The sequence below is a fragment of the Peromyscus maniculatus genome, chromosome 21, assembly GCF_049852395.1.
Source record: "Peromyscus maniculatus bairdii isolate BWxNUB_F1_BW_parent chromosome 21, HU_Pman_BW_mat_3.1, whole genome shotgun sequence".
Taxonomy (NCBI): domain Eukaryota; kingdom Metazoa; phylum Chordata; class Mammalia; order Rodentia; family Cricetidae; genus Peromyscus; species Peromyscus maniculatus.
This window is the reverse complement of record NC_134872.1, coordinates 10,198,155-10,331,498: the sequence shown is the minus strand read 5'-3', so window position 1 is coordinate 10,331,498 and position 133,344 is coordinate 10,198,155. Positions and strand designations below refer to the sequence as shown.

At 45.2% G+C, this 133,344-nt stretch overlaps 2 protein-coding genes across 11 annotated transcripts; one reads left to right on the top strand and one right to left on the bottom strand.

Annotated features, from left to right (window-relative positions):
- Nucleotides 1-12,626: 12,626 nt before the first annotated feature.
- Rrp1b (ribosomal RNA processing 1B) lies at nt 12,627-45,083 on the bottom strand. Of its 2 annotated transcripts, none has more exons than XM_006990957.4 (16): nt 44,886-45,083; nt 33,626-33,708; nt 32,090-32,147; nt 30,940-31,025; nt 30,110-30,171; nt 29,557-29,686; nt 28,456-28,520; nt 27,850-28,031; nt 26,848-26,936; nt 25,691-25,788; nt 24,246-24,265; nt 22,558-22,689; nt 19,741-20,432; nt 18,219-18,359; nt 16,676-16,739; nt 12,627-15,008 (listed from the first exon to the last, which is right to left on the bottom strand). In XM_006990957.4, the coding sequence occupies exons 1-16, from the start codon at nt 45,013-45,015 to the stop codon at nt 14,815-14,817; spliced, it is 2,226 nt and encodes a 741-aa protein (XP_006991019.4). In that variant the 5' UTR covers nt 45,016-45,083; the 3' UTR covers nt 12,627-14,814. The 2 variants fall into 2 exon arrangements, with proteins under 2 accessions (XP_006991019.4, XP_015864721.3); XM_016009235.3 differs by having other exon boundaries at nt 22,558-22,686.
- Nucleotides 45,084-45,092: 9 nt separating this feature from the next.
- On the top strand, nt 45,093-132,845 carry Hsf2bp (heat shock transcription factor 2 binding protein). Of its 9 annotated transcripts, none has more exons than XM_042265575.2 (10): nt 45,093-45,240; nt 47,087-47,212; nt 47,396-47,664; nt 48,872-49,022; nt 60,201-60,304; nt 68,468-68,617; nt 70,472-70,604; nt 74,751-74,868; nt 90,915-91,018; nt 132,074-132,845. In XM_042265575.2, exons 3-10 carry the CDS (start codon nt 47,617-47,619, stop codon nt 132,280-132,282), a joined length of 1,017 nt encoding a protein of 338 aa, XP_042121509.1. In that variant the 5' UTR covers nt 45,093-45,240; nt 47,087-47,212; nt 47,396-47,616; the 3' UTR covers nt 132,283-132,845. The 9 variants fall into 9 exon arrangements, with proteins under 9 accessions (XP_042121509.1, XP_076414613.1, XP_076414616.1 ...); XM_076558498.1 differs by having other exon boundaries at nt 45,098-45,196; XM_076558501.1 differs by lacking the exon at nt 68,468-68,617 and having other exon boundaries at nt 45,098-45,196.
- Nucleotides 132,846-133,344: the final 499 nt, after the last annotated feature.

Below are 133,344 nucleotides of genomic sequence, written 5' to 3'. Positions count from 1 at the left end.
CTAAATAAATAAATGTTATTTTAAAAATTACCTTGTTTTGCTGTATTTTTTACTCTTTTGCTTTTATAGCTCTTTGCTCTTTGGGGGGGCCTGTAGCTAGAGTTTTCCTGCCTGGCCCACAGTCAGGACAAATCTCTCTCACCTGCCAGTCCCACAGCCACTCAGACCCAACCAAGCAAACACAGAGACTTATATTGCTTACAAACTGTATGGCTGTGGCAGGCTTCTTGCTAACTGTTCTTATAGCTTAAATTTATCCATTTCTATAAATCTATAACTTGCCACGTGGCTCATGGCTTACCAGCATCTTCACATGCGGCTTGTCATGGTGGCAGCTGGCAGTGTCTCTGACTCAGTCTTCCACTTCCCAGAATTCTTCTCCTCCTTGTCCCACCTATACTTCCTCCTGCCTGACTACTGGCCAATCAGTGTTTTATTTATTGACCAATCAGCAACACATTTGCCATATAGAACATCCCACAGCAGGGGCCCACCACCAAGCTCCCAAATAAATACACAGGGAGGCTTATTATTACTTATAAATACCTGACCTTAGCTTGGCTGGTTTCATGCCAGCTGTTCTTAAATTATCCCATCTACCTATTGTCTCCAAGCTTTTACCTTTCTCTATTTCTGTATATCTTTTCTTTCCTTCTTACTCCCTGTCTGGTGTGCCTTGATCTTCTCCCCTATTTTTTTTTTTAATTTATTTTCTCTGACTGACAGCCCCACCTATCCTGCCTTGCTATTGGCCATTCAACTCTTTAGTAGACCAATCAGGTGTTTTAGACAGGCAAAGTAACACAGCTTCACAGAGTTAAACAAATGCAACATAAAAGAATGCAACACATCTTTGCATCCTTAAAACAAATGCTTCACAGCACCAACAAATGTAACACATCTTAAAACATTCCTCAACAGCCTTGTTCAGGAAGGTTGGCTAGCTTTCTGTCATGTATTTCCTGGTCCCAATGCTAGGCCTCTGAGCTCCAATTCCTGCTTATCAGAAGAAGGAAAGCCATGGCCAGCGGTCTGGAAGGGAGGAACAACCCCATTCCCCTCAGTCACAGGAAAAGCCCCTCACTGCCTCCCAGAGAGCAGGGAACAACCATTTTGTCAGCAATGAGGAAAACTTCCTTTTTCTTCTCAGAGTATTGAGGCTGGACGGGAGAGATGGCCATGTTGGTAAAGTGCTAGCCGTGGATACACGAGGACCTGAGTTCAGTCCCCAGCACCTATAACCTCAGAGCTAGGGAAGTGGAATCTGGAAGTAAAGGAAGACCCCAGATGTTGACCTCTGGCTTCACACACATGCACACAATAAATGGGTAAGAGCTGTCACAGGTTTGAGGAAAGCCTGTGTGTGTCTGGTGCCATGTGAAGAAGCCCCTGGCAGAGCAGTGCTGGCTGTGCTGGTTTATGTGTGCCGGGGTCTTCATGACCTCCCTCTCCACCACACCAGGAGAGCCTTAGCACTTGGCTGTAGCCCAGCGCTAATCGGTGTGGGGGATCCTTTCTTGCTTACACAGCTGGGTGAGTTCTCTTTCCTCATGAGAACTTCCCCTAAAGTCCTAAACTTGGGTGTGGTCTGGATTGTCTTCCTGTGTGCTTTGGAGCCCAGGGGACATGAACAGAGGCTGTGGCTCAGGCATGTGACAGAAGAAACAGTGCTTTGAGCGTGGGGCCTGGGCAGAAGCAATGCTTTCCAGAGAAATGTCTGCAGCCCTGCCTGCCAGCAAGCACAAGGTCTGCTCCCCTTGTGTCCAAGGCAGAATTGCCTTTCACTCTCAGTTTGCATAGTTCAGTTGTGACATGATGTATTTGGAAATGAAGCTGTGTTAATCTGGTGTTGCCTGCTTCCTGCTGAGGGCTCCCTCTGGTACTGTCTTAGTCCATCACCTTCAACCTCCCGGAAGAGGGAATTCTGACCAGGATGCTTTGGAAGTCCTTGCCTGGCCCTGTTGATAATCACGTGCCTCTAGCTTGCTTTCGCAATATGTTAATGGTTGTCAAAAAGACGCTGTCCTTTTCTTCAGTTGGGAGAGCCCAGTGTTTAAAAGCTGCTTGATGTTTCCGTGGGGGTGGCCAGGCCTGGCTGCACTGTGCTGAAGTGGGGCATTGAAAGGAGGGGCCTGTGTGCCCCACAGTCTCCCTGGCTTCCCAGTGTGATGTCACCACCACCAGCTGGGACAGGAGAACAGCACTGGGTGTTACAAGTTAGGCCATGCCCTGTCCTTGTTGAGGAAGGCGGGGCCCTCCTGAAGGAAGCAGGTTGGCCAGGGCAGCACTGAGTCCTCTGCTGTGCCCCTGGGCGGCTCCTGACCCCAGTGTCCAGCTCCCATTGCTTCAAACCTTACATTGTCTGTAGCTGAAAAGTATAGAAAAGAGAGGTGAATGTATTTGGGACCCTTTGCTTCCTTCCTGCCCTCTGAGCGATCTCTCACTCAGGGTATCTGGTCCATAGTTCTGCAATTCTCAGGTGCCCAGTGACCACTGGGCTGACCACAGCTTGCCCTGGTCCCCTCCATGCATCTTTCTTTTGGGGCAAGGTATCTATCTGGGCCCAGGGAGGTGCATGCAAGGACACAGGCTTTGGTGGTGGCGTCCAGATTCTGTGTGCCCTCCAGAGGGTGCTGCAGCCCAGCCCCCCTTTCTTTTACTGTTGTGCTGACATTTGGGGGCTTCTCTTCTATTCAACCATGCAGTTGCTTGTAGTGAGAAACCCTGGAAAGTCAAGTCTGTCCAAGTGACAGATGGATGCTGACCACAGGGACCACCAGTGGATGCCTGGAGAAGGTGCCCCCCCCCCCCACCAAGGACAGGTCTGGGAGGTCAGGTTCACACTAAGTTTCTTCATAGAACTGTGGGCTCTGCAAGGAAGGCTTGAACCTGGTCCCACCAGACTGGATGCTGCCCTCTCTGAGGAAGACGGAGGAGCGCCCTGGAGTGGAGGTGCTGCTAGATGTGCATGTGCCAGTCTGTTCCTTTCCTACACTTCCTGTGACAGCTTCAGGTGGTGGCTGGCAGGGCATTTTCAGGTTCCAGTCCTGTGGAACCAGGGTGAGATTTCTGCCTCCTGTTGCACACTTTCAGTCTCCACCAGCAGGGGGCGCAGTGGGACCAGAGTGGTGTCAGCTGCCCAGGCAGATGCTGGTACTAGCAGCCTAAACAGCAGTCACCAAGCTGGGAGATTTGGTTGGTTGGTTTTTTAGTGTGTAAATCTTTGTGTTAGCATCCAGACTTTGGTGCTGTATGACATCTCACAGTGAGTAGGAGCTCAGTGTGTCCCCAGGCCTTGCATGACATCTCAGGAAGCTATGGCTTGGTCAGCATAGCTAGACGTGACCTTTCTTAAATTGGGTGCATTTTGAAATGTGTGTGTTTCCTTGTTGACTCTGGTTTATTCTTGTTGCAGCCGTTTTCCATGCAAAGTCTAATTTAAAATAATGTGTTATATGCCATATTCTTTCTTCATGGCACCCTAGTGTGTTTATTTGCTTAAAACTAGAATTTAGTAAGTAACTCTTAATTTCATAGTATTTTTTTTTTTTTTTGGTTTTTCGAGACAGGGTTTCTCTATGTAGTTTTGCGCCTTTCCTGGAACTCACTTGGTAGCCCAGGCTGGCCTCGAACTCACGGATATCCGCCTGCCTCTGCCTCCCAAGTGCAGTCAATTTTTTTATATAAATGGAAATTTTTGCTTGGCAAGGTGATGTACACTTATAATCTACCCTAGGGGCTGAGGCAGGAAGATAGCTGTGTAGCTGTGTAGTAATATCTTTACACACACACACACACACACACACACACACACACACACACACACACTCACATACACACGTTATTCCTGGATTTTTTTAAAATTTCTGGTAGAATAAACACAATTTAAAGACTTCACTATTTAAAACAGGCAGGAGCATGTCCTCAATCAGGAGTCTTTATCTCCCATTTACCTCCTCCCCTCGAGACAGGGTTTTTCAGCATAGCCCTGAAACTTACTAGAACTTATTCTGTACTGTAGACCACCAGACTGGCATTAAACTCACAGAGATCTGCTTGCCTCTGCCTTCTGAGTGCTGGGATTAAAGGTGTGCGAGGAGCAGCCGCCGCCACCGGGCTTATCTCCCATCTCTTACCCTCACCACCTGGGGCTGAGCCCTGGGGGACACCCACTTCAGGGTGGTGAGGGTGATCTGAGCTCCCCCATGCCAGCAGCTCCTCTTTCCTCCTCCTAGCTCACTGTGGGCATTAGTTCCCGGTCTTTCTGGGACAGGATGCACATTCCAGGTGAAGGTCCCCCTAAGCCATGGGGACCCCACCCTGCCCCTGTCAGCTCTTAAATAGACAGCTGGGGCTGCCCCAGTCCTGAGGCTTTAGGTGGGTGTTAACAGAGGAGAGCCTGCCACTCAGACCTCCATGCTTGGAAGTTCCCAGAAGGCCTTGGGATATAACCATGGCCATGCCTCACTGCCCATCCTATAGAACAAGCAAGCAGACCCCATCAAGGCAGGCTGGGATGTGCAAAACCATGGCTGCACCTCACTGCCTGCCTTGCAGTCCCTATGAAGGCAAGTGGGGAGCCTTCACTCTTAGTGTGACCTGGGCCAGTGCCGTGGAAGTTTCTGAGCTACATTCTCACAGAGGTCCTGACTCCTGCCTGACATGAGGAGGCCATGCTCTGGGGTGACAGTTGAAGACCCCCCTGCTTAGTACATCTGTCCCATGTCCCACAGAGCAGGAAGGCAGAAGTTTTGATTCCTTCCGACTCAGACCTGATCGGTTCCCACAAAACACCTAAGGTCACTTTCTGGATGATGAGAGAGTGAGTCAGTATTTTTGGAAATGATGGTGGATTCTTCATGAACATAGCTCTTGAAGGATGAGACATGGGTGACTTCCTGAGTGCTCTTAGCTTCATAGCTGCCTAATTCCCGATATAGACCTTGTCAGAATTTCACCCACGTGTTACAAACCTGGACCAATCAGAAGATGGGCTGCATCTCTGGGGCCGCCCCAACCTACTATTCCTTCTCAGAGATCACAACTTTTTGGAAGCTCCTAGCCTTTAGAGCAAAGCACAAGGCCGGCCCACAGCCCCTGCTCTGCAGGAGGGGCTTGCTCTGGGCTCAGGTGGTCTCCAGCCCAAGTCCCCCAGCCCTGTGTACTGTCCCCTGTCAGTGCGTTTGTGGACATGAGCACCTGTCGGCACTCTGTGGGACAGCTATACAAATCCAACTCCACTAATCTCTCTTTTCTCTGATGCCCTCCTCAGAACCACCCCTAACGTACCTCAAATATTAAAAAAAGTAAAGACCTTTCAGAGTGCCTCCTATTGACCTCAACTCTCTTCTTAAAATGTTTCATTCATGTTAGGCATTTGTAGGGCAAGCCCTTAATCCCAGCACACAGGAGGCAGAGGCAGGTGGATCTCTGTGAGTTCAAGGCCAGACTTAATTGAACATGGGGCCATGTTCCAGCCTTAGAAAGCAGCAGAATTTGGTAGATTTAGCCATATAGCTCTGGCTTTACAATCAAGGATAGAAGGAAGGGGTTATGGAATCTCCCTCTGCAACTTAGGAACGCCTCCGAGGTGAGGCATGCATGTCTCAGGGGTGTCCTTGAATGGAGGACTAGAGAGGCCATTGTATGAGGCTGTTAAGGAGAAGCCTGGGTTGCCTTGGAGAACCCAAGATATTGGAGATGCCAGGAACAGGGGATACCTGTCAAGGGAAGCTGCTAACAGGGAGCAGAAGCAGCCCAAGAGAGAGAAGTGTGTTGGAGTCAACAGAGCTGAAAGGAGTTGGAGATCTGAAGAGCGTTTTGACATCAGACATGGGGATGCAGAGTTTGGAGTTTGCCCAGCTGGTTCTCAGTCTTGCGTTGGTCCAGTAATTTCTCACTATGCTCCCTTTCCTCCATTTTTGGAATGGTATGTATACCCTGTGCCATTATATGTTGGAAGTCTGTGATCGGCTTCTTGATTTAAAATTTACAGGGAATTACAGTTAAGAGATGGCATGAATCTTGGAAGAGACTTTGAAATTTAGTCTTTTAAATAAGTTTGAGACTGTTATAGATTATATGGACTTTTGAAGTTGGACTGAATGCATTTTTGCATTATGATATGGCTACAAGCCTTTGGGGACCAGGGAAGTTGATGGTGTTCTTAAGCATGACATCCAAGGCTGTTCTCTGGCCTTTATATGCATGTGCACATGTACATGAGTACCCCCTGCACATGAATTCAAAATGAGAGAGGCAGGTCATTCACGACTTTGATCCAAGCACTCAGGAGGCAGGTGGAACTCTGTGAGCTTGAGACTACCCTGGTCTACATAGTGAGTTCCAGGACAGTCAGAGCTGTATAGAGAGATCCTGTCTCAAACAAACAAACAAACAGACAGACAGACAAAGTGAATGAATAAATAAATAAAAGAGGCATGCAAGCCGGGCCATGGTGGCGCACACCTTTAATCCCAGTACTTGGGAGGCAGAGCCAGGCAGATCTCTGTGAGTTCGAGGCCATCCTGGTATACAGAGTGAGATCCAGAACAGGCACCAAAACTACACAGAGAAACCCTGTCTCAAAAAAAAAAAAAGTTATAAAAAAAAAAAAAAAAGAGGCATGCAATTGTTGATGACAGGGTCTCAGGCATATGGCCTGCCACCTTTTCCAAGTTAACACTTCCCCATTTCCTCTTTAGTTAGGATTCTATTGCTGTGCCAAAACACCATGAGCAAAAGCAACTCCGGGAGGAAAAGGTTTAATTTGGCTTACTGTTCCACATCATTGTCATCATTGAGGGAAGTCAGAGCAGGAACTCACACAGGACAGGAACCTGGAGGTGGAGCTGATGCAGAGGCCATGGAGGAGTGCTGCTTACTGCCTTGCTCTCATGGCTTGCTCGGCCTGCTTTCTTTTTCTTTTTCTCTTTTAACTATGTTTATTATTATTATTTTAATTTTTATAATAATAATAATAATAATTATTTTTAATGCCAAATGCTGTTTATTGAAGGAGGGAGGAGGTCTTAAATACAGGCTTACAGCAAAATGGGAGAACCCCAGGGGGCAGAAGTTCGATACTGATGTTTTACAATCTTGCATCTAAGCTGTTAACACCCATTATGCAGGATACACAGACAAGGAACTTCCCTTAAGCATTCAGGAGGGTGGAACCCGGCAGGGAATTAGCATAGGGAGGATATCAAGGTCAAGGTCAGCAAGTAAGGCAACAGTTACCCAAAACGGGGACCAGGACCCTACAGGTCACCCTTTTACTAATAAATGAGCTTCTGACTTAGGTTGTGAGGGACCTCAGCAGGTCACCTTACCTGTCATGGAGACGCCTGCCCAGGCTACACAGGTGCTCTGTCTTAGGTTGGTGAGTGCCCCCCCCCCAGTCAGCCTGCTTTCTTATAGAATCCAGGACCACCAGCCCAGGGGTGGTTCTATCCACAATGGGCTGGGCCCTCTCCCATCAATCACTATTTTAGAAAATGCATTACAGACTTACTTATAGAGTGATATTTTTGGTTTTTATTTTTTTAAATCAAACTATCATAAAATTGTCCCTGAGCTTCTAAAAGAAAAGAAAGGAAGGAAGGAAGGAAAGGAGGGAGGAAGGGAGGGAGAAAGGGAGGGAGGGAGGGAGGGAGGGAGGGAGGGAGGGAGGAAGGAAGGAAGGAAGGAAGGAAGGAAGGAAGGAAGGAAGGAAGGAAGGAAATAGTTCATTCTGAGCCAAATATGAATGCTCACGGTCCAGGATCATGTTTCAAGTTACTCTTAATGACATGTTTGCCCTCCATGGAGAAGGGTCCATGAACCTTGATAGTCATAGAAAAGGAAGTCATGAACCTGTTAGTGGTGGAATATGTCTGTGACCACATTTGAGAGACAGAGGCGAAAGGATCACTATGAGTTCCAACCCAGGCTACATAGCAAAATCCTATTTAAAAAAAAATTAAAAGCAGGACTGAGTGGCATATGTGAGCCCTAGATTCAATTCCTACCTTAAAAAAAAACAGACTTTTAGCCAGGCATTATGGGGCAAGCCTGTTCTCCTAGTACTTGTGAGACAGAGGCCTGATACCCCGTCTGTGCCACACTGAGTTGGCTCTTGGACTTGGAAACCCAGCAGGGGGCACAGGCACCTCCTTATCCTCAGGGATGCAGGGCCTGGGGAGGGGACTGAGATCCATCTCTGGTGCTGTGCCCTGTGCTGTGGTGTGTGCATGGCCCCTGAAGCTTCCTCCTTCTCTTCCACCTCCTCTGCTCATCACTTCCTTCCGTTCTTGGATGTTTGAATTGGACCCCCACCCCAACTTCTCTCTCAGGAGGTCTGGTTCTGCAGGCTGCTGGGCACTGGACCCCGGCAGGATGAAGGCAGGAATGTGTCCTGGGCAGGGCACCCTCACAGACAGGGGACAGCATGGGACAAGAGGAAAGCTCTGAATGGCACTTACATGACTGTTCCCTGGATGGATTCCAGGGGTGGAATGAGGGGGTTCTCAGTCAAGGAGGCCTTGTACTTCAGAGCTAAAACTGGGAATGCTGTGGAAGTCAGAGGACAATTTGTGGGCGTTGATTCTTTCCTTTCTATCAAGTGGGTTCTGGGGATTGAACTCAGGTCATCAGGCTTAGCTGCAAGCACCTTTACCCACTGAGCCACCCTCCTGGACTTGTTTTGTGAGTTAGGACCTCCCTATGTAGCCAGTGCTGATCGCCAATTAATGATTCTCAACCTGGCAGTGGTGGTGCATACCTTTAATCCTAGCATTCAGGAGGCAGAGGCAGGCAAACCTGTGAGTTGGAGGCTAGCCTGGTCTACAGAGCATTCTAGGACAACCAAGGCTACACAGAGAAACCCTGTCTAGCAAATTAACAAAACAACAACAGCAACAAAAAAGACTCTCCTGCCACAGAACCATGAATGCTGAGAATTATAGGTATGTGCTTGCATGACCAGCAAATACATATTATTACTATTAGTTATTATTATTTTGAGACAAGGTGTCCAAGTGTATCCCTGGCTGGCTTGGAACTTAGTAGGTAGACCAGGCTGGCCTCAAAGCCAGAGAGATCTGCTTGCCTTTGCCTCCTAAGTACTGGGATTAAAGATGTATGTGCCTGGCAAATATATAATTTTTTAATAATGGGCTTTGGATTACATACAAGGCATCAACTATCAACCAGAAAGCAGTTCCCCCTCAGATTCATCTTGTGTAACTGCTTTAGAGAGGAAATTGCATGCTGGGAAGACATGAGTGACACACCACTTTTCCCCAGAGTATCACGGCCACTTTGCTGTGGTGCAGTCAATACTGCCCACCCTCTGGAAGGGACAGCTGAAGTAGGACGGCCATCTGGTCACTTCCGGTTGAATACCTCTTCAACTTTTGTTCCTGAGACCCTAGGCTGAGACATAAGAAAGGGATTGAAAGATTGATGGACTGAAGCATTAGTCACCAGGCGATGAGTAACTCCAGGAAGAACTGAAGCAATTTTTAGCTTGGGTTCAGAAAGGCAGCGAGTTCTAAGAACAAAAGGCGTGTTCTGAGCCTGGGAGGAACGCCGGCGCTGTCCATCAAAGCCCCGGTGGTCCAACGCCTGCTCAATCCTCCATCCTGCAGAAGTCAGGGACCCAGCATGATTGGCTTCCTCAGGGGAAGCTTGTCACTGTGGAGAGGTGGGTACAGCTGACTTCTGGGGCAGTCCCTCCACCCCGGCCACCAGACATGGAGTGAGGCCAACTTTCTTACCTTAGTCTGTCTCCGGGACCTTGGTGTCCCTTCTGATTGATACAGGTCTATGCCACTGTACCCAGTTGTTTGTTTGTTTATTTAATTTTTTTAAAAAAATTTTGTTATGAGACCGTCTCAATCTATATGTTTTAATTATGTATATGAGTGTGTGTGTGTGTGTGTGTTTTAAGATTTATTTATTATGTATACAGTGTTCTGCATGTATCCCTGCAGGCCAGATGAGGGCACCAGATCTCATTACAGATGGTTGTGAGCTACCATGTGGCTTCTGGGAATTGAACTCAGGACCTCTGGAAGAGCAGCCAGTGCTTTTAACCTCTGAGCCATCTCTCCAGCCCTATCTTATTTTATTTTTTTTTAAAAGATTTATTTCTTTATTATGAACGCAGTGTTCTGCCTGCAGGCCAGAAGAGGGCACCAGATCTCATTACAGATGGTTGTGAGCCACCATGTGGTTGCTGGGAATTGAACTCAGGACCTCTGGAGGAGCAACCAGGGTTCTTAACCTCTGAGCCATCTCTCCAGCCTGCAGTTGTTTGTTTATAAAATATGCTGGGACCGCAGCTGCAGCTGCATTGTGCTTTTTAGACAAAACTCTGGCTTGGCTCAGGTTTCACTTATGGAGACACAGTATTTTGTTGGGGAGTTGGTCAAATAACAAAATCCCCTCCAAGGCTCTGACCCTTGGCTGTGCAAACCAGTCTCATGGCTGCAACCTCAGGCTATCCTGACCTCTGATGTCCTAGCGACAGCCACAGCTTCAGTCAGAAGTCAGCTGCCAGTTTGTGCTTGACAAGCTGCAGGAGCTCTGTGGGAATGGCACCTTGCTGGGATGTGCTGTGTCCCCAGAGTGCCTGGCTCTGTGCCCTGACTGGGTAAGGACAGGCTCCTTGAGCTGCCGTGAGCTGCCAGGGATGCCTCTCCAGCTCTCTGGAGTCACATTCTGATGCTGGCTCTGTGTGTGTGTGTGTGTGTGTGTGTGTGTGTGTGTGTGTGTGTGTGTGTGTTGGGGTTAGGGAACTTCCCTTCCCTAGAGCTGAAAATAAAGGCCTTTTCTAGGCTAGCTTCCTGAGAAAGCTGGGAGGCAGAGGCTAAGGCTGGAGTTACCATAGTAACTAGCCCTTCAGCAAGGCACCTGCCACAGAAAGGTCATGACCCCTGCTGGGCCCTCCCCAAGGCTGCCAGAGTCCACCCAAAGGGCTATAAAGTCAGTTAGACTCAGCATTAGGTTCTGTCTAGGTGTCCTGGACCATGACTATCATTGCCAAACTTTGGAGGCTGAGGCAGGGATCTAAGTTTGAAGCCTGCCTGGATTATATGGGGAGATTCTGCCACAAGCCAACCCAATCCACCAGGGAATGTCCAAAGGCAAAGCAGTGCGTGGGGCAGGTACTGCTTCCTGGCTAAAGAGAACCTGCTTTGGGGCTGAGAGGGATACACTATTCGGTCTGTGGTCTCTTGGAATCACACTGCAGTCTGGGCACACTCAAGTTCACGTCACTCCAGAGAAGGCTCAACACTACATGGCAAAATGTATGCCCTAGCTTAATCCACAGTGGGCCCTTCCTTAATGTTCCTTCCCTCTATACAGCTGAGTTTGACTAAGGGAGTGTCTCATGCTCCCACCTCAAAATGCACAATCACAAACCCCTTGGGAATGTGTGTGTGTTCTGGGAGTGGTGGCAGGGGGTGGTGTCTGGGACTTGAACCCATGGCTGCCCACAGACTATATCACTCCATCACTGAGTTACACCCTAGCCAATGATTAAAAAAAAAAATTTTTTTTTAAATTTCTTTTTGTTTTTTTAAGGCAGGGAGGGTTTTTCTGTGTCCAGGCTGTCCTGGAACTTGCTTTGTAGGCTGTCCTGGAACTCAGGTCTGCCTTTGCCTCTACCCCCTAAGCTCTGGGATCAAAGGTGTGTACTACCATGCCAAGTCTAAATGATGGTTTTTGTCATATGAATGGCTCCTGGTTTTCTGAGTACTTTGTCTCATGGAGGAGCCTTCCCATCTCCATCTCCCTCACAATCCTTCCTGAGATTGGCTGATAACAGATAATGTGGGGATTTAACAAGGCAACTCCACGTAGTTAAAAGGTTTGTTTTGGGGTAACTTATAGCCAGTAAAAAGGTTGGTTACAGGATCTGGGAGAGGTGAGGTGCAGTCCAATGGGGTTCTCTGGAGAATTCTGACTTGGTCTCCCATCCAGGATCATGAGGAACCAAGATGGTCGGCCTGAAAGGATCTCAGGTTTTCTTTTTCTTTCTTTCTTTTTTTTTTGGTTTTTCGAGACAGGGTTTCTCTGTGTAGCTTTGCACCTTTCCTGGAACTCACCCGAGACCAGGCTGGCCTCAAACTCAGAGATCCGCCTGGCTCTGCCTCCCGAGTGCTGGGATTAAAGGCATGCGCCACCACTCCCCGGCTGGATCTCAGGTTTTAAGGGCTCCTGTCCCTGCCATGTCCCAGGCGGCTGCCTCACTGGGGCAGTGTTTCAAGGTCACAGCTGGAACAGCTGCCCACTGCAGATAACCTTTCAGGGTCCCCCTTGTACACGTCACTTACATATGGCTGATTTTAAGTGAGTTTCCAGCTTACATCTGGGTGCACGTGTTTCCTTCCTTTGGTGGAGTTGGGAAATTGCACTCAGGCTTTAGACACAGTCAATGTCAGTGAGCTGTCACAGGACTGCATCAACCCCCTGCCTTGCCTGAGCAAGCCCACTGGCTCTGGGGGAAAAGGGACAGGTACCTGCTATGTCCTCTTTTCAAATGGGACAGATGCCTGCATTTTCCAGACCCTGGCATGGCAAGTGTCCAGAGAGGTCGATTTTTATAGACACCAAGTCAACAGTAAAGACAGAACTGAGGATAAAAACATATTTCTTTTAATTGGTCTTGGCTTTGATTTGTACCAACAAGCCCTGGTGACAATACAATTGGATCGTAAACAAGCATCGCTGCGGGCAGTCATGCGATCCGGAGAAACACACACCTACTTTCCAGGGAGGCAACTGCTTCCCCACCCCCCTCATGCTCCTGTGCTTCGGTTCAGAAAGGGGATTGTGTCCCAGCACGAGGGAGGCTGAGGCGGGATGACCACCAGTGTGGGGCCATCTGGGATACATAATGGGACCTTGGCGGGGTGGAGGAGAAAAAAGTTAAGTTTGAAACCAAACTGCAAAAATGACCACATCCACACTACTAGGAGAGTATCATCTTCCCAGGTGCTATTTAGGTCACCAGCGCTAAGTTTTGCTTCTCCACCAGCCATTTTACTTGAGAAAAGGGCACACATTAAGGACAAAGATGTCATTCTAAACGCACTCCTTCACGTGGTAGAGCCTTCCTGTGCTGTGCACAGAAGAAAGAAGAGCAAAAATCTCGGCCTGGCATGACCGCGTGTGCCCACCTGTGAACCCAGAGCGCCCAGAGGTTGCCCTCCACCCTGGCAGTGATTTTGGCAGGAGGTGTGCTCCCAGAATATTTACTGGTCCCTGAGGATGGGTAGCTAGCATGAAAATGCTGTGAGGAAGTTTCCACCACTGCTGCCGGATGACCGACCCGCTTGGCTATATAACCTACCTTTTAAAACAGAAAACTGTGGGACGTGTTGAACTTTTTAAATGAAAAGCTAACAGCATTTGCTGCCTTAACCCTTACCTTAAAACCTCTACACGGGTTTTAGTTCTGACTATGACCGTCAAACTGAGCACACTGTAACCATGCAACCACAAGTTACACTGCACGTGACCTATTGTAACCACAGCGTCATACCTCCCTTTTCTATGGCCTAATGACAGACTTGATTAGTGAGCAGGCAGAAGACAGTGACTTCACTCCTATCAGGAGTGTCACCCACCAGTCAGCTGGCCCGACGGCAGGAAGTGGACCCCTTGACTGTGTGAAGGAGTGGAGCCCGAGGCAGTGGTAGTGACCTGCAGTCCTCTACTGGGGAGCGGCAGCGTGGAAACGGCACAAGGGTGTAGAGTAGGTGGTACCTGGGGATACCCTGAGCACAGCAGGCAGATGGTTAGTGCTGAGTGCCGAGGCCCTGCCAGTCAAGCCTGCTACACCAGGAGGATGTGGGCTCCCTGCGGTGCTCCTGCTCCCTCCTGAGCGGCTCCACCCCTCAGACCCCAGGGTAGGTTCCTTAAACAGTCAGCTGCCAAGCAGGCTCTGCTCTGAAAAAGAAGCCCGATTTGCTCCCAGGGAAGGCTGAGCGTCTCCCTGGGCTCTGCACAAATGCAAGCTCGAAGAGCCGTACAGAACCTGTGGACGCAGGCACTTGTGTTCCGGGTCACAGGCAGCTGGCTGTCAGTGCATGCTCTCCCGGGCAGCCAACTTCCTGTTCTACCAAGAGCCTGGGGCCCAGACATCACTGGTGCAAGCCTCGATGACGACGATGAAGGGGAGAAAAAAAAAAAAAGGAGGCGCGGTCAGAGAGGCCCTGGGCTCACTCACTGAGCTGAAGAACTATGCCCGAGGCCTGGGAAACTGTGCTAATGTGGGCAGCAGCCTGGGGGGCACTGGCCCTCCTGAAAAGACACTTTGGGCTTGCTATAGAGGTAGGAAGACAGGGACAGGAACAGGCCAGGCAGAGGAGGAAAAGCCTCCCGGACAGAGTGGCTTTTCTCCACCCCACACCCGTCCACCCCCCTGCTGGTCACACATAGAAAAACTACACTATTGCTCATTGGGTTTCAAGAGTCATCCCCAGGAGAAACGGCCGAACGCCCACAGACCGGGCCCGAAGCTGACGACATGCTTTCACAAGACAGACCGAGACTACAAAAGCCCAGAAAGGCAACCGACTGTGGCAGACGCAGCAGGGGCACCGAGGAGAGGGCTCCTCAGACCAACAGCACTCAGTCCTTCTGGTGAGAGTGTGCATGGACTCAGCCAAGAACCATGGCCTGCAGCCCTGGCGAGGAGGTTCAGAACATTTGCCCCGTTCACGGGGATTTGTAAAATAATTAAAAAGCCCACATTTAAAAGTTATAATTTATAGAATATCCAGTATAAAAGCAGTCTTTAAAAAGGGACTCTGGCTCTCAGAAGAAGTCCGCAGCCCTTGGCCTTCTCTTTGGAGTGGTGGCTGGTAGCTTCAGGGTTGATAGAGGTGTGCTGGCCGGGGAGCTGGCCGGGGACTTCAGCACTCCATGGAGTGGCCTCTGCTCAGGGTTGAAGGCCACTCGGGAGAAGCCTGTGGGGCTGACCAGGATACTCTTGTCTGTCTTCTTAAATTCTGGTCCAAAGGAAAGTAGAGGCTATTAGTTGGACGTCACGTCTGCTCCTCCCAGGTGTGCAGAGCCCATGGCTCACACACCCCATGCCCCAGAAATGCAGAAGACACCTAGATGTATATAGAGGGGAACACGTTTCACCTGGGGTTTGCTGAGGTGTGTGTGTGGGGGGGGGGCCCAGGAGGGACAGCCAGCTGCCTGGGCAAGTGTCCCTCAGCAGGGCCCGTCTTCACCTTCAGCTCTACACATGGGGATGTTGAGCTTCAGGAATGGGCTCCTCACTCCTTCCTGCATCCCCTATTCTCAAACAAAGGTGTGCGTGTACACATTCCCTTACTGTCCACAAGAGTAAGGTCTTCAACTCATTAAACTTAAAACTAGTGGGACATGGTGGTATATGCCTTTAATCTCAACGACTCAGAGGAAGAGGTGGAGGATCTCTGTGAGTTCCAGGCCAGCCAGAGCCACACAATGAGAACCCCCCCCCCCTTTTTTGAAAAATATATTTTATTTATTTTTACGTGCTTTGGTGTTTTGCCCTCATATTTGTCTGTGTGAGGGTGTCAGGTCCCCTGGAACTGGAGTTACAGACAGTTGTGAGCCGTTATGTGGGTGCTGGGAACTGAACATGGGTTCTCTAGAAGAACAGCCAGTGCTCTTAACTGCTGAGCCATCTCTCCAGCCAGAGACCCTGTCTCTTAAAAAAGGGGGCGGGGGAGCCAGGTGGTGGTGGCACACGCCTTTAATCCCAGCACTCGGGAGGCAAAGCCAGGAGAATCTCTGTGAGTTCGAGGCCAGCCTGGGCTACCAAGTGAGCTCCAGGAAAGGCGCAAAGCTACGCAGAGAAACCCTGTCTCGAAAAACCAAAAAAAAAAAAAAAGGGGGGGGGGGGCAGGTGGTGGTGGTGGTGGTGGTGGTGGTGGTGGTGGTGGTGGTGGTAGTGGTGGTGGTGCACACCTTTAATCCCAGCACTCAGGAGGCAGAGCCTGGAGGATCTCTGTGAGTTTGAGGCCAGCCTGGTCTACAGAGCAAGATCCAGGACAGGCACCTAAGCAAACACCACGTTCTAACAAGAGTCCTTTGGTTTCTTTGAAGTAATAGTAGCAACAGTCCTACTACTTAGTGGGAACCACTGCTACCAAGCCAGCAAGGAGAGGGCTTCCTTCCTCTCCCTTCTGGTCCACCAGCGGCCCCGAACTAGAGCCTAGGCAGCTATAACTAAGGAACCAGGGTTTCTTAGCTTCAAGGACAGAACTAGAGAAAACCCAGAAAAATGGCTTCTCACCTCACCCTTTTCCTGGTCGCCTCAGGAGGCCCCAAGAAATTTCTCCCTGCCTTTAATCCCACCCACCATTTGGGAGGCAGAGGCAGGAGGATCTGTGAGTTTGAGGCCAACCTGGTCTACATAATGAGCTCCAACACAGCTAAAACTACATAGTGACACCCTGTCTCAAAAACAAACAAAACAAAACAAAACAAAACAAAAGCCCTGAAATCTCTCCCTCCCTCAGCAATCCATGTCAGATCTGTGAGGCAAGAGACTCTGGCACTGCCTAACTGCCTGACCCGGGAGCAGACAGGGAGAAGAGGACCTCTGGCTGCTGGAGAACCCTGAGCCAGCTCTAGCTGGTTGGTCCCAACGCAGTTTCCCAGAAGCCCACCCACTCACCTGCAGTCATGTTCCTGTTCAATCCAAAGGTGACTTTCTTGGAGCTGGAGGGTGTCTTATTCAGCTGCGGAACAACAAAGGAGTAACCATGGTAACACAGGTGCTCAGCCGCCTTGTCTGGATTTTTCTGAACTTACCCCGGGCAGGCCCTTGCAGTGTTTCCTACCTGCACACATACAAAGGCTAATGGTGCAGCATGCTGTGGCCTAAACAGACTCCACCACCAACTCCTGCCCATGACCTTCACAAACCACTTTCGCACATGCATAGATTTCCCAGACTAGACACTATATTCACAGAAAAATAAAAAAATAAAAAAATAAATAAATAAAAATGCAAAGAAGGATGAAGATGTTTGGAATTACAAATTTATCACCCCAAATTACAAGGATATATGTTAATAACCACCATTCATTTTGTCCCAGGATTTTAGAAAGGCTATTTATTATTAGTGTGTATGGCGTGTGTGAATGTGGGTGTGCATGTGACATGGTCTGTGTGTGGCTGTCAGAGGACAACAGTCCTCCCCTTCCATCGTAGGCTCTGGGGATTAAACTCAGGCTGTGAGACTTGGGTGGCAAGTCCTTTTACCCAGCCTAGCCATCTAGCAGGCCCAGAATTTCTAAGCTGCAACTTGTAGCTCACATACAATTGATTAGATTAGGCTTAAAATGGGGTCTAATTTCAATGGGCAATGGATATGCATGTAAAATCTTTGCTGGAGAGAGCACCCAAGGCCATGATACATGCTGAGCAAATGCTCCACCCCTGGGTGTGGTGGTATTCTAATTGTACTGAAATGTGATTTTAATTGTATGTTAATAAATAAAGTTGCCCGGGGGTCAGAGCTATTAGAGCCACACACAGAGCGTGGCGGTGGTGGCGCACGCCTTTAATCTCATAGATCTCTGTGTGTTCAGGGATACAGCCAGCATTGGAGACATACGCCTTTAAGACCTAGAGAGCTGTACATACAGACAGTGACGAGGCAGTCACGTGTTTGGGTTTACAACCAATGAGAAGGCAGAACAAAATACTATGAAAAGACATACACACAGGAAGTAGCTCTTTTTCGGGAAGCTAGGACCACCGCAGGAGGAAGGGTGAGATTTTAGCTCTGATCTCTGATCTCTTGGCTTTCTCTTTTACATTGGTTCTGTGTTTCTTATTTAATAAGATGGTTGGTTACATCTACACCTGGGACCCCACCACAGACCAACATTCCCAATGTTTTGTGCAAAGGGCCTCAAATTATCTAGATATCCCAACAACCTATCAGAATTAATGATGAGCCTTTCTACTTGAGATGTTCCCATTTTGCACTATAAGAGCTCTGGCTGAGCCCTTCCTAGAACCCTGTGCCTCTTTCTTGAGATTGCTGCTACTTTACCCCACCTATACATCCACGTGCAGGGGGTCAGGCGAGGAAGCTGGGCTCTGCCGTGCCCTGGAACATCTTGCTAGGTAGCATTCATCACCTGCACCCCAGAACTCAGTACACCTGTCTACATGGCCCCGTGGAGGTGTGCTGTGGAGGGCTCACCTGGACAGCAGGACCTTTGGGAAGGACGGCAGATTTGCTCTTTGCTTTCCTGAAGAACAGGGGCTTTGGTAAGAAGCGGGTGTCAAACTTCACAAAGTCATCCTCCGGTTTCAGTGGCTTCTTCGGAGTCCTGTTGCTTCCCTGTGAGGATGGGCAGCCGGGAGGGAGGAGGAGGATCTTATCACAGGCGTGGTGTGGCACCTTGCCAGGCTCACACCCACAGGGAAAGAAACCAGGACAGCACAGCAAAGGGGGTGCTGGAGGCTTATGCACCCTAAGGCCCTTGGCCCACAGCCCACTGTTTCTGCAGCTCTGCCTGGAACCCTCCTGCTCAGCGGAGCAGACTTCTCGGCACCATGCCGGCAGGGGTCACAGTGTCTTCTCGGCAGTCAAGGCCGTTAGCTTCTTGGTAACTGCGTTCTAACACAGGTCCTACAGACTGAATTCTTCCTTTCAAGGTCTACCTGTGAGGTGAGAACTCGTCTTTCTATTTGTGATCAGACACTACACGGGCGGCAAGTGTGGTGCGGAGGAGAAGGCTGCTACCAGGCTTTGGCTTGGGGGTCGCCACATCTGGGCAGCTGAGTGTGGCATCACCACGTGGGCTGTTTGGCTGGAGCTTGGTGCCTCCCTTGTTGCAGCATGATGCCGTTTGGCATGCCCCAAAGCAACCCTAGCCCAGGAGCAGACAGCAGCGACTTCCCTTGGCCCCAACTAGTTAGCAATCATTCCAATGCCAAGCTCGGCTGCCAAGGGCGTGAGAAACAGGCTATGAAGGAAGGAGGTGCCTCTGCCAGGGCAAGGGTGGAGGCTGAGATGACATCCCAAGGCCAGCCCAGTGCTCTGCTCTCCTTCAGTAATCCCTGATCAGCCATGAACTCACCTGGTCAGAGATGGGTTTCAATGTCACAGACACTGCAATGCAGTGTGTATGAGCACTGGTGCTGAACAGGGTCAGATGTCTCCCTGAAAAGCCAGGGAGTCACTGTTTTGGTGGCTTGGTGGCCACAGCAATGAGCACATGGTGTGGTGTGTTTACCATACGTGCTGACCCGGGCACAGAGGCAGTGTGCTTCCTAGACATGGCAAAATTCAAGAGCCCGGTCCTCCTTTACAGCTCTAGAAGCTCACTGAGAAGAACGTCCTTTCATTAATCTCAAGTGTAAGAGGCCCAGGCTCCCTCTTTGCCACAGGGGCTGGATGGGCAGCAGCAGGGGACAGAGCAGCTCTGGGTGGAGGCCTGACTGACAGGGTCTCAGCTCCGTGCTTACCCGTCTGACCCGATGAGACATCATCAGGTTTGTGAAGGAAGAGGTGGGGAGTATGGTGTGAATGGATCACTGCACTTGGCCACCTCGACAGAAACCCGTCATCTGCTCGGTGAGAGCTGTTTCAAAGCAGTGTATGCTGGTTGTCGCTTCCCTGAGGTCTGGCTGTCCCTATGCCCTGCCCCTAGCAGACGGAGTCCTCTGAGGACACCCGTTCAAGCCCAGCACCCAAGCGCCTGCACTTCCCACCTTACCGGAGCTTGGATCCGCCCGGCGCAGGACTCTAGCACTCCATTGTGCTCCACGAAGTCTGACGCCTGCCTCATTTTTTTCCTCTTCTTTAAGATTGCTGTTTTCTGACTGGACAGATCACAGAGGTCAAGACTGCTGGACACTGCCTTCTTCTGTGGCCTTTTGCACTGGGGCAGGGTGGTCTGGCCATCTCTCTCTTCCCCGGGACTTATGGGGGTGCCTGCCTTCTGCACTGTCAAGCCGCCGCTGCTGATAGGGAGCGCTCCGAGTTTCCGTTTCCTCTTCTGGGCTTGGACACCTGAGGAGGAAGCTTGGGTGGCAGAGCTCTGAGGTTGGCCACTGATAGGGTTGTTCTCTGACACATCCTCCTGAGGTTTCCAGGTCTCTCTGTGGGCCCTCAGGTTCTTCTTTCTTGGCCGTTTCCTTTTATTGTGTATGGGTACGATAGGTGTTGGCTCAGAGCTGTTCTCTCTGATGCTAGACGTGGCGTCTGCTGCAGGTCCAGTCACACAGGCCTGTGGGGTCTGCCTCCGGGCAGTGTCAGGCTCACTATCAGCACTCTGTGCTGGGGGCATAGCAATAGTATCCAGGTCCTCAGTCTCAGCCTGGAAGTGGCTCCTCTTCTTCTTTTTCCTTTTCCTTTTGTGAATGTTGCCTCCGCTGTCCTCTCCACCATCAAGAGAGACTGTGCTTCCTACAAAGATGCAGACCAAATGAGTGACTGGCCCTGCTGGTGACTCTTGGGCAGACTGGCAGCCAGGGTTATTTTTATTTATTTATTTATTTATTTATTTTGAGATAGGGTCTCATGTAGCTCAGACTCGCCTCAAACTTGCTGTACAGCCAAGGCTGCTGTAGGAAAGAAACCCCGGTCCTCATGGCTGCCTCTCATGGGTCAGCACACTCCTTTGGAGGCAGGGTCTCACCAGAGTTGTTACGGTCTGGAATTCAAATATCCCCGTTGGTGGGTCGGGCAGATGGCTCAGTAGGCAAAGTGCTTATCGTCAAAGGGAGGGGACTTGAGTTTGGATCCATAGCACCCACATAAAAAGCTAAGCGTGGTGCCATGCACCTGTCACCCAGGTGCTGGGGATGGTGGATTCCTGAAGCTCAATGGCCAGTCAGCCCAGCCAAGCTGCAGAGTGCCAGAGCACGTGAGAGCTTCTGTCACAAAGGAGAATGACACCTAATGTCGACCCCCGGCCTTGGTGTTTATGAACCTGCACACACCTGCTCACACATACTAGGCACATGTATCTGAGCACCGGGCCCGAGGCTGTAGAACCTTTGGGAGGTAGGCCAAGGTGGAGGAAGTCCTTGAGGTTTACAGCCTGACTCTGTAGTTTCCTGTGTCCCCTTTGCTTCCTGGCTTGCTCAGACAGAAGCAAGCTGCTGTATGCACCTGCTGCCAAGCCTTCCCGCCATGTACCCTGAACTGTGGAGCCCACACAAGCCTTCCTCCTTGACGCTACTTCCCGTCAGGCTGTGGTCCCAGCAGCCCACGCTGGCCTGTCAAGTGCGCAGCAGTCCTTCGGTTTCTGAGCGCGGAGGTTACAGAGCCCAGCTGAGATGGCTCTCTTGTGGTGCTGGGATGGCACCTCGGGCCTGACACATGCTGAGAAAGAAAGGCTTCCGCCACTGAAGCCACTTCTAGTCTCTGGATCCTGCAACCTTCACCACCAGAAAGGTTCTGACCTTGGCCAGCTTTGTCAACCCGTCCCCCTTCTCTCCTCCTAGGACCAGAAAGCTTCAAGTGCACCCCGGTAAAAGAGGAAATGGTAACGTTTTCAATCGGTATTTGTTTTTCTGTATTTTGAAAACTTATTTTTATTTTGCTTCATATCTATGTGTGCTGCACACAGAGGCCAGAAGAAGGTGTTGGATCCCCTGAAACTGGCGTTACTAAGAGTTCTAAGCTGGCCGGGCGTTGGTGGCGCACGCCTTTAATCCCAGCACTCGGGAGGCAGAGCCAGGCGGATCTCTGTGAGTTCGAGGCCAGCCTGGGCTACCAAGTGAGCTCCAGGAAAGGCGCAAAGCTACACAGAGAAACCCTGTCTCGAAAAACCAAAAAAAAAAAAAAAACCAAAAAAAAAAAAAAAAAAAAAAAAAGAGTTCTAAGCTGGTATGTGGGTGCGGGAGTAGACAGTACTCTTTAACCACTGAGTTATCCCCAGCCCTAGTCATTTATTCTGTGCAAATGTGGCGTTGAGAAGACAACCTGTGGGCATCGGTCATCTCCGTCTGCCACATGGGTCCTGAGGATTGAGCTCAGGGTTGGCAGTAAGTGCCTTTTTCTGTTGATCCCCCCTGCTAGCCCAGGTTTCCAATAATGTTGAAGTCAGAAGAAAGACACACACACACACACACACACACACACACACACACACACACACACACACACACACACACGATAGCGTTGGAATCCTATTCTTTCCCCGTGCCACCTAAAGCTGCCATCTAACAGCAGACGCCTCTGCACACACAAGATCAGAACAGCGGCTGCACAGAAAATAACAGAACCTAGGAAATCAATCTGTGGGTACGATGCTGCTTTGCATAGCACCCCAGCATGGGGTGGAGGCAGGAGATCACGAGTTTGCGGCAAACCTGGGCTACAGAAGAGGGCTCTGTTTCAAAGAACAAACCTCCCCTCTCCCAACCACACCAAACTAAACCAAATCCCAAAACACACACTGAAACTTTTTGTTATGCCAAAGATTCATGAGAACACTGGCTCAGGAGTCCCCAGAGCTACCCGGATGTGAGCAAGAGGTGAGCCTTTCTTTTTCAGCCCTGAGACCTAAGGCTTTGCAGCTTACCTTTCTCCCTATCCAGGGCAGCTCTCTCTAAAAGCTTCTTTCTTTTTTTCTTGTGCCTTCTTTGACTGAGGGCTTGACCATTTTCATCAGCAGTAACGTCCTCAGCAAAACTGAGTTGAGCACTATTGCCTGCTGGGTGCCAAAGGGACAGTGGTCAGCTTCTGAGGTCTTTTTGCATCTGCTGCAGCAGCCCAGGCCCTGGGCTCCTCCCTCACCCTCCCGAGCCTGACTTCTGCGGCATCACCTGCACTACCAAAAAGCGAACGCAGAGGCTCTTGACCAGAATACACACTGGATGATGACTGGCGGGCTTCTCAGGCTAGTCAGCTTTACATTCCCTCTGGCTCTGTGAGCCCACCCAGTGCACAAGGACAGAAGAACTAGCTCACTGGCCTGTTGTAGATTAGTATTATTTTCATTTTATTTTTGGTTTTTCGAGACAGGGTTTCTCTGTGTAGCTTTGCGCCTTTCCTGGAACTCGCTTTGGAGACCAGGCTGGCCTCAAACTCACAGAGATCTGCCTGCCTCTGCCTCCCGAGTGCTGGGATTAAAGGCGTGTGCCACCACCGCCCGGCATAGACTATTATTTTAAGATGTGTAACATTTGTTTATGTTGTGGAATATTTGTTTAATGATGCAAAGATGTGTTGCATTCTTTTATAATGCATTTGTTTAACTTTGTGAAGCTGTGTTACTGTGCCTATCTAAAATACCTGAAAGGTTTAATAAGAGAGCAGAAAGGCCAATAGCAAGGCAGGAGAAAGAACAGACAGAGCTGGCAGGCAGAGAGAATAAACAGAAGGAAAAATCTAGGAGGAGAAAGAGGAAAGAGTAAGAAAACAAGGAGAGGAGGATGCTAGGGGCCAGCCATGGAATAAGAGTGAAAGTAAGATCACAGAATTAAGAAAATGAAAAAGCCCAGAGGCTAAAGGTAGATGGGATAATTTAAGAAAAGCTGGCTAGAAACAAGCCAAGCTAAGGCTGGGCATTTATAAGTAATAGTAAGCCTCCGTGTAAGATTTATTTGGGAGCTGGGTGGTGGGGCCCCCAAAAGAGCAAAGAATAAAAATAACCAACAACACTGGCCTACTCAGATTTACCAAGTTTACAGCAGCTTACCCTGGGGACATGCGTCCTAAAAGAAAATGAAAGGTCCTGAGAGACCAGGAGTTTCTTCTTGACAAAGAACTGTAATCTTCCCAGCCCAGTTTAAAACAAAACAACAACAACAACAACAACAAAAATGAGTGTTTTGCCTGCCTGCATGTTGGTGTATCATATGTATTGCTGGTGTCCACAGAGGCCAGAAGAGGGCTCTATGTGGGTTCAGGAATTGAACATGGGTCCTCTAAAAGGGCAGCTAGTGCTCTTAATCACCTCTTCTGCCTTCCCTTCCCCATTAAAAACTTAACTGTAGAAAGCACACATAAAAATTCAAATAAATACCACAACAGCCACACAGAGGAAGCACCAGATGGATGGAAAGTGGGTGCCAAGGGTCTTGCACCTGTGGCACTCCCCAGGGTAGTCTCTTAGGTATGCCAGGTGAACCTCGTTGATGGTGGCCACCCCTTAAGTCACTTTCCCATGAAGGCCTGCAATCCCACTTCTCAGAACCTGTCAGGGACGCCACTGGTGGGGTGTGCACTGGGTGAAAACATTCTGACTTACAGTCCAACTCTTCTTACCTTCAGAGAGGTCCTGGAACCTGAAAAGAAAAGAACACGTGGAGTTCAGAGAGTTCAAGACACAGGTTCTGAACATAAAGCAGGAATCTGGGCACACATTCCTCATCCTCTCCTCCACAGGGGAGGTTAGGAACAGCTCTACCTAGGGATGTGATGTGTCAGTAAGAAAAAACCCAGGACAAAGGCACCCTAATTCCAGCAACACTGCAAAGGACACAGAGGCTACAGTCTCTCTTGGCACACAAAACGCCCAGAGCTCCAGCGCCTTCCTCACTTGTCTCAGAAGGCAGACAGCTCAGCACTGCTTATGTCCAGGAAAGACTGTTGGAGGGTTCTTTATGCAACTTAAAGCACTAGACCAAATAAACAAAGCTGAGGATATGAAGGATGTGCATAGGGCTGGGCTGGGTTGCTGGGGCAGGCAGGTCACTCTAGCATCCACATTGGAGACCCTGGCACACCTTTAGTGACCCAGCTATAAGACACGGGAAATTATAAATGCTATCTTCTAAAGTGTTCTTTCTTTAGTAGCCATTTTCTTGGTGCGTGTGCATGCTTACATGTGAGCACATGTGCATGCAGAGGTCAGAGGTTGACACTGGTATCTTCCTGAACCACTCTCCACTTTACACATAGAAGCTGGGTCTCTCACTTGCACCCAGAGCTTACCAACCTGGCTGGTCTAGCTAGTTTGCTCTGAGAGGCCCATCTCTGCCTCCGAGGCAAGTGGGCCTCCACAGCTGCCCAGAACTTCCCTGGGTACTGAGGATCCAAACTCTGGCCCTCATGTTCGCACACATGTGGCAAGCACTTTACCCACTGGACTGTGTCCCTAGCTCCTTTGAAAGGTATTCATAACATAAAGGACAAGCTCAGGCCAGTGCTTTTTAACCCAAGGAGGCGACCAGACAGCTGTTACCTGCAGTCAGTCAGAACACACCAACCGGCTTTCTGGCCAATCATCTTTTACGTCACTGTGGTCCTAAAGACACAGATGCTGACTAGCAGATTACCTGACCCTTTTGGCACAACCCTGCTAGGAGGTGAGAGTGAAGGTGGCTAGCTGAACCCCTTGGTATGTCAACAGGTGACACTCGAGGAGGACACTGGCACCACTCCCGCACAGCTGTAGGGGGTGAGCAGGGCTGCCTCTTTCCCTGACTGTGGTTCACATGTTTGTTATGTTGCTAATGAGTAAAATTACAAAGGATAAAGAGTTTGGTTCCTGGTACCCCCACTGGGTGCCTCACAACTGCCTGTAACTCCAGCTTCACACTCTCTTCTGGCCTCTGCAGGCACACACACACACACACACACACACACACACACACACACACACACACACACATAAAAACAAATACATTTTTAAAAGAAGAAGGAAAAAAGCAGCATGCAGGGGAATGCTGGTCCAGTGGTACAGCCATGGGCTCTCAATCACTACTTACTTTCGGATCAGTCTGCAGAGCCGCTTCCGGTTGAAGGGAGGGGTGCTCTTTGAGTTGGCTATTTCCGAGAGTCGATCAGCTACTGCCTTATAGTCGAACTACCAAGAAGAGACAAGGCACATGAGTGGTAGTCGAATGAACATGCAGCCTATCCGAGTCGCCTTCCAGGTGCTCCCGGGAGCAGTCCTCTCCTGACTGTGGTCTCATACCCAGAGCAAAATTTGCCTGAGGAGCTTCTTATGTTCCTACGGGTTCTCAATCTTAGAACCTATAATAATCTATTTCAAAGTACAACTAGGTACACTGAGAGTGTGGTGGCGCTCGCCTTTAATCCCAGCACTCGGGAGGCAGGGGTAGGTGGCTCTCTGTGAGTTTGAGGCCAGCCTGGTCTATAGCAATTCTAGGACAGCCAGAGCTACATAATAGAGGGACCCTGTAACAAACCACGAGCCAACCAATCAAAACCCAAACTGGGAGCTTGGCATGGTGCTGCATGCCTGTATTCCCAGCACGTGGGAGGCAGAAGGATTGCTATAAACTCCAGCCTAGCCTATATAGCAAGATCCTGCTTCAACAATCAAATAAAAAACGCCTCAACAGTACCAGTAGAGCTGGAGGTGCTGCACAAAGGCAATCAGACAGCCATGATTAGAAAACGAGGACTTGTGTCTTTTGAAATCCCACCTTGTGTACTTATTGTTCTATATTCTTGAGATGGGGTCTCTCTATGTAGCCTGGCCTGGCCTGGAACTTGTTCGGAGATCTGTCTACCTCTGCCTCCTGAGTGCTGGGATTAAAGGTGTGCGCCACCATGCTTGGCTTCCTTTTGTGGTTTTTTTTTTTTTTTTTTTGGTTTTTCGAGACAGGGTCTTTTGTGTTTTTGAAACAGGCAGTTACTAGGTAGCCCAGGCTAGTCTTGAACTTGAGACCCTCCTGTGTGCCGAGATTCCATGCGTGTGACACCATGCCACCTAAAATCTCATTCTTTTAAAATTGTTCCCAACAAGCTCATTCTAAGAATGGTGACGTTAATTACAGAAGGGATTATAAAGGACTTTACAGTTCAGGCCCTATGGCTTAATGAGCTCTGACCCTAATTCTCCAGCCAAGCACCCCCAGTCAACCCACATTCTATAAAAAGCAACAGCCGCCCCCACCTGGAGAGGTGACCCTGAGTCTTTGAAGGCCGCACAGCTGTTTCTTTCTCTGTTGCCAACGACTCCATCTCTGAGGCAATCGCCCAGCGCTGCCAAAATACACCCAAAGACAAAGACAAAATCTTGACATTCGAGAATAGATAGATGTGGCTCAGTCTCTTCAGGCTCTGGGTTCAATCCCCATTACCAGGGAGAAAAATAAAAAAGGTACCAGCAACTGCTGCCTAGGGAGATGTGCGTGTTATTCTCTTAAAAATGCCTGCCTTTTTATTTTCTATGTGAAGCTCAGGTTTTAACCCCAGTACTAGCCCCACACTGAACAACTCCACCCCCTCCAAAAAATAACTCAAGACTCCTGGAAGGAGGCTGTGTGCCAGAGGGGACCACAGTAACACATGTGTGACTGTGCCCTGACTGTAGGGCAGCTCTCACAGGCACCGGCCAAACACCTCCCAAAGGTGAGCTCCTAGGAGGGACAGAAGCAGCTGGGCCTGGGTGAGCGGGGTTGGGCTTCTCCCTGGGGCCTGATTGCGCACACATGTCTCTATAGACCCTACTTCAACTTTTGGGAGGCTATATTTAGTGAGATGCCAACCAAGTGCTGGGGAGGCTTAGTCAGGTAAGTGCATCCCGCACAAGTACAAGGGCCTGGGTTCAATCCTCAGAATCCACATGAAAAAGGCTGGGCATGGTAGCACAGGCTGGTAAGCTCAGTACAGGGAAGGCAGAGACAGGTGGGTCCCTGGGACTCACTGGCCAGCCACTCGAGCCTAATTAGGCATCTTCCAGGCCAACGAGGAAACCCATCATCTCAAAATAAGAGGTGCATGAAACCTGAGGAATGACTCCCAGTGCTGACATTTGGCCTCCACATGCAAGTGCACACACACGCATACAACCATAGACAAAACCAATATCCACAAACAAGCAAAACCCCACTAACCCCCCCCACCCCCCCCCCCCCACACACACAAAGAAAAGAACATAAAGAAATGCTCTCACCGGCCTTCTTCCCACTGCCTGCTTTCCTGCAGGCTGGCTCGTTTGCAGGGATCCCTTCGGCAGAGAGGCCACCATCTCCCACTCTGCTTTTCTGCTCTTCCACAGTCTCTTCAGGTACAAAAGCAGACTGATCTACTATGACTTCAAAAACACCTCTAGCTACAGTCTGTACCAGCGTGGGGCTGAGGGCAGAAGCACAGCAGAGAAAATGTGGTTAAAACACTCAGCTGGAGCCTGCGCAGAGAGGAGCGAAGCGGAGAGCAGCCCAGGGAAGTGTGTGCCTGTGCACGTGCCCGCCTGGGGCCTGGTGTGCCCACCACCGGTCAGCAGAGACTCAAAGACACCCGGAAGGACAGACAGGAATCTGGTGTGGGAAAGCGTCCTGGAGTGGCCAGCCAAGGGCTGTGGCAGGGACCAGAACCTCGGCTTCCTTCCTTCCTTCCGAGCAGGGTCTTGTTGTGTAGCCTGAGCTGGCCTGGCTTCAGGCCTGTGAGGGGTATTTGGAATGGGTGCTCCTTATTCTGGATAATGCCTGGCATTGTGCTGTCCAACAGAACCCCACCCTCAGGCACCAAAGAAAGCAGTGAGGACACGTAAGCCACTTACTCCTTAGTCTTGGCAGCAATTCTGCAGAATGGATCAATTAACTTGAGGTTCTGATCTGCTAAAAGCTGTAATTTAGACAGAAAACAGAGGGCAAATGAGGGACAGATAGGCTTTTCTCTTTTCGGACATGTTCCTGCTCCCTCCCAGGTCAGATCAACTGCCTAGCGGCCCGAGCTAGCCTCTCTCTGGTCTTGTGGGTGTTTTAGTTCAGTGACCCAAAGAACCATCAACTGGTCAGGGCTGCGCTGGAGCACTCATGTCCTGAGACAGCTGGGTGTGGTGCCCGCCCAGCAGTGGGCCCTGGCTATCTCCAGAACTGCAGGGAAAATATGAGTTCTGTGTGGATGCCATCTCAGAGCATGAGACAAAGGCGTTTTTTTTTTTTTTTTTTTAAATTTTATTCATTCATTCATCGATTTAGTGTGTACATGTGTCGCCACTCTTAAAAATACACTATAATTTCTTTTACTTAATATACATACACAATTGTATGTATATTACACATTCTGATACTACAGAATGTCAAAGAGCATAGTAAAAACTGTTTATATCCCCTAACTGAGATAATCATCTTTATCTAAAAGTATACTTTTATCTAAAAGTATAGCGTTTTATCTATTTATATTAGGTATAATCTGCATAGTGTTGTCTACTGCCTTTCCCCCACAGCTTCTAAAATACTCAGTATTTTATCCTGATTTTTTCATACCAGACTCTGTAAATTGTTTTTAACTCTTTCTACAGGGGAAGAGGCAGGGTCTTGTTATGCATTACAGGCTGCCCTGAAACATGAGATTTAGCTGTTTCAAATGCTCAGATGATAGATGTATGTGTACCCCAACGCCTGAACTTGGGGCTCTCGTACTCCTGGCAAACGACTCTCCTGCCTCAGCTTCTCCAGCAGCTGTGTGTGGCTCAATCCTACTTTATAGGTAAGACTGCTACAGAGGCACAGTGTGGTGCTGTGCTGTCTAAAAGTCCACTAGCTGTCCGAGACGCAGTCGACTCCAGAAGTTAGAGGGGGGGCTCCTCTGACAGTACCCATGGTGACCCCAGCATGGTGGTCCCACCACACTGCTGGCTGGCGGCGCTGCTTCTCACCTCTCTCCCTCCCACAGTGGAGAGCTCATCCAAATAAACGTCAATCAAGTGGGCTCTCACTCCATCGGGAGACTGACTCTCGGGATTCAGGATCTCCTTCATCAAGATGTCCAAAAAAAGTTTGATTTGGCTAGAGAACAACAGAAAACAAACCAACCACACAGTTTTGTTTTGTTTTATAAAAAGACATGATCACCGATACCTCCCTCTTCTCAAAGAGCAGACAAAAATACTGAGTTTACTGTTCATACTGCAGAACAATCACCCTGAGGCCTAAGGGGAAGAACTGACTTTTCCACTCCACTGGCTTTAAACCCCCTTTGGATCAGATCTATTTTGCTTCTCATAGCACTACATAGTGGTAGGCATAGATGAGCCAATTCATGCTTTCGATGACCTGAAATCTTAGAGGACCCTATTATTCTAGAAGGATTTTTGGGGGGCACTAAGGATCAAAACTAGGGCCTCATACCCATTAGGCAAGCGCTGACTCATCTAGCAACTTTGACATGCTTTTAATGTCACCATATGTTAATGCCGACAGTTTACCAACCTCTCTTCCCAGGCATTCCGCTTGAGAACTTCGAAGCACTGCCTCAGGACCAGGCGGATCAGCTAAAGGTCGGCATTTTTATAATAAAAGAAAAAAGGAGTCATCATTTTGGCAGAACAAGGAGCCCAACAATGGATCCCCGAAGTGAGACAACATCCTTAAATCTATTGTAACCCCTGAATCAAAAACATTATGTGCCTGGACCCAAGAGCCAGACACCAGCCTGCACAGCACACAGAGACTCCGCCTCACAACCCCCAGAAAACACACCTCAAGATATGACCACTGCATTCTGCCACACCGTGCCTGGCTTTCCACTGTTCTCTTGCTGGGGATGGAAGCCAGGTCTCAAGAATGCTGGCAGGGCAGCTCTTATCCTAGAACCTCACAGCCATGTCCTGGGGTGTCGTTTACCTTCTCCCCAACAGCCTTTCTCCTTCTTAACTCTAGTGTTTACAAGCTATATTAAGATCATTAGCCAGGGGGTGGTGGTGGTGGTGGTGGTGTACACCTTTAATCCCAGCACCTGGGAGGCAGAGGTAGGCAGATATCTGAGTTCAAGGCCAGCCTGGTCTATACATAGTGAATTCAGGACAGCCAGGGCTACAGAGAAACCCTGTGAAACACCAAAACTAATCGACCAACCAACCAAAACTCCCCTCCAAAACCCTCCTGGCAAACACCAAATCAGCTTCAAAAAGAGAAAAGAGTAAGAAAAACCGGCAGGTAAGAGGTCTACCACTGAGCGGCACCCCCAGCTCTCTGCCGGTCTTCTAACAGAACATTCCGTGTAGATGCTCAAGTCAGTGTGGAGGAAGGCACCACCTTACCATGCAGTACTTGTCCAGCCGCAGTTTGTCTATCCCTTGCCACTCTCGATTCATGGTTTGCCAGAAGGTCTGAATGAACAGGTGTTCTGCAAGAACAAGGGTTCTCAGGGCTCGGGTGCCACAGGAGCACACGGCTAGGAGGAAGCGGCTGAGAACACCCCTGGTTCTCTCTACATAGCCATCTCAAGACTTCTTGGACAGGTGGAGTATGCTCAGTAATTTCCTTTACAGCTACATAAGGACATTACAAGATGATACTATCGGCATCTCTTAAGCAGAATGCCCCCCAAAGCACTGCTCTTTATCCGCCCCAAACCCACACTTCTACTAGTTCCTGAAGGCACCCAACGGCCCTCTCTACTACAGCTGCACCCGACAATCAATCCCAACCCACTAATTTTGATGAGCAGCCTTACAATTCATGCACAAATGCAGATCTTTTTCTGATATTAGGTGTTGTCTCAGTGAGACACAGAACTACCATCTTTAAAACTGGAAAACTGATTTTTGAACGTCTCCACTTCCTTTTACATAGGGTTTGGCTGTTACCCGGGCTGGCCTGGAGCTCCCAAACCTCCTGCCTCAGCCTTCTGAATGTACCACCATGCCCAGCACAATTTATTAACAAATGAAATCTTTACTATACAACAAATGTAGATTTTATACGTTGCACGTCAGCTGGGACTGAGAGGACCAACCAGGGCCACCGGGGTGGGAAATGCCAACCAGAACGAGTTGCTGCCCACCTTCAGAAAAATCTTTCCTTTTAGGCAGAGAAGGGTTACTTTACACTTTACTACAGGGCTTTATGGCCACGGTGGCACTAATCTTGGCCAGGATGGATCTGCCAGGTTACTGTATGCACTGGCATATGTGCCACCGCTTCTAAGTGTGAGAGTAACCTGAATTTGGAGATGTTGGAGGAGTGGTGATTGGCCTTTGGATGCCAGACGATCTCTAGTCACTTAGCAGCTGACACCAGGCACAGCAGTCTTGAAAACAATTCACAGCACGTGACATCTGTATAATGCTAGCAAGAGGCTCCCGCACCCCTAACACCTAGGGGACCCAACTTCACGGGAGGGAGGCACTGACTAGGTTCCCCGGGTAAGCTACCAACCCTGCTAACAAGGAAAACGGCAGGACTTACGAGCCTCCGAGCTGTTAACAACATGGATGAGTTGGGAAATAATGTTCGCCAGCTCCTCCTGCAAAGGTGGGTTGGGGAGAAACATGGGTTATTAGGTAGTCCCACTGTGGCGGCAGCGGTACTGTGAGCTGTACCCCCCTCCCCCTGTGGTGAGAAAGCCTGCGCCTAGTCTAGGTCTGTGGCTGACACACCTGGGTTTTACTAAATGTGAAACTCCGAACTTTAGTCAACTACTGGGTTAATGTGATATTTCTGAAAAAAATCTAACACTATGTGTTCAAGAAAGCATCTCTAGTTAAGAGGTTGAATGATTCCAGGAGAAATAATCTCACTGCCAACTTCTGCCCACCCCCCCTTCCCTTTTTGAGACAGGATTTCTCTCCATAGCTCTAGCTGGCCTCAAACTCACAGAGATCTGTCTGCCTCTACCTCTGAGTACTGGGATTAAAGGTGTGCATTACCACACCCCATCCCTGGATTTAACATATAAACTAAATACAATCTATCATAAAAGCCAGAAGGTACAGTACCACCTTGCTGGTGCTTGTACAATAGGGTTTTCACTCCAGTCTTCTGCTAGACCTGGCCATGTTGGCTGGAATGTCAACAGACTCCTCTAGGTTGTGCTCTGGGCAAAACGGAAGAGCATGTGGAGGTACAGTATACTCCATTTGGCAGAACTATGGGGCTGGGCCTAGGAAAAAGCCTTCCATCTTCCAGCTACCTGAAGATGAGCGCCCTTGCTGGCCCTGCTCACGTCTCCTGTGCCCAGAGTTCCTTATTCATCTTGAATGAATTCCAAGACTTGAAAATGATGTTCCTTTTTGTTAGTTCTCTTCCTCCACTAAAGCTGCTTGTTGCTACTTCTGAATATAATCTTACAATATTTTGCCCTGCTATCCCACTCAAAATATGTTCAGTAGAATCAACACAGTGAACTGGGACAAGTCACTACATGTCCCGAGAAAAGTAGCAAGGCTTCCTATACAAGGTAAGTGCTACCCAGGAGGACTCTACCCTGGGGCTGTGTGTTGTGACCCATACCCCCTGCTACTGGGGGGTGTGTGTCTAGTTTCAGACAGCAGAACAAACTCTTCTATGGTTGTATTGGTGGCAGCCTCAGTGGGCAGGGAGAAAAGCTCCACTGTGTATTCTGGCCACCAGTGCAGCCCATGTCACTCTAGCCTGCCTGCTTGGGCACTAGGCCCTCTGGGACATTCACCAGGCCCCCGCTGTGCTTCTGACCATGCATCAACGGAAGAGAAAGTGGAATCATTAAAAACGTGTAAAACCTACCACGGAAGCTATGAAATGATGAGAGCAATAGGGGATCTCTGACCTAGCATGTCCGACATGTCTGGAAGCACAGCCTGAGTGCCTGCTGCCCCTTCCTGAGGGGACAAGAGCTGAGACAATGGCTCCTTGAAGCATTCACTCCCATCTGTTTGGGGATGGCAGCAGACTGGCGGAGTGTAAACCATCAAGTCTCTTATCCACCGTGGCAAAGGTCCAGGAGTATGACGAGGGCTGTGTTACCTGCAGAAGGGGCTCGTCCTGCACCCACATGCAGTAGAAGAGTCCTTTCCATATTTTTAGGAGTTCTTCCTGACTGAAACTTCCTGTGGGAGAGAATGGCACAACCACCTTAGAGTCTACACTCTTTCCTTGATGTTTACAGATGCTACGATACAAGCGGCAAAATTACTGCATACATTCCCTTCCTCTGCACACCTTTCCCCAGACCGGAAGCACACCTCATGCTAATGGCTAATGTTCCAAGCATGCCATGTACAGGTAACCACTACTGCACAGTGTCACTACCGGCCAAAGGAGGGTGGCAATGGGGGCAAGTCCTTATCACCAAGTGTGACAATAAAACCAACCATACACCTGGTAGACCAGTTGCCAAGCACATTCAGGCCTTGAACTCATCCCTTGAACCAACAAGGGATGAAAGGAAACTTCACTGATCTTAATGATGGACAACTTCAAGTCCTATAAAAGATGCAAGGTTCTCCAGTCACTAAATGCCCGATCAAGTGGCAGAACCATTCCCAATCCACTCCCAAGGACAGACCATGGGCCAGTGAGCATCACAGTTCTGCCGAGGGGTACGTTTAAAAGGGTCCTGCTACAGGCAAAAGTCAGCCATGTTCCATCTTCTCACTGTGCCAGCCATCATTTCCTGGGCAGTTCTCAACACAGCGTCAGCCTGTTGGAAGTGGCATGCCTGGAGGGGTCCTGGGCCCGTTCCAGGTGTCGGGAAGCAAAGATGGCCGTGGATGAGGAGGCCGGAGAAACAGCAGCACTTTAGGCTGACGTGCCTCACAAGGTCTCTATCTGCCTGAGTGGAAAGCAACAGTCTTTTCAGCAGTACACTGGGACAAACAAGACAAACGAAAACAAGTTTTGTTTGTTCTGAGACAGAGGTTCTCTGTATAACAGCTCTGGCTGTCCTGGAACTCACTCTGTAGACAAGGCTGGCCTTGAACTCACAGTAATCCGCCTGCCTCTGCCTCCTGAGCGCTGGGATTAAAGGTGTGCATCATTGTGCCTGACTGTTTGCTTAGCTTTCCGAGACATGGTCTCGTTACTTAGCTCAGGCTGGCCTTGATATTTATGATCCTCCTGCCTCTGTGTTCCACCTCACACAGGTGGAATATTAGTTTAAGATGTGTTACATTCATTCATGCTGTGTAATATTTGTTTAATGATGCAAAGAAGCGTTGCATTCTTTTATGTTGCATTTGTTTAACTCTGTAAAGCGGTGTTACTATGCCTGTCTAAAACACCTGATTGGTGTAATAAAGAACTGAACGGCCAATAGCAAGGCAGGAGAGAGAAGTAGGCAGGACTGGTAGGCTGAGAGAATAAATAGGAGGAGAGATATAGGCTCAAGGGAAGAGAGAAGAGGAAGAAAAAATAAAGAGGGAAAGGAGGACACCAGGGGCCAGCCATGGAGTAAGAAGGGAAGGAAGACATATATATATATATACACACACACATATATAAAATAAGAAAGGTAAAAGCCCAGGGGTGGAATGTAAAGAGTAATGGGTTAAGTTAATTTAGAAAAGCTGGCTAGAAACAAGCCAAGCTAAGGCCAGGAATTCATAAGTAAGAATAAGTTTCCATGTATTTATTTGGGAGCTGGTGGCAGGCCTCCAAAGAGTAAAAAAAAACAAAAAACAAAAAACCCAACTACGCACACAATCAAGTACATATTTGAATCCGGTGTGCTATTAACGGTAAAAGACAGTGTTAAAATGACAAAGAACCCTTGTAAGGGACTAGTGGGTCTGAGGTGTACTCAGTGAGCAAACTTTATTCTGATTGACTTCCAACTTACTGAAGAGTCAGCCGTCTCTGGGCTGCGGAGATGGTGCAGTAGGTGAGACCATCTGTGAGAAAAGCATGAGGGAGGACCTGATTGAGTCTTCAGTTCCATATAAGCGCCTGTGATTTCCCACTGTCAACCCAGCCTAGCAGACCCACGAAGGTTCGGAGTCAGAGACCCCGTCTTTAGAGAATAGGGTGGAGAGATAGTGGAGGCCAAACTACATCCTCCTACGGCTTTCACAAGTGCGTGCATGCACACGCACCTCACAAACATCCCCCCAAAAGGTTTTTAAAAGAGGCCTGTCTCCTTTCAATACCTTTATAATGTTGCATTTTGATTCTTTTGTGACAATTTTCCACTTTAAACCAAGATGGCAAGTGTGGTAGCACATGCCTTTAATCCCCATACAGATGCAGGCAGAGTCCCAGCCAAGGCTACGTAGCAGGACTGTCTCATACAAAGAAACCACCCACAAATCCCAAACACCAGGATAACAGAAACCATAGTAGAGTTAGCTAATCAAAGCACATTTCCTTAAGGAGCCACACACATGATGTGCCAACCAGCCTCTCTCAGAAATGTAAATATGGCGCACATCCCCAGCACATGCCCGACGGCAGCTCCAATGGCTGACCTTTCTTGTTGTGGTAACCTGCACCTTTGTTGATCATGCTCTAAGACTGCGCATGTCCCTGGAGAACTGGTGGATCTGTGAGGACTGGTGACTGCAGAAACCACTTTAGACCACTTGGGCTAGATGACACCAAAACAATCAGCTGGAACTTATCACAGAAAAAACAAAAAACAAAAAAAACAAAAACAAAAACAAAAACACCACACAGACCAGACTAAGTAATCTAAAAAAATCAGACTTGTACCTCTGATGACTAGTTTATAGAAACCTAGAAGCAGAGCTACATGTTAAATAGACAAGGCTTTCTAGAAGACAAATGACCTGCATTCCATAACAGACAGCACAGGAAAAAAAGATAAAGAACTTCTGGAAATGAAGTCTGCACATATTCCAGTCAAAACAGTCTTGTTTAAACTGACATAAAAACAGAAAAGATGGTGAGAAAAATTCAGCATGACATCAAGATTTTTTTTTTTTTTTTCTTTTTTTTTTTTTTTCGAGACAGGGTTTCTCTGTGTAGCTTTGCGCCTTTCCTGGAACTCACTTGGTAGCCCAGGCTGGCCTCGAACTCACAAAGATCCGCCTGCCTCTGCCTCCCGAGTGCTGGGATTAAAGGCGTGCGCCACCACCGCCCGGCGACATCAAGATTTTTTATCTGTGTGATTTTTTTTTTTTTTTGGTGAAGAGCTATGCTATGTAGCCCAGGCTGGCCTCAAATCCTTCATCTTTCTGCCTCCACTTGTGATGATGGGTACATACCACCAGGCCTGGCTGACGCCTTTTGTTATGGTGTAAGGGTGGTGCTGTGGTTGTTATAAGAGGGACTGCATGCTGAGTTGAATGGAAGTGGGGTGATGGGCCCGAGATCCCCATGGGGGAGGGGCCATCAGATGACCTGGTCAAGTGCTGGAAACTACCACAGCAGTCACATGAGGATACTTTTCATATATTTGAAATGATCCTCAATACAAGAGAAAAAAAAGGGAGGGGGAGTACATGAAGTAGACAGAGTTCTACTCTTGTGCTTTATTTGACACCTCAAGAACTGTCCAGAAAGCGATGGAAAGCTGCAGCCATTAATGAACCACAGCAGAGGATTAAAGCCAGGGCCGGGCACTCAGGCTTTGTCTGCCAGCTGCCTGTGGGTCATTGCAGGGCTAACTAGGATTTCAGGGCAAGGCTGTAAAGGGGGCAGTGGGGTGAGGTGTGTAGGGGTGACAGCAGCAAGGGCCTAAGCCAAGTCAGAGAAAGGCGATTAACCTCCTTACACGGTTCCTGTGCCAGGCTCTAGGGATGCATGCCTCTCTCCGGTCAGTCCCTGTGCCTGCACGGCAGGGGGGGGGGGGGAGAACGGGACACGGGACGGGACTGGAGACTACCCAGTGGAGCACTGCTGCACAGGGGCACCTTTCCAACCTTAAAATGTGTGGCACGGATGCTGGACAGTCTTACCTTACTATCCAAGTGTGTAGTGAGCAGTTAATCCCACCTCAGGTCAAATACTCACACACTTTTTTGCAAAAATCCCACAAAATTCCTAAAGTCATAGTCAAAAGCATGTCTAATTCACTGGCTTCTCCCCAGAGGGACACTGGGACCCACCTGATATGTACCCTCTAAGACCTTGCCTACGAGCACAATTACATGTATGTCAGAACAGCATGGCTATGTGTGTTGGATGTGTGTTATCATAATCTGTACTGGGGCCTTTCACACTTAAAACACCACAGTATGTACTATCTCTAGGGCCTCAAACACACTCAGTAACTTCACCACTGAACTGCCAAACTCCAGATGGTTCTTTAAAGGACACCAATATGGAAAGCCAATGGTTAGTGACAGGTCAGTGCATCCAGTATCTCTGGACAGCTCACAGCTATCAGAGGCAAAGCTTCCACAGGATGTACTAGAAATATAGTCAATTTCAACAGACTTGACAGTGGTAAATGTCATTGTTATTCACGTTCTTTCTTAACCTGTCCTCATTTTTTTTAAAATGGTTTATTTTATGTGCACTGGCGTTTTGCTTACGTGTGTGTCTGTGTGAGGGTGTCAGATCCCCTAGAACTGGAGTTACAGACAGTTGTGAGCTGCCATGTGGGTGCTGGGAATCGAACCCGGGTCTTATGGAAGAGCAGTAAGTGCTCTTAAGGGGTGAGCCATCTCTCCAGCCCTAGCGCACCCCATTTATCCCAGTTTCTTGTGTGTGTGTGTGTGTGTGTGTGTGTGTGTGTGTGTGTGTGTGTACACACACATACGCTAGAGGCCAGAGGAACAACACTAGGCATTCCTCAGGCACCATCCACTTTGGTTTTTTGGGACAAATCTCTTACTGGTCTGGAGAACTCATAAAGTGGGCTAGGCTGGCTGTCCAGTGAGCCCTAGGGATCTGTCTGTCTTTGCCTCCCCAGAGCAGATTACAAGTGTGTGCCACCACATCTGGCTTTTTCTTCATGTGGGTTCTGGGGATCAAACTCAGGTCCATGTGCTCGCCACTGAGCTATCCCCCTGGCCCTCATCTTGCAGCTTTTAAGCCACGGGCAGTAGCGACACTACACGGGCTCTAGAAAGTGAATGTGGGGGCCATGAAAAATGTTTCCAACAGTAAAAACTTTCTGAACACACTCAAAACTAATTCAAATTAAACACATAATGAACCCAGGGTGTTGCTGGCAGTGCTTGGCCTTGTATGTACGAGACCCCAGTTATGAACACACATGTCCATTTGCACTCTGCATGCCACGACGCCACAGAACGCCAATGAGCACTGCCTGTAACACCCGAGGGCAGACTTTTGACGACGGTAGGGGACACACTGCAGCTTTGTACTCTAACACAAGGTCTTCTGCTCTTAGACAAACGTAACGAAAACAAAGGTTTCACTATTTCTGCATTGCTACTCTGAAGCATGTATCAAATTAGTGTATCTTTGGATTGGACTGTGTTGGAATAGTTCACTTAAAAACTTAAATTTGTGCCAGGTAGTGGTGGCGAACTTGGGAGGCAGAGGCAGGTGGATCTCTGTGAGTTCGAGGCCAGCCTGGTCTACAGAGCAAGTTTCAGAATAGCCAAGGCTACACAAAGACACCCTGCCTTGAAAATCACCCCCTGAAACAAAATTAAATTTGTTACTGCTGGTGTGTGTGCTGTGGCATGTGTGTGGAGGTCAGAGGACAGCTTTGTGGAGCTGGTTCTCCCCATCCATTTCTACTGGGTTCTGGAAATCCAACTCAGATCACCAAGCTTGTGTGGAAGCTCCTTTACCTGCTGAGCCAGACTACTGGATTTTAAAGACAGTTGTGTTTGGTAGCTCATGCTTACAATCTGGGCCCTTGGGAGGACGGGGCAGGAGAGAATTGCCATGAGGTCCCGGCCAGACTAAATACCACAGAGTGAAGTCAAGGCCAGCCTGAACTGCAGAGACCCTGTCCTTCCCGATTGCGGTTTGAGTTGCTGACTGTGCTTCATTTAAAACAATTAGTTAATTATATCATGGGATGATTTCGGGTTGGGATTATGGCAGAACAATTTCTGAACCAGCCCTCAACACATTCCTGCTATTTCACAGTACATATTCAATATGGAGTGACATTTTCTGCACTTGAAATTTGTAACTCAAATGATCAAAATCAACTCTGAACAGTGGTGATGATGTAGCTTAAGTCCTGCAAGCATCCAATGCTCAACCAAGAAGATCTAATTCCTTATGGAAAAATAAACAAGCACTTCTTTTTTTTCCTCTTTCTTTCTTACTTTGTTGAGACAAGGTCTATCATTTAGCTCTGTCCTAGAATTCTCTAGGTAGACCAGGCTGGCCTTGAACTCAGAGATCCACCTGCCTCTGCCTCCCAGGGGCCACTAGGCCCAGCATAAACAAGCACTTCTATCTTATTAGTATGCATATTGTTCTCATTTTTAATAGGTGGTAAAAATTATATATGTGACAGACCTTTTAAAAATAAAATCCTCTCACTTAATGTTTCATTTGTATACCTAGTTTATATGCATATATACTTGGGGTCCTGTAAAATTTCTCAGGTAAAGGGTTGTGAAAAGAAAAATTTTAAGAATCCCTGGTCTGTTCAAGTCCTCCACTCTAAATATCTACTTTCAAAATATGTACAAAAATCCTATTTTCACCTAAGAGTTTAGTTGGTAAAAACAGGTACTGATTTTTAAAGTACTTAAAGAGGTATGGAAAAACGGTATTTGACTCTTTTGAAAGCCCAAAAGATGCAGTAAGTATCTGAAGCAGTTTTAGTTGAGAGTTGCTCTCGAAGCTATGCTTTCTTTTTGGTGGTAAGTTTTTCTGAGGTGCTGGGGACTGAAAGCAGGGTCCTGGACACGCCAGGCAAGCGCTCTATCACTAAGTAGCCATCCTTGGGCCCTCCTCCTCTGCCCCTTTATTTTGAGACAGGGTCTTTCTATGAGACCAGACTGACCTGGAACTTACAATCCTGCCTCAGTCTCTCAAGTTCTGGAATCACAGGCATCATTACCATACTGACCAAGAAGTACCTTTTTTTTTTGAGACAGGGTCTCACCATGTATTTCTGGCTGGCCTAGAACTCACTATGTAGACCAGGCTGACCTTAAACTTACCGAGATCTGCCTGCCTCTGCTTCCTGAGTTCAAGGATGAAAGATGAGTGTCACCATCCCTGGCTGCAGACAAATTTTAAATCTTTATATAACCTAGTCTCTGGCAACAGTTTAGATTTAGCTATTTTAAAAAGAATGACATGGTTAAAAGACATGAAAACACAGGAAATACCACTGAGTTTTGAAATGAGAATGTCCAACAGCAACTTGCTCCATGAAATGAACACAGTAGCCATTCTGGATGGGGACAGTGTCATATATCCAGACCACGCCATAGTCAAAACCTTCCCCCTTCTCATAACTGTCTGGTGGAGAGCCCTAACTCCATCAGTAGGAAAGGCACTTTCTTCCACAGTACCTTCAGTAATTCTAGCCACTGCCAACCATAAATCCCGTCATTTTATATGCCATCAGAAAGGAAGGTAGGGCTGGGGAAATACATGGCTTGGCAGGTAAAGGTTCTTGCCACACAAACCTCAGGGCCAGAGTTGCAGCTTTTGAACATACATAAAAATGGGAGGAGAGAACTGACCCTATCAAGTTGTTTTCTTTTTGTACACATTTCTCTCCCTTATGTGCAAGAGCACACTTACCTCACACACACCCCTGAGACTGATACAAAGAGGAAGCAAAGACACAAACGAAACTCCCACAGGGTTGATTTTCGAGACGCACCATGACTTTAGTAAACGTTTAAGGCTGAGAACTGCCGAGACAGGAGGGGACTGCCTGCTTGGTCCCCTGCTCTATTCCCTGCGCCAAGAGCAGTGTACACAACGACATGTGGTGCTTCACAAATGTGTGCTGCACTTATGAAGGAATACTCCGAGGCTCATGAGACACACAGCGACCATCTCACAAGAGTAGAGACCACAGAGCTATCTATTTATGCCGCTGACAGACAGCTTACTGTTCCAGCAAGACCAACGTCAGATTTCCCAACAAGACGCAAGGCTGCAAAACAAACTGAGTTTGTCGACGAGACTCAAGTGTGAGGCAACTCGTGCTTCTATTATGATGGGGCAGAGCAGTGCCAGATACTTGGGTTTTCTTGTCCCATGATCACTAAGACAGTCATTCTGCAATTTTTACTCATTTGCATGCACATATGCATAGGCCAGAAGTCAGTGTCAGGTATTTTCTTCAATAGCTCTCCAACTAATTTTCTGAGACAGGTTATCTCAATGAACCTTGAACTCACCAATCTGGCCAACATTGTCTAGCCATCAAGGCTACACCAGGATTTCACTTGGCCTTTAAATGGATGCTGAACACCTGAACTCAGGTGCCCCCAGGCGTGTGGCCAAGCACATTGCTGATAGAGCCATGTTCCTGGCCCCTGTCGTTAGTATTTTACACAGAGGTATATTTTACTTGCATCTATGTGTACTATGTACATTCTGCAGTGACTGTGGAGGTCAGAAGAGAGTGTTGGATGCCCTGGAACTGGAGTTACGGATGGTTATGAGCCACTACGTGGGTGCAGGGAATAATGCGCAATACGCACAAGCGCGCGCAGGCACACACACACACACACACACACACACACACACACACACACAAAGTGCTCTAACCCACTGAGCCATCTTCCCAGCCCCTCTACAATTATTATTATTATTTTTTCTTGAAGGCCTTCTATATTCCACAAACTGGCCATGATGATGAACAGGGGAACAAGATAAGCGAATCTGGTGGGATGGTGCTAACCAGGAAAGATCCTGGGGTACTGGTGTGAGCCAAATGGCTTGAGGTCCTTGTGACATCTTAGTATTCCAAGTCCTGGGCCTGTCTCCAAAGGGGTCTGAGAAGCATGCTCTCTGGATGTTTGAGGTCCAGATGTAGTGTACTTGTTTGCTTTTGTCTCCTGAGGGCCCTCCTAAGGCTCCATGTGCTTTTGCCTATGGCCAAGAAAACGGAAGCTTACAGTGCTGGTGTGTGTGTGTGTGTGTGTGTGTGTGTGTGTGTGTGTGTGTGTGTGATATAAACCACAGAATTCAGAAACAAAGTTATCTGTACAGAGCTGAGGCAGGACCATGAGGAGTTCAAGGTCATTCTCAGTTACATAGCTAACAGAGACCAATCATAGCTACAGGAAACCCTGTATCAAACAAACAGCACCGCCTCTCATGTATCTAAGTACCACAAAAGGGACACATATTTTGTAACTCTAGAGGTAACCAGGAGGTGGGGGAAGATACTAAAGCGGGATTTCCCAGAAGTGATACTGCTAAGGGAGAAGGGGTAGAATTCTTTGCAGAACAAGCAGGAAATGAAAAGGCAAGGAGATGAGAAAGTGGGTTGGTGTCCTCAGCCTACAAGGAAGGATTTTATTGGCTGCTAGTGACTTAGAAAAGCAGGTGAGGACATCATGACTGACAGATGGTGACCTTCAAGGAAAGCAGTGGTCCCATGAGATTTGTTTTAGAATGACCTGGGCTGCTTTGTGGAGGGCAGATTAAAGAAACACAATGGAAGCCCAGCTTGGTGGTGCATGTCTTTAATCATAGCACTCACGAGGTAGAGGCAAGTGGATCTCTGGGAGTTTGAAGCCAGCCTGGTTTCCAGGACAGCCAGGGCTGATACACAGAGAAACTCTGTCTTGAAGAACAAAAACAAAAGGCACAATGGAGCGAAGGAGACCAGTTAGGGAACAGACAGGACAGAAATCTAGGTAAGATAAAGGAATATCTGGTTAAGGCAGAGTTATTGAGAAGGCAGGACAAAGGGGCAATGTGGGGGTGGGAGTGGAGGATGAAGAAGAGAGTCCATGGCAATGTGGTGGGTCTGTGTGGTAGAAAAAATAAGGAAGTATGAGCTGTCGGAGAGGAGCAGCAGGAAAGAATAGCTGTTTCGGGGGAGTGGACCCCATTTTTGAAACTGAGGCACTAAAGGGACAGCCAGGTGGAGTACCAGGCTAGTAGCACTAATCTGAGGGGAGGGTAGCAAAAGCCCACCTGGGCTACCAAGTTCGGTTTAGGAACTACTAGCACACGTATACAGGACACTTGTAAACATGAGAGTAAACTGAATTTCTAGGGGCAACCCTCAACAGAAACGTCCTGAGGGTGGGAGGGATTGCAGGGGCCAAAATGGCTCAGTGAGTAGTTAGCATCTGGTGCATAAGCCTGACCACCTGAGTCTGACCTCTGGATTCCAGGGGGGAAGACAGACAACTTTCAAAACCCAACTTCCACATGAGTGCCAGAACGTGCACACACGTAATAATTAAAAAAAAAAATAGTTTTTATTCCTCTATCAGACTTCTCACCAAAGTTTCTCTTTTTTGGAGACAAAATCTTACTTGTCCTGTGGCCCTGGCTGCCTTCAGCCTCCCAAGTGCTTGGATTAATGGAGAGAGCTATCACACGAGGCAGATTTCAATTAAAAAAAAAAAAACTTTTAAAGATTTATTTTAGGTGTATGTTTTGCCTGCCTCTATGTATGTGCACCACGTGCATGCCTGGTGTCAGCAGAGGTCAGAGGGGCGATTCTTGTCCACGAACTGGTTGTGAACTGCTATGTGGGTACTGGGACTTAAACCGCTGAGCTATTTCTACAGCCTCCCCCACCCCCCGCCTGTACTTCAATTTTATGCAGATTTAGCAACATGTAACTTAAACTTTAGCCAACTGGCTGCAACCTAAAACCTCTACAGCATGTTGCAGTCCAGACCTATGTGTTCACTCAAGAGTTACAGAAAGCTATTCTGGATCACTTAAGTAAAAGCCTGCAATGCACTCCACGGCGGTTGAAATCCAAATGAGAAAGCCAGTGATCTGGCCGCATTGCCTCCAGGCTCAACTTTCTGCGCGCCAACTTTCTGATTTTACTGGCCCAGGGCACCCTTAGCTCTTTCCTGCGTCTGCCTAGCTGGCTTCCTCCTGTCAAGCCTCACAGAACACAGGAGGCTTCCTTTGGAGAGACTTTCTCCTGCACTTTTCCACACTACTGGTGTACATTCCCGCATTCACACACGCTCCACTGCCACAGGTCCTGACACTACACTGCCAGAGTTCCTCCGGGGCTGGAATGCAGCCTCAACTCTCTCCCGCACACCAGCGCCTGCAGGCACTGTCCAAGGAACGAAACCAGAAACAAAAATGAGCCTCGGCGAGCTGAGCTGGAACCCGGAGCTCCGCCGCACAGCCCGCAGCAGCCGCACCCGCACCCACAGGCGCGACCCTCGCAGAGAGCACAGCGACGCGGACCCCCGGCCAGCACCTGTGTCGCTCTGCGTCCTTGCGCTGAGATACTGCCGCAGCTTCCTCACTGCGCGGTCGCGGACACCCTTCTCGCTGGAGGCCAGCCGCTGGGCGAACTGGAGCTCGGCCGACTGCATGGCGGGAGCCATCGCGCCCGCTCCAGCATCCCCGGGGCTGCGCGCGTGCCGCTCGCGGCCGAGCTGTCTGTACTGCGCCTGCGCACGGGGCAGCGGCGCGCGGGTGATGGCGTCACAGACGCGCCTCTTGTAGCGCGCCCAGGGAGCCCGCGTGGCTGCGGCGCGAGTAGGCGCTGCAGCCGGGGCTGCCTGGGTACGTCCTGTGGGTGGTCCGAGTTCTGGGCCGTTGGCGTCGAGGTTAGTGGGGGTCCAGGTTCCCGCCAGGAAGCCGCCTACGGCTGGTTGGACGCAGTCTAGAGTTTTAAGCACAGCTAGCAAAGCTCCGTCGGGGGAGCGGCGCCCCTGCGACCTCCACTCACTCAGGGTCTGCAGAGCTCCGCGAGCTCTCCTGGGCAGAATTGAGACCGACCCATAAGGAAGGCCGTCAATCCAGGAAGCCCAGGCCTGAGGACTACACAGGGGCAGTGCTTCTCCGTCTCCACCCCCCACCCCCACCCCGCAGCGTAGTGCCTAGAGTCCTGATGCAGGCTCGGCATTATAGAGTGAATGTCTCCCCAACCCCACCCCAATGTCCTGCGACAGGTGCAGAGGTGACGGGGAGACCTTTGCAGCGTTCCAGGACAGGTGCGGGGTTTGGCGAGGAGGGAGAGCAACCCGTCCTTGCAGCATCAAGGGCACGTCAGGGTTGTCGTGTGGAGAGAGCAATCCGTTCCTGGGACAGATTCAGGGGTGTGTAGTGGCGAGAGAGCAAGCCCTCCTGAAGCGTCTCGGGACAGGTGCAGGCTTGTTGACTGGGGAGTTCCCAAACCCATACCCACAGCGTCTGGGTCAGGTGCAGGGATGTCCCCCGACAATAGAGGGAAATGACCTGCCCTGGCAGCAAGCCGGGGGGGGGGGGGGGAGATTTGGGACTCTAACGGGGAGGGAACTCGGTCCTGTTTTTAAGTCCTCCTGCGTGCAAAACACGAAGTTCTGAGCTGTGGTGTCTTAGGGTTTCTATTGCTACAATGAAACGCTATGACCAAAAAGTGACTCGGGGGAGGAAAGGGTTAATTTGGTTTACACTTCCATATTACTGTTCATCATCGAAGTCAGGACAAGAATTCAAACAGGGCAGGAACCTGGAGGCAGGAGCTAATGCAGAGGCCATGGAGGGTGCTGCTGACTGGTTGGTTCCTCACGGTTTGGTCAGCCTGCTTTCTTATAGAACAATGGACCACCAGCCCAGGGATGGCACCACCCACAATATGCTGGGTCCTAATTAATCACTAATTAAGAAAATGCTTTTATAGCCGGGTGGTGGTGGCAGACGCAGGCAGATCTCTGTGAGTTCAGGCCAGTCTGGTCTACAGACTGAGTTCCAGGATTAATAGCCAGGGCTACACAGAGAAACCCTGCTTTGAACATCCCCCCCCCAAAAAAAAAATCCTTACATGCCCGCCTACAACCTGATCTTATGGAGACATCTTCTTAATTTCTTTTTTAAATATTTGGATTTTTGAGACAGGGTTTCTCTGTGTAGCCCTAACTGTCCTGGAACTTGCTCTGTAGACCAGGCTGACCTCGAACCTGGAGATCCACCTGCCTCTGCCTCCCAAGTGCTAGAATTAAAGGCACGCGCCACCACCGCCCCACAGAGACATTTTTTGAATTGAGGTTGCCTCCTCTCAGATGACTTTAACTTGTGTCAAGTTGACATAAAGCTACCCAGCACAAGTGGGAACATACTAATCCCACAAGAAAGAAGTCTTCTGTTTTTTATAATTATTTGTTTTTCATTTATTTTACATACCCATACCTACTACAGTTTCCCCTCTCTCCTCTCCTCTGGTTCCTTCCCCCCACCTCTCTTTTTCTCCACCCCCCCCCTCCCCGCGCTCCCATCTTCTCCTCCTCCATCTCCATTCAAGAAAGAAGTCTTAACAATTAGGCTAACTTTAGGGACATCCAAAACCCTAGGTCATCAAACATATATTCTGTAGATTCAGTAGCACGTTGAGGGGTGTGTGGATTATTAGATTAGGATATTCTTCCAAATTTGAGTTATTTAATTTTGTTCCCCCCCCCCCCCCATGTATCCCAGGCTAGACTCCCTTGCTATGTAGCAAGGCTGGTTTTGAACTCCTTCCGTCACCCAAGTGCTGGGGTTATAGGCGCGTACCACTCCATCCAGCTTCAAACTTCGGTTACTCCAGACCCCAGTGACCAGGTCAGAATAACCGGATACAAAAATGCATCCCTCAACACAGAAGCGCCTTGGGCCCAGGGACTGTGTTCTGCGGGCAGCCGCGTGGTTTCTCACAACGAGGGCGTGGGTTTCGCTGTAGCACCCTCTCACGAAACAAGAAAGGGCGGACTCGGCCTATTTTGACACCCAGGCCTCCTTTTGCAGGTGACAGATTTGGCACACGCCCGAAGCAGACGAGCGGCAGCAGATTTCGGGTCAACCTTATCCCTGGACCCAGAGGCGGAGAATGCAGCGCAAAGTCGACGAGACTTGACCCTCGCGGCTTCCCGTCCGGTCCCAGCATCTTCCAGTTCCCGCGCTTTCTGCTTGACTTGCGCGTGGGCTAGAGCTCCGCGCAGGCGCACGGAGCAGCCGAGGCTGCGACCATGGCCGCGAACGCGGGCGAGGGCCCCGGGATTGAGGAAGCCTGCCGGGTCAGTGGGGGTGGTCCGGTGTCCTGTACGTGGGAGATGCCGACGGTCGTTCCCCTCAGGGCCGGTCCAGTGCCTGAGGAGACGTCCCTGTGGCTGTGCGGCGGCCCAGGCCAGGAGCGGCGGCCAGAGGGGCGAGGGCGGGCCGGGGCGGGAGACTCTCGAGGCGTGCGCGGTTTCCGAGTCCCCCGAAGGCTCCCAGTCAAGATGAAAAGTGGTCTAGGTCACCGGCCGTGAGGCTCTGCGGGAACCCAGTCATTCGGGTTTTACGCTTGGTGACTCGGGTCAAGAGAGGGCCTCATCGATGCCCACTTCCGGTGTGACGCCATTAGACGGTAGTGGGCATAGCCCATCCTGGAGCTGGTCGGCCCTGGGCACGTTAAATTGCAGGCATTTTCTTCGACTTTTAGGCTCATGTGTGCGGTTTTTGCCCTTCAGTATTTACACCCCCTCTCCCATTATATGTGTTCTTACTGAATTAGAGTCTTGATGTGCTGCGCAAGGCTGGCTTCGAACTCTTGGGCAAAGTCATTTTTCGGCCTCAGTTTCTTTTTTTCTTTTCTTTTCTTTCTTTCTTTTTTTTTTTTTTTTTAAAGATTTATTTATTTATTATGTACACAGAAGAGGGCGCCAGATCTCATTACAGATGGTTGTGAGCCACCATGTGGGCACTGGGAATTGAACTCTGGACCTCTGGAAGAGCAGTCAGTGCTCTTAACCTCTGAGCCATCTCTCCAGCCCCCTCGGCCTCAGTTTCTTGAAAAGCTAGGAATATAGGTGTACACCATCACCCTTGACTCTCTGTATATACACCCCCACGCCCTCCCGACACACACATCTATATCTATATATGTGTAACAAGGTGCATCAGGTGCCAGGGGTAGTGGAATAGGCCTATAACCCCTATTACTAGGCGGGCAGAAGCAGGCACACTGTTTCAAAGTTAAAGCCAGCATAGTCTACATGGTTTCAGAACAGCCAGGGCTACATAGTGAGACCCTTCCTCTCAAAAAACAAAACAAAACAAAAAAAACTAAAAACAAAACGAAACCCCAAATTGAACATCACATAGGTACATATGTAAACTTAACCTGTGAGGCAATTATGGATGTAAGAGGCTTGGAAGGAAAGGAAGCCAGTCGACTTGGGGTGCTCGTTTTGGTCATCTGAAGAGAAGTATTACAGTGTTAAGATCTGCTTGTTCTTCTAGTACATAGACTCTAAAGAAGAATTTGTTAAAGTTAGAAAGAAGGACCTGGAACGGCTGACGACTGAAGTGATGCAAATACGGGACTTCTTACCCAGACTGCTAAATGGAGAGTTAATGGAAAGTTTCCACAAATTAAAGATTGTAGAAAAAAGTGAGTCTTCCCTCATGTATGTCTTTGTGTGGGCAGGGGAGTCCGTTTTCAATGTTGAGCTAAGTCGTCCAGAATTGCTAGAACTTGTCCATTCGGACTTTCGACACTAGTATACCACATACTAGTTCAGAACCCTGTTACATTTCTTGGAGGTATTTGGAGATTGAGTCAGCACTTTCCCGATTGGGACTGGATTCCAATTAAATTTGTCTCTGGTGGTTAAAGCTAATTTCTCACATCACATTTGACTGTCAGCCCTCCTAGTGTGGCTTCATAGTGCATACCCCAAAGACCTGAGTCATGTTTCTAGCAGTAAGTCTGGATAAGGAAGTATCTTGACTCGAATATGCTGGTTTCTGAGCCAGACTTGGTGGTCCATGCCTGTAATCCAGTACTTGGGTGGTGGAGGCATGAGGATCAGGAGTTCAAGGTCATCCTCCTCTACATATTGTGTTCAGCCCTAGCCTGTAATACATGAAACCAGCAATATGATGGCCTCCTTGGAAGTGGGGGACCATCAGACTGCCTAAGGAGGAGTAAGCCAGTAGGGATCAGAATATGGGTTTCTAGATTGTGCATATATACCTAGCCAGTTAGAAAGGCAAATGGGCATGAATACATGGTACCACGCCCTATTCTTTCAGGAGTCTTCCCATCAGTTAACTTTCCTGCCCTGCACTGTTTTCAGGGAGGTAGACTCCCTCCTAACTGGAATTGGCAGGGCTGGGCAGAGAAGGCTTCTCTGAGCAAAGAGAGAGAGTGGATGGAAGGGTGTACTGATCTGCCCTCTGCCCCTGCTTCTTACTCAGGTGGTTGCAGTCCTCCACAACATGTGCTCCCTCCTAGTAGCCTCCTCCACAGTCTGCCTCTTACTGGGCTCCAGTAACCATTCTCCCCCAGAGCTACAGGGCCGTTGCCCTTCCCTGGGTTTGTCACCATTCTTTGTGGATGCTCTACTCTTCCTGTCCCTGGTTATTGACTTCTTAGCTGCTTCATTCTGACCTCATGCTCAGCTGGCAAGTTTTGAGATTATTAGTCTTTCTTTTGCATTTTCTTCCAGAAAAGGAAAATGCTGCTTGGAAGCAGACTGCTTCATTAGCCTACTGGTTGATTGTTTCTCTGTGACGTCATGAACCAGTATTCTGCAAAATTCACTAGGATCAGTATCCTTCCCAAGTCAGTCTGAGGGCCACATCTGAATCTGTGGTAACTTGATCAGTCAGACTACAGGAGATGTTTGCTTGTAGTTCCTGGCCTTCCCGGGGTTTTTGTCACTTTCTCTATGGTGATGTCCTCCTGGTCTCCTTTGCCCATTTACCTTTCTCAGGAATCTTTAGACAGTGCAGGTGCTTGAGGCTCAGCCTAGTCCACTTTCACTGTAGCCCCCAAGGCCATCTCATGCACACACACAGCTTTAGTTACTATTTGGTGCTGGTGACTGCTGGATGCGTCTGTGTCTCACAGCGTCTGCCTTACCCTTACTTGGCATCTTTTCCCACTTGTTCTGTTACCATTCAGACTCTAAATGACTGTCTTAACCTAGTCAGGAACAGATCTGCATTTGACAAGATCAGGTTTATGTCTTATTGAGATATGCATGACCATATACCAGAAGAATTGGGAGGCACCTATCAGGCTTTGGGGGCAGGGTTGGAATTTGGTGGTTTGGAAACGAAGCAGTGTTTTTTGTTAGAGATGGCTTTACCATATATCCTGGGCTATATGGATTCTCTGTGGAGCCCAGGCTGGCCTCAAACTGTAAATACTCTTATCTCTGCCTAAGTGCTCAAGCAATGTTTTGACAGCTCGTGGCAAGGTGGAGCTGTGTGTAAAGAGGCAACTAGAGTCTGAATGTAAAGTGGACCCAGGTCTTGTTTGCCTGTTAACAATGAAGTTTAAATAAATGTAGAACACTGTTTAGACATACCTTACCCACACCTCTGAGGCTAGTGGGGAGTCAGGCTGTTTCTGTGTGTCACTGTAATCTTCAGGGCAGGTTGTTTTTTTTCCTTCTGAAAGTGGGGGAGTTTTCAACATAAATTTGATGAATAAGAAATGAGCAGTCACTCCAAGAAAGGGGCACCATGACACTTTGCAGTTAATGGGAGGCATGCCGTTTTCTGTTTATTTGGCAGCTTGCTCTGTCTGTGCCTGCTGTTCTAGCCTGACAAATGGGCAGGGCATCTTTTCACTTAGCAAGGCCATTTTTACTTTCTTCTGTCTGACTTATGATTCCCTGTGCTTTTTCTCACTGGCCTGCCTTGGTCTCCTTAGATCTGACACCTTGCATGGAGTTCTCCCTCTCTCCAGAGAGTTCTGTATATTCTTCCTTGGAGATGCATTATGACTGTATTAGCCTGTCTTCATCTCTCCTGTCATTTGGCAGGATCCTTGTACTTGCCTCCTCTAGGCAGTGTCTACCATTCCCAGCCTGGCTTTTTTTTGTGTGTGATTCTAGCATTCCACTCCTCAGGTTCAGCTGTTAAAATAGCTGCTCCTTGTCCTTAGGATAAAGACCAACTAGCAAACTGCTGCCACGCTGGGACCTAAGCAGGCCTTACTATGGCTGTGAAGCGTTTGTATTGCTGGTAAGCCTCGTCCAGAGTGGCTGTCTGCTCTGACTGCCCAGACATGAACTCTATGTTGGGCATGGCCCCTGTGCTTTTCTTCCAGGGAGGAACTGTAAAATTTCAACTTAGGCTTACCCTGACTACTTTCAATTTTCTGGCTGAGACATGGTTGAAGAGATGGCCTTCTAGAGCACCCTTTACCTAGTTTTTGCTCTTGAGTTTTCTTTCCTCCCTCCCTCCCTCCTTCCCTCCCTCCCTCCTTCCCTCCTTCCCTCGTTCCTTGAAGACGGGTTTCACTTGAGGTAGTCCTGGCTGGCCTGGGACTCACTATGTAGATCAGGCTGGCCTTTCATGCACAGAGATTCACCTGGCTTCCTGAGTGCCTGAGTTGATGAGATGGGTATCAATAGCATGGAGAACCCTGGTTCTGAGCTATCAGGACAATTGCCTTTGAGAAGCTGGGAAGGGAAGTAGTGATTTGGAATAATACTGATCAGTGTTTTGTCTAAGCATCTTTAGAGAGTAAACACTGAAGAAAAGGCACAGTTTCTTTTTAAAAATAATGACTTTGTGTGTATGAGTTTTGCCTGCATGCGTGCGTGCGTGTACCATGTTGTGTGTCATGCCTGAGGAACTTAGAAGACGGTTTTAGATCCTTTGTTACTGGAGTTAGAGACAGTTGTAAATTGCCATAAAGGTGCTGGAAATTGAACCCAGGTCCTCTGAAAGACCAACCAGTGCTCTTAACCACTGAGCCAACTCTCTCTCCGCCAAAGCACAAGCTTTTTTTTTTTTGTTTTTTTTTTTTTTGTTTTTTTTGTTTTGCTGGCCTCGAACTCACAAAGATCCTCCTGCCTCTGCCTCCCAAGTGCTGGGATTAAAGGCGTGCGCCACCACTGCCCAGCGATACTTTTTTTCTTTTTTTAGAAGGAAAAGAAAAGATATGTGAAAGTCACAAGTGGGAGTAAGGAACCTTTTTTTTTTTTTTAAATCAGCTGGTTTTCCTGCTTTTGAAGGACTTGGGTATAGCAGAAGTAAAGATGGTAAATGTGAGATGTTTATAGAGGATGGGAGAGGGTTTAGTTGAGGTGAAGCGGCACTTGGAACTTCTAAATGGAATGATACCAAGATACTGATCAAGTGATGTTTTGGGGGGAACGATTTGAGCTGGACTATGAGATGAGTGTGAAGGGTTGGCTGGGTGGAGGGAAGTAATGAGTGTTCTTCAAGACAAGTCCTAGGCACCATTGGACTCTGACTGTATGGATGGAACAGCAGGAACATGGGAAAGCTTGATGGGTTCTGGTGATGAAGTGAGGCCACAGCCTTCTAAGTTAGGATCAGGCATGATGGGAATAAGGAGGGCACTGACCAGCCTTTCATTGTGTTTCCTGGAACTATAAAGCATTCATCTAAGGACAGTAGAGCACTTGCCTGGTTACAGGGTTCAGATTAGACATCTAGGACTATGCTACCCACCCCAAAGTCTCCTAGGACAGTGGTTCCTGCCCTTCCTAATGCTACAGCCCTTTAATACAGTTCTTCACGTTGTAGTGGCCCCCAACCATAAAATTATTTTCATTGCTGCTTCATAACTGTAATTTTGGTACTGTTATGAGTTATAATGTAAATATCAGTGTTTTCTGATGGTCTTAGGTGACCCCTGTGAAAGGGTTACTCAACTCTCAAAGGTGTTGTGACCCACAGGTTGAGAACTGCTGTCCTAGGACATAGCAAGTTTGAGATGACTTAATCCTTCTAAAGGGCTTGAATGGTACCCATATTGTAGGAATCTTGAAGAAAGTATTTTCCATCTGGGAAACTTGTTGAGCTTCTGGCATAATGGAGAGAGCATTCTGGCAGATTTGCAGCCCAGCAGCTTCAGCTGTGACTCAGGCACTATCACATAGTGAATTTGGAATAGCCTTGACTTGAGGACTGTCAAATTGGAAAGTGCATAAATATAAAATACTCCCGTGAAAACATTATCAGCACCCTTCAGTACTGAACATTGGAGAAAAGTTCTTGTAAAGAAAGAGTCCTGCACTGTTGTTTATCATGTTGAGATCTCGATTGAGATGGGGAATGAGAACACTGGGGCTTTCAGTAACCATATAAGACCATCTAGCTAATAGGTCAGAGTCCATGACTGAGATAGTCTATACTCTTCTGTCTCCTGCAGTGATTGGTGCCCTTAGTTGTCTTTGGGTAGTACTACAAAGGGTTGGCTGCTGGCAACTGGGTCCTGGGCAGAGCCAGCCTCACGGAGCAGAGCCTTAAGAGGAGAGGGAGCTTGTTTGGCAGTTCTAGCAGGGGAACACTGCTGCTTATATGTCCTTGGCTGAAGAATGGTCCTTCTTAATCAGGGAAAGTTGTCCTTTTCAACTGGATATTCAGTTTAGGAAGGGATACACATGGAATGGTGAGGAAGGAGATTCCCACCTAGTCAGCCAGATAACCCTTCTGAGGAGTGGGGTGAAATGCCAAAGCCACACTGCCCTTACATCCAAGAGTCTCATGATTTGAAATGGGGCAAATGATTGGGATTTTTAAATACTACTAGAACAGCTTGTGAGCTTGAAGATGTTGGTTTGTGAGGGCCCTCTACTGGTTACTTGAAGGAATCCACAAGTAGATGAGATGGTTGTAATCTTAGGGAACAATAAGGAAAATGAAAAGAAACATACTGACAATCTAAGGGGAAGTATGTCACAGGTGCCACATAACTAGAAAAGGCCACCAGAGTCCCAAGGGGATGGGGTGGGGGATGCCAAAGACAACTGTATGAAGAAGTAGACTTAGACAGTTAAAGGCATCCTAGAAGTAGTTTATTCAAGAGAGATTGGACAGCATTTGGTATGGTAGGCAAATGGGTTTCAGTTGAGCATGTTGGAAAATGCAGGTTGTGCTTGTACAGTGTGTCCACTCTAGCAGTAGGTTAGCTAGACTAAAGCAGCGTCAGCAGGTGAACTTGTGTGGTAGCCGTCTGAAGACTGCTGTATTGTCCTGTGAACCCAAGATACTGACAGCTGCTCTGGAATAGGAATCTTTGGTTGTTGGTAGCGGCCCAGATTTGGATCTTTAGTTTGGGAACCCCTGAGCCACTGCAGCCGCTTATTTCTGGGAACCTTGTAGGATGCAGAATCATTCTGGGGATGGCTGTTTGCTTTGGAAAAACGTGAATAGGATTGTCTCACAAAGGGCTGACAATCTGATGAAACCCTGGCAAGTTGTATTTCCCCAAACAGATCCTTCAAGTCTAGCCCCTAGGTCCACAGAAAAAGGTTTTCACAGAAATAAAGTGAGGCATGTTGGGCCCTAGTCCATCCAATATGGCATTCTTGTCAGGAGAATTTTGAACACAGTTGTGGAGTGAGGTCTGTGTGAAAATATAGAGAGGACAAAAAGGGAAGGCAGTGTGGAGAAGAGGCCATGTGGAGGTGGAGGGAGGGTCTGCAAGAATGCTTCCACAATCCAGGGAATGTTGGGCAGAAAGAGGCAAGGAACAATCAATCCTCCCTGTCAAGGTCTCACAGTGAGCTTGGCCCTGCCAACACCTGGACTTTGAATTCAAAGTCCTTAGACTTGTGAGACATACATTTTGGCTGTTCTAAGCTACCCAACTCCTACTTTATTCCATGTGCTGGGAAATAAATACACCACCCAGATCTCAGCTCAAAGTAAAGATGGAGCATGTCAGTATTGACCCACTTCTCTGAATCTGCCAGAGTAAAGGAAAGAAAAAGTTAATGGTTATTTCAAAGTATTTTTGTTTTCAATTATTTGGTTATTTATTTGGTAAAAAGCATTTCACATGAATGGAAAATGACTGATGATTTGTTATAAACATGCCAGGTAACAGGGTAAGAGAAACTAGACCCTAGTGGGATCTTAACTTTTTTGATTTATGTTTTAGAAACCCTGCTTTTCACTGACAACCCTCTTCCAGACTCTGAATAGGCTGAATGCAGAGATAGTCTTTCTCATGTTTTCAAAACTGTCAAAGCTAGGTCTGGTGGTACATGCCATGCCAGATACTTGGGGGAGAGCTGTAGCAGGAGGATGGTGATTTTCAGTCCTGCCAGGACAACGGAGTAAACCTTGTCTCAAATGAAAAAAAGAGCTGGTGACATAACTTAGTGATAGAGGGTTTGCCAGACATTCATCAGACTTCAGGTTTAATCCACAGTGACAGCAAGCAGCCAACTACCATCATCACCACCAAAAACAATCCCCAAACTCAAACCTATCAGGCTAGGTGTGGTGGTGCATACCTATAATCCCAGCCCTGGGAGACTGAGGCATCTGATTCTAGAAAATGCAGTGAGACTCTGTCATCTAAACCTACAAACAAAGCCAGAGTGATAGTTGTTCCAGAAGATGTGTTGCTGTTGAAACAGTCTGTGGCATAAATGGCTTTTGTATATTACTAATCTGTCTAGTGTGATGCCCTCCATCCAGTTTATGTAGCTAGAGACTCTCTGCTTTGAATACCAAAAGCAGTTGAAACACTAGGTTGTGTGACAGACCTTTCCCTGTTTTCATATACAGTTTGGGTAATTCATCTCAATTCTGTATATCAATCACTGTATATATTATTTCTGTTCCTAGGTAAAAAATTTGCAAAAGTAGTATATTTTTTGTTTGTTTTTATGGCTGTTTTAGAGCTGTTCTGTAGACCAGGCTAGCCTGGAACTCAGAGAGATCTGCCTCTGCCTCCTGAGTGCTGGGATTAAAGGAATGTGCTACCACTCCTGGCCAAGGGTAGTATACCCTGCCCCACCCCTCAGCACCACAGAGTTTTTCTGAGTAGCGCTTGCTGTCCTGGAACTCACTCTGTAGTTCTAGTTCTAAACTGACCTCGAACTTAGAGATCCACCTGCCTCTGCCTCCCTAGTGCTGTGATTAAAATCGTGGGCTACCACTCCTGGCGTAAAAGTAGTATATTCTTTTTTTTTTTTTTTTTTTTTTTTTGGTTTTCCAAGACAGAATTTCTCGGTGTAGTCTTAGCTGTCCTGGAACTCACTCTGTAGACCAGGCTGGCTTCAAATTCACAGAGATTTGCCTGCTTCTGCCTCTTAAGTGCTGGGATTAAAGGCACGTGCCACCACTGCCCAGCTTGAAAAGCAGTATAGCAGTATATTATTCTTAAGGGAGAAGATCTTCTGTCTTTTTTTTTTTTTTTGGTTTTTCGAGATAGGGTTTCTCTGTGTAGCTTTGTGCCTTTTCTGGAAGATCTGTCTTAACTAAACCTATATTTTTCTACTCAAGGATAAAGGTCAAGAATGTATAAACAAATGATACTCGTGTGAAAAATATTTAAGTAGTGCCTACAACATTGTACACACTTTTCTAGGCACTTGGGGTGCTGCATAAAACAAAACATGGCAATCATGTCCTGGTGGTGATAGGTTGCAAGCAATGCTCCCATCTGGCCACAAGGCGGCAGTCTGACACAGTTGATACACCTGGTGTACAGCTGGCTATAGTCTTGTGAGCAGTGGCTTGGAATTTTCTGGGCTTCCGTATTGTGACAAGAGCCTTGTTAAGCCTGTAGAAAGTTCACATAAAACCACACAGAAGAATTTACCATAACGAAAGCATTGAGTGGTTAGAATTAATCCCTGTATATTTTTACTTGACAAGATATGTAGAGATTTGTAGAGATTTAATTACCCCCTTCCTTCCGACTGTGTTTGAGTAGCACAGTTCAATAATAGAAGTAGACTTTAAGAGTTAGCTGTAAAGAGAAAAATCTAAGCTACTGATAATTGTATTATTTAGTTTCTGTCTAGTTATGTGGTATGATTTCAAGTCATATGATTATAATGTACATATGTGTATGTGTAACTGACATTCAACATGGTTACATACGCAGCAATATTATTTTTAAGGCATAAAGTTCCACTGCTCATTGATTTCTTGTGTGGTCATGATTATTAAGACAAAATAGAGTTCATATAGTACGGTATACCTGAAAAGTCAGAGAAGAAAGCTCTGACATAGGGGAGAATAAATAGCCCAGTGTAGCTTGCGTGCTTCTAGGAAATGTGAATAGGAGCTTGCCAGCCAGTTTCACAATCTCCAACTTGTCTGTTGACCTTTGGGTTCTACTCTTCCTTCTTGGACAGGGTCTCAAAGAAATGTAGACACTCTCCTTGTTTCTTTCTCCAGAATGCTTGGGATGCCAAGCAGCTCTAGGCAGTCCCTAGGGTTTTGTGTGTAAGTGTCCCCTTGCCTTCTCAGATCTCTGGAGCCCAAAGCCCTGCACTTCATTGAGCAGCAGCTTGTAAACCTTTTCTCCTTGAGGGTGGAGGGTGTATGGTCTTCCATATGTTCTTCTTCTTTTTTTTTAATGAAACTTTTTTTTAAATTTTATTTTATATGCATTGGTGTTTTGCTCATGGAACTGGAACTGGAGTCACAGACAGCTGTGAGCTGCCATGTGGGTGCTGGGACTTGAACTCAGGTCCTCTGGAATAGCAGTCAGTGCCCTTAACCGCTGAGCCATCTCTCCATCCCCTCCATGTGTTCTTAGAGGTGCTCTCCCTTACCCAGTCCCACTATCCTCCATTCATACTCTCACATTGCTATAGCTAAGCTCTCTTGTCTACTGTGTGTTCCTTTCCTGTTGCTGGTGAAGAGAGCTGGGGCTGTTGACTTGAAGTAGTTGGTTTTAAAGTATGATTTCCATAAAGTCTCACCCAGGAACCTTGTTAGACATGTAACTTTCATTAGGCTGGAGAGATGGTTCAGTGGTTGAAAGTACTTGCTGCTCTTGCAGAGGGCTAGAGGACTGGTATCCCACAACTGTTTGTAATTCCAGTTCCAGGGGATCTGACACCTTCTTCTGACCTCCATTGGCACCAGACACACATTATGCACATACATACATACACACATACACATCCATCCATCCATCCATCCATACATACATACATACATACATATGTATATAGATATAAATGTGCAGGCAAAACACTTATACAGTTAAAAAAAGATTTATTTACCTTTTATGTGGATATGTGACTACCTTCATGTATATATGCATACCACATTCATGCTTGGTGCTGAGGAGGCCAGAAATGGGAGTCAGAGTTCCAGGCAGTTGTAAGCTTCCATGTGGATGCTGGGAACAAAACTCTGCAAGAGCAGCTAGTGTTCTTAACCACTGAGTCATCTTTCCAGTCCCCACATACAAATCTTTTTTTTAAAAGATCCATTTATTTATTTATTTTATAGTATTCTGCCTGCATGTATCTCTGCAGACCAGAAGAGGGCACCAGATCTCATTACAGATTGTTGTGAGCCATCGTGTGGTTGCTGGGAGTTAAACTCTGGACATCTGGAAGACCAGCCAGTGCTCTTAACCTCTGAGTCGTTTCTCCAGCCCCCTACATATAAATCTTAAAAAAATAAAAAATAAATGTAAATTCTCTTTACCCCTTCCTGAGGAACTCTTGGCAGGTACTGGTTGCAGGGGGAAGAGGAATCATTTTCTTCAGTGGTGTAGTCCCTGATAAGTTGCCCATGATCCATGTTCATGCAACACTAATTAAACTCAGAAGGTCACACACACACAAATACCCCAACAAACCAGCAGCAACAAAGACATGAGAGCAGGCTGAGACTTCTTGGCAATAAGGCAGTCATCAGGAGTGGGATGGGCATGAGAGTGGATAATTAGGGTAGAAATGAGCAAAATATATTAGGTGCATTCATGAAATTATTAATAAAAATTACAGAGAAGAAATGTAAGTTCTGAGGCCCACCCACACCCATGGAACCACACACTATGCACTAGGTCTAAGTCCCCTGGGATCCAGATGCACATTAGGCTTTAGGTAGCCATTAGTTTAACTCTTAGTACTTGTTCTCAAATCTTGGTACATGCTGGCAAAAAAGCAAAACAAACAAAATTTTTTTCTTAGCCTTTAAACCAAACTCTTAAAAATTTGAATTAAGTGTCCAATTTTCTTGAGTATCAGTATTTCTGCAGTATGACTGTATTTAAAGTTGGTAATGTTTTTCATTGATTTATTGCTGTGGGTGTCTTTTGGTTTTTTTGTTGGCCATTTGACTCATAAGCTGAATGATTATGGTGGAGAGGAAGTGTTACGTCGTCACTGCCCCCTCACTGTAGCATTTTCTGGTCTTGTTCTCTGCTGCTTCCCGCCTCCATTGACTACTACTGCAGTTGTTCCCATTGAGTCAGGCTGCCAGTTGGTGGGACTTGCTCTGTGAGTCAGCTCCTGCTGGCACCAGCCACTCATGAGATAGATGCCTTCTGCTTTTTATGGCACAGATACAGGTTTGTGCCATGAGATAGTCGGGCTTCTCAGCTCTGCCTTCGGTCCTTTAAATAACTCATTTTCTTGAAGCCCTGAGTACATGTCTGGCAGTAAACGAGGTCTTAAAAGTCACAAAGTAAAATAACAGCAGAATTTCTTTCAGGACTGGAGGCAGTTTAGTACCATAGTGTGCGTGGGCCAGGGTTTACTCCCCAGCATCTCCCTCCCCCTCTCCCCGCAAGGACTTAGAAACAGGACTGTAAGAATGTTGAATGTGATTTGAGTATTTGTCTTGAGTATTTTTCTGTCTCTTCTAGACCTGGAAAGCAAAGAACAAGAATTAGAGCAGCTGAGATTGGACTGTGAACACTTCAAAGCCCGGCTAGAAACTGCACAGGCAGACAGCGGGAGGGAGAAGAAGGTAGGCGCTTAGGCGAGGCTCCTGCGCGTGACTGGGTCCAGAGGTGCTGTTGGGTTTGCTGCCTTTTGCTCGTAAGGTGCGACTAGTCTCACATTTTCCCTGTTAACACTCAGGAGATTGTAGTTTCAAGTATATGTATTCTAAGTAGGTTAGGAGGTAGATGAATTGTTAATAGAGTTTACAGCCATTTAACATGTAGATTATTCACTTCCTTGTAATTAAATTTTTTTGTACATTTAGAGTGTGTGTATGCATGAGAGAGTGTCTGTGTGTGTATGTTTATGTGTATGTATTCAGGCTTGTGTATGCTTCATTCTGTATGGAGGTCAGAGGACAACTTTGTGGGAGTTGGTTCTCTTCCTCCCATGTGGGTTCTGGCTTGGCAGCAAGTGCCTTTACCCGCTGAGCATCTCTCTGGTTTCCTTTTAATTTTTGTATTTAAAAGTCTGCTTCAGCTGGACATGATGGCTTTTCTTAGCCTTTAATTTCAGCACTTGGGAGGCAGAGGCAGGTGGATCTCTGAGTTTGGAGGCCAGTCTGGCCTACTTAGTGAGTTCCAGGGCAACTAGGGCTACGTAGGGAGACTCTGTCACAAACAAAATAAAATAGTCTGCTTTAATGTATATGCTTATAACATAGTAAGAATCTGGGAGAAAATATTGTGTATATGGTAACTTACAATTGGAGATAGATATATTAATTTAGATGTATTTCTAATTAATTTGGGTATGATTTATTGGTACTTAAGAAAAAGGAATTATATTTTATTTTACTATTGGAAGAGAATATATTTTTCTTACAAATTATTTTATTTTATGTGTACAAGTGCTTTGCCTTCATGTATGTCTGTGCAGCATGTGTGGGATTGGTTTCCCTGGAGGCTAAAAGAGGGTGCCAGATCCCCTGGAACTGGAGTTACAGACCACTATAAGCTGTCTTGTGGGTGCTGAAACTGAAACCAGGTCCTCTGCGAGAGCAGCAAGTGCTTTTAACTGCCAAGCCACCTCTCTAGTAGTCCCTATAATATTTTTTGAGATATTTTTACAATTGGATGGCATACATTATTTCATCTCCTATAAAACTAGTTAAATGCTGCCACTTGTAAAATTTTGGGCTTGCGTATCTTTATTTTAAAACAATAAAGCAATAATAGTGCTGAACATGACAGTATGTTTTGGATATTTACTGTCTGCTAGCAGGCACACAGCCATTTGTGTTCCACATGCTTCTCTATCCCAGGCATATCAGCAGGTATTACTATTGTACAAGAGGTTGAATAGCTGGTCCAAGGTCATACTGCCTGTGTGCTCCCGTGTGTTAAGAAATTCTGAATGTGTGTGGCTGTAGTTTTTTGAAAACTGGGAGAGTTGGCTTGTATTTTAATACTGAGCAACCAGAATGTGCTAGGAAGAGTTTAATTGTAAGCCTGGATTAGACTGAACAACACAAACTTGAAGTTTTAGTTTTTCCATACTCTATTAAGACCAGTCTGGTTAGTTTCAGACTAAACATTTTATGGCCTAGAAGTTGACCAGTAGGCAAGAAGGAATTGATAGACATTTAAAACACTTTAATCCCAGCACTTGGAAGGCAGGAGCAGGCAGATATCTGTGAGTTTGAGGCCACCCTGGTCCACATAGTGAGTTCCAGGACAGCCACAGGGAGCCAAGTGACCATGGACTGAACTCTGTGAAACTGTGAGTCAAAATGAATTTTTCCTCCTTAATTTTTTTTTTCTCCCAGGCATTCATCTTAGCAATTTAAATACTGTATTTACACAGAGTATTGGTGCTGGGAGCAGGGTCATTGCTGTGATTAAACCTGGTCATGTGGTTTGTAAGCCTTTGAAACTAGTTTGTAGGAGGAATTTGGAAAACTGGACATACAAGCTAGAAAAATTTTTTAAATACTCTAAATAGAGCTTAATGAAGATTGTGGTGGGAGCTCAGAAGAAATGCAGAGTAGAGACTGTGCTTGTGAGGTTTCAGATGGTATCAAGGGTTCTATTGGGAATTAGACTAGAGGGCTGTTCCATTCATATTCCAATATGGCAAAGAACTTGTCTATCTTGTCAGTGCTCTAAGACTTTGTGAGAGTTGAGTTCAAAGGTGCCTGGCTGAGTTATATGAAAGAAGAATTTATTTTTAATTAAAATATTGCATAATTTCTCTTCCTCCTTTTTTACTCTTCTCATGTCCCCCAACCCCTGCTCCCTCTCAAATTCATGACCTGTTTTTCTTTAATTATCATTGTTTTACACACACACATACACACACACACACACACACACACACACACACACACACACACACGAATAAATATAAAAGCAACTTGCTGAGTCTGTTTAGTGTTGCTTGTATTATATGATTCTAGGGCTGACCACTTGGTATTGGATAGTTAATTAGGGGCCGTTTCCCTGGGGAAGACTAATTCTCCCTCTGTCAGCATTTGTAAATTTCTTGTAGTTCTTCATCTAGGGATGGGTGGGCCTTGTGAGCTTTCTTTATTCATATTAGTATGTCAACTAGTATTGGAATTGTTCAGGTCATGTTTCGGAAGCCATATTGTAGATATTTCAATGGTATAGTTTTCCTGTCATATTTAGAAGACACAGTTTCTCAGTGGACTTTGTGGCCCTGAGGTTCTTACAATCTTTCTAATCCCTTGGAAAAGGAAATGCTAAGGTAGTCCAGCATTTGAGCTACCACAGGAGTTTTGCTGTGTAACAAACCCTTTTAGCCAGATTTACAATGAGCATATATAGAGAAAAAAAAACCTAGCTAAAAAAAAAAATCACATTTAAGTTGGGACTAATAAATGAATAATCATTAGAGATTAGCATCATTGTATGAACCAGGTCAACATATAAGGTGCTTTTAGGTCAGCCAGTGATCAAGGAGACCCCAGTCATCCTACAGTCAGGAGTAGAAGGTCCATCTCTGTGCATTTGAGTCCAGTCTGTTCTACATAGTTCCAGGACAGTTGGAGCTATGTAGGAGAGTTCCTGTCTCAAAAAAAAAAAAAAGAGTGTAGACATTTAAGTTCACTGAAAAGATGAATGAAATATCGACCTGCAGAGGTACCCTTTTGCAAAATGACCTGGGGAATTATCCCCTAAGTTTTTTTGTTTGTTTGTTTGTTTTGTACTAGAGATTAGAGATCAAATCTTGGTCCTTGTGCATGTTAGGCAAAGAACTAACCTACCAAGCTATAATATAGTTGTGCCCTACCTGGATTCCTCCAACCTTGCTCAATTACTCAGATACTTATTGCCCAGCACAGCTTAACATTCTGTAAGTAGAACTTATGGGTGATTCTAGTGGAGGAATTCAGAAGACCAGAATGACTATAGACACACACACAGAGTAAAGACTCTGCTTTGTAAATCTGGCTCAAAGGGTTTGTTACCTTTTGCTTAGGAATGTTGAAATGGGAACCAGACTAGAGAATATTAAGTGAATTCGTCTATACTGGGAACTGGCTATAGCTTAAGCTAGCAGCAGACCTTACTGTCCTCAATTTGATGTTGTTTTTGAAAGGCAGGTCATAGAGGCTTCTGCTCAGAAGTCAAAGGAATGTTGGGGAGGCCAGATGATGTATGGCAGAGTGATAGGAGTACTTGGATGTAGCCCTTGGAAGAGCAATAGATGAAGCTGTGATGGAATAGAGACCTCAATAAGCTGAAGATGCTAGGAATTTAGATTGTCTGCCAAGGAAAGCTCTCGACAGTAAGCAGGGTCAGTCTGGAAGAGCCCTGTGGCTGCAGTGGTATACTGTAGGGGCTGGGCTGACCCAGCCTTTTGGCACCCAGATCATGACACTCCATGTCTGGGATGCCAGCCATGGAACTACAGGAGCTTATAATTGCTATGCTGATTCCCATCTTGCTTTGGTTCCTCCCACTTTCCATGTGCCCCTTTTGGAATAGAAGTCTTTACTTTGCCTTGTACTTGGGAAATGTCAAATTTTCTTTTTGGCCTTACAGGGGCTCACAGGTGAGAGCTTGCCCTGAGTCTCAGGAAACTTTGTACTTGTCTGTTGAGCAATTCTGGAGCTACTGAGACTCTGGGGGAAATGAACTAAAGTATTTAGGGGTACACATATGATGGTTCTGTCATGTTTTATGAATTATGTATGGCCTTGTCTATTACCTTTGGAAATTAGGTATGGTTTTAGGAGATGTGGTTTAAGGAGGTGTGTTTGGGTGTCAAGTTGACAGAGGATGGATTGTGACAATCTTGATTGTCAACTTGGACTGAGAAATACTGAGGACATTTGTAAGGTACATTTCTGCTGTGCTTGTGAAGATATTTCTAGAAATATTAAGTGGGGAGCGCTACTCTGAATGCTATGGTGTCATAGTAGTCTGAGAACCCATATGGAATAAAAAGGCAAGAAGGAGAAAGCACAGAAGTGCTCTCTTTCTGCTTGCTGGTGTCCATGAGGTGAGCAACTTTGCTGTGCTCTGCTGTCCTGCCTGCAGGACTACAGCCATGGAATGGATTGACTATGGACTGAAACCTGAAACCCTAATGGACAAGACATCTTTTATCCTTTTATTTTGTTCTGTCAGGCATTGGTCAGTGATGAAAGGCTAACAGTGTACCAGGTCAGTACTGAGAAGGGTCACACTGTGAACAAGCATATCAAACTCAAGTGGGTTGGGACCTATACCTTGTTAGAAGAGTGCCTAGCATGAATGAGGCCTTGGGTTTGATCTCTAGTACTGTATAGACTGGGCATGGTGGTATATACCTCACACTTGGAAGTTGGAAGCAGGAAGGTCAGAAGTTCAAGATCATCCTTTTTACATAGTGAATTCCAGATCTGCTTGGGCTACATAAGACCTGTTTCAGAAATAAACAAACCCCCAAACAAATACAGCAGCTAAGTCCTTCGCTAGTGCTCTGTATTCCCAATAGCTGTGCCTGTACCACAGTGCTGAGGCATTTTGCCATTGCCAAGATTCTTCCCCTAGGCAGCCTCTGCACCCCAAGAGCCACCCAGCCCCAACTCTTCTCTTCCCATGATCCAACTAAGTTGCTGCACTGAAGAAGAGGAAACTGCTTCATTATAGCTTTATCAAAGCCCCTGTGCAGGACCCCTCAACCCCCACAAATTGCTGCTTGTCGAGTACACTCATGGTTTTGATTCCATACTTTTCTTACATGCTGGATTCAGTCATTTCTGTCTTTTTGTAATGATTTCTACCCATACTGAAGTACTTACTGGCAGTAATCTAATTCAGTCGTCTAGTTGTTGGATTCTTTCCTAGTTCCTCAGCTCTAAAATAAGCTTCTAGTCCTGCCTCATGATCTGTACAGGCCTGGGCACGGACCACAGACAGTGCTACAGAAAAGACAGCTGCCAGAGACAAGTGGCCTTATTATAGCCAGCTTGCTTTCCCTATTCAACCAGTGGACTGCTCAACTGGAAATAGAAAAACAGTCAAAGCTAAAATATTCCCTCATTTCCACTGAGGCCAGAGTACTAGGACAGTCATAATACTTGAAGTGTTTGAAACCCCGATCACTCTATCATTCAAGACAGGCATTGATTGAAAGGCAGCTGTAGCTGCTGCTCTTCCTCTTGATATGGAGCCTGAACTGCCTTCAACTCTATGCAGCTTAAGCTGGCACTGAACTTTTATTTTTCCTATCTCAGTCTCCCAAGTACTGGAATGAAAGGCATTTGCCAGCATGCTTGGCTCCATGCACTTTTACCCAATGGCATGTACCTTTCCCCATTAGCATAGAGACTGCCAGTTTTCTGTTAATATTTTATTTTATTTTTAATTTGTTAGGAAAGAGTTGCTACTTTTAGGATGCTAAAAAGGAAGTTGTAAACATTAATACAGTGCTTCAAGAAGCTTTTAAAAGTTTATTTTTAAATTTATGTGTATGTGTTCTTGTGTGAGTTTATGTGCATGTATGTGCAGGTGTCCTTGGAGGCCAGAAGAGGGTATCAGATTTCCTGGAGCTTGAGTTACAGGTGGTTACTAGCTACCTGATGTGGAATGGAACCTGAGTCCTCTGCAAGAGCAGTGTATGCGCCTAACTGATGAGCCACTTCTCCATCCCTTCAAGAAACCTCTTAAAGAAAAATTAGCTAGTAGTATAATCCAGCTAAAATCTGAAATGAGCTATAGAAAGATTTTAGAAGGGTTCTATATTTGATAATTGTTTTAAAAGTTTGAACAACATTTTATGTAGTATTCATCCATGCATATGTGTTTGGATCAAATCCACCACCTGTTCCTTCCCCTCCAGTTCTTCTCTTATCATGCATGTCTGCTCACTTTCACTCCTAGCTTCATGTGCACTCTTGAGCCCAACATGCTCCTCGCTCTCACACTGTCCCCCACCTCTCTTTATACCCATGGAGTCCATTCAGTATGTGCGTCGTCTCTCAGGGGCCGTATCCCTGGAGCAAAGTGATTCTACTTCCTCCAGCAGCCATCAGTTGCTAAAAACTCTTCAGATAGGGGTGGGATTTTATGAGGTCCTCCCCATCTATGCGGGAATCTTAGCTGACTTGACCTTGTGCAAGCCTTGTGTGTGTAGCCCCAGCTACCATGAGTTCATGTGTGCAGCTGGACTGTCATGTCCAGTGGATACTGTTTTTCTACAAACTCTACTCCTCAGGTTCTTAAAAACTTTCTGGAGCCAGGCGGTGGTGGTGCACGCCTTTAATCCCAGCACTTGGGAGGCAGAGTCAGGCAGATCTCTGTGAGTTCGAGGCCACCCTGGTCTACAAAGCAAGTTCCAGGAAAGGTGCAAAGCTACATACACAGAGAAACCCTATCTTGAAAAACAAAAAACAAAAAACAAAAAAATTCTGTTTCCTCTTCCATAGTGGTCCCTGAGCTCTGTGAGTGAATGAGTGTGTGTGTGTGTGTGTGTGTGTGTGTGTGTGTGTGTGTGTGTGCGCGCGCGCGCGCGCGCGCGCACGCGCGCGCGCGCGCGTTTTTATATTTTTCAGTTTCTTGCTCCCTTCTTGGTGGTGCTGGGGGTGGAACCCAGGGCCTCATGTATGGTAGGCACGTGCTCTATGACTGAGGGATACCCCTATCCAAGTTCATCTCTCAGGAAATGCTGTCTCCTTAAAGGGAATTTTAACACCAAAGAAGCATGGTCACTGGGGAGGACCACCTGAAGAGAACTCCTTGGGATGTACTGATTTGAGGATCTTTAGGAGAATGGTTCTCTTCTTCCCTTAATGGTCCTGTCAGAGACTGGCCTAGCTTTAGGTGTTTTTAGGAGCTGCTGGAGGGAGGACAGGAAACCTTCCCTGGCCTCAATGGCCTTGTTATCCATGCTTTTGGGCCTGAGCATATCTGGGGTCCCTACCTTCACAGCTTTCCTCCTGGTGTTAGGTCTGGTGTTTGATTCGGGTGTCATTTCACAGCTGCACATGCTTTTCATATTTTCCAGCATCTTTGATGACAATCTCATGAGGACTTCTTCATAGTTTGTCTAGATCAGTGTTTTTCAACTGTCCTCATGCTACAGCTCTTTAATACAGTTCCTCGTGTTATAGTAACTGTAATCATAAAATTATTTTCATTGCTACTTCATAACTATAATTTTGCTACTGTTATGAATCATAATGTAAATATCCGTGTTTTGTGATGCTCTTGAGTGACCCCTGTGAAAGGGTCATTTGACCCCCAAAGGGGTCATGACCCACAGGTTTGAGAAACACTGGCCTAGAAGGAGCCGCTCTACAGTTCTTTTCCTAAACTTAATGTAGTGTCTGCTAGTGGAATGAATATTTGGCATGACAGGCTCTCTGACTAGAAATGATGTGCAGTGTAGGCTGCATGTTAGGCTGCTACTTTGCTTCCAAGTCTGGTGGTGCTGCTCTGTGGACACTCGGCACGCAAGCCACCTCTAGTTTTCTCTTTACTTGAATGGATGATTTAGCTCTTCGCAGATCTCCGTAAGCTGTAAAGCAGCTGTGTGTTCACCTCTAAGTTTGGAACTTGACTGTTTAGATGTGGACTGTGGCTCAGGAAGGGCTGGATTCTACTTGCAGCTGTTTTCTAGAATTCCTAATGCTTTCTCTCTAATAAGTATCTTTGTGAAAGAGAATGTATAATAGAGATTTTTGAGATTGAATGTTAGTGAACTGTTTTCTTGTTCTATCTTGTTGTGAATTTAGGAGAAGTTGGCCCTTCGACAGCAGCTGAATGAGGCGAAACAGCAGCTCCTCCAGCAGGCAGAGTACTGCACACAAATGGGAGCAGTTACCTGTACCCTTCTCTGGGGAGTCTCTAGCAGTGAGGAAGTCGTCAAAGCCATTCTGGGAGGAGTAAGTTGTCTGGCACTGTTGATGTGCCTTGTGACCTGGAAGAGACAGCATGTCTGCCCGTGACGTTGACAGCTGAGCCCTGCCTTGATGTAAATTTGCTTTAGTTCATCAGATGGTTGCCAGGTGTCTGCTGTGTTCATTGTATCACTTGGTGCTCTGGGGATGCGTAGAATGAAGTACCATCCTCTGTCCTGACACCCAAGGGGAGCCTTTGATATATTAACCACTTTAAGATTTCTATGTAAGAAATTTAACAGCATTCAAAGTGCTCCTCCTATGTGTTTTACCTCATGGGTAAAACATAATTAACAAAATTGACATATATATGTGTGTGTGTGTGTGTGTGTGTGTGTCTGGTACACACACACACACACACACACGCACACATACACACACACACACACACTCACACACACACACACACGTTAGGGAACTTCCCATAAGGAGAGGAATTTGAAATGGGTCTTGATGAGTAGGTAGAAATGGCAGAAAATGCTAAGGACAGTTCAAGAAGACAGAATCAGTCAAATCACAGGTATAGGGTGAGAAGTCTGGCTTGTTTTAGGAGGGGAGGTCACTTGACCAAGTGGAGAGTTCATGTACTGCAGCATATTGTTACTGGAGTGTCATTTTGTGATTGGAGGTAAGCAGATGCTGGTCCATTCCCTCAACCTCTTAGAGTCTTCAAGTGCTTTTGAGTGAGGTGTGCAGCTCTCTGCAGGCAGATGGGGAAGAAGGAGGCACGTGAGAGCTAGTGTCAGGGTACAGTTGACAGCGGAGAGAAGGAGCTCGGCTGCGTCTGGGTTCGACTCCAGGGAAAGGAATAGAAGTGGAGAGTGGGATGTTTGGCAAGAAGCCAGAGCTACATTAGTTACTGCTTAGAGGACGCAGTGTTTGGCTTGAGGGAGAACTTAAATGTCCTTAAAAGTTTGTTGAACTTTATTAAAGTGTAATTTCCTGGACTGCATGAGATTTTTGTCTTAAAAATAAGGATGATTTCTATGTTGTAATTTACCCACTAGACTTACACAGTTCTTACTGGTTTCTTAGAAAATTTCTAGAGTTGGGAGACCATCCCTGTAGTCCAGTCTTAGAACATTCTGTCACCTAGGAAGTTTCCTATGCCATTTTCTCAGGTTTTGTTTTTCATTTTCATGCCTTGGTTTTAAATGGTTCTTGACAATTTTATACACACAAACACACACACATGCACAGTATATCTCAGTCATAGATAACCCAAATCCCCCTTCTATTTCTTACTTTGTTTCCTTTTTAAATGTATAGTTCACTAAATCTAATTAGTGCTGTGTATATGCATGGATGTAGCCATTCACTAGAGTATGGACCTACCATACAGTGATACTCCCAGCAGCCATCAGCGGTTAGCTCCTCAGTGAGGCATGGTACCCCATAAATCCATCTTTTATCCATGCTAAAATGTGGACTAGCATATTTGTGCAGGTTTTGTGCAGGTAGCCACAGCTGCTGTGAGTTCATGAGTGTCCAGAAGACAGCATTTCACAACCATCCTTTTTACCTTCCAACTCTGACATCTTTCCACCCAGTCTAGTGTGAAGTTCCCTGGCCTTGGTGGTGGTGGTGGTTGATACGGATGTCCCATTTAGGGCTGACCAGCCAGAGGTCACTTATTCTTTCCACCGTGGTCAGGAATGAGTCTCAGCATTGACTGCCTCCCTCCCTGGGAACTTTGAGTGGTGGCACAGGTTTTCTATGATTGCTCCTGGAATTGCAGCCTGTCCTCCTGCATGGTGTGCACATTTGTGATGTTGTTACACTGGATTCTCTGGAAAGATGTGATACTTGTATTCTTTTATTTTTTTTTTAAACTTTCAGGACAAAGCATTGAAGTTTTTCAACATCACTGGTCAGACGATGGAGAGTTTTGTGAAGTCATTGGATGGGGACGTTAGGGAGGTTGATTCTGATGAAAATCAGTTTGTATTTGCACTGGCTGGAATTGTAACAAGTAGGTAACTTTTCAGACATAGTGCCATATATCAGGGTTGGTAATTACAGTTAGGGATTTGTGTGAGGATGTGGGTCAGTGTCTGGAGGACTGTGTTCACCCTGGAGTCTATCTCAGTAAGCTGGGAGAGGTGTCAGATGTCTCCAGTATGGGAAAGCACCCAGGCACCCAGGGACTTGTGGTCACTGTCACTTACTAGAAATAACTGATCTAAAGGAAACACAGGTTCGTTTGATTGCTATTTATTTTTATTTTTATTTTTTTATTTTTGATTTTTCAAGACAAGGTTTCTCTGTGTAGCCCTGGCTATCCTGGAACTCACTCTGTAGACCAGGTTGGCCTCAAACTCAGAGATCCACCTGCCTCTGCCTCCTGAGTGCTGGGATCAAAGGCGTGTGCCACCACCACCACCCAGCTGACAGATGTAAGAGAATAAAAGCCTCAAATTGTCCATTTAACTACTTCTCATTTGGAATAATGTCTGCTTTACTCATGTCTGCCTAAAACAAAAGCTGTGAGCTAAGCTTAAACTAAACTCCACTTAAAGGATTCTAAAAACTTTGTGTTTTTAGTAAATTTTTCCTGGAAGCTAATAAATAGAACCTATCACCGAAGAAGTGTTACAAAAGAATTTCTTAGCAAAACTATAAAGGAGCTGAGCTTGTGGCACAAGCCTTCAATTTTAAGATTTAGGAGGCCCTGAAGCAGGAGGATTAAGAGTTGAGGCCAACCTGGGCTACATAGCAAGATTCTGTCTCAAAAATTAAAAAAAAAAAAGTAACACTCCAAACCCTCAAAATTTTTATGAGTGATAGGCCAGAGTCCAGTGACTCCTAGTATAGTCGGTGGGGAGCACCAGTGGGTGGGGAAGCTCTTTTTTCCTGAGATTGGTAAGGTGCTTACCTTTCTTCTCTGTCGTAGCCTATGTACTCTTAGGATTATTGTCTACTGTTGATATGAGACAAAATTGTCTTTCTTCATCGCATTATTATTGTTATGTGTGTATGCGTGTTCATGTGTTCATATAGGTACATGTGCAAGGGCACGTGTGTGCCATGTGTGCAGAGGCCTGAGTTGATGGTGGGTGTCTTTGGTCACTCCCCACTTGTTTATCATGGCAGGGATTTTGTTGAACTTGGAGCTTTCTGATTCTGGTCTAGCTAGCTGGCTTGCACCAGCAATCTGACTCTGCCTCCCGAGTGCTGAGATTATAGGAAGCTGCCATGCCTGCCCAGAATGTACAGGGATGCTAAGGATCTGAACTCCAGTCCTCACGTTTGTGTGGCCCAGTGCTGTGTCTACTGGGCCTCTCTCCAACCATGTGTTATCTTTTTACTGCCATTGTATGAGGTTAGGCCTATGGAGACTTCTTTTTCTCCTCCTCCTCTCCCTCCCCTCCTTTAAATCTGAGACAAGCTGGGCTCAAACTTGAGGTGATCCTGCTGCTTCAGCCTCTTGAGCACAGGGATTATAGATGTACACTACCATACCTAACTGACAGTAAAAATATCCCTTTAAAAGTTGTTGGTACTTATTCATTTTCTAAGATTTATTTTTATTTTATCCTGCAAGGTAAGTGTTTTGCTTGCATATATGCCTGTGTGCCTGGCACCTGTGGAAATAGAAGGGGCTGGTAGATTCCCTAGAACTGGAGTTGTGAGCCATCATTTGGGTACTTGGAGTTGAACTCAAGTCTTCAAGAAGAGCAGCCAGTGCTCTTAATTTCTGTGCCATCTCTCCAGCCTCCAGTGGTATTTATTATTGGGTGGATGCTGAGAGTCCAGTCCTCTGGCTTGACTGGTACTTTATCTAAAATAGGGAAGCTCTCTGCCCATCATCATAGCAGCTGTATTCCGTCCTCCTGTCTCAGCCTCCTGAGTATCAGGCCTTAAAGGCTGTATTTAAAGAGAAGGCATTTATACATTTGATTAGTTCTCTCTAAAAGTGACCTCAGAGGTCTACAATCCATGTGTTTTGTCATTTTGCTAGGTTGAGAATTTAAGCTGCATGAATTCCTGGCTGGTGTGCCATGAGGCAGGTAGCTAGAGGGTGGAACATCGTGTTGCTCAGCATTCAAGCTCACTTGCCTAAATCACAGTAGTGCACATGTGAAAGTAGAGGTTTGCCTGGAAAAGGTTTCAAACTGGTGGTGCATTGTTGAAGTGGGTTTGTGACACAGAAGTTTGTGCTTTTCAGTTACTGGAGCCACCAATCCGGGGCACGGCAGCACTGTGGAGGCCATGGACTAGCAGTCTACAGCTCCTCGTGTTGTCAAGCTGATCTTCTAGTCTTACACACAGCAAACACTCTCCCCGTTCCTTTTCATCTTTTAGAAGTTCTGAGAATTTCAATAAACCCATGTGGCAGTATACCACCCCAGCTAGGAAGTGGAGTCCTGTCCTTCTTCCATAGTCAACCTCACACAACAGCTGTCCTGGTGGCATGTTAAACATTCGATCTGTTTTGTTGTGCTTGACTTGTGTGGCTTTGAGCATCTGCTCCAGGTTGAGCATGTTTGTCCCTAATCTTTGCCTGGAAGTCCCAGCCTCTTGCCTTAGGTGCTTCACAGCCAGCCTTAGCTCTCTGACGTATTTATGAAAAGCTGTGATTTTGTAAAACTCCCCCCGCTGGGGGGGTTGGGGGGGGGGTGGAGCAGCTCTTCCCTGTTTACCATAGTATAAGTAAAAACTGATATTAAATTTCTTACTTGTCCAGTCTTGTTCCTGTCTTAGTCAGTGTTCTATTGTTGTGAAGAGACACTATGATCATGGCAATTCTTATAAAAGAAAGCATTTAATTAGGGGCTTTCTTACAATTGCAGAGGCTTAGTCCATTATCATCATGGTGGGGAGCATGGCAGCAGGCATGGCAGGATGGTGCTGGAGAAGTAGTTGGGAGCTACATCCACAGGCAGAGAGGACTCTGGGCTTGGCATGGGCTTTTGAAACCCTAAAGCCCATCCCTAGTGATCCACCTCCTCCAACAAGGCCACACCTCCTCCAACAAGGCCACACCTCCTCCAACAAGGCCACACCTCCTAACCCTTCTACTCTTTCAGTTGTGTCACTCCCCAGTGATTATGCTGATGGGAACCATTCCCATTCCTAATGATGGTTAGTGCAGCAGTAAAAGTCTTCATTTTAAGACAAGATGGCCCACTTCCCAGGTTAACTCCTTTAGACAGCGTTTCTTCATCTACGGGAGGACCCTCCCTGCTCTAATGGCCTTACATCCTGGCATCTGCTGGACCGTAGCAACTCTTAGCACATGTGAAGTGAGGGATTGTTCAGTGCAGGACAGCCTGAGTAAGGGAGCAGAGGAAGAGTGGAGATCTTGTGAAGAGTGACCCACTTAACTCACAAGTAGAACACTTAGTTTTCTGCCTGTATTCCTGCTCTTGGAAGACTCACAAATAATAACTGCATACCCTGCCCCCTAATTCTGGTTGTGCATTTCAACAGCATTTGGTAGTGACTGCCCTGTCAATGTGTCAATTATTTAACCCAACACTCAGGACAAGGTTTTATTAAATAGTCCAAACTAGCCTCAACTTGGAATCCTCCTGCTTCAGCCTCTCAAATGTTAGGATTATAAGTATATGTGACCATGCCCAGCCTCTAAGATTTTTATATATTAATTTTTTTCATGTTGCTGTGGATTAACCCTGGGGCTGGCTGGCCTCATGCATGCAAATGCTAAGCAGGCCCTCCACCACTGTGCTCTAGCCCTGGCTCTAACATTAGTTTTTTTCAGTTTTAAATAAGTTATTGAGATTCCAATATAATTACATCATTTTTCCCCTTCCCTTTTCTCCCTCCTACCCCTCCCATGTGTCTTCTCTTGCTCTCTCTCAAATTCATGGTCTATTTTTCTTATATTTTTGGTTTTGAGTCTAGCCTTTAACAGCTGAGCCATCTCTCAGCCCAGTCTGTTTTTCTTTAGTCGTGTGTGTGTGTGTGTGTGTGTGTGTGTGTGTGTGTGTGTGTGTTCCAAATATATAAAAGCAACTGCTCAGTCCATATAATGTTAATTGTATGTATGCATGTGTGGAGGTTGGAGGAGAACCTGTGGAGTCACTTCTCCATCCACTGTTATGTGCTCTGTGCTGCGCCTGTGGTCTTGATGCTTTTGTTCTGTCTTTTGCAGATGTTGCTGCCATTGCATGTGGTCGTGAGTTCTTGGTGAATTCCAGTCGGGTACTGCTGGATACCATGTTGCAGCTGCTGGGGGACTTAAAGCCTGGCCAGTGCACCAAACTCAAAGTGTATGTAGATAATGGCTCACAGTCTCTCAACTTGCATAGTGCCTAGAATATGCTGAGGAACCACCCCCCTCTCTTATTTAAAAGTTGTTTTTTTTTCATTTTACATACCAAACACAGTTCCCCCTTCCTCCCCTCCTCCCGCTCACCTCCTACATGCCCACCCCCTCCACTCCTCAGAGAGGGTAAAGCTCCCATGGGGAGTCAACATGGAACCTCTCTTCAAGTAAACAGTTGACCTAGCTGTAGCTCTAAAAAACAGGAAACAAATTGCCTGAGGATATAAGGGATGTGTTATATCTTAGGTCATATTTTATCTAATTTTATTTGAGATAGGGTTGATGTGTAGCCCAGGATGGCCTTGAATTCTTGTTCCTCCTGCTTCAGCCTCCTGAGTGTTGGGTTAAATAATATTTCAGAGAAAAAAATGAATCAAAATAAGGAACACTTACCCCTTAGAATAATCAATGGACCCTAAATATTTCAGGATTGTGTTTCTAGTGGCCTCAGAATGAACTTCGGTGGGTGTTTGCTATGGCATTTTTCTACCCAGGTATTAAAATTTGTAGCTATTTTTTAAAATCATTCTAATAAATCATGGCAAACTTCCATTTAGTATCTTACAGTGTTGTAGGTCAGGATCTGAAGTGGCTTGACCAGGTCCTCTGCTGGGCAAATCCTGAGGTCAGAATCAAGGTGGTGCTCAGGTGGGCACTTTGAGGAGGCTCTGGAAGAATCTGCTTCCTTATTCTCTTCTTTCAGGTGGCCAACTGAATCCTGTCCAGGGATAGCTGCGTCTTTCTCCCACGGCCCAACTGTCATGCCGCAGTGTTTTTATACTTGGCACTGTGTTAATTACCTTTCTGGTTGCTGTGACAAAAGCGTTTACAGGAGGAAGGCTTTGTTGATGTTCACAGTCTGAGGGTGCAGTCCTCATGGCAGGGGAGGCATTGTGGCAGGAATGGGAGGCAGCTGGTCACATGGCATCCAGAGCCAGGAAACAGGGGAATGCTGATACTCAACTCGATTTCTCCTTTTGAAAAGTACTTTTAACTATTTACTTATTTATTTGTATACATGTGTGCTCCTCATGAACTTGTGTGCATGGCATCGCATGCATGGGGAGCTTAGAGGACAGCTAATGGGCATCGATTCCCTCTACTGTGTGGGCTCCAAGAATTGAACACAGGCCAGCCAGGCTTAGTGGGAAATACCCAATGAACCCTCTCACCAGCCTGCTTTATCCTTTCTATACAGTCCAGGACCCCAGACCATAGGATAGTACCATTTCTATTCAGGGTGGGTCTTCCCTCAGACCTTTCTGGAAACATCCTAGAGTTGCTTTTCCATAGTGATTATAAATCCAGTTGAGTTGATAATGATTATCCATCACAGTGTGTATCAGACTTTCTCTGTTGCTCCTAGCCAGAGCGTCATCTCTGCTTTCTGTGGGCTCATGTGTTTAGATTTGGCATTTTAGATAAACTTTCTTAATCAGCTCAGAGCCTGTTGATTAGTAATGGTGATTGCATCTGTAGAACCTCCTTTGCTAGATAATTTAACTTTATCAGAGTATGATGTATATATAGTCTTGGGGATTAGGCCAAAAAGTGATTTTTTTCTTTTGGGGGTGGGGAGCAGTGCCGGGAATGGAACCCTGTGCTTTTCACAAGGCAAGCGTTCTTGTGCTGACATATAGCCCTTTGGTAAGAAAATTTGGGGGCCATTCTTCCAAGTGTGTGCCTTATGTATTACAGGTTTATCTTACTTAGTTCAGTAGCCCCTTTAAAGTCTGTGGCAGATACTTTCAACATCTGTGCCATCTTGGCCTTAGTGTCTCTTATATTTTTCCCATGTTGTTGAGATTTTCTCTTTCTTTTTGTATGCTGAATAATTTTGGATGTATCCTGGGCATTGGGAATATTATGTTAGAGGCCTCATGTTTAAAGCCTTTGGAAAATGCAGCAGTCCAGTTGGATTTGAGTTACAAGTTGCAGCGTTGTTTCAGTATCAGCCCCATGTCTAGAATGCCTTTACCTGGTGTTTCCCATGCTAGTGGAGCTGCCCTATGTACCAGGGGTCCATGGGAGGTCCAGGGAATAATGCTGTGTATGATGAGGTCCACACACCCAACTTGAGGTGAGGCTGGAAATTTACAGATAGTTCTGTGGGGTCACTTTCCTCAACAGTTGACTCTCCATGATGCCTGTGATGCTCTGTTGTTCACCTAGAGCTCCCCTTTTTAGTCCCCATCTAGAACGCTGAGGCTTGATGTGGCCTAAAGTATTACTGTGGCTGCTGCTTAACTCTGGCTATAGCTATTGAGAGCTTCAAGATGGGGAAGCATCCCCTTCTGCAGCCTGGGGCTCTACTATCACCGTGGCTGCCAGCAGACCCCCCCCCCCCCCTTTAAGACTAAGCTAGAGCCTTCCATGTAGTATGAGTCCAGGTCTGTGGAAGCGAGTCGTTTGGCATGCCCTGTTCTCATTTCCTCAGCTGGTTACCTGTCCTCAATCTCAAGTAGCTGCTCCACGCATTATGTTCAGAATTTATAGTTGGGTTCAATGGAGGTGAGAGTATGTGTACTGTGACATCCTGTGTGCACCACACTGTAGTTTGCCCTGGTGTTTTATGCTGACATGTCTATGTGCATGAACAATGTGTGCTGTAATGTGATGTGTAGTTTTCTTTATGATAGTGTTAAAACTTGGCTATGAATCTGATTTGTTTCTTTGGGGTCTCAAAAATTGCAGAAGTCTTAACATTTGGACTTAACATTCTCAGCCTCTGAGAGCATTTAGGATATTTTGTTTCTCTATATATATGCTGCTACAGTGAACACTTGGTAAATATCCCTGTGGACCTATGTGTGAGTTCCTCTAGGAGTTTCCCCAGAAGTGGGCTTTTTGAGAAGTGGCCACCCATACAACTCTGTAAGATGCTGCCAGTGTACTGTTTCCTGCATCCTTGTCAGCGTTTTGTTATTTATTCCTATAGAGAATATATGCACCATCGGTCAATTGGGCAGTCAGTCATCTGCCCGCTTCCCTCCCTTGATTTGGAATGCCAGTGAGGTGGGCATTTTTTCTTCATGCTTGTCCCATCTCTGTGAATTACCTGTCTGTACCCCTTATCCATTTCCTGCTAAGGTGTTTCCACAGTGATGTGCTGATGTCTGTGTGGGTTCTGAATGCTGACCCACTGCCTCCTTTTCTTCTGTGACCTCTATAAGGTCAGTGTTTATGAGCCAGCTAATCCTCTTCAGCTTCCCAGTAAGCTTTGAGTGAAGGCTGGTTCTCTGGCAGCCTCTCTGCCTCCCTTCCTTGGCATCTGTGCTTGTGGATCTCAGTAAGCACTTGGTGCTGGCAGTAATGGTGAAGGGGCTGTCTGCAGAGCTGCCTGCAGAGCCATCCCATTGGCTTCCTTTCCCAGCAGCTCTCCAGGTTTGTATACAGTCAGCTTCTAATCCCATGTGGGATATTGGCATGTTCCAGCCTCAGGTGGCTTCCTCACGTGGCTGGCAGTCTTCCATGCAAGCTGCTTGCCTTCTCTCTGCGGTTTTTAGGCTCTCCCCTGTTGAAGTCGCTTTGCTTTTGACAGCAGCCTAAGTCCTCTTGAATAGGGCCTTTGTTGTGCTGTGCTGAGCTTTTTTTTTTTTTTTTTTTTTTTTTTTTTTTTTGTCTGTGACTCACTTCTCCCCTGGGGCTTTTGCTCTTATCACTTAACCATCAAAAGCTACTCACTTTCAGAGTTGATGCCTCAGGCCCAGAGATGGGTTCAGTTTTCTCCCAGCTGCTGGTTTTTACAGGTAAAACCTTCTAAAAGAATCTTGAGTTGAAGAGAGAGTTCAGTGGTTATGTGGTAGTTTGAATGAAATTGGCCCTGTATGGTTGACTATGTGACCCCAGTTAGTAGAACTGTTCAGCCAGGATTAGGAAGTGTGGCCTTATTGGTTGAGATGTGTCACTAGGGGTGGACTTTGAGGTTTCAAAAACCCACAGCATTCTCAAGTAGCTTTCTCTTTGCCTCATACTTGTGGATCACATCACATCTTTGCCATTCACTTTTACTGTAGACCTAAATAAGAGCAGCGGCCAGAAATCATGTCACAACCTGAATGCTGTTCTGCCTTCACATTCCCTCCACCAAACAATTCCATTGCTTTCAAATCCAGCCTTTCTTAAGTTCTCATTATAAGGGCAGACTGCAGATAGATTCTTTGCCAAAATGTAATGGATGGCTTTTTTAGGGGGGGGGGGATATGAACAAATGCCTACTCAGCCCAGATAGGGTACTGACAACAGACCAAATTAACAGTTATATCTAAGTCAAGCCTTTAGTGAACCAAATTTTATTGGGATTACTTACTGAAGCATGGATGACTCAAAGGCATCTCCATCACTGAATTTCTGACCCCAGAAGGAATGATGACTCACAAAAACTATTTTCCTTCAGTTCCTTGCATAACTTGTAGGCAGCTTGGCTCATCCTCCAGCGGTTGTTGTATAACCTGGGAAAAGGCTTTCCTAAGTTTCAGGAACTTCCCAAGGACTATAAGTTTGCTTAATTCCTAATTTTTTCTCCTTTGCTGTCATGTGATACTGGTATTTCCATTTGATTCTTGATGAAAGCAGGCAACCAAAACTGTCTTAGACATGTAAAATTCTCCCTCCTGCCCTTGTCTGGCCTGCATGTATGTGTATTTTGGAACCCCTCTCAGTCATAATTGTAAATGTTACTTAGGCTCCATACAGAGCAAGGGGATTCCCTGTACTGGGCTTGCAACCCAGCTGGTACCTGGGGTGGAGCCTTCAGCTGAGAACCAAGTGGTCACTTAGGAACTAGTCCTTCCCTGGAACCCTATTCTGTGACACCTGTCAGGGATCTCTTCCCTACAGGTGAGGAGCACTTTAAACTCAGCTGTTAGCTGCCCCTTTCCATGACATCCCTAATGACCTTCTTTCCTTTAAGCCCCGTCCTCTACAAGTTCCACTACCTCCCAGTACTGCCCCAGGCTGGCATCCAGGCTTTTACCACATGGCCTTTGGGCAGCACTGAAGGTCCAAACCATAACAACTGTCTTTCCGGAAAACTGATATTCAAAGCATTGAGTGTGGATTTGTAACCAGCAGGGCTGGTGTTGTCTGCTCTCTTTGTGTTGCACAGTGGATGAGCCTTCGCATACAGATAGTATGTTAGGACCCATCAGGTGTAAATCACAGTTTTAGGTTCTTACTTGGCAGGGGTGGGGGACACCAAATCTAAATAAGTATGTTAATTACCGGAGCTGAGGCTGCTTAGTGGTAGTGCATCTGGCTCCTAAGTATGCGCAAGGTCTTGGGACTGGGCCCCAGTGCAGTAGAAAATGTACTTCATTGCTATGTTCCTTTTTGAAAATGAGTAGAACTCTGTTAGTTTCTGTCATAAACCATCTGACAGGACTAGGTGTGGAGGGTAGTGGTAGAGTATTACCCAGTGTGTAAGTGCTGGGTCCTGTCTCCAGCACCCAGCAAGATTAAACATCTTAACCAGTTCTCTCTCACAGTACATGCCATCTTTGAGGAGAAACTTGTTTCTATGCCTTAGACTTGGTCGATGGTGCTGATTTGTCTTTTGGGTTCAGCTGGCTGAGGATGAGTGAGTCTGTCTGTTTCTGGTATCCCAGCCGTTCCTTTCTTCTTTCTGTCTTTGGCTGCCTCGTTTCTAGTATGGGATGTTTATTGTTGCTTCTTGCTCATGGAACAGGTCTTGTTATATCTAGAGTGAGGAAGGTGGTTTGTTGCATCACTCTTCTGGTGATGCACTTGCAGGTCAGGCTGGAGAAGAGCAGGGGAGTGCTTTCTGCCCTGTTGCAGGCCTTGTCCCCTGAAGCAGACAGCTTCTATTTCATTAAGCAGAATTGCTTGGGTGGCTCTCCAAGCCCTTCCCCTCCCATTGAAAACATTTTTTTCTCTTTCAAACCTTAAGGTGAATCTTAGAACATAGCTAAGCACTTTTAAGACCACAGAGTTAACAATAAACAGGTCTTGCAACACATTTGCTTTTTGTTTTGCCTTCATTCCTTTTGTTCTTAATGTCAGCTGGGTTTATAATAGGGTCAGGGGAGCAGATACTGGGCCACTTGACAATTAGAAACTTGATACATCATTCATAAATTGTTGGAATGGAAATGTCATATAGAGAAAGCACTTTGCACAAGAAACAAGAGTTTCCTAGGTGGTAACTCCTTCATGACTTGAGGTCTCTGTTTTCCCAGACCTGTACCCTGGCAATGACACCGGGCTCAGGTGACACCACATCTGTCAAAATTGCATTGGTTCCATTTTAGCATCTTAAGGACAACTGATTTGAGAAAAATGAAAATTACAAGGCATTTACCGATCTATGAGTAATTTTTGCCACTTTCAAGCTATATGACAGTCAGTGATGAATCAGCAGGACACATTTGCCAGGGTTTTCCTGAACCATAGTCATTCTCATATAGTAGCTTTGCTTTTTGAGGTCTCAAGAAGATTGGCTGGTCTGTTTTCATGCTTCTTTCTGTAAAAGTGTTTGAGAGATGTTTTGAGCTTGGTGGGTCACAGTGTGGCTCTTGCTGTTACTCAGGCCTGTGCTTGTGACCTTTATAAAAGCAGCAATTGCCGGGCGGTGGTGGCGCACGCCTTTAATCCCAGCACTCGGGAGGCAGAGCCAGGCGGATCTCTGTGAGTTCGAGGCCAGCCTGGGCTACCAAGTGAGTTCCAGGAAAGGCGCAAAGCTACACAGAGAAACCCTGTCTCGAAAAACCAAAAAAAAAAAAAAAAAAAAAAAAAAGCAGCAATTGGTAACAATAGTTTAAGATGGAAGGCTTGTGATTATGTGTTTGTACACACACACCTGAAGTACAGACTTTCCCCTTCTTGAGATACTGAGGAGAGACTCCAGGAAAGCTGGTCTCTGGGCTGACTTCTCCAGGAGCACTGCATTTGAGCAGCCCAAAAGCCTACCACATAGTTTATTAGTGGGCAACTTTGTAGTCCTTGTGATACTGCTAATGAAACTCAGATGGCCTGCAGCCTGTTGGGAGTGGGAGGACTGAGAATCCCTGCTGTGCTGGTAGCTTTATGTCAACTTGATACAAGCTAGAGTGGTCTGGGAAGATAGAACTTCAGTTGAAAAAATGCCACCACCAGGTTGATTGTGGGCAAGGCTGTGGTGCATTATTTTGATCGGCGATTGATGTGGGAGAGCCCTTTCTCTCTGGGCAGTGCCTCTGCTAAGCTGATGATCCTGGATACTACAAGAAGGCAAGCTGATCAAGCCAGAGGAGAAAGTCAGCAGGGAGAACTCTCAGTGGCCTCTGCATCAGTTCTTGCCTGCAGATTCCTGCCTTGTTTGAGTTCCTGCCCTCACCTCCAACAGAGTATGACCTGAGAGTTGTAAACCATTTACTCCTCAAGGTTTTTGGCTATGATGTTTTATGACACCAATAGAAAACTGAACTAAGACACTGCTCTGGAAAGTGCTGGTGTCTTTTGTCTCTCTGACTCCTGGTATTGCTGTTGCTTTGAAAATTGTCCAGGGACATATGGGAAGAAGGGAGACCTTGTCTGTATGTATTGTGCCCTGTTGAAGTTCTCAATTACTGGTGTGACTCTCTCTCTGTATCCATGTGCTAGTCTGTGATATGGTAAAGACAAGCCAAGAGCCTGCCTTTATCAGACTAAAGTCCTGGGGAAGCCCGGCATTCCATCAGAAAAGTGTAGTAGGTGTTGTCTGTGGTGTGTGTGCACGTGCCATCGTTTTCTTCATCTCCTTAAATAGACTGCATCAGCGTTCCTGATTTCTTCTTGCTCCAGGCTGCAGTACATCCTGGCATGGTGCTGTTGCCCATTTCACCTTTATTTATAAACTTGTAGCCCTCCTAGAATTTTTATATTAATTATTATAATAAAAAATATGACCATAGAGCATTGGGGGGGGGGGTGTTCACAGATCCTCTTAAGAGAGTGTTCTTTCATTGTGTCCAGAATTCATAGTACTACAAATGAGAGGGCCGTTGCCATGTAACCTGGACTACCATTACTGCTGCTCATAAAGTTTCGACTTTCCCCCAAAAACTGTATGTCTTTTACTAGCTTTACTTTAAAATTTTTATGCCATGTATTCATTATTGTTCTATTCTAACTGTTGCCTGATTTTACTCCTAGTAAGTTATTTAGCTTATTTTTATAGAGACATTCTTTGTAGCTTGGAGGGGAAAATTACTTTTTAAACTGTATGTGTGGGTATGTATACTTGAGTGAGGGTGGTCAGATCCCCTGGAGTTCCACATGGTTCTGAGTGGCCTGAAGTGGTGCTGGGGACTGAACTCGTTCTCTAGAAGAGCAGCAAGTGCTCTTAACTGCTAAGTGATCACTCCAGCCCAGAGACATTATTTTAATTTTTCAAATATTATTTGGAGTTTTAAAACTTACTTGAAAAAATAATTTTTACATCAGTCCAAAACAGGAGGATAAGAGCCCTGGCTATGTATTCAGATTCTGTTTCAAAGCAATTAAAAAAATTTTAAACTTAATTGCATAGTGAATCAGAGAATCAGTGTAATGTACCAGGTACTGTGAGAGCCTGCTGCTGTGCACTGGCTGCTTTGTGGTTCTGTCGATATACTTTAATATGGTATGTATTTAAGAACTGGAGTGACATTTAATGTGTGGGTTGTGTGGGTGCCACAGTATGCATGTGACGGTCAGAGGACATTTGTGGGAGTCTGTTCTCTCCTTCCACAGTGTTGGGTCCCTGGGATTAAACTCAGGTCATTAGAGTTGGAAGTAAGTGCCTTTACCTGTTGAGCCATTGCACTTTTTTTTTTTTTTTTTAAAAGTTTTTTGAGACAGGGTTTCTCTGTGTAGTTTTGGCTGTCCTGGATCTCGCTCTATAGACCAGGTTGGCCTTGAACTCACAGAGATCCGCCTGCCGCTGCTGCCGCCACCGCCACTACCACCAGCTTGCCATTGCACATTTTTGAGGAGCCAGTCGAGATGCATGCCAGGTTAGAATGATGGCTTCCTGAGGAACTGGGTGTTTGGCATTGCAGTCACCCTCCTTGTCTGGAAAGTGCTCTGTATTTAGCTTATTAATTTTGCTGCCTCAGTCTTTCTTTCTGTTAGTGTTTGCTTGGTGTATCTTCTGCTATTCCTTTACTTCCACCCTTTGTATGAACTTTTGTTTTAGGTGTGTTACATGGTTATGTGGTGATGTAATCCAATCCAATAATCTGCCTTTTGGCAAAATAATCCTGCCTGCTAACATTTTCAACTATTGAAATCCTTGGCTTTATTTCTTCTATCTTGTCTTGTTTTTGTTAGGATTATTTGAGTTTTTCCCTCAATGTCTGCATCTCCTTGTTTTCTTTTCTTGTTCCTTCACTCTACTTCTGATGCCTTTCTTTTTCTGAGTTTATTTTATTTTTCTACCTAGGGTGTTAAAAGTTGACCTCTGCTTCTCTGCCTCAGTGATTAGCTCCCATTAAAGTGTGCTTGGATATGTTTGGTGCAGACTTGAAAGTAATGAAAGCCTTTCTCTTCTGACAGTAGAAGGACCTCAAAATGACTCAGTTCTTACATCCTTGTCCACGTGTGTTTGTAGACTGTGTCCTGCTTTGTTGGAAGAAGGCTAGTCTCAGCATTAGACATTATTCCTACTGTCTTTACCACCAGTGTTTTCTTCTCTGTTTGTATCCCTGGACCATGATGACCTTTCCCATTTCTCTTTGTAGCTCAGAACATTTTTTTGAGGTCATTTTCTTTTTTCTGAAGTTTGTCCTTCAAAGTTTTGTAGTTCAGGTTTGTTTTGGGGAAAAATCTCTTGCGATTTCTTTTGTATTTGCTGAAAATATTTTTGGTGAGCTTTTAATTCTGGGGTTACAGTGGTTCCTCTGTTCCCTTGAAAGCACACATTGCCTTACCTCTGATATCCATTTAAAAAAAAAAAACTTGTGTGTGTTGTGTGTGTGTGTGTGTGTGTGCGCGCGCAGTGCATGTGTATGCAAGTTCGTGTGTATGGATGTGGGCAAGCATACTACAGTGTACATGTAGAGGCTTAAGTGTCATTTTTCATCTTCCACCTTGTTTGAGACAAGGTGTCTTTTTTTCTTTCTGATGTGTGTGGGGCTGGCCCATGGTTTTAGAGATTCTTTGTACAAATGCTGGGATTACTGATGTGCTGTTGCATGAAAGATCTTTCTTGAGAGGTACAGTACATACATCTACTCACTCCAGATAGGGAGTCCACAGTGGAACAAAGTGCAGATGCCATCAAAGTCCAACTCGGTGAACCAGTGAGTTTTATTGAGGTCACTTACAGGAATATGGGTTACTTATAGGAACAGAAATGACCCAAAGACATTTGTATCACCAAAGCCCACTCCACCACGGTGACAGCTCACCAAACTGGAAACCTGAAGCATACTGCACAGCCTGCAGGTGCTCAACAGGATGGGGAGTGTTGTTTCCAGGTTGTTCAGTTGGGCTGAGCCCTTCTAGGCAGTTCTATTTCTTCTAGGTAGTACAGCTAGTTCTTGCTTCTTCTAAGTGGCTGGGCTGGTTTCAGAATTGTCTTTGCAGCTTGGCTTTCTGAGAGTGACTCTCAGCATTCTTAATGTTTTTATACTCTTGGGCAAAAAGGGGGCCTAGTGAGTCTGGTCAGTTTCAGGGACTTCCTGAAGCTATTTTGAATTGTTTGCTTCCTGTCTTAATGGACTTCTCTGCAGAACGAAGTGTTTTAGTCTCTACCCCCCAAAACATTCTGTCTTTTCACCTCCAGGTAAGCATCACATACTAGAATATCCTGTGTCTCTTTTTCCCTTTATATCCTATGTCTTAAGAAGTTGCCCCTCAAGCTGGAAGGCCAACTTGGAGGGAACTGCTGCATAGCACCCGTGTCCCACTGTATATAGATTATGGAGATTCAGACAGGTCTGGGGACTTTGCATAGTAAGTGTTTTATCAGTTGAGCTACCTCCCCAGTCCTGACCTTTGATGCTGAGAGTCCAGCTTTCGATGGGATGTCTTTTGTAGATACTGTCTTTTACTCTGACACTTTGGAACACTCTCTGGTTTTTGTATACCAACCATGGTCAGATTGTGATGTGTGTAGGTCTGTATTTGTTCTAATCTGAAGGTTGTTTCCTCATTTCTGGAAAAGTCTCAGCTTTACCTTTTGAAACACTTTTTTTTCTGGGGTTCCTTCATGGAGCCCTCATTGAAAGAAAGTTGGAATTTCTCTTTCTAGCTACTCTCATTTATCTTTTTTCCTTTGCTTTGTTTTTGTTTAGTGCTTCTTTTTTCTCATGTTTCCACGTACTCTTGAAACTTAGTTTGTTTATTTTTAAAATGATTTTTTTTATTAAAAATTATGTGTCTGGCCGGGCGGTGGTGGCGCACGCCTTTAGTCCCAGCACTCGGGAGGCAGAGGCAGGCGGATCTCTGTGAGTTCGAGGCCATCCTGGTCTCCAAAGCGAGTTCCAGGAACGGCGCAAAACTGCACAGAGAAACCCTGTCTTGAAAAACCAAAAAAAAAAAAAAAATTATGTGTCTGTGGTGGGCATGTGCACATGAGTACAGGTGTCTGTGAAGTTCAGAAGAGGATATTGGATTTCTTAGAGCCATATGTAATAGTGAGTTATTCTACATGAGTGCTGGGAACTGAACTAGGTCCTCTGCAAGAGCAGCCAGTGTTCTTAACTGCCAAGCTATCTCTCCAGTCTTTATGGTTTTCATTTTTATTAGGTTTGTTAAAAAGATTTTTGTGTATACATGTGTATGTGCCTGTTTGTGTATGTGTGTGTTCATATATGTGTAGAGACCAGAAGTTGCTGTTAGGTGTCTTCCTCAATTGTTCTTTATGGTTATGTTTTATTTTTATGTGGGTGCTTAGTATTGAGCTCAGGTGCTCATACTTTCATAGCAAGTACTTTACAGACTGAGATATCTCCCCAACCCAGGTTCTATTTTTTTTTCTTTGCCTGGTGGTTCATAAAAGTAGCTCTAGCTTCTTGGTCATGTTTTACTACTGGGCATAGTGGTGCACACCTTTAATCCCAGCACTCAGGAGGCAGAGGCAGGTTGGTCTCTGTGAATTCCAGGCCATCCTGATCTGAGTTTCTAGTTCCAAGCCACCCAGGACTACATAGTGAGACCCTGTTTTAAAAAATAAAACAAAGCAAACAAACTCAAAACCCAAAAATAACAATGTTTTTTACTTAGCATATCTGTTTTCTGTTCTGCAGTTGATACCTTTAATGTCTGAAAACTATTGGTTCTGGCTCTGTCCTTATGCCGGTTATTTGTGCAGTCTTGATTTTTTTTCATGCACTATACAGTGGTCTGTGATACAAACCTACATTTGTTAGGACTGTGTCTGTGCTTCTTGGAAGACCTGGTTGATTTTTAATGCCCAGGAAGACTGGGGAGTGTCCCTTTCTGGGTCTATTGTATACTGTATATTAAGTTGTTGGGGTGTGAGTGTTTCAGGCTTGCTGACTGCATGGGTTCGTGCCAGGCTTGAAAGTGTGTTCTTTTCTGGTTCTCAGCATGTCCTGTGACTGCATCTGTGTCTGCCTGGCTTTTCTTCTGTCTCTCCACATGAAAGCACTGTAATAGAAGCTCTCAGCTTCTGGAACCTGTCATGGTCTGTACTCACCTCCCACTTTTGACTTGATCATTTCCTACAAGCTCACTGCAATTTTAAAATGAAGTCTTATGACTAAAAAATGTGGGCAGAAGGAAATAGGAGAGGCACTGCAGCTTTTAGGTTCACGTGGCTGTGTGTGCCTGTGTCAGAAGGTTGTACATGGAATTTGTCTAGCCTTCCAGTGCTGTCTTGAGACCCAAGGCCTTGGCATGCGAGGTAGTGCTCTGCCACTGAATTACACCCCAGCTGTTATCTAGCCTTTCTTCTGTGTGTGTATGGTTCTGTGGAAGACAGGCATGTGCATGTCATGGAGCACATGTATGCATGTGAATGTGAGCATGTACGTGCCATGGCACACATATGGAGGTCATGGGATAACTTCAGGTGTTGAGATTCAGCTTCCTCTTTCTGAGACAGGGTCTCTTGTCTGCTGCTGTGGTTTCCAGGTTAGCTGGCCTGTGAGGGACTCTAGGGATTCCCTTGTCCTCACTTCCCATTTTGCTGTAGGAGCACTGAGATGATACATCTACCTTTATTCAGGTTCTGGGGATTTGAACCCAGCTCCTGATGTGTGTGTGTCAAGCACTTTTATCTAGGGAGCCTTCTCTCAAACCTGCTGTCTGGCCTGTTTTATTGCTTAGCAGTATGAAGGACCTGGGAGTTTCCATAATATATAGCACCTCCAGAAACTAAAGGGCCACAGTTTCTAGCTCCCACTGGACACTTGAATTGGCAGTTGTTCAGAACAGTGTGTTAAATCCTGTTTTACTGGGGTTATTGCCTGGTTGGTTGTTCAGATGATGGGATTGTGATAGAGCGGGTTCTTCCTGCCTGGCCTAGCTGATGTTACATGCCACTTACTGTCTTAGTTACTCTTCTGTTGTGGTAATAAAACACCACGACCAGACAACTTATAAAAGGAGGGGTTTATTTGAGCTTACAGTTCTAGAGGAATAAGAGTTCATCACCGCAGGAAGCATGGAAATAGGCAAGCAGGCATGGTGATTGAGCCTCGTCTGAATCATCATGAGAGCTCACATCTTAGTCCACAAACAGGAAGCAGAGAACACACTAGGAATGACATGGAATCATTTGAAACCTTAAAGCCCACACCAGTGACACCCCTTCTTCAGCAAGGCCATGCTTCCTAATCCTTCCCAAACAGTTTCATCCAGTACTGGGGGACCAAGTAAACATACTAGCTAATGAAACATTCTCATTCAAATAAGTATATTCCACTGTCTGGCTCTCATAGGCCCAAGGCCATATCATAATATAAAATGCATTTAGTCCAACTTCAGAAGTTTCTCAAAGTTTTAGTCTCAACACTGTTTAAAAGTCCAAAGTTCAAAACCTCTTCTGAGAGTCAAAGCAATTTCTTAACTGTAACACCTTATAAAATCAAAAAGGAAATTATATACTTATAATAGCATACAGTGTCACAGAATATATATTACCATTCCAGAATGGAGGAATAAAGGAAATGCTGGACCAAAGCAAGACTGAAACCCAGCAGGCAACTCCAAATCCCGTAGCTCAGTGTCTGATGTCAAAGAGCTCAGATGGTTCTTCCTTCCCGCTTTGCCGCCTACAATACACTTCTCACTCTGGGTCGGTCCCATTCCCTTTCTGCAGTTCTTGTTGGCAGGTGTTTCATGGCTATATCATTTCCAGTATCTTGGGACCTCCAATGCAGTCCAGGCTTCACTTTCATAGTTTCACAGGATAGCTTCTCGGGGCCTCCATGCAGGGATTCTACTGCCACATGCCTAACCTCAGCAGCTCTCTGTAACCACAGAGGAAGATTCCATGATCCCTTTACTGGTGTCTCCTTCGTGGCATGAAAGCTAGCACCACATGGATGATGACTAGCAATTTGAGTGAGCCTTGGCCCTCTAGAATCACACTTGCAGCAGCTTTGATTTGCCATTCCTTTTCAGGAGCCAAACATTCCTTAGGCCTTTTTCTTTTACATCCAGAAGCTTATCTGAGTGGAGTCTTGCCCTGAGAATACCCTTCCCTTTATTCCAGTGTGATTCAGGATTTTTCTTAATTTTCTAACCTCTTTCAGCACAAGCATTGGTTCCAACATTAAATTTCCTGGTTGCTCTTTTTTCTCTTCAAACTGTGCATTTTTATTTCTTTTTGCCTTGATTGCTCTTTTCTCATTGTAGACCTGCATAAAAGTGATTATATATATGATATTATATAATAAGCATGAGACAGTTGATTATGGGCTGCCTTGAAATCTCCTCTACTAAAGAAATTAGCCCATTAACTTTTCAGTTTAGCCTCAGCCAAGTTCTTAGGATGAGAGTAGAAAGCAGCCACATTCTTGCCCAAAATATCACAAGAATGTTCTCTAGCCTTGTTGCTAATGTTGTTCCCCTATGAAACCTCTTGAGCTGGGCTTCCATAATCCTTGTTGCACTCAGCACTGTCTTCCAAGCTCCTACTAGGATAACTCATTAAGGTCTGCTTATGATGTTCAACCATTTTTCTATCCCAAAGTTTTGAAATTTTGCACTTTGAGCCTTCCACATCCTCCAAACCCACATGGCCAAATCTGTCACTGCAAATAGTCCACTCCCTGGTATCAACTTCTGTCTTAGTTACTTTTCTGTTGCTGTGATAAAACACCATGAACAAGGCAACTTACAAAAGGTGTTTGGGTCTTATAGGCCAGGAGGGATAAGAGTCTGTCACCATCAAGGTTGGGAGCATAGCAGCAGCAGGCAGACAGGCATGGCCAAGGAGCCCCAACTAAGAGTTTACATCTCAGCCCACAAACAGGAAGTAGAAAGCACACTGGGAACGGCACAAGTCTTTTGAAACCTCAAAGCCTGCTCCCAGTGATACACTTCCTCCAACAAGGCCACACCTCCTAATCCTTCCCAGATAGTTCTATCAAATGGGGACCAGGTATTCAAACATAGGAGCCTGTGAACAATTCCCATTCAGACCACCATGCATTCCTTGGATAAGAGCTATGAATAGACTTTAGTTGGCTTCACTGAACCTCTAGAACACAGTACACGTATAAACTGAGAAGTTGCCTGAATATAAACACAGGCTTGGTACTACAAAGGCTAAAACATTGGTAAATAGGGTTGTGAGGTTTCCCATGAGACTCTTCTGCCTGTGGTTCTGTACACAGAAGGTAGTGTCACAATGTTATTGATAAAGTTTCCCCTGATGTTATGGCCTTCTGCAGATAAAAACAATTAAACATGTCTTCCACATTGTAATTGTTCTACCTGTATGCTATAGTTGGTCATCTGAGATGTAAATATGTCCTTCAGAGTAGGGCATGAATTCAAGGTGAAATACTATGTGGATAGCCCAGAATGTCAACACGGTATTCTTTTTCATTTCAGTCTAATGCTGATGTCCCTGTACAATGTGAGCATCAATTCAAAAGGCTTGAAATACATCAGTGAGAGTCCTGGATTTATCCCTTTGCTGCGATGGCTTTTAAGTGGTAAGGAGTGTTCAGCTATGTTCCTGTACAGTCATATGCTCTACCTCCACAGCTGGAGGAGGTGTTAGTGTATTAGAAATCAGGAGCCATTATCTTACAGTGTTTACTATTTAAAATGGCTTTGCTCTTTTGTTGGAGTGGCTTCTAGAGATGGAAGAGGAATACTCTTCATGGTGGCAGCTTTCAAGCCTTGGTACCCTCAGACATTGGGTTCTCAGAGCCTGTCCCTGCTTTGTGACTTCCTACTCTAGAAAGCCAGTTGGCATGTTAGTGGTTCCTAGTTATCTTTCTCACCTGTTAGTTTTAGTTTTAATTGTGACCTTTGACACAAAGATCATTTTATGAAACAGCACCAACCTGTTCCTTCTCTAAAAACAGAATAGTAGATATATGGTGGACATGGAAGGAAGAGTCCAGAAGTCTGGGCAAAATGAAATGGGAGACACATGAAGTTGCATATGGATGTAACTTCAGAGTTGTAAATAAAATAAAACTTTCCATATTGCTTCCTTTCTTGTTTACCTTTACCACTAATTTAGCCTAAAATCTTGTCCCAATTTCTTCATTATCGTAAAGCCTAAAAAGTATACATGTCATTCAAATATTCAAATGACAAAAAATGGAATTTCATTTTTTTGCAATTCAAATTAATGTTTTTGAACTTTAGTTACTCTTGATATGAATGTATTTTTTTCTAACAGTTCTATTGAGATCCAATAATTGTATATATCTTAAATGAAAAATTGATCATTTGAGTATAAATATCTACCTTACCATAGTCAAGGTAACAAAAGCATCATCTTACAAGGCATGTTCCCCTCTCTCCCACCTGCCCCTCACTTTCCAGAGAGCCTCTTTTCTACATTGTAGTTTAGTTTCTATTTTTTTTCTCGAAACAGGGTTTCTTTCTGTAATAACCCTGACTGTCCAGGAACTCACTTCATAGACCAGACTGGCCTTGAACTCACAGAGATCCACCTGCCTCTGCCTCCCGAGTGCTGGGATTAAAGACGTGCGCCACCACCGCCCAGTTTAGTTTCTATTTTCTATAGTGATTATTGTATCTTACTAGTTCACTGCTTCCTGTTACACACTGTTCAGTTATTTAGATGAACCTTTTGGGTTGTTTATTCAGCTTTGACATGTTACAGACATAGATGCTGGAGTCTTCTTTGTGCAGGGAGATGTGCTGGCATTTCTTTTGGGTGGATCCTAGGCACAGAATGGCTGGGTCAGATGGAAGAGGCATATTCATGTTTTTAAACTGTCAACTGCTCTGCCATTCACATCCCCACCAGAGGTATAGTATCAGCTGCTTGTCCTCACAGTTTTTGGTCTGCTCATACTGTTTAGGTTTAGATATTCCAATAGGGATGTCTTGGTACCTCATTGTTTCATTATTACTAACAGTGTTTGAATGAAACAAAGAAATAAAACAGAGGGAGGCTGGAGAGGTGGCTCAGAGCACTGACTGCTCTTCCAAAGGTCCTGAGTTCAATTCCCAGCAACCACATGGTGGTTCACAACCATCTATAATGAGGTCTGGTACCCTTTTCTGGCCTGCAAGGATACATGCAGGCAGGCTACTGTATAAATAATAAATAAATAAATCTTTAAAAAAAAAAAGAATAAAAAGGAGGACATAACTGCTTCTAGGTATGGTAGAGGCAAAGATTTATTGTAGATAAGAGGAAGAGCATCGCCAGAGGCAGAGACATCTGGGAGAGCCCAGAATGAACATGACCTTGAGCTGGGCCATGTGAGGAGATGCGGGAAGGGAGAGCCAGGAGACCAAGAGGCCAAAGACCAAAAGAATGAAAAAAAGAAAAAGGCTAGCGCAGCCAAAATGGCTGGATTGTATAGGGAAGAGCAGCTGAGGGGAGGGGAGGGGAGGGGAGAGTGCAGGGCATATCAGCCAGGACCCTATAATAGGTAGGGACTGAGGGATGCCGGGGAAACCTGGTGGCCAGGGTCTACTTTGATATGTTAAATAGGAACCTCAGCCACTTGTTCCAGGTTTAAGGCCTAATAGTACTGAACATCTTTTCATGTGTTTCGAATCAATCTTGATGGTGTTGTCATCTTAAGAATCATAAATCCTCAAGGGCTGGAGATGGCTCAGCGGTTAAGAGCACTGGCTGCTTTTCCAGAGGACCTGGATTCAATTCCCAGCATCCACATGGCAGCTCACATCTGTCTGTAGGTCCATTTTCTGGGGATCCAACATCCTCACACAGACATGCAGGCAGGCAAAATACCAGTGTTTGTAAAATAAAAATAAATAAATCATTAAAAATTCTTTTTTAAAAAGAAGCATAAATCCTCTAACTAGATTCTTTTTTTCCAAGTTGTTTTGGCTATTTCTAAGGCCGTTACCATGAATTTGTGAATAAATGTGTCACTTAATACTAAAAAGAAACCCTTTTAGAAATTTTATTGGGAGTCTGTTGAATCAGTAGTTTATTTAGGGGAGATTTGACTTATTAGCAATATTAAACCTTCTAAGCCAGTAGCCCGGATGTGTAGGGAATCCTCCTGTGTCTGTATGTCCTAGGGACAGGGTAAACTGACCTCCTTGGCTTCTGGCTATCATTTGAGGGATGTGTGTAGAGTGAACATCCTTACAGTGGGTGTAGAGGTATTCTCTCCCTCCAGAGCAGAATGTGTTTGGCACCTTTGTAATGAAGATACTTACCTCCAGGGCACAGGCCAGGCATGCTACTATCCTTGTGAAAAGATGTGGATTCTCTGAGCCTGGGGTCCCTGTACTGAGATGCAGTCTATGTCATGTGAATAGTCTGTGGCATTGGATCGTGAACCAGCACAAACGTGGGTAACTCTGACTGTAGCTATGACTTAAGAAGTGTTGTCTCAGACAGCAGTGTATTGTCTGTCAGCATCCTTCAAAATGTAGCATATAGCTTGTCAACCTACAAGTAGGGTCAAACGCTATGCTTCCGCAGCTTAAGGGCTAGTTATGGAGCTTTAGATCCACATGCCCCAGGCCTGGATACTCAACTAAACAGCTTTTTTTCTGTTGAGAATACATCATGAAACCAGGTGATTCCTGGCCTTAGTATCTGTGTGCAGGTCCACAGTACTAGCCTATAGGGCTAGGGGAGATGGTTAGGGAGAAGAGAATTGAAGAGGAAGTCCCAACTGAGCAGCAGCTGCTGCTGCTCTACACAGACCACATATGTACTGATTTATTGTTGTCAGTCTCCTGTAAGGCAAGGCATTACTGCCTGCTTCTCAGGCGAGGAGGCCAAGTGCCTTGCTGGAGGTTAGCAGCTGTGTGGCAGTGGAGCTGGGTTTGAACCCTGATTGCCTGCTGCATGGCCCTGTCCCTTACCCTAGCTGCTCTGCAGGCACTAGTCCGTTCTGGAGATGGCCTGCTTTAGTAGCCATTGGAACTGGCTTTGCTTGGTTTTGCAGAGACGTTTGCTCTCAATCAATATGCCTGGCTCTGTTTAATCCAGTTTGCACCAGTGACCCTCCAGCAGCCTTTGTGATTTGTTTGCTTGTTCATGAAGGAAGTGATGAAGCTAAGTGTTCTCTGATGCCCTAGCTGTGCTAATCCAGAGTGTTGGTGGGGTGAGTGAGAATCTCAGCACTTCAGCTGAGTTGATGCTTTTCTCTTGGGTGTTCTCTGATGCCAGTAGACTTCCTGCCTTGACTTTGGGTCATGGACAAAATGGGGGTGGTTCCCAAGGTATCTTAATGTACCACTTTGCTACTGGGGCTTCCCAGGATTTCTTGTCCTTGAAGACAGTTCCTGTTCTTTGAACATAGCAAGCACACCCAGATCCTGGGATCTATTGCAAGCTCATCTCACTTGATAGCTTTCAAACAAAACATGCTGGACTCAAGTCCCAGATACTTAACCTCTGAGTTATGTGTGTTCTATTTTATGTCACTTTAATTTTAAATGCTTTATAATTTAATGTGTGTTGTAAGTTTGTTTTTGTTGCTGCCAGTGCTGCAACCTGGGGCTGCAGGTGTACTCAGCAAGTCTGCTGCTGAGCTGCTTCCCCCAGCCCTACCCTGAAGTTTAGAAAGAATGTGTATTATCATGAAGTAGGGAAACAGGAACACACTGGCTGCCTGGGAAACTGCACTGCTTGTGTATGGTGAGTGTGCTGTTGCTCTCAGGGCCTGACCCTGTGACTTTGGGCCTGGAAAGAATTTGAAGACTGGCTGCCTATACTCTTTTGCCATTAAGTAGATCCAATTTGTGAAAATGTACTCGATTTTGAGATTCTAATAATTTTTGAAAGGTCTGAAGCAAAGAGCTTGCTAACTCAGAAATCAGTTCCTGCAATTATCATATAATCCCATTACGGCGCTTGACGAGTTTAAAGAGAACAGCTTTAGACTCACTACGCAGATGTGAATTGAAGCTTTTGTACTGGTTAACTGAGCTAATCTGCTGGAACTTCACTGCTCTGATCTGTGCAGTGGGGTCCGCCTCAGCGTCTTACCCCAATACAGCAGGTGGCGGCTCCCCCTCCCATGTCTCATCTAAGTACCTGTGGAAACTGGTTTCCCTTTACTTTGCTTGACTTAGGCAAGTTACTTCTGAGTTGTCAGACCCTCTGCTTCAGAGAACAGTTGTTGCTGTGCTTATCTCTGGGAAGCTCATCTCGTTCCCTCTAACCTTTGCTGGATTTCGTTTCCGTTCATCTGTTCACCTACGTGGCTGTCTTTTTCCCAGGCTGGGTCCAGATTCTTCACATTCCTCTTAAACCGCAGAACTGGCACAGAACTCTAGCAAATAGCTGATGAGGACAATGTGTGTTTGGGTGGTGACGGTGTTATGTAACTGCTAATGCGGACTAGTGTTAGAGTCCCACTTGCAGCTGTGCTGCTGCACTCCCTGCCCCAGCGTACAGTGGCGTTCACACATGGGCACATGGCCTTCACACCCCTCTCACGTCTACTTCTCTGAGTGATCTGAAGCACGGCAAGCTTTACAGACCGTGTCTTTAGCTCAGATCTTCCTTCCTCCAGAGCTCCAGTCTCAGAGTCAGCTGTTTGATGAATCCACATGCACATCGAATGGACATTCACATCCAGTGTTTACACCAGACTCCCAGTCTTGTCCACACCAGCTCTACCCACAGTCTTCCCAGTCCCACCGAATTGGAACTTTCCTTCTCAACTTATCAGGCTGTTTAAAACTTCCCAGAAACTCTTGATTTCTTTCTAATCTGTCACACCAAGATCTAGTTTGTTTGGAGTCCTAATGACTGTGCTTTCAAATTGTACCTGGGATTAGAGTAGTAGCTACCACTTCCTCCCTGTTCTGAGCCACCATCATCTCATGTGAGAACCTTCTATAGGTCTCCTTGTGGTCCATCTTCCAGTGCGTGAGTTGGGAGCCAGGAATAGGAGGGAACAGACCACAACCAGCTTTCTTCATTGAACCAAGAGCTGAAAGAGAAAAAATATTGTTAAAAATGCTTCTTTGAGCCGGCGGCGGCGCATGCCTTTAATCCTTTAAAGCACTTGGGAGGCAGATCTCTGTGAGTTCGAGGCCAGCCTGGACTACCAAGTGAGTTTCAGGAAAGGCGCAAAGCTACACAGAGAAACCCTGTCTCGAAAAACCAAAAAAAAAAAAAAAAAAAAATGCTCTTTAAACTAGAACAGTGAATTGTATCTAAAGAACAAAACTAGAGTAGGACACATATTAACTGAGAACTACTTGTTTTGTGGCCTAATTTAGCTTCCAGCTTGTGATCCATCTGCCTCAGTTTACTGTGTGCTGGAATTAGAGGTGACCTTCAGATTTTGTGGCTCAGGGCTTAGAGGACAGGAGATAAAGCCTAAGTCCAATTCTAGATAATAGCCTGGTAGATAACTCCCAAAGGTCCTTACTAGAGATGCTCCCCCAACTCTGGTCTTCAGGAAAACACATTTCTTTGACCTTTGAGTACAGTAGGGGGAAGTCTCTTTCAAGAATGAATAGCCAGGCTGATATTGGGTTGAAGGCTTGTTTCTTAACTACCTGGCTAGATCCTGTAGTGGTAATCTGCCCGTCAATTAGACTACGTCACTGTATCCATACATTTAGTTAGACATGCTCACATAAGATGTTTTGAGATGAGATTAGCTTTGGAAACAGTAGACTCGAGTAAAGCAGAGGGCCCTGACTGGTTCAGTGAGCTTTGCCCAGTCAGAGAGAGGCCTGTGTAGGACACAGAGGCTTGCTGCTTGAGCTGGAGTGTGGCCCTTTCTTGCCTCACCAGAAATGCTTGCACTAGGTTGTGATCTGATGGCTTCTAGACTGAAACTGTGTGTTGTTTCTCCCAGGTCTCCATTTCCTGCCTGTGGTTTTGGTACTTTGCAGTCTTCATTATTGTATGCCAATCTTTAGAGTTAATTGTGTTATCTCACTGTCTAGCTGCCAGTCTGTTCATTCATCCACCTTCACATCTTTTTGGCTGCATTTCTCAGAAGAACCACTTAGAAAAAGTTTCTGGAGAAACTTTTGACTTCAGCTAAGGTCTTAATGAATTCTTACAAATAGCATTCCAGGATTAAAAAAATATTTCTTTTATTTTTTGAGATTATAATATAATTACATCATTTCCCTCTCCCTTTCCTCCATCTAACCCCTCACATGTATCCCTCCTTGCTCTCTTTCAAATTCATGGCTTCCTTTTCATTAATTGTTGTTATATACATGTATGTGTATACATATATATTCCAAAATACACACATACAACCTACTCAGTGTGTAAAATGTTAAGTTGTTTTCAGGACTGACCATTTGGTGCTGGATAATTAGCAGTTGGTGTGCTCTTCCTGGAAGGACTGTTTTCCCACTCTTAGCAGTCCTTGGCTGCCTTTAGTTCTTTGAGTAGTGTTGAATACTCCTTGGTTTTCCCTAATCCACTTTGGCATGTCTGTTGTTGTCCTTATTCAGCTCATTTTTAGGCAATCATGTTGGTGGGACTTCATGGGTTGTAGCTTCTGACATTCCTAGGAGACATAACCTCACAGCAAACTCCCTTTTCTTCTGCCTCTTAGAGTCTTTAACACCCTCTTCTGACATCTGCAGGCACACACATGTATGCAGACATGCATACTCATAAGATAAAAATAATTCTTAAAAAAAACTACCACTAAATACATTAACCTTTGAAGCAGGTGGATAAAAGGTAAAAACCTTAAAAGAAATATCATGGACTGATAGTTGTCTCTCAGAGCAATAATGTGATCTCTTATTTGGAGAAAAAATAACTGCCAACCATGATCTGTATACCATCTCTCTCTCTCGTGTATTACCCTTCTCATTTTCACAGAATGCCTGATGTAAATGACTTAAAGTGAAGGAAGATTTATCTAGCTCCTGCTTTCAGAGTTTTTAGTTCTTCCTGACAGGGAGGGGTGGCAGAGTAGCTTCCACTAATGGCAGACAGGAAGCAGGGAGAAAAAGGGACCAGGGTTTGGGCATGTCTGTCAAAGGCATGCCCACAGTGATCCACTTGCTCCAGCTAGGCCCTAATACTTAAAATTCTTGCCTCCCCCCTACCCCCAGCCCAATGAAAAACCAGCTGGGAACACATAAGCCTGTAGGGGATTCAGATCATAACATCCATCAAATATCTTTCAAGAACATTCTAGACAAAAGAAAACTCCCAGCCTGTTAGCCATAAGCCATTGGTAGCAATGGACAGTTCTAAGGGATGTGCTTTGGGATGTATGTGGTCTTGGTATAAGATGCACAGGACAGTGATCAGAGACAGTGGCAAATGAGATGCTTGAATGATAGCACATAGTCTTAAGAAAAACTATAAGAAGTGTCAGAAATGGCTCCAGTGATGAGGGATATTTTAGTACTCTATGGGCAGTAACTGACAGATCAAAATTATCAAAAACTCAGCAAGGATGTGAATAATTTGCCTGCTGAATGCATAGAACACTGTGTCCAGTTAGAGAATATCTGTGTGCTTCCTGCATACATGGTCATCCACCAGAATTGGCCAGTTTATGGACTGCATGTCAGGAACATTCCACAGATGTTAGACAGCCAGAATCATATGGAGTGTCTTTTTAGGGTGGAGCGGAATGAAGCTGGAAGTCAGTAAAATGCCTCAGGCAAACACAAAGTAAGAGAGGTAGTCATAATAGAAGCCAGATGGTTTGGGATTAAATGATAAAAATATTACATCAAAGTGGATGAGTTGCATTTAAATTCTCATTCTCTCTCTCTCTCTCTCTCTCTCTCTCTCTCTCTCTGTATGTATGTATGTATGAATGTATATCTGGTGTGTGTGCGTACATACAACAACATGTCAGAGAACAACCCTCAGGAATCAGTTTTTTTCCTTCCACTGTGGGATCTGGGGATGGAACTCAGGTTTTCAGCTCTATTTTGCAAGCACCTTTACCTTGCTATCCTGTGAGATGCATTTAAATCAGAACTTAGTGGAAGGATTAAGTGCTTATATCAGAAAGGAAAAAAATGAAAAATTAGTGAACTAAACTTCTGCTGTAAGAACTTAAGAAATTAAGTGATGGTAAGGTGATTCGTTGGGCAAAGGTGCTTGCCACCAAGCTTAAGGACCCACATGGTGAAAGAAAACCATCCCTTGCAAATTGTTCTCTGATCTCCACAGGCATGTTGTAGCATGTGCCTTTCCAATGAATAATGAGTGTAATAATTTTGAAAAAGAACTTAAAGCCGAAAGAAGCACAAGGAAAAAAGTAGAAACAGAAAGGAGATGATGTTTCCAGGTGGGCCCAACAGCAGATCTGAGAGGAGTAGAGAGAATCAGTGAGTATCCAGTCTAAAGGACAGAGAATTGACCCAAACTGAGGCCCATGAGACATCGTCATACACACCCACAAAGGGAAAGGAAAAAGAGTTGGGTGGAGAAAATATTGCTGGAGAGACGACTCAGCAGAAAGAGCACTGGCTGCTCCTTCAGAGGACCTACCTTCAATTCCCAGCACTCATATGGTGGATCATAACCAGAGCCTCAGTTCCAGAGGCGCTCACACCCTGTGATGATTAATATTATCAACTTGACAGGTTCTAGAATGATCTAAAAGACAAAACTCTGGCCTGTCTCTGAGGGAATTTTAGACTGGGTTAATGGAGGGGCTCTGACTGAGTAAGAAGGGGGAAGTGGAGTAGAGCACCAATACCATATCTCTAGTCTTTTAACTCTGGAGGTGACGTGTCCAGCAGCCTAATCTTCCCTGGGGAGAACTCTGTCCTCACAAACAGTGAGGCAGAGTAAGCCCTTCCTCCTCACACTGCTCGTGTCATGGATTCAACCACAGCAAGAAAAGTTATCAGTAGAACCTGTAGCAATCTTTTTTTCTTATTAAAACTATGTGTATGTATGATGCATGTATGTGTGCTTGGGAGGGGGTAAGGTGAGTGTCACAGCGCATGTGGAGGTCAGAGGACAACTGAAGGAATCAGTTCTCCCCTTCTACCTTTCTCTGGGTTACAAAGATCAAACTCAGGTCCCAATTGCATTGCTCCCTCCCCTAGCTATCTTAATGATCTCGATAATGAGAGGCTGCCTGGAGTCTTGTTCACTGCCAGAAATGGTTGTAGAGCAAGGAGCTAAATACCAGTGTAGCACGAATCTTAAAAGTTCTTATTAATAAAAAAATCAAACCTGAAGCCAGGTATTGGGGTGAAGCTGGAAATCAGAGAAGCAGAACAAGCCACAGCTTCCTCAACTTGCCAATTCCTCAGGTGATCTTGTTTCCTCAGACTGGGTGCCTCTCAGCTGAATTGTGCTGCTCAAAAGCCTAAAAGCTTTACCAGGCTAGTTCCTGGTCCTCACACTTTATATACCTTTCTGCTTTCTGCCATCGCTTCCTGGGATTAAAGGCGTGAGTCACCATGCCTGTTTCCAGTGTGGCTTTACTCACAGAGATCCGGATGGATCTCTGCCTTCCAAGTGATAGGATTAAAGGCATGTGTGCCACCATTTCCTAGCCTCTATATCTAGTGGCTGTTCTGTTCTCTGACCCCAGATAAATTTATTAGGGTACACAATATTTTGGGGAACACAATATCACCACATACCAGCTTGGCCTTTGAGATTATCAAGGCAGCTAGCAACTGCGCTACCACCTCCATCTGAAAAGTCCTGAGGAAATCAGACCACCCATCACCTCAAGGTTGCGCTGAGAGAAAAGCATGTGGAGTTAGAGGCAGAGGAGCTCAATAGTATGGATTGTTGTCCTCGGCACACGCTATCCCGTGGCCCTCAATACCCTTCCTTCACAGTCTCCCCCTAACATAGTGCCTCCTTCCCAGTCTCTCTATGCTTCCTGCTCCCTACTCAGCCATGTCCCCATATCAGGGTTCCATCATTGTTATCAAACAAGTGAACTTCTCAGTTTGGGGAGGTTATATCAGCGCCACTTGGATTGGAGTTTGGGGGAGCCCAGGTTCTGTTTTCTGAGGCCTGTTCTCATGTGCGTTGTCCAGACTTCACACTGATAGGGCAGCACTGCTCACAGATTGTTGGGGGAAGGCTTCTGCTCCTGTGGAGCACTCCAGTCCCCAGGAGCCACAGCTCCACCATGCACTCTACCCTGTCAACAGCTGCAGGGTAGAGCATGGAAGAGAGCACTCAAAGCATGTTTGAGTACAAGAGACTTGTGGCCTGTGAGAGCTTGTGGTCTTCTTAGGTCACCATTTGCATCTGGGCAGTCCCTGGAGGAGCCTTGATCTGCAATAAGGCTGATGCTGTGAATAATTTATTACACCCGACTAATCAGCATATGTGAATGTGTTTATCATAATGTGCTCTATTAGCATACCACGGCAGATATTAGAGATATGTATATTTCTTAACTTTAGCAGAATTAGGACACCATTTATTTGTTTTTGGCTTTTTTGGCATATACTCTAATTTAAATTGGCATCTTTAATTTCCAAATGTTTGGAGGTTTTTCTGCTAGCTTTCTGTTACTGATTTCTAATATAAGGCCACTGTGCCAGAGAACATGATTCTAGTCCTCCTAAATTTGTGCCAGAGAACATGATTCTAATCCTTCTAAATTGTCAAGACTTGTTTTGTAGTTCAGTCTGGTCCATTCTGTAACTGTCCTGAGTACAGGTGATGGAGAAGGGTATGTTCTGGTGTTGTTGGGTGGAGGGTTTGTATATATTAATGCTTTCTTATTAGTTGATGATGCTTGTAGATTGTTTTTGTATGTCTTGGCTGGTTTTTTCTCCACTTGCTCTACTGATGATTGAGAGAGGAATGTTGAAGTCATTTGACCATTATTTCTGTGCTACTTTGCCCTGTTCCTCGGAAGCTTGTCTGCTAAAACCCCGTCTCCTATTGTTGTGTCCTCTTGATGAGTTGACCCTGCTACCATTTCTGAATGCCTTTTCTTGTCCCTAATAGTAACTCTTGCTCTGAAGACTGCTTTGATATCAGGCTTATTGCTAGATATCATACCTGCTTTCCATCTCTGTACTTCTAGCATACCACGTGTCTTACTTTTCTATTGCTATGACAAAACCCCATGACTAACGCATCCTATAAAAGAAGCATTTAATTTGAGGGCTCATAGTTCTGGGGACTTAGAGTTTATGATATCATGACAGGGAGCATGGAAGCAGGCAGGCAGGCATGGCACTGGAGCTCGGCTAAGAGCTTACATCCTGATCTGTAGTCCTTCCCAAACAATTCCACCAACTGATGACTTTTCAAATACATGAGCCTATGGGAACCATTCTCATTCAGATCATCACACTAAGTCTGTTAAAAGTGTCCCCCATTTTTTAGTTGGGACTTGAATATTTATTTGGTACTGGGGTTGAACCAAGGCCTTGTATATGTTAGGCAAACATTGTGCCACTCACTGTACATCCCCAAGCCTTTTTTTTTTTTTTTTTTTTTTTTTTGAGACAGGGTTCTTTGTGTAGCCGTGGCTCACAGAAATCCACCTGCCTCTGCCTCCTGAGTGCTGTAGATGGACTTTTCTTTACTGCCTACTAGTTCCCAAATAACCAACATGGAGACCCAATTATAAATGCTCAGACAATAGCTCAGGCTTATTACTAACTAGCTCTTACAATTTAAATTAACCCATTTATATTCATCTACATTCTGCCACATGGCATTACCTCTCTTTCATCTTGCACCTCCTGCTTCCCCTTCATGTCTCACTGGCGACTTCTCTGACTCTGACCTTCTTCCCAGTGTCCTTAGTCTGGTTTTCCTGCCTAACCTATCCTGTCCAGCTATTGGCCAGTCAGCTTCTTTATTAAGCCAATCGCAGTGTAATTTACACAATGTACAGAAGAATTATTCCACAGAATTTCCCCCTCTTTGTCTAAATAAATAAAAATAAATAAAAAGGAAGGTTTTAACTTTAACATAGTAAAATTATATACAGCAGAAACAGTTATCAAGTAAGAATTACAGTTATATTATCTAGTCCATTTGCAATTGGCAAAATCAGAAAAAATTCTATTATCTGTCTTTGTGAGTTTAAAGTTTCATATCTAATTTACCTTTTTATCATAACTAAGGAAAACTTTAAGTCTAATTATTCAGTCTTTAACTCCATCAAAGACCCCAGAAGGGTGAAATGTTAACAACAGGGACATCTGGTTGCCTGGACAGTCACCCTAGGTTCTTCTGTAACATTGGGGCATTTAACTTTGGCCCACAGGCCTGGTATATCTGACAGATATTTCTGAGAAGCAGGGAATTTTAAAGGACTGTCCTACATTGTCTTGGAAAAGTTTGGCAGTCGCTTTCTTTTGTGTCCTGCTGGTCTAGTTTGGACAGTATACAGTCAACAGTTGAGGCAAGGGAAGTTTCTTTGCCCAGATGGGTAATTTTTACCATAAAGAAAGCAACCTCCATACAGAGGTTCTTCAATTCTTTTGAAGTAAATGGGTGTTGTCAGAAGCAGATATGTCTCACTGTCATGAAAAGCCTTAGGTTATTAAACATATTAAATGCCATATTCTGTAGGTCTTCAAAATGTTTGAAGATCATCTCTTTATCTATCTAAATATATCTGTGTATGGCCTTGAAAACATACCTAACATGACTGTTTGTCTATTTTAGATGACTATTAATCTGAATTTTTAATTATATGTTACATTTTAAAATAAGCTGCATAAACAGGATACCTCAAACAAGGATAGAAACATACATATAGTATAACAAAAATAACTTTAAATGATTGGGTATCAATAACCCAAACTTCATAGCAGTGAAAAATATTTTCAGATTAATAGTTGTTTTTTGGATTAAGGTAGATTCAATAATCTACCCCTTTTTCCTATCATTTCTATATTATATTCCCCTTTTTTCCTTTAGAAAGAGATCTTTGAATTTAACTCTTTTGTTTTGCTTTTTTTCTGACTATGACTAATAACAATTTGTAATCAATCCCCTTTAAATGATAACAAACATCCATAACCCATCTTTTGGGAATATGGGTGTTGTTTTCTCTAGACTGCTTCTTGTTGTCTGGGGGCACTAGAATCTTAGGGGGAACCTTGAGAAAATTTAGGATAATGTCTAAGTCTTGGTTGGAATAGTCTGTGAGCTGGATCATCTCAGCCAACAGCCTTGAAACTGTTCTGGATACACAAACTGTAACAGAGGCATTCTGAGATGTTGGATCACCTGGACAATCCATTTTTATTGGTGTCTGATCCCTTGTTCTGAAAGTACATAAACTTTTTTTAAAAAAAGATTTATTTATTTATTATGTATACAAAAGAGGGCACCAGATCTCATTACAGATGGTTGTGAGCCAACATGTGGTTGCTGGGAATTGAACTCAGGACCTCTGGAAGAGCAGTCGGTGCTCTTAACCTCTGAGCCATCTCTCTAGCCCAAAGTACATAAACTTTTAACATTAACATGCATGTCTGTATTTTTTTTTTTTTTTTATTTTTTGGTTTTTCGAGACAGGGTTTCTCTGTGTAGCTTTGCACCTTTCCTGGAACTCACTTGGTAGTCCAGGCTGGCCTCGAACTCACAGAGATCCACCTGGCTCTGCCTCTCGAGTGTTGGGATTAAAGGCGTGTGCCACCACCGCCCGGCTGCATGTCTGTATTAATACAAGTATAGACTGTGTGTTGTACACAAATTAGCCAAGGATGATTTTTTTGTTTTATGTTTGGACAGGTAAAATATACATTACATGTTTTGTAGTTTTTCTAGTTTTATTTCTTTTATGTTTGTAGTCAGGATTTTCAGGGGGTCTTTATCATACATGATCCATATCAACCTGGAATGAATCCACAGCCTCTCATTTCCTATGGAAATAAAAGCATAACCTCTTCTCCAAAGTAACATATGTTGGTGGAAATTTTTCTCCTGCCTGCTTGTTGCCAGCAGTTGCTTCTTAAATAAGTGACTTTGAGGCTTAATATTACTTATAATGCTCAGATGGTAGCTCAGACTTATTACGAACTAGCTCTTACATTTAAATTAACCCATAATTCTTATTTATGTTTAGCCATGTGACTTAGTACCTTTTCTCAATATGCATTCTCGTCTTGTTTCCTCTGTGTCTGGCCGGTGGCTCCTGACTCTGCCCTTCCTCTTCCCAGAATTCTCCTAGTCTGCTCACCCAACCTGTACTTCCTGCCTGGCTACCTGGCTACCGATCAATCAGCATTTTATTAAACCAATTTGAGTGACAAATCTTTACAGTGTACAAGAGCATTATCCCATGGCAATCCATGTGCTGGCTTAACTGGATATCAATGTGCAGAAGGCTGCAAATAGATCCATATCTGTCACCATGCACAAAACTCAAGTCCAAGTGGATCAAAGACCTCAACATAAATTCAGTTACTCTAAACTTGATAGAAGAGAAAGTAGGAAGTAGTCTTGAACACATTGGCACTGGAGATCACTTCCTAAATATAACCCAGTAGCACAGACACTGAGAGAAACAATCAATGGTACCTTTTGAAACGGACAAGCTTTTGTAGAGCAAAGGACACGGTCAATAAGACAAAGCGACAGCCTACAGAATTGAAATTATTTTTAAAATATATAGGTTAGTTTAATCTAGCAGCTTTCATAATCTAATGTCTTTTAGCAGCCAAAAAAATTAAAGAAAGCACAATAACATACAGGATCCAGACTCTCTGTGTATTTCACATTTTTATGTGGTTTTTTCTTTTATATTACTTTACATCCTTTTTAAAAGACTTTATTTTATTATTTTCAATGAGAGCAATACATATTTATAGTATACAAAAATTGTTCCATAGCAGAGTGCTGGGATTAAAGGCATGCACCACCACTGCCCAGCTCCCCAAATCTTTAAAACATTTAATAATTAGAATCAGGATCTTACTAAGTTGTCTAGTTGGCCTTGAACTTGTGATCTTCCTGCCTCTGCCTTCTAAATATCTGAGATACAGGCTTGTTTCAGTAGGCCTGGCTTATTTTCCACTTACCCTGTTTTTTGTTCCTTACTCCATTGAATTCCTGTTCTCTTCTGGATTAATTTAGTAGTAGTTAGTAGTAATTTTTTGTCTTTCCATTATTGGCTTATTGGCTTTAGTTTTTTCTGTTTTGGTGGGTTAGGAAATAAAGTCAGTCTGTTTAATGTATTCTAGCCACATTCTGATGCTGTTACACCCATAGGATATCAGGAAGCTAACAGATGTGGACTTCTAGCCTTCTGCTGCTGTTATCTCCTGTCTTAGTTTCGTTTCCTTTTGCTGTGACACAGTACTCTGACAAACACAGCTTAGGAGGAAAAGGTTTAATCTTTCTACAGTCCGTTATGGCGTGAAGTCAAAGCATCAGAAGCTTGAAGTGGCTCCTCTCATTACGTCCACTGTCAAGAAGCAGGCAGCAGCGAAGCTTGCCTGTTAGCTCAGATGCCTTCCCTATTTTATAAGGTCCCGGACCAGAAGGAGCACAGTAGCCAGGAAGTATGTTAAAAGCCTTCCCCACAGAATCCTGCTGGTGCCTGACACCCTCTCCCAGCATGATCCATCAGGCTGTGTGAAGAAAGAAACTGAGAGGAACTTCTCCTTTTTCCTACTAGGAAGCCAACTCAGTGAACAGGAACACTGCTTTCCCTGCTCTGCCCACCCAGGAGGCACCATTCTTGTCCTGGTCCCTCTGCCTGAGCTGGTGTATTTCTCTGTGCCAGGCTGAATTCATTAGTGAAACCTACATCTATTGTGAAATGTGAAAATTACATGCTGCTGCCACTTTAATAGATGGCATACCATCCCGAGAGCTCTGTTCCCATGGCATTTCTGCCCACTTTAATGTGCCTTGCATGTGTTGGAGTGGGACTCAGGCCCTGCACGTGCATCAGAGTGGAGCCACCTGCCACGCCAGTGTGTTTGGAAGAGCAGCCTTGTCTCTCTGCCTAGTTGGCTAAGCAGCCTGTCTTCCACTGCCTTCCGTGTGATCTGCTAACTGCAGTATCACTTGAAAAGTAGGGATTTGTGGGAAGGAAATGAGGAATCTGTTGCTAGAGTGTGATTTAGAGGCAGACAGCACTGCTTGTAGAGTAAGTCGGAGGCTACATTCCATCATAAAATGGTTTTAATTTACTCTAACGTGTGAAGAATAGTGTTGTTTGGAATTTGGGAAAGAAAACATTAAAAATATAAAGTAGCTGGTGGTATGGTTTTACCAGCATGTCTCCTAAGTGTCTAAGTGATTTGCTTTGTTATCTTCCCAGACTGTCACAGTCCTTGAAACCACTCACTGGGAACCTTTTCCACATTCCCTTGTTTAATATTTCTTGGGGAATTTCACTGTTGTGTGGCTGATCTGTCATTGGTTGATACCTGTGCTGCTACCTTGAAAGTTCCTGGCTTGGTGAGAGAGCTAGCATTCTGGGTCATGTTTCCTTGGTCTGCCACAGAATACAGTGCTAGAGAGTCTCCATTGCTTTACTAGCACTGTGGTGAGTCTTGCTGTGGGTGGCTCTTGGCAGGGTAGCACTCAGTGGGGCCAGCCCCAACTATTACTGCAGTATTCTAAGTGAGCAAAACTGAGCTTTTCTCTCAGGAATTCATAGCCTGAGGTTTGACAGTAGACAAACCGAAAATGTTTATTATACAGTGACAAGAAAACAAATGGAAGTGGACTAGAGAATGACATGAAGCTGCTCATCTTGGTGTTTGAGTGGAACAAACCATGCAGAAAGCTATGAGCCAAGGAATGGGATGATGGGTGGACATTGGAGAGGACCTGAGCAGCAGTGGGCATTTTAGGAGTGACTGTAGGCCAGTGTAGCTACAGAGAGTAGTGTCAGGAGGGGGTGCCCAGAGGGACTGATGGACCAACTAGCCTGTGAAGACTCAGGCAATACTCTGAACAGAGGAGGCCTTGGCTAGAGCTGGTTCTGACTCCTGCGAGGGAACTAAGAGGAGTCACAGGGACCTTGTAAGGAGAGTGGGCCAGTGTGGCCTAGAGCTTGGGGAGTGGTCCAGAACAACGAAAGGGAGTTCAGTTGGATGGTACTTGGGTTTTTAGTCTGCATGCTTGGGCCAGCGGTAATGGTAATGCTGTTATAAGGAGCAGGAAAGAACCAGGAGTTTAGATTGCTTCATTTAAGTCCAAGACATCTGCTAGCTGTTCCCACAGCTGGGTGTATAAACTGAAAGGCGGGAAGCTACTGGTGCTCCAGAAGATATAACCTTGGGAATCACTGTTATACAGAAAGGACTTATAGCTAGGCAAAAAATCATATGGCAGAGGGGCTAGCAGAAGACTGGAGACAGAGCCTGGAGCCTCCTAGCATCCTCAGTATGGTTTCTTCTCTCATCAGCTCTCAGCTGAGACAGGGTAAGGTTTTTGTTATTGCTTGAATACAAATTGTACCCCACAATCATTTCCCTGCAAATTTCATTTTTCTTTTTGGATAAATAAAATTCCATTGTATATGTATACCATATTTTAATCTTTATTTTTCTTTAGCCGTTTTAATTGCATTTATTTATTAATGCACATGTTTACATGTATACACATGGACATGGTGCATATGAGGAGGCTAGAGGACAATTTATGTGAGTTGTTTCTCTCCTTTAATATGGAGGTCACAGGGGTCAAACTCAGGTCTTCAGGCTTCAAGGGGAGTGCCTTTACTCACTGAGCCATCTTGCTGGCCTCATATGTACCATATTTTCATTATCTTTTCAGCAGTTGTTAGCTATGTAGCTGATTCCATTTCTCTGCTATTATGAATAGAGCAGCAATAAACATGTATAAGTAAGCATTCCTGTAGAAGGATATAGAATCCTTTGGATATATGTTAGAAGTGATATAGCCAGGTTATATAGAAATCCCCCCTCCCTTTCTTTTTAGGAACTTTCACAGTGATTTCTATAATGGCTATATCAGTTTACACTCCCACCAAATGAATAAGGATTCCTTTTCCCCCATATCCTCTAGCATTTACTGTAATTTGTTTTTATTAATGATTACTAAGATGATTAGTTTTGTTTGGTTTGTGAACATGAGTTTTCCTTTAACAAAGTGGCTCCCTTTCAGAGCTGAAGTTACAGGTAGTTTCAGGCTGCCTGATGTGGTGCTGGGGACTGAACTCAGGCCTTCTGCAAGAGCATCAAGAGCTCTTAACCACTGAGCTATGTCCTCAGCCCTGGGAGTAGTCCTCTGTGTTGCTTCTCTCTAGGGTAGCACACTCCCATTGGCATGGGAGGGCCTTCTGAGAAACATGGAAGAGGATTTATTTTCCTTGGCTTTGTGTGCTGGGGCAGAGCAGCACAGAAGTAAGGACACGGCAAATGAGCTTCTTCACCACAGTGGGCAGGGAGGCAGAAAAAGGGACGTGGGAATGTGCCAGGGAAAGATAAAACCCTTTGTCTTCTAACTGAGTGGCCTTCCAGCTGCTGCTGCTGCTGCTGCTGCTGCTGGTGGTGACAGTAGTGACCAAGACAGCACCGTTCTCATCAGAGGCCCCAGTGTCTTTGTGTGGGCACTTTTGTGTAAGATGCTGAAATCACACCAGTTGTCAGCGCCCTCCTGTCATACTTGCCCCAGATTGCTGACTCATGTTCTCGGCCCCATGCTCTGCCCTCACACCCCCACATGATTTAGACACTGGAAATACCAACGGGGAGCCTGTCCCATGTCAGGAGACTCTTGAAAGGACCGTGTGGAGAAAATAGCCCCTCGATACAGAGGATGGAGTGGGGGATGATACACGTTGAGGAACCAGAGGAAAAACACACAAGCAGAAGTTACTTCATACTTTGATTGTTTGGGCTTTTGTAATAAAGCAGCTTGTTTCGTTTTGTGTTCTTTGGGTGTTACCATAGGGACATAAAGTATTTCCCCCTAAGGCTCATGTATTAAAGGCTTGGTTCCCAGCTGGTCACACTACTTTGGGAGGTTCTGTAAACTTTAGGAGGTGGGACATAAATGGAGAAAATATCTCTAGGGCTGAGTTCCTAGGGGTTATATCTTGTTCTGTACCCTGCAACCCCCTCCTCCCATATTCAGGGAAATAGGAACCATATGCTCACACTGCCTCACCACAGGCACAGAATCAACCATGAACTATGGACTGGAATTGTGAGCAAAAGTCCATCCTTTAAGTTGTTCTTTCAGGGATTTTAATCACAGCTACAGAAAAATAAAAGCTGGTGCTGGGGTGGAACCTTTGCTACGATAAACCTTACCTGTGCTTCTTAGCCTTTGGAGCTAGTGTGCAGGAGGGATGAGGCTAGAGAGACACTAGAATGCTGTAAACAGAACTCAGAGGACCAGCATGTCCACAGGAATACTAAGCTGTAGAGCCTTGTGCTCTGAGGCCTCCAGCAGGAATGAAGACTGTGTTGGGGATTGGACCAGAGGCCATTCATGTTCATTGTGGAATGGAACTTGTTGTCTATGCTTTGTCCGTGCCCTAAGACTTAGGGTAAGCTAATTTTATAGGTGACAGACAAATGAAGTTTCAAAGCGGCTAGGTTGTATCAAGAACTTCGCTGGCTGCTCTTAAGCAAATTGCCATGAGAATTAGGGGTAAAAGAGAGAACAGAAAGATCTGAAAAGCATTTGGACAGAGAAGCAAATTTAAAGTTGGGCCCAAGGTGTGTAGGGTGTTAAAAGAGATTATTGCCCTTTTAAAAGTTCCTTTTCACAGGGACAATAGGAAAGATGACTTGATGGTATCTCAGAAATTGGGTTAGTCCTAGCTGTGGCAGGCTCAAGGGCATGAAAAAGTGAATTCACTTGAGATTTTCCCTCCAGAAGACAGTGCCTCTGAGACACCCTTCTGGAGTACCATCACTTAGAAAAGTGTTTCCCCTCAGCCGTCTGGCGGCGGGCTTTCACAAGCTGCTGCGACTGTGGTTCAACCAGTGGCAGACCTTGTTGTTATCCTCCTGATGCTGACTTTGCAGGCATGCAGAATGCAAGAGTTATGGGCTCATGGAGGTATCCACCACATTTAAGAGGAAAACCTGGGAGTCCAGGCAATATGTAGCGCAGTTGGAATCCTCACAAGAAGCTCACGAGAGGATGGGAGTGTAAACATGAAGTGGAGACCTTAGGAAGTTAGAGGAGCCAGGGAAAGAAAGCTGTAGGAAATGAGGTGACCCTGCCCTCAGGAGAGACTGTGTAGGCTGGGAATGGCAAGGCCATAGGGGTATGGCTCCTCGGGATTTTTGGGGTCCACATTCCATCATCATTTGCTCTAGATGATAGACATAGAAGTTACAGGACTTACCATTTGCCTTCCTGATTTCAGTCTTTGGTCAGTCCCTCCTTTCTATGCATTCTTCCTCCTCATCTGGAATAGGCTGTTCACTTGGTGCTATTGCATCTTGGGTCTCAGGAGATGTTGAACTGAGCCTTCTGAATAGTATTAGAACAGTTAAAACCATGGTGGTTCTTAAAGATGGACTGAAGGTATTTTGTGTTGTGATAGACATGAGCCTTTTGGGTCCCAAGGGCAGAATCATAACATGTGAAATGCCTTTATGAAGACCTTAGATGTTAAAAGAACCATCCCTAGTCAGTAGCACTGTTTGGGGATTCTAGAAGCTTCAGGAGGTAGGGCCCAGCTGGAAGAAGTGGAGAAAGTGTGTTTTTCAGAGTGGTATTTTTCATCACCAGCTTCCTATCTGTGAAGTGAGTAACTGTTGCCACGTGCTCCTGACATCATGATGTTCTGCCTCACCAGAAGCCCAGAATCAACAGAGCTAAGGATAATGGACTGAAATCTTTGAATCCATGAGAAAACTCGGTGATTCTTCTCTTTAAATTATTTTCTCAGCAATTTTGTTCATAACTATAGAAACCATTTACACAGTTTTTAAGAGCAGATGAAAACTCACCCACAAAGCAGACAAGAACTTCAGCTGCTTACAGGTTGACTGACTGAAAGAAAGGGGATGAGGGAACTTGATGGTGATGGAAGTGGGTGTCAGAACTTGGTCATCATCTGTAAGCTCTAATCTTGCTTCAGTGAAACCACACAAGAAAACTGTATTTAGCTGCTGAAATCCACACTGTACATACCACTAATCCCTGTCCATGGGCAGCGACTCTCACCAGCCCCAGTAAAGTTTTGCCAGCCTTTCCCTCCTCATTACAACACAGCTTCTCTTTCTCTTGTTCAAGATTCCTTCTTCTACCCACCACTCTATTCCTGTTTCATTGCTTAGAGTTCTAGAAAACTTGCAAGTCTAGTTTTATTAGTCAGGGCTTGCTAGAGGGGCAGAGATGATAGAATGAATGAGTGTGAAAATCTCTCTCTCTCTCTCTCTCTCTCTCTCTCTCTCTCTCTCTCTCTCTCTCTCTCTCTCTCTCTCTGTGTGTGTGTGTGTGTGTGTGTGTGTGTGTGTGTGACTAAACTGGCTTAGAAACTGGTCTGCATAGTCCCAACAATGGCTGCCTTATGGAGAGAAAGGCCAAGAATCTGGAAGTTGTTCATTCCAAGAGACTGGATGTCTCTGCAATCCCAATCTGGTGCTGGAGTCTGGGAGAATATCTGGACAGCTGCTCGTTTTCAGTCTACACTGAGCTCCTAAAGAAGTTAGATTTGTTTGTTTGTTTGTTTGTTTGTTTGTTTGTTTGTTTGTTTGTTTGAGACAGGGTTTCTTTGTGTAGCCCTGGATGTCCTGGAACTCACTCTGTAGACCAGACTGGCCTGAAACTCAGAGATCCGCCTGTTTCTGCTTCTAATTGCTGGGATTAAAGGCAAACTTCACAGCAAGAAGTTGGATTTAATACCAGCTGCAACAACAGAGAGATGAATTTGCCACTAAGAATGGGGGCAAGTAGACAAAAGCAAAAGCTTCCTTCTTCCATGTCCTTTTATGTGGGCTGCCAATAAAAGGTGTGGCCCTGATTTAGGCTGGTCTTCCCACTTCAAACCATCTGATCAAGAAAATCCCTCACAGGCATGCCTTGAAATTTGAGTTTTAGTTGATTCCAAATGTAATCAAACTGACAACCAAGATTAGCTGTCCCATGAGTGTTAGTGAGTTACACAGTGGCAGGATAGTTACAGGAACCAGGAAGTTAGCTCTGGTGGAATTTACTGCCTGCTTTGTTAACCCACATCAGATGGGTTTTCCCCTGGTGTTCTTCCACTGGCATTTCAAAGTGTGTTCATGTTATAATACGTATGGGTCAGTGCTTTATTCCTTTTTATGGCTACATAATGTCAACAGTGTGACAGTATGGATGACCAGCATTTTTCCGCCCATTGTTTGATGGGCACTTGGGTCATTTGCTGTGAACCATGCTGCCTACACACGTTTTTGTGTGATCTAGTCATTCTTTCAGAGTGGGTCTTCAGTCGAGGAACCCGATTTTTCCTTACCTGAGCATGACTAGAGCTCCCTTTCATATTAAGACTGTTCCCCTGGAGACAGTTTTCTAGAACTGACAGTTCTCTTTTGTTCAGTTCGTGGGAAGTGTGGCATCGCTTCCTCTGAGAAGCCCAGTGTCACTACGTGGGGCGGGGGGTCACTTTTCTTGTTGTATTCAGTGAGATGAACATTTTATCTCACCAGTTCCCTTTGTTTTAATATCATCTTTCTCTTGCTAACTCACATTGGTTGGTTCCTTTCCATTTTCCTGTCTCTCCCCACCCCTGCCCCTCACACTGATTTTTTTCATTTGTTTTTCTGTGTGTGTGTGTGTGTGTGTGTGTGTGTGTGTGTGCGCACAGGCACCTATGTCCCACCCTGAAGGTGTGAACTACCACATCCAGCTTTTTATGTGGGTTCTGGGGATCAAACTTGGATTGTCAGGCTAGCTCCTTTACCCACTGAGCCATCTCCCTGGCCTCCTGATTTTCTTGATCTGTCCCTTTTATTCTTTCTCTACCCATACCTTTGTTTCAGTAATTGTATTTTCAGTTCCAACTTCTCCTTTTGTTACTCTGTATACCTTCTGTTTATTTGCTGAGATTATTTTTAAAACTTTACACCTTGGTTCACTGAGGAACTTTTATGGTGGCTGCTTTAAAACCATTGTATTGGTCTGTCACTACACTTAAATATCAGGGACAGGCTGATTTGTAAAGAAAAAAATGCTTATTCTGGTTCATAGGTTTAAGGTTCAGTGTCCTAATAGCTCTGTACAGGTTCTAGTGAGGGACCCCTGAGCTAAATCATGCTGTAGTGGAGACACTCAGGTCTGTGTGTGTCTATCTCTTCTAATGAAGCTCCCAGGGTTCCGTCTCTGGACTCCTTCCTAATGATTGAATCCCTTCCCCAAGGCCTTACTTCTAAAAGCCATCCATAGATGACCTACACTCTAACACCATTAACTTCTGCCTGATGTTTAGACTCAGAGGAGTTCTGGGAGACAGGGCAAGGCCTGTTTAGACCCTTGTGAAATAATCCTATCTTCATCTTCAATAACAAAGGATCTCCACCTGTCATTCACATGCCTCACCTGTCTCTAAGCTCCAGGTTTTCGTGATTGGGACTGAGTTCTGTATTACTCCCTATCTACATGGTTTATGATATTTTCCCTCCATAATCTGTCTCCCCTCAAATATTGTCACAGTGACTGAGCTCTTACAGTGCTATCATGAGGTTATTCCTGTTGGCTCGCCATTGGCTGCATTTGTCGCATTACTTAAGCAGTATGTTTTATGTTTTGTGGTGTCAACACAAGCTCTCTCTTTAGCATGCCTAGTGTAAGCAAGGGTGCAGTAAAACCAACAGCTAGACCATTCCATAGGTAGAAAGAAAGGCTTATTGGGGAATCAAACTGCCAGGGCCATCTCAAGGTCAGGGGAGAACAGCAAAAAAAGTGGGAGGAGCCTTGACAGTTTTAAAGGGACAGGCAGCAGTGTGGGGGTAAACCAGAACAGCCTGGGAGTTAGAGTAAAGGGAGGTGTGGTGTGGGCCAGAACAGCCTGGGAACTAGCTTGGGCACTTTAATCTGTTGCAGGCTTGTTTGAGTTCATCAGGAACTAGATGCCCCTGCTGGAGGCAGTTAGCTGGAAAGGGAGGATAAGGGAAGTGATGGCTTCTCCTGACAAACAGAAACCCACTTTACAAGGTTTCTGAGGAATGCTGAGTTTAGGCTTTTGTTTACCTGATAACAGCCCTTCTCTTTACCTGGTCAGAGTCCAGCCTGAGCTGAGCCCAGACTGTCATTCAGGACATTGTCAGCAGCACTGCCATTTGGGGGCCTGCTTTGGACCCAATACCTAGTTATTTTATTCATCCTGTAATTTCTTTATATTTCTATTACAGTAGCCTTATCCACGGTAAGAGTCTCTTTCCTTACAGGGTAAATGAGCCTTACTCTGACTATTGCACATGCAATGGACAGTTGAAGCCCTGCTCTCATGAAGCTTTTAGTCTGGTGGGAAAAGAGAGAAGATCCTTTGTAGAAGAAGTGGTGTGCACCAAATATGAACACTGCCTCTCTGCCCCCCATGGTCCCTGGCTGCTGGTGCTGTTTTAAGCGGGTCTGGGAATTTTGGTGGGGAGGCCTAGCTGGCAGAAGTAGGTCACTAGGTTCCTTGGGAGTGTCTTGCCCTTGGCCTCTTCCCCTCTCTCTACTCCCTACACGAGGTTAAAAAACCCTCCACTACGTGCTCCCATCAGCATGATGTTCTGCACAAGCACACCAAGCCATGCAACCATGAGCTAGACTTTCCAAAACCACAAGTCAAAAGGAATCTTTCTTCAATTTGTTTCTGTTAGATATTTTGTCACAGAGATGAGAAAAAGTCATATAAGTTTTAGGAAATGAAGACAGATTGGTTGGTGAGCAAGTAAGGAGGTGCTGTGATATTTGATCCATTCTTAGAGTTTCCATCTTTGTTTAAATCCATCTATTTTCAACTTTTGTTTTGTTGTGTTTTGTTTCTCAGGCAGGGTTTCTTTGGTGTAATAGTCCTGCCTGTCCTGGAACTCACTCTATAAACCAGACTGGCGTCGAACTCACAGAGATCTGCCTGTCTCTGCCGCCCAAATGCTGGAATTAAAGGTATATGTGCCACCACACCTGGCTCTTAACTTTTTAAATTATAGTCTGCCATGGTCTGAATTTCATCCTACAAAGTTTATAAGCTTAAGTCCTGATTGGAGAAGATCACTGTACTTGGAGACAGGGTCTTTCGGAGTTAATTAGGTTAATTAGTTCACTGTGGTAGTCCTCTGTCCAGTCTGACTGCTGTTCCTGTAAAAGAACAGACACAGACGGATGGCTGTATGAGGATGCAGGGAAAAGATGCAGGCTGCATACTAAGGAGAGGCCTAAGGAGGAGCCAGCTGCTGGCACCTGCCTCTGACTTCAGCCTCCAGGACTGTGATGAACAACTTTCTTTTGTTTACACTCTTCTATGTGGTGTTGCTGTGGCAGCCAGAGCTGCCCTGAGCAAATTAGTCAGCTATGTAAATTCCCTGTGTGTGTCTGCATCTGTATCTGATGCTCAGTCTCTCCTCACACCTCCTCTTCTTTTTAAAGAATTGTTTTACTTTGTTATTATTTGTTTTATGGGTTTTTGCCTGTATGTATGTCTATGCACAGCCTACACACAGAAAAGAGGGCATCTGATTCTCTTGAACTGCCATGTGGTTGTGAGCTTCCATGTGGTTGCTGGGAACCGAACCCAGGTCCTCTGCAAGAGCAGAAAATGCTCTCAATGGCTGAGCCATCTCTCCAGTCACTTCTTTTTCTTCTTAATATGTCATGTAAAGTTTTAGTTAAAAACTGGTTAATAAGTAACAGAGCAATGCTCCTGAATAATGACATTTATTTGAGACTAGCAGAGGATTGCAATGGGAACAGGTGTGTCCTAGTAAACTATGGCATATTAAAGAGCTGAAACAAGGGTAAGTTTTCAAAAGTAAAGTGAAGATTACATAAGATCTTGTGAAACACTACTCCATGGCTACAGGGATCAATACAGTGACGACAATCCAATGTTCAACATACTGCTGGCAGACTGTTCTTGTAGAATTACTTTCTGAGCAAGGCTACAATGACCTCAGTGCAAAACTGGTCTCAGCAGTCTGTTGTGAATGGCTCTTGCCATTAGGCACACGATCATGATACCTCCTCCTTCATACCATCCAAGCTTCATTGATTAATTTGGTTTGAGATTGACAGCTCAACAGAGTACTCTGTTTTGATTCTGACAGCTTTTGTGTGGGGCATGTTTTATTGGGTAACAGGAACTGAGAAATAGGCCTTTACATTGAGATTTTCTGTTCATCTAACTGGGATTTAGCTGAGCCTAATGTTGGGTCTTGTTTCTTCTCCTGTTGCCTTTTGGGTTTCCTGGGACTTCTACCTGAGATGGGATCTGTGTCTGTCAGTTCTCTCAGCTGTAGACACCCATGTCACTGTACCTTGAAGTTGCTATTGGTGTGAAGTACAGTATGGGAGGAGCAGAAATGTTCTGTCAAAAGACAAAAGCTCAGCCTTAGTGGCATGTGTCTATGGGCTGTGACTGTCACCAGTTTCTCCTCTAGGTGAATCAGGGATGCCCTTTCCTCAGGTATGGCCAAGCTCTGGAATCTTTTCCTGAGAACCCAGCTTTGCTATGTAGAGTACTCAGGGCATGCTGCATGATAGGAGTCCTTCCTTTCCCTGTCACAGCTGCCAAATCCCTGTGCAAACCCAGTCCTAAGAACCCCCCCCCCCCAGGAGGGCCCAGGGCCCCAGCTGTTTGCTTTCCAGGGCAGTAGATCTCACTGACTCCAGATTTCACAGTGATGGTTAAGCTGGACTTCAGCCTTCTGATGGACTAAAAGGTCATTGATTTTGTTGTGAGGATAGAGGGATAGTTTCAGGTGCTGTGCATGTCACTGATAAAACTGCTCAACTGAACTCGGGAAGAAGGGCATTTGAAATAGGGGAAGGGTGTACAGGGTGAAAGGACAGAGGCTTATTGGGGAAAGCAAAGGCAAGCCAGTGCTCCTGGTGTTTAGAAAGGACACCACACAACATAAGGGGAACTGTGGAGAAGCAATAGAGCTGGTTGGTCAAGGCTTCTCCTGCCATCCATAAGGCTGTGCTTGAGTTCCATTTAGAAAGTATCATTCTTGCCATAGGAAGATGCAGGAGTGGAAGTGTTAACTGAGAAGGCCTTTCTTTGCAGCTTAGTGGGCTAGGAAGCTCCCTCTGGGGTGTGGTCATTGTGGGCTTTAGGGTGTGCTGAGAGGAAGAGCAGGCAACACTTCTGATGGGTGAGAGAGTCGGTACCCACATCTCTGTCTGTGGGTGTCTGGGGAGGAGTATGGGGAACTCTGAGCTGGAATTTGATGTTGTGCAAGCAGATGTGGTATCAGGTGCCCAATGTGAGCTTTCCAGCAGGTTTGTAAATAGGAAGTTCAGAATTCAGAGGTAGGAAGGTTAGAGAAACAAAGTTTTACCAGTTGAGCATCACTGGTAAGCATGTGGGATTTGAAGACTTGCCATGGGTGAGGTCACCTAAGGAGAAAGGGGAGAGAAGGACACGGGGAAAGGCAAGTGCACGGAAGAAGACCAGTGAGGAAGACATGCTGCAGAAGCCAAGGAACAGTCTTCCTGATCATCCTCCAGGATATCTGGGAGTGGAACAAGAACTGAGCAGCAGCAATGTGGAGAGCAGTGGTGACCTTGAGGTGCCCCTCAGGGAATGAAGAGATGGCAGTGTGACTGGGAGGTAAAGGAGCAGTGTGAAGCAGGGCAGGAATGTGGCAACAGCAGCTAATCCCTGGAGTCTTTTGGAAGGAAGCAAATGGCAGGTAGGGTCTGGACATGAATTGGGGCTCTGGAGGATGATGCTTTACCTTTTCCCCCTGTTCTCTAAAGTCTGGAAACATAAGGCTCAGGCTGCTGCTGGATCAGACTATGTTCTTAGGTATCCGTGGTGTCATGAAAGTGGCCGTGATCCCAGAGGAGGATGACCATACATGTGTTCCCTGAGAGCTTGGCCATTGTCTGGAGTCCTGGTGGGAACAAGTATGGTTTTAGTTGAATTACATGCCCTTGTCTCAGATGAGGGGCAAGGCCTGCTGGATTCCTTTAGGATAAGTTTTAATTGTTAAACACATTGGATGGTTGAAAAAGAATCGTAAACTATTACTAATGTATGGACGGAGATGATTTTTTTGGTGATTGTGAAGAATTTTTATTACACATTCATTGCATATTTTCAATTAAGTTAATTTGCATGTGATTTGGAATATGAAATCTAATATACAGAATATATGCATAGAAATAGGATTCTCATTAAATTAATTCATATTTTATTTAAAAGCTTTGTGCAAATTCATTTATTATTTCCATATTAGAGCCCTGCTGGTCCCTCTCCTGTACCCTGTGTCTGGACACTGCTGCTTGCTTCTTACTTGGTACTGGTGCTGGGCTTCTCAGGCTTCCCCCGTGACAGCCTTCCTGAGAAACCTATTCTCAGCATTGCTTGTTGACTTCTGGTAACAATGAAGAGCCTTCCATCATTCCACCATCCCAGAACAGTCACAGCTTGAGTCAGATTAACATTCTTCTTTTGCATGATTATGGGTGCTATTATTTAGACCCGAGTCTTACATTATTTCCTTGTCTTCTAGTTTCTTATTTTGGCTAATAATTTTTTCATTTTGCATAATTTTCTTTATTATTATCATCATTATTTTTGTGTGTTCTTTTTTATTTTAAAAATTTTTAAATGATTTATTATTATTATTTTAACATCCAGAACGCAGTTTCTCTCCCTCCTCTCCTCCCAGTCCCTTCCCTGCATCTCCCTTCTGCCCACCCACATCCACTCCTTTTCCATTTCTATTCAGAGAAGGGCAGGCCTTCCGTGGATATCAACCAAACATGGCATACCAAGTTACAGTAAGACTAGGTACCTCCCCTCCTATTAAGGCTGAACAAAGCTACCCAGGAGGAAGAAAGGGTCCTAAAAGCAGGTAACAGAGTTAGAAGCAGCCCCTGCTCCCACTATTAGGAGTCCCTCAAAAAGACCAAGCTACACAACTGTCATGTATGTGCAGGGCCTAGGTCAGACCCATGCAGGCTCCCTGGCTGTTGATTCAATCTCTGATCTCTTAAGTGCCACAGATTAGTTGATTTTTGTGGGTTTTCTTGTGGTGTCCTTGACCCCTCTGGCTCCTACAACCCTTCCTCCCCTTCTTTCACAGAATTCCCCGAGTTCCTCTTAATGTTTTGCTGTGGGTCTGCATCTCTTTCCATCAGTTGCTGGATGAAGCCTCTCTGATGACTATTGGGCTAGGCACCAATCTATGAGTATGGCACAATATCATTAGACTTCATTACATTGACTTTTTTTTATTTTTATTTTGACCAGTCATGTTTGGTTCTACCCTAGGTCTCTAGGCTATGCTCCCTTTGGGTCCTGGTGCCCCAGGCTGTGTTAGGGATGGACTCCCTCTCATGGAATGGGTTTCAGGCTGGACCAGTCATTGGTTGGCCACTCCCACGATTTCTGTGCCCCTACTTTACCCCAGCACACCTGGTAGGCAGGACAAATTATAGGTCAAAGGTTATGTGGCTGGGTTGGTGTCCCGATCCTTCCACTGGAAATCTTGCCTGGTTACAGGAGATGGCTGGTTAAAGCTACATTAAGACCTATTGCTAGGAGTCTTAGTTGGGGTCATCCTTGCAGATTTCTGGGAGTGTCCATTGCACTAGGTTTCTACTTCACCCTGAAATAGCCCCCCTTTCCAGTTGTCTCTTCCAATACTCTTCCCCTCCATCCCCCCCAACCTAATCCCTCCTGTTCTCATTCCTACCTTTCCCAAGTCTACCTTCAAAATCTATTTCCCCTTCCCCAAGGAGATCCATGTGTTCCCCCTTTAGTCCTCTTTGTTACTTGACTTCTCTGGATCTGCAGATTGGAGATGGTTATCCTTTATTATTTTATAGCTAATATCCACTTAGACTTGAGTACATACCATGTTTGTCTCAAATGGTCTGGGTACCTCAGGATGATTTTTTTCTAGTTCCATCCAATTGCTTGCAAATTTCATAATGTCTAGTTTTTTTATTTTTTGTTTTTTGAGACAGGGTTTCTCCAGCCATAGCTGTCTTGGAACTTGCTTTGTAGCCCAAGTTGGCCTTGAATTCACAGAGATCCTGCTGCCTCTGCCTCCCTAAGTGCTGGGATTAAAGGCGTGGGCAATAATGTCATTTTTTTTAACAGCTGAGTAATTGTACCACATTTTAACATTGTGTAATTGTACCACATTTTCTTTATCCATTCTTTAGTTGAGAGACATCTAGGTTGTTTCCATTTCCTGACTATTACAAATAAAGCTGCTATGAACATAGTTGAACAAATGTGTTTGTGGTATGATGGATCATCCTTTGATTATATGCCCAAGAGTGGCTATAGCTGAGTCTTGAGGTAGATTGATTCCCAGTTTTCTCAAAAAACACCATATTGATTTCCAAAATGGCTGTACAAGTTTGCACTCCCACCAGCAATGGAGGAGTGTTCCCCTTGCTGCACATCCTCGACAGCACGAGCTGTCACTTGTGTTTTTAATCTTAGCCATTCTGACAGGTGTAAGATGGCATCTCAGAGTCGTTTTGATTTGCATTTCCCTGATGGCCAAGGATGTTGAACATTTCTTCAAGTATTTGAGATTCCTGTGCTGAGAATTCTCTGTTTAGATCTGTACCCCATTTTTTAATTGGATTATTTGATTTTTTTTTTTTTTGATGACTAGTTTCTTGAGTTGTTTTTGGAATTTACCTCTTCGTCAGTTGGGGGTTTAGTGAAGATTTTTTTTTTCCCATTCTGTAGGCTGCCGTTTTGTTCTATACATGGTGTCCTTTGCCTTACAGAAGCTTTTTAGTTTCATGAAGTCCCATTTATTAATTGTTGATCTTTGTGCCTATGTGTACTGATGCTCAGTTCAGGAAGTTGTCTCCCGTGCCAATATGTTCAAGGCTATTTCTCACTTTCTCTTCTATCAGGTTTCATGTATCTGGATTTATGTATCTGGATTTATGTTGAGGTCTTTGATCCACTTGGTCTTGAGTTTTGTGCAGGGTGATAGCTATAGATCTATTTGCATTCTTTTACATGCTAACATCTATTTAGACCAACACTATTTGTTGAAGATGCTTTATTATTTTCCATTGTATAATTTTGGCTTCTTTGTCAAAAATCACGTGTCCATAGGTGTGTGGATTCATGTCTGGGCCTTCAGTTCGATTCCATTGATCAATGTGTCTGTTTTATGCCAATACCAAGCGCTTTTTATTACTATAGCTCTGTAGTAGAGCTTGAAATCCGGGATGGTGATACTTCCAGAAGTTCTTTTATTGTACAGGATTGATTAACTATCCTGGGGTTTTTATTTTTTCATATGAAGTTAAATATTGTTTTTTCAAGGTCTGTAAAGTGTTGTGTTGGGATTTTGATGGGGATTGCATTGAATCTGTAGATTGCTTTTATTTATTTATTCATTCATTCATTCATTCATTCATTCATTCATTCATTCATTCATTCATTTATTTATTTATTTATTTATTTATTTATTTATTTATTTATTTATTTATTTATTATTTGAGACAGGGTTTCTCTGTGTAGCTTTGCGCCTTTCCTGGATCTCGCTCTGTAGACCAGGCTGGCCTTGAACTCACAAAGATCCACCTGCCTCTGCCTCCTGAGCGCTGGGATTAAAGGCGAGCGCCGCCGCTGCCGCCACCACCACCACCACCACCACCACCACCACCACCACCACCACCCGGCTAGATTGCTTTTGGTAAGATGGCCATTTTTACTGTGTTAATCCTACCGATCCATGAGCATGGGAGATCTTTCCATTTTCTGATATCTTCTCTAATTTCTTTCTTCAAAGACTTGAAATTCTTGTCACACAGGTCTTTCACTTGCTTGGTTAGAGTTGCACCAAGATATTTTATGTTATTTGAGGCTATTGTGAAGGGTGTTGTTTCCCTGATTTCTTTCTCAGCCCATTTATCGTTTGTGTCTAGGAAGGCTACTGATTTTTTTTTTTTGTTAGTCTTGTATCCAGCCACTTAACTAGGGGTGTTTATCAATTGTAGGAGTTCCCTGGTAGAATTTTTGGGATTGCTTATGTATACTGTCATATCATCTGCAAATAGTGATACTTTGACTTCTTTCCAATTTGTACCCCCTCGATCTCCTTTAGTTGTCTTATTGCTCTAGCTAGAACTTCAGGTACTATATTAAATAGATATGGAGAGAATGGACAGCCTTATCTTGTTTCTAATTTTAGTGGAATTACTTTGAGTTTCCATTTAATTTGATGTTGGCTATTGGCTTGCTATATATTACCTCTATTATGTTTAGTTATGTCCCTTGTATCCCTGATCTTTTCAAGACTTTGATCATTAATGGGTGTTGCATTTTGTCAAAGGCTTTTTCAGCATCTAATGAGATATGTGGGGGGGTTTCTTTCAGTTTGTTTATATGGTGGATTACAGTGACAAATTTTCATATGTTGAACCATCCTTGCATCTCTGGAATGAAGCCTACTTGATCATGGTGGATGATCTTTTTTATGTGTTCTTGGATTCAGTTTTCAAGTATTTTATTGAGTATTTTTGTATCAGTGTTCATGAGGGATATTGATCTATAATTCTCTTTCTTTGTTGAGTCTTTGTGTGGTTTGGATGACTGTGGCCTCATAAAATGAATTTGGCAGTGCTCCTTCTGTTTCTATTTTGTGGTATAATTTGAGGAGTATTGGTATTAGCTCTTCTTTAAAAGTCTGGTAGAGACACCAGGCGGTGGTGGCACACGCCATTAATCCCAGCACTTGGGAGGCAGAGGCAGGTGGATCTCTGTGAGTTCGAGGCCAGCCTGGATTACAGAGGGAGTTCCAGGAAAGGCACAAAACAAGGCATAGAAACCCTGTCTTGAAAAAGAAAAGAAGAAAAAAAAAGAAAGAAAGTCTGGTAGAATTATGGGCTAAGTTATATGTATACACATCTATATGTGTAGAGGACAGTCCTGCCTTGGTCTCAGAACTGTCATTACAGGTGAGGCTCTGGCTCCTTTGACTCTTATGTTCATCTCCAGAAAGCATCTAGAGACTTTCTTCCATATGCAGAGTGTTCTCTGTCTCTTATGCTTATGTGGTTTCTTTAAAACTTTTTTAAAATTTGTCTTTATTTCTGTGTGTATATGTGCTTGCTTGTCTCTGTGTGTAGTGTCCATGGAGGCCATAAGAGGGCATCAAGCCCCATACTGTTTCTTTTAATATAACCATTAGATAGCTTAACAATTAAGAGTACTTACTGCTCTTGCAAAAAAAACCTGAGTTCAGTTCCTATTACTCATACATCAGGTGGCTCACAACTGCCTTTAACTGCTGTTCCAGGGGATCTGACACCTTTTTCTGGCCTCTATAGGCACCTGTACACACATGGCATACACATACACATATAAGTAAAAATAAAGATAAAGCAATAAATCCACGGGAGTCTGTTTAAGAAGTATTAGGGAAATTTATTAAGGTAAATTGAGGAAATACACTCACAAATACAGAACAGAGTAGACAGCTGAAGTTGTCCTCTGATCTGACCGGGAGTGTGACCCTTCTCTCTTTCCTTTTAAGAGGTCATGTATAATGGCAGGAAGCTCTGCCTCCTTCAGGCCCTATAGCCCAAAGTCATGGGCAGGACAAATACCACTACATTTCCCTTTTTGTCTAAATAAGAAGGTTCTAAACTTAATGCAAACTATATACAATAAGAATGATTATCAAGTATTGTCCAGGAAAAACAGAGTAATAACATAAACAAAAATGGAACTATAACCAACAAGAATAACATCAAAAAAGAAAGGCATGCTAAATGTCCAGAAATGTCCAGAACATAGGTAAATGGCAAATTACTGAGATTCCTTCAATAGCTGTCCTATCTTGAAGATTCTAACTCTAGCCATATGTTCTAGCTAAGATATGAGAAGATTGTAACTGTAACTATATATGTATCTACATAGCTATAAGTTTCTCTGGTCCTGGTCCTACCTGCCCCAGTGCCCCCAACCCTCACCCCCCACAGTCGGGATGAATCTCTTCCACCAGTGGCCCACAGCCACTTGGTCCCAAGTAAACATACAGAGGCTATATTATTTACAAACTGTACGGCCTATGGGTCAGGCTTCTTGTTAGCTAGTTCTTAACTCAACCCATTTCTATTAGTCTATATGTTGCCACATGGCTGTGGTGTTACTGGTCTGCTGGAATTTGTTGCTCCTTGGGCTGTGGGCTGGGGTCTGCTCTACTCTTCTTTCTTCTCCTCTCTCTCCAGTTGGAATGTACCACCTAACCTTATTCTGCCTCACCATTGGCCAAACAGCTTTATTTACCAACCAATCAGAGAAACACATATTCACAGAATACAGAAAAACAGCACTTGCCCTTTTCTGTGTAATAAAAAAGGAATGTTTTAACTTTAATATAGTAAAATTACATACAATAAACAGTTATCAAGCAAGAATTACAGTTACAATATCTAGTCAATTCGTATTTGGCAAAATTAAATATTCTATCATCTATCCTATTTTTGTGAGTCTAAAGTTTTATATCTAATTTATCTTTTATCATAACTAAGGAAAATTATAACTATCTAGTCTTGAACTACATCAAAGTCCCGAGAAGTATATATTACCCGAGTAAACAGGAAGTGCATTGTAAGCAACTTCTATAATTCTAGAAATGACAGAGACAGCTTGGCTACCTGGATAGTCATCCAAAGTTCCTCTGCAAATGTTGGGGCATCCACCTTCAGCCTATAGATCTAGAGTCTCTCAGTCGCTTCTCCCTGTGTCTTGCATAATGTCTGGCAGTCTCCTCTGCAAAGCAGGAACCTGAAAGACCATCTCGCCTTGTTTTGGCAAAATTCAGTGGTCATTTTCCTATGGGTTCTTTATGTCCAGTTTATACAACATCCTGTCAAGCAGTCAAGGCAGGGGCACCTTTTTGCCCATTGGCTAACTTTTGCCACAAAGAAAGCAAACTCCATAATGAGTTTTTTCAATGCTCATCATCCTCTTTTAAGTAATTGGTACTGCCAGGAGCAGGCATGTCTCAATGTACAGAAAAATCTAAGTTATTAAAACATTTAAAATACTATATTCTGTAGATCTTTGAAGTGTTTGAAGATTACCTAGCTAATTGAAATATACCTTTGTATACCTAAAAAAAGTAACTAACATGACTATAAATTTGATTTCATAGATGACTATTAATCTGTTTCCTAATTATATTTTATAATTTTAAATGAATTGCATAAACATAGTACCTTAAACAAGAGTAGAAATGTACATACAGTATAACAAAATTAACTTTAAATTTGTATCAATAAACTATAATCTATAGCAATGTAAAATATTTCAAATGAGTTGTTGCTTTTTAAAAGTAGATTCAATAATCTACCCTTTTATCCTATCATATCTGTATCCTATATTTCTATATCATATCCCCCTTTCTTCTTTTACAAAGAGATTGCATTTATAATCAACCCCCTTTTTTAAAAAAATTATGAACAATATTTTGGGAATTTGGGCATAGCTTCTCATACTACTTCCTGCTGGTTGGAGGCACTGGCAGTCTTATGGAGATCCTGAGAAAATTAAGAATTATAGTTAAATCTTGGCTGTAGGAGTCTGTGAGGCTGGATCATCTCAGCCAGTTGCTTTGAAGCTGTTTTGGATGTTGGATCCTCTGGGTCATGGCTGTCATTGGAGACCTTTCAGGAGGACTTAGTTGATCAAACCATATTAGCCTGGAAGCAATCCACAGGTTCTCATCTTCTGTGAAAACAAAAGCATAACCTCTTTTCCAAAGCAGTGTATCCTTAGAGACAAATTTTTAAGTCAAGATACCTTTAAAATATACATATAATTTAACTCAGCAGCTTTTATAATAAAATGTCTCTCTCCAGTTAAAAATCCCAAAGACAACATAATACAGACTCTCTGTGTAATTTCCATCTTTATGTGGCTTATTATATTTTTATATATTCTATTTTTTAAGATATTATATATAACATATATAATATATAATAATTTTATATATTCTATTATTTTTATGACTATATCCTTTCTTCTCTCTCAAGCCTGTGTACCTTTTTACACATAATGTAAACTGTTCAGAGTTTTATTCCCTCTGAATCTGTCTTATTATGAATCTATAATCCTTCTCTGACCAGGAGAGATTTTAAACTGTTAAACTGTCTTTGACTGTTGACTCCATCCCCCTCAGCTTCCCAACATGGCAGAGGTACATTTACTGCCAGCTCTGAGATCCATGCTCACCACTGAGTATGGGAAGCAGTGGGCCTATGCCTCCATCCAGCAGCGGTGGCCCAGAAACCTTTTTTTTTTTTTGTCTGTACTAGCAAAATCTAAATCCACCATGCAGTGTGCTGCATGGCACCCCTATGTACCATCATGGGAATCCACCATGCTGCTTCGCTTGTGAAGGCTGGTGGCAGCTGGCGGCCAGCTCCATCTCACAGGCAGCTGTCAGGAGACACGTCTTTGCACTGCTGCTGGCATGAGACTGAGACTAGGAAGCCCAGTGGGGCTCCTTTTCTGTGTGTTCAGAATCTTTAAGCTTTCTTAGGTCTATGTGGATCAATGCCCAACAGTGAGCACCAAATGTAGCTGGAAGTTTCTATGGTCCTACCCAGCCCCTGTGGTCAGGACACATCTCTCCCACCAGTGTCCCACAGCTGCTTGGTCCCAAGAAACACACGAAGGCTATATTATTTACAAACGGTATGGCCTATGGGTCAGACTTCTTATTAGCTAGCTCTTAACCCATATGTTGCTACGTGGCCGTGGTGTTACCAGTCTGCTGGCATCTTGTTGCTTCTTGGGCATCAGGCTGGCATCTCCCCTCACTCTTCTTTCTCCTTTCACTATCTCTCTTTGATTTTCCCACCTAGTTCCATCCTGCCCTGCCATAAGCCAGTGCAGCTTTATTTATTAGCCATTGGGAGTAACACATATTCACAGCATACAGAAAGACATCCCACTGCATAAAATCTTTAAGGTAACCACTGAAATATAGAAAGGAGGAACCATGGGCAGTTGATTGACTGCTAGAGCAGAGACCATCAGTGTTCTTCAGATGTAGCCCCTATAGGTTGCCACAGTCCACTGGATAGCCCACATTGTGCACATACTGACAGCACTGTATGGACTTGGTGAATTTAGAAAAGAGCACATGAAGTTGGAAGGGAAAGTGGTGATGGTAGTGGATAGGGGAAGGACTGAAGGGGATGGAGGGCGTAGATTTGATCCAAACACATTATATCCATGAAGGAGAAATAGAGGAAGGGATCTCAGACCTATTTCTTTCTTCCTTCTTGTTTAATATGGATTGGTTTAGTATTGTATTTTATTTGGTTTTGTTTCAGTATTTGCCTTAGAGTTTACAATATAATGTTTGCTTAGAATATATTTTTATGGGGTTGGAGAGATGACTCAATGGTAAAGAACACATGTACCATCAGAGGACCTAAATTCATTTCCCAGCATCCACATGGTGGTTCAAAATCATCTATAACTACAGTTCTAGGGAATCCATTGCCTTCTTACAGCTTCTATGGGTACTGCACACATATAGTACACATATACATGTGCAGATACATATATACATACTCATATTGATTGTCTCTAGCAGTTAGTGGCCCTTTGTTTCTTTGTTGTAGTTTTTGATTGAATATTGGGTGTGGTATGTAAGACAGCAGAGCAGGGTCAGACAAGTTTTTATATTGGGGTCACATAGTGAATATTTGAGCCTGGGAGTCATGTGTGGTCCCTGTTATGTTTTATTTTGTTTACTTCTTTAAAAATTTGAACCCAAGGCTGAAGTAATGGTTCATGGTTAAGAGCATGTACTGCTCTTTGAGAGGACCCAAGTTTAGTTCCTGGCACCCATGTCAGGGAGCTCACAGACTCCTGTAACTCCAGCTTTAAGGAAATACCCTCTCCTAGTTTCCATGGGCACCTGTGCTCACATGCACATACCCACGTGAGACACACACCCATACACATAACTAAAAAGAATAGAAATCTTTAAGAATATTGAAACCATCATACTACACAGCAGGCTATGGAGTGCCCTTGGCTTTGGAGCCTGGGTACTCCCTTTGAAGGAGTATGAGAGCAAGGTAGAGACCTGACATTTACACCTGGGGATGCCATGCCTCCTGTTCCGCTGTGGTGGGGGGACGTTGGGGGGTAGGCCTTTGGATTTGTTGTCATGTTTGCTATGTATCTTGCTAGCTGGAATCAGATTCCTCTTGTCCTTTCTTCAGCCTTGAGGGAGGTGTAGGCATATGTTTCTGTCCCGCCAGCAACTCCCAATGCCCAGCAGCCGCTTCCCCTTTACCACACAGAGGCTTGTACTAATTATAAATGCTTGGCTAGTAGCTCAGGCTTATTACCACTAGCTCTTACACTTAAATTAACCCATAATTCTTATCTATGTTTAGCCATGTGGCTTGGTACCTTTTCTCAGTATTTCATTCTCATATTGCTTCTTCTGCATCTGACTGATGACTCTCTTGACTCTGCTCTTCTCCTTTTATCTCTGGCTTTCCTGCCCAGCCATATTCTACCTGGCTATAGGCCAAATCAGCTTTTATCATCAACCAATGAGAACAACATACATGCACAGCATGCAGAAGAGTCCTCCCACAGCAGGGAAGGCTGAATTGCTAGTCTCCACCTTTAGCTGTTGACCCTCGCTGCCTTGGGGTCCTCATTCTGTCCTTGGCCTACGTGTAGTTACCAGGTATTTGTGCAGCTCTGGGGAAGCATGGTAGGGAGTTCTCCGTTGTTTCAGTTTGCTGCTGTCTACTTGTGTGTGAGTGTGGGGCTTTCCTGTAATATTGACCTTTTCCTTGGCAGCCGCCCATCCTGTGTCTTCACAGCTCTTACCTCCTCTAGAACAGGAAGATTCCAGTGGTCTGAGCTTAGGATGGCTCCCTGTTCCTCCCTCAATGAAGAACAGGTTTTATTTTATTCTTCCCCTAACTACCGTTCCCCTTTTTGTTCTATAAGAGATGTCTCTGGTCCAGGCTGAGGGAGTATTGTTCTGTCCTACTGACTTCTTGTAAGGTCCTTGTGAGCACGTGTACTGGTAAGAAAGAGGTGCTGGTTGTAAGCATGGCTCTTGATAAAGTCCTCGTCCCACAGGGAATCCATTAGGGAGAACTGGTCAGAATTTATCCTGGTTAAAGCTTATAGCTTTGATTTAGGCTATTATTTTGGTCTTTTTCAGTGGTTGTTGTAACATAAGCAGGGCTCCCTGGTTCTGTAACTCCTGTGGGGCATTCAGATAGAAAGTAATAGAATACATTGTGGATCTTATAGCCTGTGTATGGTGGTTTGAATGAGAATGACCCCCACAAGCTCATACATTTGATTCCCAGATGGTGGCCTGGGAAGGATTAGGAGGTGTGACCTTGTTGGAGGAAGCCTCTCATTGGTGGTTTTTTGAGGTTTCTAAAGCCCATGCCAGGCTCTGCCTCCATCTTGTGAATAAGATGTGAGCTCTCAGCTATTGCCACAGCACTATGTCTGTCTGCTTGCCAGGCTTCCTGCCATGATGATCCTGGAATAATCCTCTGAAACTGTAAGCAAGTCCCAATTAAATGCTTTCTTTTATAAACTGCCTTGGTCATGGTGTCTCTTCACAGCAACAGAATAGTAACAAAGACACTGTGATATTGTCCATGTCAAAGGCCCTGAGTGGACTCTGTTGTTGCTGAGGGATTTGCCACAGTTGGAGTGAGCATGAGCTGTAGTACCTCCTAAAACAAGCCCATGTCAGTCAGCTCTGCATGATGTGATTATTGTCTTAAAAGGAAGAAAGGTTTATTTGGGCTGCTGGTTTGAGATGTTTCAGTCTCTGGTCAGTTGGCCTTGTTGCTTTAGGCTGTGACAGCAGGATATGTCTATTTACCACATAGTAGTTAAGAAGCAAAGAGACACAAAGGGACTAGGGTCCCAGTATCCTCCTCAAGAGCATGTCCCTGTGACCTAACTTCTTCCCATTAAGTACTATTCCCTAAAGTTTCACCACCTCCCAAGAGCACCCCAGGCTATAACAACCATATCTTTCACATGGGAACCTTGGGGGATACATCAAACCCCTTAGAAGCTCTGAGATTTCAAGTTTAGTGGGTTTTAAGATTTATTTTATTTTATGTGTACCAGTGTTTTGTCTGTATATACGTATGTGTACCACATATGTGTCTGGTACCCGTGGAGGTCAGAGGAAGGTATTAGATCCCTTGGAACTGGAATTATGTATGGTTGTGAGCCACCATGTGGGTTCTGGGACTTGAACCTGGGTCATCTGTAAAAAGCAAGTGCTCTTAACTGCTGAGCCATCTCTATGCTTTAGTTTAGTGTTTTAAATTATATAATCATGACATTTGAAGATGGCTGTTTATAAAAGGTGGTAATTGTGTTCAGTCATGAAAATAGCAAGCTAGGCTTTCTGTTTCTGAACTAGCCCATAGCTTTCTCAGCTGTCAGACCTGTCATTCAGAAAGACCCCTTCAGGGGTGGCTTCCTCAAGAGGCTTTGGTTTTAACCAGGATCGTCTCCTCTCCCCAGATCCAGATGCAGAAGTATGCCTTCATGCCTTGCGGCTCATCCAGTCTGTGGTTCTAGAACCAGAGGTCTTCTCCAAGGCAGCCCTGGAGCTCCGGAGCTCCTTACCCCTGCAACGCATCCTGGCCATGTCCAAGAGCCGCAACTCCCACCTGCAGAATGCCGCCCAGGAACTCCTGGAAGACCTCCGTGCCCTGGACTGCAGTGTTTAGGTGTGCTTGAGTACCAGGGGCTTGGTGAAAATGCCAGTGGCCCTTCCCCTTCCCAGGACCTTTACCTTTTGTGTTCACAACTAGATGCCACAGTATGTCATGTGTTAGAGATTGCAGGTCTTGGCTGACTAGAGATGGACATGATGGGTAAACATCCTGCATTTCTGTCCTGGGAGGCCACGCTTGTTAGGTAGTTGGTTATGGTTAATCCTGCCAGAGCAATGACCAAAAAAGGTTGCATTCTCCAGGACAGTCCCCTCTTAACACCTGGAAACTCTTCCAGAGTTTTCTCAGAGGAGCTTCTTGCTGCTCTAGAGGCTGCCCACACCAATAGGGCCACTCTAAAGATGGGAATTTAGATCACTATCTACCATGTGATCAGTGTTTTCCAGAAGCATTTCTGTAATAGCCAACCTCTTTCTCTAGTGACTATAGCCCCCACTACACAGGCTTGCTTTTGTAACCTTTAGATGAACCTAGTATTCCACATGACATTGGACATTTGATCTCTGTTTTGGTGCTTCTTTTATTTCTGAATAAAGTTGGGTCAATATTAACTATCACATTGTGAAATATAATCTTGGAGTTTGAAAGTTGGTGTCCTTTGTACATTAACAATGTCATTTATGTAGCAAAACACACTTTCCTTACTTTGTTCTGGCCCTTTTTGAACTTAAAGCAAGTATGGGAAAATGGCCTCAAGATAAGAAATATGAGATGGGGTTGGGGATTTAGCTCAGTGGTAGAGCTAGCAAGCACAAGGCCCTGGGTTCGGTCCTTCGTTCCGGGGGAAAAAAATATGAAAGTAAATTCCATGAAGCCACCCATCTGCCTCTGCACTTGTGTGTGTATGTGTGTGTGTGTGTGTGTGTGTGTGTGTGTGTGTGTGTGTGTGTGTGCAGCCATCACTCTAGCTTATGTTCTGAGACACTGGCAGAGGACAAAAGAAAACATGCTACCCCTGTCACAGATTGTGAAGTGTGTGAGAGAATTCCATTTAAGTCAGCACACGCCATTCTTTCTCTGGGTTGCTTCCTTCAAGGCAGGGCAAGTTACTGCAGG

Excerpts from the sequence above, each read along its gene's own strand:
- Rrp1b (XM_006990957.4), bottom strand. The coding sequence starts at position 45,015 with ATGGCTCCCGCCATGCAGTCGGCCGAGCTCCAGTTCGCCCAGCGGCTG. Across the intron at positions 33,709-44,885 it reads AAGGACGCAGAGCGACACAG|GAAGTTTCAGTCAGGAAGAA; the intron begins GTGCTGGCCGGG and ends TCTCTCCCACAG. Across the intron at positions 18,360-19,740 it reads CCGGGCGGATCCAAGCTCCG|GGAAGCAACAGGACTCCGAA; the intron begins GTAAGGTGGGAA and ends CCATCCTCACAG.
- Hsf2bp (XM_042265571.2), top strand. The coding sequence starts at position 47,617 with ATGGCCGCGAACGCGGGCGAGGGCCCCGGGATTGAGGAAGCCTGCCGG. Across the intron at positions 47,665-48,871 it reads GGATTGAGGAAGCCTGCCGG|TACATAGACTCTAAAGAAGA; the intron begins GTCAGTGGGGGT and ends TTGTTCTTCTAG. Across the intron at positions 68,618-70,471 it reads TCAAAGCCATTCTGGGAGGA|GACAAAGCATTGAAGTTTTT; the intron begins GTAAGTTGTCTG and ends TTAAACTTTCAG.